Source organism: Pollicipes pollicipes, unplaced genomic scaffold (assembly GCF_011947565.3).
Source record: "Pollicipes pollicipes isolate AB1234 unplaced genomic scaffold, Ppol_2.1 Scaffold_7231;HRSCAF=8579_pilon_pilon_pilon, whole genome shotgun sequence".
NCBI classification, from domain to species: domain Eukaryota; kingdom Metazoa; phylum Arthropoda; class Thecostraca; order Pollicipedomorpha; family Pollicipedidae; genus Pollicipes; species Pollicipes pollicipes.
The window spans coordinates 46,122,263-46,263,350 of record NW_023597034.1 but is presented as its reverse complement, the minus strand read 5'-3'; the positions used below and the strand labels follow the sequence as shown (position 1 = coordinate 46,263,350).

General features: G+C 55.9%; 5 protein-coding genes and 1 long non-coding RNA gene across 10 annotated transcripts in view; 3 read left to right on the top strand and 3 right to left on the bottom strand.

Annotated features, from left to right (window-relative positions):
* The window catches only part of RpS7 (ribosomal protein S7), an 8,033-nt gene extending 1,895 nt beyond the window's left edge, over nucleotides 1-6,138 (top strand). For all 3 annotated transcript variants that reach the window (XM_037233465.1, XM_037233466.1, XM_037233467.1), the window contains exons 2-5: nucleotides 530-694; nucleotides 3,280-3,461; nucleotides 4,913-5,063; nucleotides 6,026-6,138. In XM_037233465.1, coding sequence (XP_037089360.1) covers nucleotides 530-694; nucleotides 3,280-3,461; nucleotides 4,913-5,063; nucleotides 6,026-6,103 — 576 coding nt within the window. In that variant the 3' untranslated portion in view covers nucleotides 6,104-6,138. The remainder of the gene's footprint in view (nucleotides 1-529; nucleotides 695-3,279; nucleotides 3,462-4,912; nucleotides 5,064-6,025) is intronic.
* Nucleotides 6,139-26,048: 19,910 nt separating this feature from the next.
* On the bottom strand, nucleotides 26,049-38,052 carry LOC119109535 (matrix metalloproteinase-16). Its single transcript, XM_037233187.1, has 9 exons — nucleotides 37,921-38,052; nucleotides 36,199-36,319; nucleotides 34,688-34,798; nucleotides 33,123-33,297; nucleotides 32,487-32,781; nucleotides 31,085-31,405; nucleotides 30,504-30,827; nucleotides 30,122-30,257; nucleotides 26,049-26,814 (listed from the first exon to the last, which is right to left on the bottom strand). The coding sequence occupies exons 1-9, from the start codon at nucleotides 38,023-38,025 to the stop codon at nucleotides 26,801-26,803; spliced, it is 1,602 nt and encodes a 533-aa protein (XP_037089082.1). The 5' UTR covers nucleotides 38,026-38,052; the 3' UTR covers nucleotides 26,049-26,800.
* An 8,423-nt stretch (nucleotides 38,053-46,475) lies between these two features.
* On the bottom strand, nucleotides 46,476-53,509 carry LOC119110540 (uncharacterized). Its single transcript, XM_037234405.1, has 6 exons — nucleotides 53,468-53,509; nucleotides 52,552-52,677; nucleotides 51,955-52,092; nucleotides 51,092-51,219; nucleotides 49,545-49,677; nucleotides 46,476-47,312 (listed from the first exon to the last, which is right to left on the bottom strand). The coding sequence occupies exons 2-6, from the start codon at nucleotides 52,668-52,670 to the stop codon at nucleotides 46,919-46,921; spliced, it is 912 nt and encodes a 303-aa protein (XP_037090300.1). The 5' UTR covers nucleotides 52,671-52,677; nucleotides 53,468-53,509; the 3' UTR covers nucleotides 46,476-46,918.
* A 4,186-nt stretch (nucleotides 53,510-57,695) lies between these two features.
* Nucleotides 57,696-71,164, top strand: LOC119109638 (uncharacterized). 2 transcript variants are annotated; one of them, XR_005095444.1, is made up of 4 exons: nucleotides 57,696-57,929; nucleotides 61,042-61,104; nucleotides 69,361-69,474; nucleotides 70,748-71,164. It is a non-coding gene; the product is annotated as an uncharacterized LOC119109638 (long non-coding RNA). The 2 variants fall into 2 exon arrangements; XR_005095443.1 differs by lacking the exons at nucleotides 57,696-57,929; nucleotides 61,042-61,104 and having other exon boundaries at nucleotides 69,091-69,474.
* Nucleotides 71,165-71,556: 392 nt separating this feature from the next.
* On the bottom strand, nucleotides 71,557-85,241 carry LOC119109637 (mannose-6-phosphate isomerase). Of its 2 annotated transcripts, none has more exons than XM_037233346.1 (7): nucleotides 85,183-85,241; nucleotides 81,269-81,600; nucleotides 80,810-80,951; nucleotides 76,384-76,563; nucleotides 75,645-75,812; nucleotides 74,886-75,091; nucleotides 71,557-72,881 (listed from the first exon to the last, which is right to left on the bottom strand). In XM_037233346.1, the coding sequence occupies exons 2-7, from the start codon at nucleotides 81,581-81,583 to the stop codon at nucleotides 72,675-72,677; spliced, it is 1,218 nt and encodes a 405-aa protein (XP_037089241.1). In that variant the 5' UTR covers nucleotides 81,584-81,600; nucleotides 85,183-85,241; the 3' UTR covers nucleotides 71,557-72,674. The 2 variants fall into 2 exon arrangements, with proteins under 2 accessions (XP_037089241.1, XP_037089240.1); XM_037233345.1 differs by having other exon boundaries at nucleotides 85,093-85,219.
* Nucleotides 85,242-93,856: 8,615 nt separating this feature from the next.
* Nucleotides 93,857-141,088, top strand: part of LOC119110187 (uncharacterized) — a gene marked incomplete at its 3' end in the record, with an annotated part of 53,953 nt that continues 6,721 nt past the window's right edge. Inside the window, exons 1-3 of the mRNA XM_037233923.1 lie at nucleotides 93,857-93,946; nucleotides 105,652-105,734; nucleotides 107,210-108,536. Of these exons, the coding sequence (XP_037089818.1) occupies nucleotides 105,694-105,734; nucleotides 107,210-108,536 (1,368 nt within the window). The remainder of the gene's footprint in view (nucleotides 93,947-105,651; nucleotides 105,735-107,209; nucleotides 108,537-141,088) is intronic.

Sequence of the window (141,088 nt, the reverse complement as noted above, 5' to 3'; positions counted from 1 at the left end):
GTGTGCTTGAATATTAATGGGGAATGCTGCTTCACAATTAGGACATGAAGGGGGGAAGATTCCTGTACCTGATCCCAGCAATGATAGTCATGTCATGATTGGACTGACCGGGACTTTAAGCTCCTTCAAAGAATATAACCAAGTCACTTAAGCCCTTGGTATGACATTACCTATTTTGTCAGTGGCTGTTATGTTACATGTCTTAGTAAATTTGAAATTTGATGGCTATTGCCGACATGTCAAAGTGGTCAGTCAGTGTATCATGTTTATCTGTTTTGAGGCATCACTGTGGAACAGGGGAGCGAGTTGTGAATGTGCTATGCATGTATCAGTTTTCTCAAGGATGTCCTGCCACTTGGGTAGAGTTGCAAGTGGAGCAAAGTCACATGCTGTTGGAAGTATGCAGTAGTGTGAATGTGTGAATTTTGGTATGAATTTTCAATCATGAGAGATTCTGGGGACATCTACAAACACTGATGATGGGCTAGTCCACTGTAATGCGGGTAATGTATTGTAAACCTTTTTTCAGATGGCTACAACGAAAATAGTCAAGAAGACTGGCGAGAAGCCGACCGACTTTGAGAGCTCTATTGGCCAGGCTCTGCTGGAGCTGGAGGCCAATACTGACTTGAAGCAGCAGCTGAAGGAGCTGCACATCACTGCAGCCAAGGAGGTCGAAGCTGGAGACAAGAAGGTATGCATCAATTGCAGGTTGGCTCTGTGCTGTCCTGCTAGCTGTAAGCTTCATGGTATTAGCAGTGTTGTTCATTCCAAGGAATAATCACAATGCATGGGGCCATGCTTGTATATTTTTATATTGGCCCAGTCTTCCTTGGTTCACATCAAGGCACTACACTTCGGGTAGATTTTGGAAAGTGTTATATTGGACTTCCTCTAATCAACAATGTATTTGTGGGTTGTGTATCTGTTAGTGAGTCATCTGGTACATACGCCTTTGCTGTGTAGTCAGTTTCACCTTTCCACCTTTGCTGGGTGCTGGGATACTGCATTGGCCCCTTAAAGCATCACAAAATGGGCAGATCTGTTGTTTGCAGATGAGAGCCATGGTTGCCCATGTCAATCAATCCACATGGTAACTTATGTGATTGTCTATCTGGACCCCATAGATGTCTTATTCTCATGTCATCGTGGCTCTGTATTGTCTGGATTTGTACCTGCATTTTGACCCATGTTCTTCACCTCACATTTGGCCACTTAAAACTTGACAATTTTCCTTGTGCATCAAAATCATCAGATGCCAAATAAGTTTGCATTAACTAGTGGTATTATTGCATTATCACAGGCAGTAATTGCTTTGTCAAACAGACTGAAAATGCCTAACAATTTATGTAGCAAATCACACCAAGCAGGCTCCATGACACTTCAGCTGCATGACACTGGTGAAAGTGGCTACAAGGCATCAGCTTGTGTAAAGTGTGATGGCCATTGCTGGAATGGGTCCCCCATGTCAACAGCTCTGTCATGGTCCAAGTACTTCTGACATGGCATGCAGCCCTGCTTGTAATGGTGTGGCTAGTGCTGATATGGCTGTGCAGGGTTCTGCCATGTTGTGTTTTGTCCATGCTCTCTCACGTCGTGTGTCGAGTCCGACGCGGCATGCGGCCCTGACTGCGATCATGAGGCGTAGTGCTGATGTGTCTGTGCAGGGTACTGCCACATTGTGTTTTATTCACACCTTCACGCATAGTGTGGGGAGTCTGTGTCGAGGGTCGCACCTAGAGTAACAGAAGAAGGAGGAGGAGAAAGCCAAAAGCCTGCATCTGCTGAAGACTTAGATATTAACATCATGGCATTACTGTGGGGATATAAATTGTGTCTGCCCTCCCTCCATTCCCTTGTATGATCTCAAACCAGGCAATGGTGTGGTGATGGAATGAGATTCCTTACAGTGGGCCAGATATTTGAAGCATTCGTCATGAGCTTGTTCACAAGGGATGCAGATGTAGGGAGTGCCCTGCAGGGCTGGCACCAGCTTTCTGAATCACTGTCCGCTAGTTTGTGGTGGTTACAAATTGGGTGCCAGAAACTTCTGGGGTAAAAAAGTGGTTAAGATTGATGGCCAGTTAAAGGCAAGAAGTGGTGGAAATGTTTGATTGTTAGCCAAGTTGCTGTCCTTGACAGCCAGTGCACACCATATTGAAAAATGTTTGATGACAGCTAGCAAGCTGCTAGCAGGGATTAAGTCCACTGAAGGAGAGTTTTTAGTCGAGCATGTGGAACATTGTGACATTTCCTGAAGTGCATTGCATCTTTCTGCCAGCCTGATTGGTCTGTACCTTGATATTTCCACTTTGGGTGCTGCAGTGGTGGACAAGTTCTAGTAATAAACAGGGTCTGAAGAAGGTGAGCAGGTCCTTCTGGTGCTCGCGTGGTTGCAGTAACTGAAACCAAGGTGCTGGTGCTAAAGTTACATTATTTCTATCATCTGCCATTTCCTCATGTTGATTTTTTTTCTTTTTGCTATTTCAGTCTTTGTTGCATGTTGCAAAATAAAAGTAAACCCTGCACATGTGGGACCAATCTGCCTCAGTAGTCATGCTGTGATGGATTGGCATCGGCCGACCGGCGGGGCGTGGTCCGGCTGACCCCAGCTCGGCCGGCGGAGCGTGGTCCGGCTGACCCCAGCTCAGCGGGCGGGGCGTGGTCCGGCTGACCCCAGTTCGGCCGGCGGGGCGTGGTCCTGCTGACCCCAGTTCGGCCGGCGGGGCGTGGTCCGGCTGACCCCAGTTCGGCGGGCGGGGCGTAGTCCTGCTGACCCCAGCTCAGCGGGCGGGGCGTGGTCCTGCTGACCCCAGCTCGGCCGGCGGGGCGTGGTCCGGCTGACCCCAGCTCGGCGGGCGGGGTGTGGTCCTGCTGACCCCAGTTCGGCCGGCGGGGCGTGGTCCGGCTGGCCCCAGCTCGGCGGGCGGGGCGTGGTCCTGCTGACCCCAGTTCGGCGGGCGGGGTGTGGTCCGGCTGGCCCCAGCTCGGCGGGCGGGGTGTGGTCCGGCTGACCCCAGCTCGGCGGGCGGGGTGTGGTCCGGCTGGCCCCAGCTCGGCGGGCGGGGTGTGGTCCTGCTGACCCCAGTTCGGCGGGCGGGGCGTGGTCCGGCTGACCCCAGCTCGGCCGGCGGAGCGTGGTCCGGCTGACCCCAGTTCGGCGGGCGGGGTGTGGTCCTGCTGACCCCAGTTCGGCCGGCGGGGCGTGGTCCTGCTGACCCCAGCTCTGCCGGCAAGGCCCGGTTCGCCTGACCCCAGCTCGGCTGTTCTGTCCGGCAGGCCATCGTCGTGTTCGTGCCGGTGCCCCAGATGAAGGCGTACCAGAAGATCCAGACGCGGCTGGTGCGCGAGCTGGAGAAGAAGTTCAGCGGCCGCCAGGTGGTGTTCATCGCGCAGCGACGGATCCTGCCCAAGCCCACGCGCAAGATGAACAACAAGAGCAAGCAGAAGCGCCCCATGAGGTGAGCACGCCGCGTGCGGTGCCTCAGGTCGCAGCACTGGGACCCGTGGGTAGTGGAGAAACATGGATTTGAGGGATGCTTTGAAGGTGTCAAAGAGATGAATGTTACCTCAGGCCACAGCTGTTTAAACGAGGGGTGTCCGCACAAGCGTCCACGAAAGCTGCTGCTCTGTGTCATGTGTGCTCTGCACTACAGGTCCTTGGCCAACGGACCTTTTCGCGAGGTGCTTTAGCACCACCAGTGGGTGTCCGTTTGCTGTTTGCATTCCAGAGGAGCTGCAGGGGTGGTTTGTGGCTCAGTGCATAGTGCTCGTTGCTAAGCGTGGTTGACTGGTCGGCTCCACCATTCGGGTTTCCACGTTGTCGATGACGCCGACTGATAACTTTTAAAGAAAGGGATGGTTTTTAATTGCGGGCCATCAGCGTGATGTTTTGCCAGCCCGCACCAACGCAGTCGGCTGCTCGTGCACTCCGTCCTCGCAGTGCTGATCGCGTATCAGGTGCCACGCCCTCTAGCAGCGGTGCGCGTGGGGCGGCCGATAGTTCGGGCCGGTAGATTGCGGCCCGGCTGGGCCGCCAGGGATCTGCTCGGTTGATGCAGATAAGCCCTGGTTGGTTCACCAGGGCTCGGTTGGTGCAGATAAGCCCTGGTTGGTGCACCAGGGCTCGGTTGGTGCAGATAAGCCGCGGCCAAAATGTGCGCTGGGCGGATATCGATCGCAAGACATCCTTGTGTCTTCTTCATGACGTCTTCGTGTCTTCTTCCGTGTCAATGCTCGGCTCCTCGAGCTGCGTGGTCGGTGTGCTGGCGATGGCGTTCAATCACTGATCACATGTCAAGTAGCCTGGGTAGGACGTTTGAACGCTGCGAACTGAGCCCATGTTTTAAGATCAGTTTTCACCGAGGTCTTGGGGGCGGGGGGGGCAAGCTCTAATGCATAAGCCACGTTGCCGCACCACCAACTGGCAACACAAGCTTCTCACGTGATAGTGGGGGTGTGTCACCGTAACCCCCAGCCGTGTGCCGCTGCGTGACCCTTAGACATATGCCGCTGTGAACCCAGCCGTGTGCTGCTGCGTAACCCTTAGACATATGCCGCTGTGTAACCCAGCCGTGTGCCGCTGCGTGACCCTTAGACATATGCCGCTGTGTAACCCAGCCGTGTGCTGCTGCGTAACCCTTAGACATATGCCGCTGTGTAACCCAGCTGTGTGCCTCTGCGTAACCCTTAGACATATGCTGCTTTGTAACCCAGCCGTGTGCCTCTGTGTAACCCTTAGACATATGCCTCTTTGTAACCCAGCCGTGTGTCGCTGTCTGGCCCCCAGCCGTGTACCGCTGTCTAACCCGCAGCCTTGCACCGCTGTCTTACCCCAGCCGTGTACCGCTGTCTTACCCCCAGCCGTGTACCGCTGTCGTAACCCCCCCCCCCCCTCCCCGTCGTTCCGCAGCCGGACGCTGACGCACGTGCACGAGATGATCCTGGAGGACCTCGTGTATCCGGCCGAGATCGTCGGCAAGCGCATCCGGATCAAGCTGGACGGCTCGCGGCTCATCAAGGTGCACCTGGACAAGACCCAGCAGACCAACATCGAGCATAAGGTCAGTGTGCGGGCGGTGGTCCGTGGGGCGGCCGCTGGCCGTGGCGGGCGGGGCAAGCGGCGCCGAGGCGCGCTGTGGTTATGATTCGGTCGCGGCTCATTCGGCAGTGATCGGTGGGTGTGTGCACTTCGTCAAAGCCGTGTTTTTAAGTGTCCCAAAACTGTGAGACGTCATGTCTGGTATTGTAGTTGCCTGAAACAGGCAGTGCATCCTAGGACTCCGCGACGTCACAGAAACAATGCACTGCCTGAGGTGGTCCATAGGCCTGGATGGTTGAATTGGATGACTTGGTAGTGTAATGGTCAAGCTGCGTGTCTGGGAAACTAGAGCTGTGGGGTTGGGTTCGTTTCTCCGCGGTGCCCGCCCTTCCTGCCAGGGTGATAGCCAGGCGACACCATATAGCGTCAGCGGCTGAGACCATTGAACGTGGATTGCTCTCTTCCCATGTTGGCGTCTGGATGGTTTCGGGTGACATTGTGGTGGCTCAACGGATTTCCGCGAAATCGTGTGATGTGCCGCATAGAAAGCAGCATTTTCAACAGATGTTAAGTTGTTTATTGTTGATGGGGCTGCGAAATGCTCCAGGGGTTCATGCATGGCAACAGCCGGCAGGTCACCCACCGTGTGTTTGTCTAAGTGGGTTCGTTTCCAGTCATATGTTATTATTCATGTCTCATGTGACGTTGGGGCGATCGTAAATGTGTGGGATTCTTAAGCTCCAAATGCCTAGCATTGCAGCTTTCGACCTTTTAAAATTACTGGCATAATCCCCCGCCCAAGATACAGTTTAGAACAACACTGTTCAACAACTGTTCGGAACGTGAAAATCAGACACTTCAAATCATGGCTTTATTCGTTTGCGCTGTTGTTAAAGAGCATTGTTGTCTCAGCTGACCGGCGTGCTCAGCCCCGCGGGCTGTGACTCGGTCCGCAGCGTCGCTGACCTCGCTCCCCCTTTACAGACTGATACCTTCGGAGCCGTGTACAAGAAACTGACGGGCAAGGACGTGACGTTCGAGTTCCCCGAGCCGTACATGTAAACTTAGGTATAATACACCCCGAGACGGGAAGCTGCTCCTGGTTTGTGACTGCGCCTGCAGAAAGGGGCGAAACGCGGCCACACTGCTGATGCGCATGCCGCCGGAAGCGAATACGCAGTGGGGAGAATGCTTCGAACTCATGCTCGCCTTCCCCGCACACGCCGAATCCGGTCTTACGAAGGTACAAAACTCAGAGATGTGCCGTTTCCAGCAGGATTAAGTCGGGGTAGACCAGGCTATCAAAGTGTGCGCGAGGGAAGAAACGGTGGGAAACTGAAGCGTTGCAGCTACCTACAGATCCTTGCGTGTTTTATACCAACTTCAGCGACAGTCGGCTTGTGGTCCGCTGGGGCCCGGCTCTGAAGGTTGCAACTGCCCGGATGGGAGAGAAGATACCGCTTCCCCCCAAGCTCTGCCCATATTTTTCCAAAGGAGACAATGTGTCGTCAAATCGAGGTGGTTAAGAAAACAAGTCGAGCCAGGCGAATGAACACAGTATGTAAGTGAAGGGTTATGTTGGAGCTTCGACTAGGCATCACGGCAAAGCCGTTTTTGGGCGAGAGCTATCGTTTGGCAACAAGGACTGGTGTGTGGGATCGGGTCCCAACGGCAGGCGCGACGTACGCCTGTCTGGGACGACGGGACCACGATTCCAACAGGCCATACTTCGGCTTCTGGTAACGCACACAAGCGACGGATCGGGTCACACGCACGCGGCCCTTTCAGAGGTCGGGGTTCCCACCGTATGCGGGCGGTGATAACAGAGCCGTAATAGCCAGGTCTGGTTGAGCTATAGCTTAGCTACCACGTGTGTTAAACATAATAGGCCGGAGGATAGTCACACGTGTGGCCTCGCTCAGGGACCCGGTCGCGCCCTTGGAAGTGACGGCCATCGCCAAATATGCCCGGTGTTATTACCCACCAGACACGTCGGATTACTTATATGTATTCCCGGGAGCCGAGTCCTGGTTCCGGCACCAATGAGAAACCAGGAGTTAGGCGAGGTCAGCCGAAGGTCCAGTATAGAATGTGCCGAATGAACCAACAATAATCCTTGTCCAGTTGGACACTAGCAGGAGAGCAGACATGTGCGCGGTTCCCAATGTTGGTTCATGCGTCCCACTTATGGAAACGATGCCCTGGATCCTGGTGCTGGCCGGCTGTGTCATATGTACGTCAACTCTCAGTTCGTTCGCAGATATGCCACGGATTCCTTGTTGCCTTTCGGTACTTCACCAAGTTTCATACTCTGGTGCACGGCTCCCATTCGCTGGCTTTTCACAAGCAGCGGGCCCTGGTTCCCATTGGTCAACTGGTCATTTTAGAAACGCCAGACCTTGGTTTTTTGTTCCAGCGATTCCCCTACAAAGAACAAGGGCTGGTCTCTATCGATTTGCTCACTAAAAGCCAAATTCAGCCTCTTAAGGCCTGTTTCGCATTGCTCCATTCCCACACTCTAGCCCTGATAACCATTTGTGTATTGTCTGCCAGTAACGTCGCGTGTGGAATAAAAGGCAGACCGCACGCGCTTTGAGATATTTTCTTGTGCAAATGGGACAATCAGCGCGTAGATACCCTTCAGGTTCCCCTGGCGTGCTTCTGGATCTTACTTTTTTCTGGATCTCCAACTTTGTTTCTAGCTGGTCCACGTGTTCCTCCTAGCTCCGAAGCGGGTTCCTGGGAAGGAACTTAGAAACGAGGTAAATGTCGGGCCGGAAAAAATTAACAAGAATCAACGTGGTCTAGTATCGTAGGCAAGTATCACCTATCCTTGTTTTTGTATGTATACATACATTATACATGTATTATGTGTATATATATATAACGACTGGATATAAAGATATCCAGACGTTTTTTACTTGGCAATTGGTGAAAACCGCCAGCCACTAGGAGGGAATCTTCTGCCCCTTAATTTTTCGTAGTTTCCGAGCAAAAAGTGCCAGCCAAGTTCTCGGCCGCTCCAATTTACATGATGCACAAGTCGCCACGGATGGTCGGCCAGGCCGTGCCAAGATTCATAAATCGAATAAGCGCCGGCCTTGTTTGCTGTCGAAAAAGCTCCTTGGGTCACTGGACAGTGTGGGAAGCCGAGAGTATGTGATCTCTGTGTGCATTGGCTGTTGATTTGTAGCGTGACACACGCGTCGTTATAAGCCTGCGCGCGAGACCGGCGTCTGTCATGTGTTGGTTCAGTTCGATCGTGGGGGTTACCTGAGAACTTGCAGCTTTCGGCTTGACCAGACCGATGGCGGCCGGTTTTAAGGGTCTGGACTTTTTACCGCAGCTACCATTAAAGGAATATGTTCTCGATTTTTTTGCGATGTGACAATTGCCCGCGCAATGTGTCGCGTGAGAAATCGTGACTTTTCCAACGTATTGGGTTTGTGTGGCCAAATGCTCAGGAAGAAAACAGCAGAACTATTTGTCCGCTAACTTCCATTCTTATTTCAGTGTCCCCCATCCATTCGAGGTCCATTTTCCCTGAGCAAATACCGAACTAAGATGACCCCGGGTCCAGATACGTGTTTCAACACAGCGAAGGCATTCGAGCAATGTCAGACAAATCACAGATGTGAACTCTCAGTATATTGCTTGTGCATGACCACTCCATGCCATGCCAGTGGAATCGCTACCGTTATTTTCGGGGCTCCCATGGCATGCATTTTGTGCTGGGAACATGTGGCGCATGGTAATGCATTTATCATCATCATCCATTCACCACCCTCCTGCTGCCGCTGCCTGGGCGGTTGTCTTCCTTGACGCAAGCGTGATTTGGTTACGTCTTAATCCCGCCTTGCTGAGAACCTCGAATTATCTCCTGGAACTTCGTTCGGGTTGTGAACATCCGTTTTAGAGCGTCGTGGCATACGTGAGGGGCATTTTATCCCAATGGCGCTGATCGCGCGATATTTTGTGTCCTTTCCGAGGATTTTTAACAGAGCAGGCTTTGAAGCATAATTTGGAAAGTTTCTTTGAAGCCTCGCGCGGAGGGTCGCGTACTAAACATCGACGGCGGAAACATTGCGGCGAGCAGAAAGCAGCGCCACCTTTGTTGTAGTTATTACTAGGCGCGATAGATGGCGCTGTGGGATGTGGTAGGTTGATGTAATACTAGAGGTTCGTCAAGACAAGAAGCTTCTAGGTATTGTATGAATTCCTTCCTGGAATGGAATGCAGACTTATGCAGTTATCTCAGCTACAATCATTTGAGGCATTGTGAGAGCCACGCCACTGCTCGTGAATTCCGCCACATCGGCAATTATTAACTAGTGTTGGAACGCGTGCAGTGCAACAACACCTTCATTCACTTGGCCTCATTATCAATATGATAGCAAGTCGTGCCTTTTGTGCATCTAACATCCCGACGTTATAACGGTACGTCTTAAAACGATGGAAGAGAAAAGCACGTTGGTTGAAATGGATAAGGCTTTCGTGTCGGCGTCTTGAAAACGGACAAATGCGACAATGCTTCTGTAGAGAATGCGCGATAGCATTACCTCACATTTGGAGACGGTATATTGTGACAATGGAGTGGTTCCCAGAAAATTGGCATTGATGTTGGCATTCAGTGGCACGACTTCCCATGCATGTACGTTGGCTAGTCCAAGTTGATTGCCAGAATCAGACATGCGTCTTGAGTTTCCCAAAAAAGACCTAATGATACCATTAGCATGGAAGCTTATGGGATTATGGGTCCAACATTAGGACCCAGGCGCGTGTTGGTCAGGTCAGGTCAAGTAAAATAGGTGGAGTGAGCTGGAGACAGTGCGAACGTATGACACCATGACATGACGTATGACAGTATGACATGACGTATGACAGTATGACGGTATGAGCGGACGAAGCAAGCAGCACGTGCACCATAACACATATCCGAAATTTACTCGGTCTAAGCCGCAGCATGCTGCCCACCTGTTAAGCCACGGGTCCACCAGTCTTGTCTTAAAACAGTGCAGTGAAAAGCGATAGAGCTCACGATACAAACGTGACTTACATATGTCAAGGACGGCACATCCGCAGCTCGAGAGCTATTACCGTCGGAACGTGGGCAGTTTTCAATGCATGTCTGAGGATTGAACCAGGGCAGTTTTCCAGAATTAATGTACAAACTAAAAACAGCTTGACTTGACCGTCAGTTTAAGAGAAAACTTCGTCTGCTATAAAGGTACCCAATGGTCTAATGTGCCAGTATATCTTAGCAGCACGTCAAACAACATATTGGTATACGTTGGGTACTATCAATCAGCTCTTACTGATGGACAGCATTGCGACAGCTAGTTCTACAAAGAGCACGCGGTGATATGACCGCGTATTTTGGAACGCTACTTCATGCGTATGAAGCAAAGCCACTTCCAGAAAAAGAATATTGCCACTGTTGACCTTTTGCCACCTTGATCAACATGCTCAGGATAAACGCAGTTTATAGAAGAAAAAAAACTGGACATCCTTTTGAGAACAAAAATAACGAGGCAGACTAACTGAAAATGCGGACGTGTTTGTGGACCAGCGTCCGACTCATCCACATGTCACGCCGCGCGACCATTACGACGCGCGCCATTAGCACGCTGCTGGCATTCCGGGCTGCACGCCGGCGGCACCGTCGACATCACGCCGCCTGACCGCGTGCGGCGCCGCCGGCGTCACCGGGCTCGGGTCAACACGATTAGTCACACGGCCGCGCAGCGCCGACGGCCGGCTCCGCGGGAGGTGTTGACCGACAGCTGGGGGGCGCAGAGCGCGGTCTGGGGTGCGCCGGCCACGCACCGGACGTGCCGGAAACTGAGTCACGTCGCGTGGGAGGCGTCCCGTCCGGACGTACCGGCGGCGGTGGCGAGTGTCGACTTACGTTGCCATGGGGCTGGTCGAATCTGACTCAGATGATAACGCTCCCTTTCCAGAGAGACAGTTTTATTTTACCCGGCGCACCGGAAGGCAGTTAGTCACGGATTCCACTCTGTGCACGTCGTCGACTCACGTGCACGCCCTCGCCACGTCTTCTGAGGCTGGTTACCGGCGCGTGCGAGGTCGGCATGCTGGACGTCTGTGATGAGCACGACTCCCGGGGGCCTTGCGGCGATGTGCGGCGCTGGCGGCTCCCCACACAGCTGGCAAACCTGGACGCTGCCGCTCCGACCTCACGCCGAACCCGATGCCAGGCAATTTCGGACGTGTGTTATGCTGCAGTGGAGCGCCGTTCAGCAGTTGTCCTGCCGAAGGTCACACTGCGACCGTGAATCTGCGCTGTGGCTACCGGTATCTTCATTTTGGATGATTCAGCAACATCGCGCCGGTGGATGCTGACCGAGAGAGAGAGAGAGAGAGAGAGAGAGAGAGAGAGAGAGAGAGAGAGAGAGAGAGAGAGAGAGGGAGAGGGAGAGAGAGAGAGAGAGAGAGAGAGAGAGAGAGAGAGAGAGAGAGAGAGGAGAGAGAGAGAGAGAGAGAGAGAGAGAGAGAGAGAGAGAGAGAGAGAGAGAGAGAGAGAGAGAGAGAGAGAGAGAGAGAGAGAGAGAGAGAGAGAGAGAGAGAGAGGTGCGACCGGCCGCGCGACAACGTCCCGGCAACGATAAATGCCAGCGGCGTGCTGCGCACCACCCCCAACCCCCACACCCCGCCTGTCATGCTAATTGACGCCATTTCTCAACGCGTGCGGGGACGAAACCGGAATTTCCAGCGTTTTTCACGTCAACTGGCGTTCCGATCGACCCTGACCAGCCATTGTGTGCTCGTGGGAAGACAAAGCGGCGCGGCAGCCATACACCGTTCCCTGTTGGCTGTTACCCGTCGAGCGACGCGCCGCCCCGGCCCGCCGCCCAGCTGGCAGGCGGCCGCAGGCGGAGCGGCTGGGCAGCGCCTCCTCACTATGGCAACCAATTATTTATCGCTGGCTTAAACAACTCGGCAAGGTAGAACCCACGAACAAAAACAGTACGGTAGACTTTGCTCGTCTTTGATTCAATGTTTCTTAGTTTGTTTCAGTGTTAGCACTTGCCATAAATTCATAAGTTTTGTTATGCCTTTATGAGATATGAAAACTTACTTGCCGCACAAGCAGGAGCTGACTGCGTGGCCGAGTACGTTTCAACGAGCACAATGCGTGTTTCTGCACATGTAGGAACCGAGATAAGAGTGAGACCGGAAGTCTCGCGCCAACTAGGAAGCACGTCTGCGGCCAAACTTCCCGTAATTCGTCTGGGATCCGTTCGCACAGATGTGGTCGTGCCCGGAAATCCGTTGGACACTGCAACAAGGATGGCGGCGACGCTGTCCAGCGATCCGACGCCTCGTCTTGAATCGCCTCGAGCCACGCTGCTCTGTTAGTGGTAAAGGGACAGGTGTTACATTCCCGCGTGACGTCACCGCCCGGTTGCACGTCGCCCGGGTCGGAAAATCCTCAGCCCGATCGCGAGCCCGGGACGAAAAACCCCCAGCCCGATCGCGAGCCGGGTCCGAAAAACCCCCAGCCCAATCGCGAACCTGGGTCGAAAAATCTTCAGCCCGATCGTGAGCCCGGGTCGAAAAATCCTCAGCCCGATCGCGCGACACCGCCATCACTGTAGCAATGTGCTCACGTGTCCGGTGACTCGATCAGAGTTTGGTCCAGTCGCGATCCCCGGCGTCACGATCGGCCCAGCCTCAACCAGCGACAGTCGTGCGATGATTAGTGCACTCGTATGAAAACGGGGGCGGTGCCGGGCTTGGGTCGGTGACCCTTTTGATATTTGCCGTGCGGCAAATTACTTTTCAGCAGTCAGCAGCAGTCATTCAGCAGGCGGACCAATTACTTTTGTATTCCCAACGTGCCGTATAATATGTTTTCTCGTCAGTAACGTACTCAGGATTTCGCCTTGCGTGTGGCGCCGAATTCCACCAGGAAAAACAAAACATTAAAAAACGGAAGGCAAATCGGCGACACGACGCAGCTGGTAAAAAGGTAAGGTGAATTGCAAAAATTACCCAAGGTTATGGTAACAAACTAGGCACACAATATGGTGCTAAGTGCATCAAACCGTATGGCCAGGTACGTCGTTTGACAATTTGCACTGCAACGTATCAAGCATTTAAGCAGTGATGATATCTTGGAACTTATCGATTGTAGTGCATACACGTTATCATGACAAAAAGTGAGCGCCCTAAACCAGTCTTGGTATCCGGGGAACCTTTTCAATCCACCTGCATCTTTTTCTTCAGCAACTATTGGATGGCTGATCGAAAGCGCCCTTAAGAGCCTTTTGCAGGCGACGAACTCTTTTCGCCGTGGCGATTACCTCTGATCAGTTGCGTGGCTGTTAAATCTAACTGACTTTCCTGGCAGGCCGAAGAGACAGTGGAATATTCTCAGAGCCTTTCGTGTAGTCTGTTTGGCCCTAGAGTGTATACGGGTGGCGTCCTGATCCGCTGAATCACATTTGTACCCTCCTTTCGCGATCAGCCGTGTGCTCTTCTCTGCCGTGGTACCTCGCAAACACAAGTGCCGGCATCACGTGCTTCACATGAGCTCATAGGAATGAGCGCCCCGTGAAGTGTGGCGAGTTTATTTGGTTGGCGCTTTTCCATTTTATCTGGTCTGTAGAACGTGTTTTTGTCCTTCGGAGCACTTTGTAGCACTCTTCATGCACCCTTAAATGCATTGCGCACCTGAATATATCCAGGAACTCTTGACAAAATCCATCTTTACCTTCTGCTGTTTTACCGGGCTGCAGATAGCGTAATTTGTGTTCAAGCGAGGGAGCGAAACAGCTCTCGAACTGCACATCTCTTGAAAGCTTCATGATTTTAAAAACGGGATTTCTTCTCCCAGCTTTTTTGACTGCAGCGACCACCTCATGGTCTCTGCCTGTTTCTTGTTTTCAGCCAGGTCAGACTTCGGACGCCCATCAGAGATCCGCTTTGGCATTGCGTCACTCTTTCAAACAACTCGCTCACATGTTTTGTGAACATCATCAGGCTCCTCTTTGTGGGCTGGTCGTGCTGCGTCACCACTGCGGCGAAAAACAAGAAATAAACCTTCGTAAAAACAAGGTAAATGGTGTTGCGCAAGAACCAACATTTTCAACGCAGCTCCATTCCCGTTTCCTTCAGACTTATGTAGGGTATATTTGCTCACATTCTGGGCACTGATTCACATCACGCGGTGTGGCCATGAAGCACGGTATATTGCTGGCCGAGGTAAGTTTGTCCGCCAAGTCAACACAGCTGGTATTTCCCTGCGTGAAGCCGCTGCGCAGTTTGCGTGCGGTTTATCCGCTGCAGATTCTCCCACCATCACCTGTTGCCTACTAGAGCCGCTGCATTAAAGCCCGCAAGCCCGTAGTGCGGGCAAAAGCGGGCCAAAAGCTGCATCTCTAATGGGGGTAGCAAATGAAGTCCACAAAATCCGCGGCAGACTCCGCGGTCGTCAGGTGTTGCGGACAAGAGAGGTGCCACTTGTGGGTTTTTGCCGGTGGCTTGCGGGCCTACGGCCCTACAAGGGGCGCGTATGGTCCGCAGCAGCTGAAGCCTACAGAACCTGCAGCGGATTGTTGCAGCCAGTCTGCGGCGTGAAATTGGCCGTGAATCTCCCGCTATCGTAATCTCTGAGAGAGATATACGGCATAACTGCTATGCCGTGAAGTTGTGTTACATGTAGGCCTAGTTATCTATCGCCCGAATGTATTTGCACGACTTACGATCATATGTGTTTAACCAGGAGTGGTGGAGGATGCTCGTCAAACTCGACTGGGTAACATTTTCCTGCTCAAAGCTGCAGGCTGAATGGTGAAAATTTCCTGCCGTCTGGACATTTTCAACAGCTTTCCGCCAAGAGGAGTCGGGTAATTTCCCATTAGTGCAGCTAATACTTAGTTTATCAACAAATTTGCACGTTCGTTAAGAGCGGGGATGTGTTTCAGCACGCAAACGTAAATTCGTGCGCAGCACACCTTTTTTGTCAGTCGCCGTGCGGGGACAGTCTGGTGGCGCCTTGGCGTCCAACACCGCTGCTGTGTCCACCGGGCGCGACCACAGGACCCTGGGGAGAATCCAGCTCGGGACAGGAGCCTCCCCCTTCCTCACGTCGGGCTGCTTTAAAAGTGTCAACAGCTCCCTTCGTGCCAGGGGTGTCAGAACCGGTCAGCCGTCATTCTCATGTTGCCGTGCCTCTTCGGGGCGAGACAGCTGGTCCAGGTTGCCGGCCTGCATCCTTGGACCTCGGGGCACTGAGGCGTGCGGAGAGGTCAACTCGCCCGCTCCCTCTCACCCCACCGCCCCCATCGATCCCTCCCCTATCGACCCTCCCCCCCCCCCCCCTACGTCGGAGACGATGGGTCCGCCCCCACGCCACCGCCGAGAGTCGTCCCGGACGTCCCCGCGATGTCCTCCACTCTGGCAGGAGGGGCGGGCACCGCGGCGAATCGGACCTCGTATCTCGAATTTTCCAGACCTGCTGTGGTTAAGGCAAACGCGTTAAACACTACACTATCGGCCCCCTTCAAACCTCATTCAAGCACCTTCACGTCAGTTGTCTGAGACGCACGCACATTTTGAGTGATATATCGCCTGTAGTAATGGGTTAATTGCTGTACATTGTAAACGTCTTATAGAGCACTGCTGCTTTCGGTACTGGACTATGCTAGGCACTGTTTACAGTAGCACCCTAGCGTCTTTCAAAGTGGACATTGTCCGCCGCCTCACGTGTGTTCGTACTGACCCGGGTCGCTTCGTGCCGCTCGCGCTAGCTCACTGATAAAAGCAAACGAGCCGCCACTATATCTTCACAGAAGAAAACTCTCATGTAATTACTCTTTGACGTCGTCGCTATTCCCCCACCGTCCAGCCTGCCGGTCGTCGGACCCAGACGCGCCGATCCATTCGTTTTTGAAAGGACGAATGACGTCATCAAGACCGAGGTGCCTGCGGGTGCAAGAGTGGCTCGACGAAGCGGACGTCGGGTTTGATGAAACCGCCATCGGGCGTTTGGTTACGTGGCCATCTGGTGACGCATAGCTCCTCAGCTTCGTCTGGAACTCAGTCAGTTGTAAAAAGGTGACATTATAGTGCGGGAGTTTTACAGCCTGGTGACGGAGTGCGTTTCGGCGTGCCAGAGCTCCGTGAATATGTTTTCGGACGGATCGCGAGGTCTTGCTGACGCTGGATGGGCTGTCATCTGTGGAGATGTGGAGCAGGACTCTGCTGGCTTGACATATTACAGTGTTCTTTACTCAGACCTTTGTAATACCATGAACCTTGCAGTGAATTCGATGCCAGTGCAGATGGGAATGACGAAAAAGGAAGAAATAACTTTGTTACATCACTCACTGATTAGGTCAAAGTTGAACTACGCGCGTGTGGCTATCATTCAGCACCCACGTCGAGCGAGAAAATGCTAGGTACAATTTGCCCTGCAGGTATCTATGTCACCATCGGACCACTTTGCGCGCACACGTCGTCCACAGCGAATGGAGGCGAATGAGCCTCCCCTGGACGTGAGACGTGCTACGAGACGTGTGCCCACACGGTCCGCAGTGAAGATAGGACATTTCCGCGTCCGCTTAATACGCAACTGGATCTTCAGCACCGATCGAATGCAATCGTTTGTCAGGGAAGGATTAGTTAAATCCAGCTGCTCTTTTCGTGTGGACGAATAGCTGCGCGACGCTGGAGCTGATTGCCGCCAAAAGCGGTCGCGCTGTCAGTCTTCATCGCAGCGAACCGTCAAACCTACCTGTGACGCCTCTTTCAAGGTACCGTGCGCTCTGCCGAGCTCAAATAAGGCGCGCGGAAACTCATTCCCTAAATATGCAATCATTCTGGGGCATTTTTGGATGGGTCGAAGACGACACTAAGCACAGAATGCAAGCGTACATCTGATCTCGAAGCTCTGAGAGGATAGCAATGCCGTCGTCGACTCCGTTTTTCTGCTGAACTTTTCGCAACTTCGCACTGCCTTGATTGCGCCTGACCCCTGAGAACGCCACTGTCCACAATGTTCACTGAAAGCTCAGTTTTATCAAGTGAGGATACTCATATTCCTGACATCTGTTTGGTACTGGTGATCGCGAGGAAGCTCGCCACACTGCGAGCAAGTGGGATGCGTAGTTGTTTTTTTTTGGGGGGAGGGGGGGGGGGGTGAACCAACAACGCCGGCCTCGCTGGAAGTGAGTCGGCAGACCAAGCTGCAAAGGCAGCTACGCTCCTCATGTATGACATTGCTACGCTAAATTTGGAAAGTGACGTGTATCACAAAGAACGTGGCCACCAAGTGGCAGGCCGAATCAAGCGAGGATTACCATCCAAACAAACTGAACACCATCAAGCCAGCCGTAAGCGCCTGGACATACACATTTCTGATGTCGCCTGGCAAGATCGCACTGACCCGCCTCCGCACTGGCCATGCGTGCAGAACGCTATTATTTTGTATGACCAGAAACTCCATTGGTCTCCGGGCTTTTCGGCGTTATGTGCTGAGAATTATCATGCGGACAGTTATCGACAATTAACTCACTTGGAGGTACTAGTTAAACAACGTTACCAAGCAAGCGTTGGTTAGATTGTCAATATTCGACGTTTCAAACTGTGTCTGTGGTCATGTGAAAAAGATTATGCAAATGGCAGTGATTTAAAAAAAGAAACATGAATCCCGAAAATGTTTTGAATCTGTGTGTACACTGCCACTAAAAGATGACTGTCAAAATAACCAATCATCCGAATTCTCACATCCAAACACCTAATACGCACTGCTACGTTAAGGGCCGCACGAAACAAAGATGGCGAGACTGGAAGGCTGCGATGACTATTACCGAATATCAAATTAGAATGTCACCTACCGCGAGCGTCAAGCACCACGAACACTGCACAAACCTCACAAATATCCCAATTTACAGCATCGCTGACAAGTGGGCAAGCGGGAAAATATCAATGACCTGTACCGAGTATCAGGATAGAAAGAAATTTGCCTCCAGCCATTTGTGTTTATCACAATAAAGAGCTATTTACAAAAGTACATTCCCCAAACAATGTTGCTGAGACCCGGCTCCATGATGACATTTGTGCGTCCAGTCTCGGACGGAGATTATGAGTGTGTAGCAATTTTAAGATATGTTGTGAAAACAATATCAGCAAAAGTATTAAGCCGGCAAGTTTTTGCATCTCGGGCAGCCGGAACGGTCCAGCTCAGACTCTGTCGGTGTTGAATAACGTCGTGTGACATGTTTTGTTGACGTCACGCATGGCGAGAACAAAATAACACGTCACAGAACTATAACTTTGGTCGAGTTCCTTTGTTTTCTCGAAGTAAAGAAGCTCGAGAGGCGTGAGAGGCGTCACTAAGCAGAGAATTCGTAAGTCGATATCACGCTAAGACCGGATGAAACTGCGGCTCTTCACCCCACAACGACTGATCTCGCTCGAGTATGAACGTCCCGCTCATACTGACGTCCGTCCGCTAAACGTTGCCAGATTCTGAACGTGTTATTTCTCGCAACCCGATGAGCTGTCTCCCTTGTATGCGCTCTCGCGCGTAACATTCCGTTCGCACTAACGCACAATGGTGCTGATTCTATTGCTGTTGCTTTTCTGAACTGGCTCTGACCGCGTCACGTGTCGTTGCAACCGGTTCGCCGAGGCTGGAACCCAGCTTTTACCTGTGCTTTTCCTTTTTGGAATTTCTCCGAGCTGATAATTTGCGAGCTTTGCGGCTGCCGTGTTAATCGGGTGAGAGAATTTAAACTGTATTTTGTTGGGATGTCGCACTCAATCACGACTGAGCAGGCACATTTAATGTACACTCCTTTGAAATATTGCAATAAAATTGGTCAGGAACGGCCCTGCATATTACATACAAAAGTTCGTAAGCCATAAACGTCAAAATAAGCTAACCTACGGGCCCACTTACAATTACATTCCGATGTTTTCTCTGCATGGAAGTAAGCTAACCTGCACCATGTCTGGTATCATTATGAGCCACGTTGATTGCCCAGGTCCGAGTCAACAGCGCGACAGTCGTGAGCACCCTCGACTGTTGTTCGCCGTCGTCAAGAGACCTTGGCACTGGATGCAATCGACCGCACGTCCTTGACGTCACTGGTATGTTAGCGGGCCCCCGACACTGCCCGGAGCGTGTCCGCACCCCCGGCGCCGTGCTCCAGGGCGCCAGGTGGCGGATGGACGGTGGCGGCGGGGTGTCGCGTGGGGCCGCCAAGGCTAGGTCACCCCGCGGGCTCAGACAGCGTGCTGTACCGGCATGGGGTGCCGCACTGCACGGGACGCTCTCGGTGGATGAGCGCTGGTCCGAACACAGCCACAGCTCAGCACCGCTAAACGATGCAGAGCTGTGTCAGCCACTCGGTTTGTTCGGACCGTCAGCGCTAGGCCATGCCATGGTTTCGTGTCGTTGGTCTAAGCGTTAGCCAGGGTTTCAAGTTATCTAGCTTTTCAATGTAATTCACGCCCAGTTTTGCCCGTTTCCGGGCGGAATCCACTTAAGTTTTTTTGGTCCACTATGTTATCAGGAGACCCTGAACGGATGATAAAAAAACAACTGGCGTTTGATTTCCATCGACGAGATCCACAAACCCCGAAATAGTAGGGTATTCTTTAGCCGAATTGGCTATCAAGTTTATTGATTTCGACACAGGTAACGCAGATCGATAAACAATTATTTTACTTTTTTGTGATTTGGCAGCATTTCAACATCGCAAATTCATGTCCGTATCCAGGAGATGCGAAACGGGGTTATGACAACAATTCTCCAAACGGAGTTTCAGTCGAGTATGTACGTAGCAAATGGGGTAGTGCCTTTCTTTGTCGTCAGAGAAGCAGATATAGGCCAAAATTTGGGTTAAGACGGAGTCAGAGTAGCTACTGGAATGGTGAAAAGGGAGGCGGGATGAGAAGGAGATGCTATTACTGAAGTTATATGAAAAAACACAATCGCTATAATATGGTTAATGATTACAGTGTGTTTCCTGGGGATTAGGGAGTCGTTTGCTGATTTCCAGGTCACGGAAAAGGGATTAGCTCACTTAGGATTGAGTTCGTCTCGTGATCGTCTGCGGAAAGTCGTGGGCTTCGAGCCAAGTTCCCGGCCCAGATCGTTAAGCCCCCCCCCCCCCCCCCCGGGTGACGATAAGTGACCTTAGGTGAGCACCGCCCTGCACCCCCTTCCATTCCCAAATAACTAGATTTTCAAGTCACAGAGCACCTCTCGTCGTCACTTCGTCTTCGTGCATGCTTCAGAGTTGATGATGCTTGACTGTGTTCTCTCTCTCTCTCTCTCTTCTCTCTTCTCTCTCTCTCTCTCTCTCTCTTCTCTCTCTCTCTCTCTCTCCTCCTCTTCTCTCTCTCTCTTCTTCTCTCTCTCCTTCTCTCTCTTCTCTCTCTCTCCCTCTCTCTCCTTCCTTTCCCTTTCCTTTCCTTTCTCCTCTCTCTTCTTCTCTCTTCTCTCTCTCTCTCTCTCTCTCTCTCTCTCTCTCTCTCTCTATCTCTCTCTCTCTCTCTCTCTCTCTCTCTCTCTCTCCTCTCTCTCCTCTCTCTCTCTCTCTCTCTCCTCTCTCTCTCCTCTTCTTCTCTCTCTCTCTCTCTCTCTCTCTCTCGCCTCCTCTCTCTCTCTCTTCTCTCTATCTCTCTCTCTCTCGGGGGCGTCTCGCTCTCAGAGCAGCGTCTCCCGGTCAGCGACTGTTGCCCACCTCTCTCACCTCTCATAGCTAGCTCTCTCCTCTCCATCCCGGCTCTCGGAGGCCGTGGCGTAGGCAGGTCTCCGGTCCGCGACTGTTGTCACCTCTCAAGCTAGACGCACCCGGCCTCGGCGTGGCCCGGTACCCTGTACACTGTGCCGTTTGTCCCGACCGTGTTGCGTCTGCAGCCGGCTACAGCCGTCACTGTTGCCGACCGAGCGCATTGTTGCCTCGTGAGCCACGACCTCAGGGACCCCATGGCGACTGGTCAGAGCACAGATTAAATGCGGCACAGGTAGCAGACGCCCAGGGCTGATAACTGATCAGGCCATGGATGGAGACCGCCCGACCGAGGGTGACGTGACAAAGGGGCCAGAAAGAAGGTCCTTTGCTTGTTAGGCGTTGAGTTATGCTAGTTGCAATAAACGAAGTGACGCAATGGAGTTATCCCAATTGTAATGAAGTAATGACCCGGTTGCGTCTTCCACACCGCATTCTCCGTCGTTAGACAGTGGAATATGACAGCTGACAAATTACGCAGAACGGTGGAAGCGACGCTCAAGAGTATAACAGGCTATTTCCTCGCACATTCGGATTCGTAAGCCGGTCGCTTACGCACAAAATGCGCGAACGAGGGGTGTATGTGCACAAATGTTGTAACGGTACGCGTCTAAGATGACATAACAAGCGTGTTTTATGTTTATTCATTGCATATCATTACCTCACACCATGCTCTTTACTTTCCGCTTCGGTCCTCCTCAGCTTTGGTAGGTTACAGTCTAAGACTTGTGATGAAGACAACTCGCCAGAGCACATATACATTTGTCTTATTGTATTTGGAAGATTAGGTGATCTCTTACCGGCTCCAAGTGACTCGTGTTGCCTGCAGAACGGCGCCTTACATTGATCAGCATTCCACTCGTGACATTTCGTGATATTCGCATTCCCCTTGAATATCAAGGCGTGACATTGGATTTTGCAGACTGCATGTCCCGGAGCTCTTGATGGGAGCAAATTCAGAAGCAACAACATGCCTGCCGCATGTTCCAGCTCACATTGAGGATATAAGTAACGTTAAAGCAATAATATACATGAAAAGTGTATGTATTTAGTAATAAGGTATTCCGTTTAAGTGTGCGGTATGCCGCGTGCAAGTTGTTGTCACACGCCCAGCTGATGATAGCTGTCTTAGTGCAACATAGTCCGTCGTGCGCTAACTTGCTCTTGTATGTGAATCGCTTCGAGATACTGATCTTCTTTCTCTTCCCGTCACTAACCATGACGGCATGCTACGACATGATGCCGGCAAAGATGACAATGTTGGGCATCAAGGAGGAAATACATCAACGTCTGTTCACGTAGTTTTGGTAGGAAAAATCCGTGCTACTTGCACTTATGATCGCCATTAGTCTCCTCAATCACAATGACCACTATTACTATCGTTATGTTCATTAACCCTCACCCGGCCAGGGAAGTTGGCTTCCTCCCTACGGTTTTTTCAGGCACAGATCAACAATGAACACATGCAGCAGCACCAAATTTGCTGAAGTAGTTCTATTAATCTTTCTTCCTTTGCACCATTTTGAAGGTTTCATTTTCCAAGCCCAGTGACCTAGGTCAGGTTAAAAGGTCAACTTCTGAAAATTTTTGACCACGCATAACTTTTGTTGTACGACACTTACCGTTTCTAAAATTTGCTATTATGATATAAAGCGATAATATCTACAGTTTGTGTGCTTCAGGTTTTCCGAAATAAGGGGCTCAGTGACATGACGTGAGGTCAGTTTTGCTATATTTGACAAATAATGCAAATGTATGCGCATTTCCGTGTAGTTTTGGTGTCTGCATGTTAGGAAAAGATTACTAACTCAGATGCGCAACCATCATATGATCACAGAGCACAATCATTGACCTAGGCCATGATCAACCTCTATGGGTGCCTTCTGCAAAACACACGCTACGCTCAAAACAGGCAGCTTTGTTAAATAAGTTTGGGCGCAAAATTCGAATCATCCACTGCAAGCATGTTGTGATATCATTTTAATGACTAAGGAGGTCACAATGGGTCACGTGCGGACATGCAAGGTCATATGTGGCCATCCAGGGCTAATGACCCCTGTTGTCAGTAACGGAGAGGTCGAATAAACGAGCGTAACGCGGGTAACCGGGCGCGGTTGTCTCAGACTTCCGTCCGGGCGCGGTTGTCTCAGGCTCCCGTCCGCGCGCGGCTGTCTCAGGCTCCCGTCCAGGCGCGGCTGTCTCAGGCTCCCGTCCAGGCGCGGTTGTCTCAGACTCCAGCCCAGGCGCGGTTGTCTCAGGCTCCCGTCCGGGCGCGGTTGTTTCAGACTCCCGTCCAGGCGCGGTTGTCTCAGACTCCCGTCCAGGCGCGGTTGTCTCAGACTCCCGTCCGGGCGCAGGTTAAACAAGGCATACAGTGGAGTGAGATCTCAAATCAGGAAGGCGCAAGAACAGAAGCTTGACGCACCTGGTCTGAAAAAAAGACAGAGAAGTGCTTCACTGAGATCGCCGCCATGGTACAGCTCGCTCAGCTTCTCCTACATGAGCTTCAACGGGGATGCCACGCTCAAATGCTGTAGAGAGGAAGATGATTGAGAGCATGCTAGAGTTCGCCGGACCTTGGGAGCGGAGCAGGAAATGCTGAGTGGTGGGCCACCACCGAGCCGTCATTTCTACTGAGTTCTGCGCCATGCAGTAGAGAACGTCGGTGATATAAAGGCTGCTTGTGTCTGAAAATGATGCGCTTGGTTTAAATGAAAGAATGGCTTTCATCTCCTGAGCGATGCTTGGTGTCGACACCCTTCTGCAGGCACGTCAACTGGCATCCCGGCGGCTTCAGCCGGTGTGCTTCGGCGGAGCGAGTGACTCGGGGACAATCCAGCAGTTTAAAGCCTTATAAATTTTGGCATAAATCCTGTTCCAACGCCGCATCCATGTCACAGATCTGGCGGTAAAATGAAAAACTGGTTTGGACCTATGCAATTTATTTTTTAACAGCGCTTTTCCATGCCGCAAGATCTTAACAAATGTGAGCGAATACGTGAGCTTCGATCAGAAGCTTTAACAAATCTTGGGTGAAGTGATGCTGTGGGTGAAAAGCGGAAGGCTGATCAACGTTAGCAATTTTGAATTCACTTCTGCTATTCGTTTCAATAAAGGCACGTTGCCAAAATATTAACGCAACTATACCTCCACTCTCCCTGTTTTTCCGAGGGATAAGGCTATTACTACTGTCTTATCTATGTGGATAAGGTCCATTGCACATGTACTTAAGTTACGTAGGACATTATTGTGTGATATTGGGAAGACTGGTGTGCACCCAAGCATGCGTGCTACTTTCAGCGGTCCCACCTGACTGCCTAAATCAGTAGAAATTGTGACGTTCTTGTTTACCCGCAGACTTGTCGGTCACTTCAAAGACCCCGTCAGGCTCCAGACGCGCGTAGATTAACCGCGCGAGAGATGATGGCTTCCAGGAAGCTGGATGACAACGGCCCCAACCGGCCGACAAGCGTCGCTCTTCTGAGGGCTGAAGCCGCAAGGCGTGTTCTGTGTCACGACGGCTGACATCTGTGTGTGTATATGTGTAATTGTATGCGTGCTTTTTTCTGACTGGCCTGGCGCGCTGCTGCCAGTGTGCGGTCGCCGGGCCGCCCCTGTGGTGGGTGTCGGGAGTAGGTCAGGGTCGAGCGGCCGTCCCGGCGGCGGCGCGCGCTCTGCGTCAGCCAGCGGCGTGGCTCGCTCTGCGTCAGCCAGCGGCGGCGCCCGCTCTGCATCAGCCAGCGGCGTGGCTCGCCCGTTGCCGGCAGCACACGCACGTCACATCCGGCTACGTGTATTTACAAATCACAGACATGTATGTACGTACGAACACGGGCAGGCATCGACACAACGCACAAAGCACCGCCGTCTAACTCTCACAACAATCAACATGACGGGAGATTATCTCGCAGACAGGGCGTACGCACGGCCCGTGAGGTTGACAAAAAGCGCGCTCGTCACACTTCCGAGGGCCGACCCGACGCACCATCGCGCCAGCAAGCGTCGCCCCTCTCGTTCACACCCGATAGGCCGGCGCGGGGCCGCGTGCGAGTCTCGCTTGGCGGCTGAACGCGGTCACGCGAAGCTCGCTCGCTGTCACGCCGTGGAGAGCTGTGCCCGCTGTCCTGAAGCCGCGTGCGAGAGGGACCAGCCCTCGCCACGGGCGGAGGCGGACCGCAGGCGCCCCTGGCTGGGGGCGTCCGCTGACCCACAGCCGAATTAGCAGGCACGTTGTGCCCTCGCCACCAGACGGCGTGGTTTTTTATCACGGCCTTGAGGCGCCAGCGCCCCAGCTGGTGACATATCTCCCTCTTCACACTCACCATCTGCCCACCTGTACTGGCCTTGGCGGACGTTCGACTGGTGCGACGCCCATAGCTAACTTCCGTCTAATTGCGACGCCTACTCAGCCCAAAAGCATTACTCAATGTTAAACTCCACAGCTCCCTTTTCGCAACTCGGTCCCATATGGCCTTCAGCCCGAGGCGAGGCTGGTAGGCACGGTGACACGTCACTGGCGGCTGCGTGATGACAAGAGTAATGCCCACTTGAAATATCTCCAGCGCGAACGAGGCGCCGACGTACTGGCTGGAACTCCCCACTTCCGGCCCGATACCGTGTCGGCCACGTAGCTCGCCGTGTTGTCGCGTGTTGTCGCGAAACTCGAGGCCACCACCGCACACACATCTGCGCAGTGACTAAGCGGCGACGGTGGCGACACGGATCCAGCCGGGCCACCGCCACCCGGCCGTGAGCCACGCTGAGGTCGCTGCGCTTGACGCTTTGACGTGTCCTCGCACCGTGGTCAGCCGGCGGGCTCCGGCCGGGAGGTTGGGTCGGGAGCGGTGCCGCTCGCCGCCGAGCTCGACCCGCACCCGGGCGGCGCCGCGCCGGTGTGCCTCCCAGCTCCGGTGCCGGGCCTCGGCCAGTCTACAGAGCCGCACCCACTTCACCCCGTCCATCGACGTGCAGTTGTTTGGCGAATCTAGCTTCGGGCCATCCCCTGAGCTCGGCGCCGGAGCGTTGACTAGTGTGGCCGACCGGCGGCGGCGCATCACGAGCGGCGGCCGGCCGCGACGACGGGCAGCAGCGGCAGCAGCAGGCTCGGCAGCAGCAGCAGCAGGCTCGGCAGCCGGCTGGCCGCGCCGCCCCCTGCCCGGCGCGGCTGGGCATCGCCGTCCCCGAAGCCGATCACTGCCGAGAGGACGGACCACGGTCAGCGCGCGCGGGCACGGCCGCCTCCCCAGGGGACCCCGCGGTCAGCGGGCACGGGCACGGTCGCCTCCCCAGCGCACCCCACGCGTTCTGGGGCCACATCCCCACAGTCGGCGGGCACGGACCGGGGCAAAAATATTGCCCGCCTCGCAAGGCCATGTCCGGCCCTCACTGGACGCTCCCAGTCGGTTCGACACGATTTTGAAGATGGTTTTCGACAACGCTCGTAAGGCGGCACCAAAATTGCAATACGATTAAACAGAAGCCGAAGAAAAGAGAAAAGCTAGTGCATTGCTGAGACAATCAACGCAAACGAGATTAACCACCTCCCGTCAAACAATGGTAAGTGCACAGGTACATGTAAAAACGTGCGCGAGTGTTAAGCGTGCAACGAATGCAAGGAATACTTTTCTACCTCGGAAGCACGGCTCAAAATGGGTTGGTTGCATCATTTTCGTTATTAATGGTAGGGTACTCGTTCACGTCCATGCAGTGCCCCAGGTGCAATGCTACATTCCTGAAAGTCTGGGCACGAGCCTTCCCAGCCCGCTGTGCAGAGGTCATGCTGTTAATAGTAAAGTTTGATGACAGCACAGAACCTTCGTAGCCCTCGAGGCCGGGGCCCGTGCCCGTGCGTGGAAATCGGCGCCGCATTCACTGGTTCTTCTATAATACGTGGGTTAAGCTCTCTCCCGTGCAAACGTATGTTCAGGTGCACGTGCGGCTTAAACATAAAATCGTACCTGTAAGTGTGCGGAAGCACACGAGTCAGCCTTTAGGCTTCTTTACCTAAAATAAAACAACACAAAGGTACTAACTAGGCGATGGTAAATCAAACAAACATAAACTGCCTCTTGCAAAAACATTAATCCAAAAATGAAAACGGTTCAATAAGACTCATGCACATGCAGTGCTGCTTGAAAATCAAAAACACGCATTGAGCTGCATCATTATTGGCAAATATAACTTATACGCATGTATGTTGTAAGCGAGCAATGCACCTATCTGAATTGACAAAGCATCGAGTACCTATTTTAGTGTCCGCGGATGACTGACTTCGGATAGCAAAGGACTAGCGCGCATATACGCTGGTATGCTTTAGATTCTCCGCCCAGGTCCTCCAGACCTTCGATGGTTGCTGTATCGTTTTTGATCTTGCTAGGTTGTTTCGCACGCGTCACACATTTTGACTCAGACAGGCCTCGGAATCCGACAATGATGTGATGATGCTAACGCGGCACAATTAACACGGCGTTGCCTGTCAGCGCGCTCTCTCTTCCTCCCTCCCTCCCTCCCTCTCTCTCTCTCTCTCTCTCTCTCTCTCTCTCTCTCTCTCTCTCTCTCTCTCTCTCTCTCTCTCTCTCTCTCTCTCTCTCTCTCTCTCTCTCGCTCTCTCTCTCACTCTCTCTCTCTCTCTCTCTCTCTTCCCCTCTCTCTGGCTCCGCCTCGGCCGGACCGTGGTGCAGCTGAGCTAGCTCTCGGGGCGTCCGCCACAACAGCGCCGGCGGCTGGTGCTGGTGACCCTCGCGACACAATCGGCGCAACGCTGACGCGGCCGGCGCCGGCGCCGGCCCGGACGCCGCCGCCACGGCAGCGGCGCAACAATGACCAGTGGCGTCTGGACCGCTCGGAGCGGGTCGGCAAGGTCAGCCAGGCTCAGTGCGGGTCGCCGCCGGTCACGAGCCGGGCCCCCCGGGACCTCCGCCGGTCAGGGTCAGGGCAGCCTCAGAGTGCGGCCTGCTGTTCATGCCGTGTTGACCCAGCCGGTAAACATTTGTGACCTGAATGGCAGCACCTTGCCGCCGCGCGGTAACCGTGTGTGTTTTTTTCTCGCAGCAGCCGACAGAGGGCTCGTTGTGCGGACTTAGCTGCAAATCAGGGCACCGCGTTTACTGCCCCACCCGCGGCAGAACCGGGGCGGTAACAAACGTCACGGCGGCCGACGGAGATCTAGTCGCTACCCAGAGTTTGGTGTGGCTACTCTACGCTTGCTTTGGGCTCAGCTAGGAGGTCTGTGCAGGCGCGCCGCGGCTTATCATCAGGTCGGGGCGGGCGGGGTCGCCGCCACAGGTGGCGGCCGGTTGCGATGTTGTGTGGTGTTTGGGACGTCTCCATGGCGAAGCTTCGATCGCCGTGCACCGAGCAGCGCGGTTCACTGCTCGCGGCGAGCGTGGCCGCGGGGCCGTCGCCAATGGCAAGGGCACCGACTGGTGACACCCCACGTCCGCTGACCGCCCGCTGACAAGTAAGGCCGCTATAAATCAACCGCTGAGCTGCACCGGCAAATCGAAATGGAATCCCCCAACCCTACCTCAACAAGATACGGTAGAAGCAAGTCATTCTGGCTCACGACTTGATTTTCGAGCAATTACATAACTCGACGCCCGATTTTGGAAACCTGGCCACCACCAAGAGCCGATGACAAGCCCAGCGTCGGCATTGGTACGTCTCGGGGATAAGGAACACCATCGCGGTTGGGTGTTACCGCTGGACCGGCGGCCGGCGCTGATTCAGCGCTCGATACAGTAACGCAAACACGCGCACACAGGCAACGGCACACTGCGGTTTGAAACCACGGCTCTCACTGGGACCCTGTCTCGCCACGGGCCCGCCCTGGAGGGTCGGCGCTGCCTGGTGACGGCAGCCGGAATTGTAGCGGAGGAATGGGCGCTCCCAGAGAACTAACGGAGAACATGCTCCTCAGATGATCTCTCAAATCTATCTGGAGCTGCTTTGGAATGTACTTGTTCACGCACTCGTCGTACGCTTCGTGGACCACCCTCATATAGTTGGCAGAAGACCATGCCAATGCCAGTTGCTGAATCAACGATCGCCCTTCACCGCACGCCATCAACAATGACTTGTTTTTGTCGTGAACTGATTCCGTGGAAAAATGGCGTCACCTGGAATTATTCAGCAGTGCCAGCGACAGCAGGTACTTAACCGGCGCGGCCTGGGTCATTTCCAGGAACACGTTGGGCAGTCCTGATATCTTTCGATGCGGCAAAAATGGCCTGTTTACGCCAGTGCCGCGCCTACCGCGAAAAGAAACGAAACATTGATCCTGACCCATTGCGTAACCAGTTTAGCCGCCGCGCTGTGGCGGCACGCAGTCGCCCGCGCACAGACAGGGACGCTGCAATCACGTCCGGCCAGAGTGCTCGAATTGAATGCGTCTGTTCGCCTTTCATTGACAGCGGGGTTGCCAGTGTTTCCTTGTCAGCCGCCCTAACATGGGCCGCGTATAAACGACCTTACGGCCGACCTTTTGGGCACCGTGCGGGGTCGCGCGCGAGGTCAACACCGGCGGCGGCTTATCGATTCGTGAGTGCCGTTCGTGGAAGGACTGCAGGAATGCCACCACGAACCGTGGACGAAGTGGGCGGCTCGCCGCCTGTAATGACCTCACGTGACCGTCTGTGCACGCGGTCAGCAGTGGACAGCCCAGGGGACGCGGGGCTGCTCACGCACTATCAGCATGCCTTCATCCGCGCTCTATCGGAGATTTTCACGTTCAGCTAACGAGAGGCCTCGCATCCCCCCCCCCCCCCCCCGCTGTAAAATATCAAAAACTAAGCAAGCTGGAGCCACGAAGAAAACGACACTGGAAAATCCTAGTCAAAGTATATCAGGAATTGTGACTGAATGCTGCTGAATGTGGCTTTTGACCAGTCATATTAGACAATTCATTTTTAACTTATTAAGGAGCTGCCCACCGCAGGACTACGAACGTAAGCCGAAGTTGCTCGTAATAAAAACATTTATAATGGCCAAACAGGGATCCCAGGCAGGACCAGCCTGGGCAAAATGCGTAGCTCACATCGCTACTCATAACAGCACTGGCTTGAAGATCGTCTAAAACTCATCCAAAAGCACGTTTTTGAGCAGAAATACACCACCTAGATCCTGCGACCCACACCCATCATTATGTTGATCGGCAGCAGCCTGCTCTGAAACAACGTCGCGTCGACGCTGCGTTGATGCCCGCCGCGGCGTGGGTGAGACTACAGCGCGGGTCACCGTCAGCTGAGGTGACCGTCACACGATCACACGTGTGACGCAGCCACCGCAGACCACGCAAGCAACGGCCACTCACCGGCGTCGCCGTCGGCCTCGCCGGAGGCCATGTCGCCGCGGACGCTGGACGGCGTGACCAGGTTGGAGGGCTGGTTGCTGCAGCCGAACCAGTAGGCGGCCACGGAGCGCGGGTACGGGATGGAGCTATCGTCCACCTGCCGGGCGGGACAGGCCGGTCAGTGCGGCGTCGCCCACGTGCCGGCCCCGGCAGGCAGCCGGGCGGGGCGCGAGGCAGTCGCCACCCGGAAAGGGCGGCGCGGCCGGTGGAGAGGGGCAATCACGGCGATTCTTAGCCGCTTTTGCGATGAGCGCCTGATGAGCGCTTTACGAGAAGTTGCACGGCATTGCAACGTTGACATCAAGTTGGCAAACAATGCTTGTCGCACCTGCTGACCACTTACCATGAAGTCGATGTCGTCGAATCGGTAGTATTCATTTCCTTTGAAGAAGTAGGTCCTCTTGTTTTTGTACGTCATGACACTGTCGATGTTGTTCGGTATGCCGTCCCACGTGTTGATGGGTCGTGGGTAGTCGGAGGCCACCTCGGGCTCACTCTTGGGATCGTACCTCCAGTATCGGTTGCCCTTGAAGAAGTATACTTTTCCGTTGGGTATCCATTGGAAGACGGCAGCCACGTTGTCCTCGATTCCTCTAAAGCCTGCCGAGATCTTCTTGGGATATCCAGCGTCCATTTTAAATCCTGTCATACGCCAGTACTCGGAGCCCTGCGCAGAAATATACCTCGGTTAGCCACATTGCACTGTTGCACCAATTGACAAATTCATGGAAATCAGATATGTATGAAATCATGGTTACTTTTGATAGAGGTCAACTCAACAATAGCCAAAGGACACCATGATTTTCTTTCCTGGCAGGCTAAAAACACGCACGATCTTGCGCCGCTGGATTACACTTCCATTCATCTATAGTTAAAAATCACATATTCAACAAGTAGAACAGTGTGGGCCGACTATGAGCTCACCTTGAAAAAGTAGATCCTTGCAGTGCCAGACAACGTCAGAACAGCGTCAACATTGTTCGGAGCACCGTCCCATGCCTCCGCAATCTTTCTTGGGTAGTCCTTCTCCACACCCTTATCGGTCAATCGCCAGTAATTTTCTCCTTTGAAGACGTAGGTGCGGTTGTTGGACGGGACGGTAAAAATGGCATCGACAGAGCTGTCTGTGCAGAGAATGCTGTCGTCTTCAGTCTTTGTCATGCTGTCTTCGTCCCTTGAGGTTCCCCCTCCACCTGTCGTAGCGGGCACCTTCGGCTTGATGCTGGCTGGTTTTCCGTACAGCTCCTGTCGGCAGTGCAAACTTTCCGTCAGCGTCTGCAAAGGTCCAGGGCAGCGAGCTCCCCATCATCGAGCCTAGAGATACAAAACCTGAGATCCCAATCCGAGAGACATAACACATGAGACCCCAGCCCGAGAGACATGGAACCTGAGACACCAATCCGAGAGACACGGAACCTGAGACACCGATCCGAGGGACAAGGAACCTGAGACACCAATCCGAGAGACACGGAATCTGACCAAGGAACCTGAGACACAGATCCGGGAGACACAGAACCACGACACGCCAAACCTCGAGACGTAACATCGCATGCCGATCTCCAGTGCATCAAATCCGGGACACCAATCCGAATGACCGAACATCGAGACGCCTAGCCCCAACACAACTAGCCGCAAGACTCCGAATCCTGACATGCCAATCCGAGGCACTAATCCCGATACTCCGGGGCTCGAGATGTCGATCTTCGAGACACCGGATTCGAGACCCCAAATTCGGGACACTGGATTCGAAACACCGCATTCGGGACACCGGATTCGATACACCGAATTCGAGACACTGGATTCGAGAAACTGAATTCGGACACCGGATTCGAGACACCGAATTCGAGACACCAAATTCGGGACACAGAATTCGAGACACCAAAGTCGGGACACCGAATTCGAGACACCAAATTCGGGACATCGGATTCGAGACACCGATTCCAGACACCTAATTCGGGACACCGAATTCGAGATACCAAATTCGAGACACTGGATTCGAGACAACGGATTGGAGACGTCAAATCTACGACGGGCGCCCGAGTCCCCGAGCTCCCAAACACATGGTCTCGCGCTGCCAAGCCCACAGTCACCAAAAACCGCAAGCCGGGCCCTGGCCAGCGTGGAACACCCATCCGCCGTCGCTTCCCCGCCGCATGTTTCATGCTATCATCCTACCGAACCCAACAGCAATACCTGCTGCTCTGGTCCGCGCCGGCGGTCACGGGCGCCGGTTGGGGCCGTCCAGCAGCAGCTGGTCCCGGCCCGCACGCGCCAGTGTCATCTCACCGCCGCCAGCCGTCGCGCGCACGGCGTCGCCGAGCCTCACCTGAATAGCCAATATGTCGTCCTCCTTGATCACGTCGCGGGAGAGGCTGGGTGGTTTGTAAAAGGGTGCCATCAGCGCCTGATTGTCGGACGAGTGCGAGAGGCCCAGGCTGTGGCCGAACTCGTGCGCGGCCGTCATGAAGAGGTCGATGCCCCGCCGGCTGCGTGGGTTGATTGTCCACTGCTCGTCGTCGTCGAAGTGCGCGTCGCCTCCGTAGATGGGGAAGAAGGCGTGTGCCAGCGTGCCGCCCGGCCCGTCGAACGGATCGCCGTCGCTGTGGTCAGCCGCAGCGAACCTGGCGGCCGGGGTGGGTCAGGTCAGGTCAGGTCGGGTCAGGATGGCAGGTCAGGAAGCCAGGTCAGGAGATTGCCACGCAGCAGATCGAGGGACGATATGGCCGGCTCCTAGATGTTTTTGGCATTCCCTTGGTTGCTTGTGGTTGGGAGTGATTCATTTACGAACGATCAGTTAATGGCTGCTGCGATCAATAAAACAAGGAAGGAAATGGCTGCTGCGATCAATAAAACAAGGAAGGAAAACAGTGAAGGAAGCGAAGTGAGGAAATGATAGGTATGAGCATAAAAACGATGCTGTGAAAACGTGTTAGTTTATTTGCTGGTTAAAAAGGTGACTTACCTGATTTCAATGTTTGCCTTCTCAGTGGCAGCGACCTCTTTGAACTTCAGAGCAGAGACATCTTCCCAGGCCTGAAAGGAATCCCTGATTGCTTTTCTAACTCCATCCTCGTCCTGCAGCTTGCTTGGCCAGCTCGTGATTTTGTAGCTGAGATTCTTAACACGCCAGCGACTTCCTGAAATGCAGGTGTTTTTTAGACACTGCTACGTATAGTCCGTGGAGAATACACCGGCGCCGGCGGGAAGCCCAGGTCGGGAGAGCGCAATGAGCGATTTCCACTCTGCGAGGCACATCCCGGCTCGGGCTCTGTTGCGACTACAGCTCCAGACTGCTGCGGCTTCGCCGGCGGCCGTTATTTCGTTGAAGTGCTAACGTTGATCTCCTCAGCCGGATGATGTGCGGGTCCGTGTCGCATCCGCTGCCCCCCCCCCCCCTTCGAGGCCGACTCAGCGCACCCCGGAAACCCACCGCTGCGAACGCCCCTGCATACCAGGGCATATCGAGCGGAATATTGAACGCGGCGACGGCAGAACATCACCGGACAGACCCAACAACAAAGCAAACCTCTCGGTAGCACTTGCGCACAATACCCCTGTGCACGCGCCGAGCGCTTGTCGATTCAATGACGTCACAATGGCGTTTGACAAGACGGTGACGCGGTCCACAGCGCATTGGGCTGTTCAAACTCGGTGCTGGACGGACCGGTTACTGGCCGCGCTGGTACGGGGTGGCGGTGTCGAGCCGCGCTTCGGTCTGCACTTTGCATCTACCCATGCCCGTGGTTACATGACGAATTGCCCGGTGATAATAATACCGGTGGGCACATATCGGATGACACCAAACGCATGGTAAAGGTGCGCTGAGCCAAGCTACGTTGCAAGTGAGAGGAAGCTTTAAACATGCCTTAAAACGTGCCATAAAACCACAATGACCTCAAGTCATTTAGCACGGCTATCGTGTTGACTAGTCATTGATCGTCACCGATCGGCCCGGGGTGACGTCACCCATCTGATGACAACACACGCGAACTAGAGACGGGGCAACGCAGCTCGTGTCCCAGGCAGCTTACAGCCGCCCGCAGCCCCGCAAGCAACGCACCATATCGACCTGGCGCTGGGGCCGACCCGCCTCACCTGCTTACGTCACAGCCCAGCCAAACGGCTGACTCTGGCACGACCGGCGGAAATGAGACCGGTTACGCCTCCCCCCCCCCCCCCCCCCCAGCGTTCCCTCTCTGCTGCCGCCCCAGCGGCGGGTCGCCTAGGGTGTGACGCCGCAGTCCAGAGCAGCACAGTGGCGAAGCTCGCCGCTCTTGAGCGCGGGACGGAATCCCAGCCGAGCCCGACGACAAGGAGGCCACTGAACCGTGGCGCTGAGGCCCCAGTGGCACACACGCATTTTTTTATCAGCCTCAGCACTGTGGCTACTGGCGCTTTTTCGGTACCCCTAACATGACACGCATTTTACTGTGTTTGCGGCGACCGGTAGCGCCCCCCCCCCCCCCCCCTCCCCCCAGTTAGCGGCGGCTTCCGCCCAGTAGCGTGCACGCCCGGTGGGCGACGTACCTTGCAGGGCGTAACGCTTCCGGCGACGCGCGCGGTAGCTCGGCCCCAGTTTGTCCTTGACTCCGCAGCGGGGCTGGCGCATCTTGGCCAGCGTGACGTCGTTCAGTTCACCTGCGGCAGGGACGGCGGGTTACACAGGCACGCCCGGTCCGGCCTGAATCGGCCCTGCTCGGCCGGAGGATCGTCCACAGCTCGACCAATCCGGGCTGTCCCTTGGTGTTACGCAAACGCGTCGGCCCCATCCGTGACGGTGCAGCTGCCGCCGTGCAGACGAGCGCAGTGAGCGCCGAACTCGCTGAGCTTCTCCGCTGGCGCCCCGGCACCGGGGCGGGTCGGCTCAGAGGGCGCCGCTCCGGCACCGGGGCGGGTGGGCTCAGAGGGCGCCGCTCCGGCATCGGGGCGGGCAGGCTCAGAGGGCGCCGCTCCGGCACCGGGGCGGGCCGGCTCAGCGGGCGCCGCTCCGGCACCGGGGTGGGCCGGCTCAGCGGGCACCGCTTCGGCACCGGGGCGGGTCGGCTCAGAGGGCGCCGCTCCGCGCCGTTCCGCTCCATGTCCGCCGCCGGGATGTGCACGCGTAACCGGCTCTTTCGGCACATCCGTCAGTCACCGCAGCGGTATTTGAATACGCGCGGCGGATGTGCCAGCGCGGCGGTGGAATTGCCGCAAATTTCAGGCATAGCCGGGCGGTGCAGGCGCAAGATCCTTATCGGAGTTCAGTGTTGCCACAACCTTGGGAGGCGGGTGACCCAGTTATGCATGCCGCGGTGTATCGTTGGACGGTGGGCGGCGTGGCGTTAGAGCTAGAACGGCATGGGAATACCCCGGGTAAAGTAATCCGGACTCCAATGGTGTTAATGTCAACAGGAATTGCCGGATCTAAGCTGGGAACAAGAAACAACGAATACAGCTACGAAAGTCACAGGCTTTTGTAGACCACCCACAAATCTCCGGCTCATGCTCACAGTTACAACTTACATCATTGTTAGCTAGCGCACAACTTGTATCTCATCCTATCTGTGAGAATGGCCATGAATGAACCAGCTGCTCTGTACAGCTATTGCAACCATTAGCCATCACTTAAACACCGCTGTGGAGCCGTTTGCTGCACAACCAAATTTGTGCCGTCTGTCGCTGAAAGGTGAAAGGAACATGCCTTAGACTACCCCCCTCTCCTCGAGTAACACGTCACTCTCCCGTTGTATTCTCCTCATGGCTTGAACGCATATATATATATATATATATATATATATATATATCGCCGCACACGTCACTTCTACATGGTGGTGACACTACGGGACGTCACTGTTTAGCATCCCATCTAACCATCCGCTTATTTAGGGAGCAGGGAATGCAATTGACGCAGCGTTGGCTGCATACAAGCAAACTTTTGTTTTGATGGCTATTCAAAATCAAATTTTAGCAGCCCACGTCAACACCGCCAAGGCTGGCATAAGCCCTACGCGACTGGAGTGGGTGGGAAGACGGAACACACCTCTGCCAAGCACACGAACCTGTCACTTCAAGTCCGGCGAACTGCTGGAACTCAGCGATGTTGCTGGCGAGCGTGACGAGCGCACCAGACCGGTCCTCGCTCGGGCTGGAAGACGAGTAGCCGTAGCGCGCCAGATACGTCTGCAGGCACAGCGGGGAGCGTCAGCCGCAGCCCGCGGCGAGCCCGCGTCAGTGTACCAGCACCCCGGCCGAGGGGACGGCAAGCCCGCGCCAGGGTACCAACACCCCGGCCGAGGGGAAGGCAGGCCCGCGCCAGGGTATCAACACCCCGGCCGGGGGGACGGCAAGCCCGCGCCAGGGTATCAACACCCCGGCCGGGGGGACGGCAAGCCCACGCCAGGGTATCAACACCCCGGCCGGGGGGACGGCAGGCCCGCGCCAGGGTACCAACACCCCGGCCGGGGGGACGGCAAGCCCACGCCAGGGTATCAACACCCCGGCCGGGGGGACGGCAGGCCCGCGCCAGGGTATCAACACCCCGGCCGGGGGGACGGCAGGCCCGCGCCAGGGTATCAACACCCCGGCCGGGGGGACGGCAGGCCCGCGCCAGGGTATCAACACCCCGGCCGGGGGGGACGGCAGGCCCGCGCCAGGGTATCAACACCCCGGCCGGGGGGGACGGCAGGCCCACGCCAGGGTATCAACACCCCGGCCGGGGGGACGGCAGGCCCGCGCCAGGGTACCAGCACCCCGGCCGAGGGGACGGCAGGCCCGCGCCAGTGTACCAACACCCCGGCCGGGGGGACGGCAGGCCCGGTTTTAACGTGTTTGTGTCGGTCGCGTTGGCTTGCATGGATACCGTGAAGGTTACAGATTCCGACGCTACGCGAGAATCGTGACCGCACGTTTTCCTCCCGCGGCAGGTTAATCCTGCGCCCTCCTGCGGCAGTTAACCCTGCGTCCTCGCACCGTGTCGTCCGGCTGGGAGCCTGCCGGAGCCGTCAGCCGCGAGTGTTTGTCACGGCTGAGACTCGGCTGCAACCACAGCCTACGGTAGCCGCAGTGCTGCCCCGCCTCCCACAGGCCGCTTGAATCCTGAAGGTCTGATTTGGTGTATCGTGGCCGAATGGGCCCCAACCCAGACAGACCAGACCAGACGGTGGTGTCAGGAGATCAGGAGCCAGACAAGTCGCCCTGACACCCTCACGGATGTTGCCCTGAATTTCGTAGATCCGCGTGATCCTAAACTACCACCGGCTGCTACGTATTTGCAAATAAGGCAATGGGCACCATGAATATCGGGGAGACGCCTACATGGCGACATGGTGTCTGCTCCACGCAAGGCTGACACACCCCAACGTTGGGTACCCAATGTCTGCTGCCTGTGTCATCATCGCAGCAGGACGACGTGATCGACCCGCGCGGGCCTGGACACACACCTGCCGATTCCGTGCGGCGATAAAGTCGATACAGACGCATCAAGGAGTTTGCTAATGCGAGCCCATTAGGCCCACTACGAGAAACAGACTTCAGCACCACCTCCAAAAAGCTGTTCAATTTTGAAGCACTAGTATTGCAGCAGCACGGGAACTATCATGTTTCGTGCACCGTTTACATGCAATTTATTTTGACAAAATTTCGGCCCCGCGTCACATGCTAGCACCTAGAAAGATACAGGAGGAAGGCGGAGAAGAAAACAATTCATATTTTCCGACGCATTCTCCAGCAGCCAAAAGCATTACACGGGCTCCGTCCGACACCTGAGACCAACGACTACTTACCGCCGCCTCAGCTATAGACGCGGAGGACGCGCCAACCAGTGGCGACGCGCCGCCAACCTGCACCCCCACCACCGCACCGATCACCAGGAGCGCAAGAGCCGCCATCGCTGCCGTGCGTTCCTCCCGGCCCGAGCGCACGTCCACGACTGGCCTGCGACCGGGCGCGCGCCACCTAGTACTGGAGGAGCGTGAGTCACGCGGCGGACGCGCGCCGCCGCCGCCGCCACCTCTTCTCGGAACGTGCGGGTGGCGGCGCGCCGCGTCGAGATCCCGCGCGGTGCCGGCCGGTGCTCGAGGTGGCACCAGACGCAAATGCCTGTGTTGGGACGTTCTGACTAGGGGCATCACCAGGGCGGCTGGCGACCTGCTGGGTCCAAACTAGCGGCCTCGGATGATCAAGCAGCGGATGTGAGATCAAAGCGGTTGAGATGATTGCTTCGGTGCGTGATCCGCCTGTCTTTTCTCGCCCTCGCTTCATCCTGCATCCCACAGTGCCCCGTGTCTCCGGGGCAAGCCTCACGCACCAGCCCTGGGTGGGCTTAAGTGGACCCTGGCGGGGCCCTGTGCTGGTTAAGTCTCGTCAGAGGCCTTCTAGGTCCAGTGCAATATTGTCCCACCTCCATCCACTCTCTTTCATCACATAGCCCTGCTAGTGGCCACCACTGGCCGATAGCGCTCTTATCCGGGTCAAACCCAAGTGCCGGCGCTGTCACGTGGGCGGCAGGGAGCCCGTGCTGCCGGAGAGTGGACGCCTCTCTCCATTGGACTTGCTCCCGGTCATCACTTCGAAATGAGTGGGGACCAGCTTAGAACCAGGCTCAGAGCCGCCCTTTGAACTTGCATGGCTATCCTCCGTGTGTGCTGCCTGGGACTGTGGCATTGGGCTCTCCCACGCTGAATACATTTTGTGCAGAGAAGCCTTCTCGGACTGGATAATCTATGAGCACCCAGATAGTGGCCTGGTATGCAGATCGTTCAAGACGTTGCAGGTAAGGGTACGACTGTCGTAGAAAGTTCAAACATATCGGTTGGGATGTTTCAGAAAAGTATCTTAGAAATATTGGCGGTGGCAGTGTATAAATGTAACTCTACGGTAAATAGCGCTCTTGACATTAAATAAATTTAGAACTATGAGCCACATAAGCATATTTTTGACACCATGAAAATAGTGAGTCTAAACGTAAAACGTTATGGAACTCCTGCAGTCAGAAGGAACAGAGGCACTTAAAAAATATGGAGATGGTAGTCATTTTGGCTATTTCTTTCCAGATAACGCCGGTCATAAAAAGCCTACGATGTCAAAAATGAGCCAGCTCAGTTCACGATCTGTTTGATCTACCACCTCATGTTCTATAGTCTCCGGATACCTTAGCCTTACAACTAAAAACTGTTTTCTGAATTGCGCGGTATGGACCACAGCAATTTCTAACTATGGTATGCAAATAGCCACAAGTTCTCGCATTATAACGAGGACGAACAATGGCATGACGACCAAATTACGATAGCCGGAAGGTACACATGCGCACGCCCCTAACACAGACACATACGGCCGCGGCATGGTCAGTTCAGTGTGATGTTTCCTCACACCAACATGACGATACTTTTGTGGGAAAAGAGGCAATGTTCTCTAGAGATTTGAGCCACTAAAAATAATGTTTTGATTGTTTTTCACCTAACACGAGTGCAGACTTCTGTTAGAACTGCATATAGCTCAGACAGCTGTGGGACGGAAGATATACTGTTTTTTTCTTAGGACGCCTTAATGTTGCGATCCAAAGTACTGGTATAATGCGGATAGCACTATTGGCTAATGACCTGCGGGCCCATATCATAAGAAAAAAAACTTTCAGCCCAAAGCGTAAACGGTTGGCAAAAGATGCCATTTGAGTTCGTGAGGGATATCGCAACTTTGCAAGCATGTCGCAAAAGCATAACTTCCGATTGACCTATGAGTCATGACATCCACTTCAGCAGAACAATGTGGTCTTTGACGTTGGCAAAAGTCAGTGCACGTAGCGCGAATGAAAAAATCGCATTAAGCCGCAGCATAATGCCGAACCTTGCACGCTACTGCGACGAAAGCACCCCGAGAATAGTGGCTTTTTCCGTGAATGGGCATCGCTGACGTCACAACCACGACCCGTCAAGCAGGCTCGAGCGACGGCAGCCGCGCGGTGCCTGTGCCACATTACCAGCAAACGAGCCGGGAACCGGTACTGTGGCCGCAGCCAGGCCCACTCTCGGGAACCGGAAGCACGACTCAGCGGCGACCGGATGCTGCGCGGCTTACTCCACCGGTGTGAGTCATGACTCCGCCGCGGCTCCCCGCAACACGTGAGGGTGGACTGGCGAGCGGCAGTCAGACGGTCTCCGCCCCGCCCCCTCCACGGCAGGGGGCCGCGCTGGTCACCGGGCGCCGCCGGCAGCGAACCGCTCGGCGCGGCTGAGAGGCGGCCCATTAACGCTGGCATGAGGGGCGGCCCATTAACGCCATTAAACTCGGGGTCGAGCGCCGCCGAGAAGCGAGTCTGCGCGTATGTTACATAACGGGTCAATATTGCGCGGTCAGTATCGACCCGCTGTGGAGCCTACCCGTGACTGTCTCCACGTGGCAAAGAGTTCTTCACGACGTTGCTATGATAAAAAGAAAGCCATTCGCCCTGCGACTCAGCGTAAAAAAATGCTTATAAGTTTAGTCGTTCAGGAAAAGGGATAGCTCTTATATTTTGTTGTACATTTAAATGCGGTTTTTGATGGAAGTGGCCGATGAGAAGCAGTCCAGATCAGACTGTCCATATGGCTTTTATAGTTCAAAGCTCTTGAAGTCAGGCTAAAATTGCAACCATAGTTAGTCAACATGTTATTTTTCGGGAGGAAAGACACAGGCAGTATAGCCGCATGATAACGCATTGTACGAATCGTTGAACGATGTAAGCCATGTAAGCTTACTGACCTGAAACCGAAGCGAATATAATTTCTATCCCGATTGCACAATGTTTGGGGATTCGGTCATCGACCTGACTCAAATCAGTCGCGAAGATGATCGACGTAATGAAATCATGCATGACGACTGCCAGCAATAACATACTGACCTGCTTAACCCGACCCAATCATTGCAGATAGATAGACCATGTGAGGCAGCTCTGGAGCCATGAACATAGTACCTAGGTTGAAACGCACTTTAGCCAGCAGCGTGATTCAGCCGCCATTTGCAATCTTGTATTCAAATAGCATCCTCTGCGACATCGACTGTCATGTGAGACATGCAACATACCACAACATTATTCTGCACATAAACCAGTCAGGCACGTCGGAGCAACCTTTCGTAACCACTCTTACTCGCGCGTGGTTACGAGTAAGACCCCGGCATGCGTTGTGGTACTTATTTCTGGTTTGTTTGGACTGAGCTTGTCAATAATCAAACCCGAGCCGCTTGGTCCGACTTGCCATGTAATTGAATTTCAAGATTGACTCCAATAAAATCTAACGGAGCTAAATTAACCACTGGGGTTACTGTGCGTCCCCGAATCTGGTTTTACTGATGTACTCCAGTCCCGTCCACCCAAGATGATGACATTGAACTCGGTCTTGATGAGTTAAGTTCAGTTGTCAGGCAGCCTTTCTACAAACTTTTAACCCTTTTCGTTTTTTGATTGCAGACATGTTTGCAGGGTCATGTTTCTAGATCCAAAAAATACTTACAAAAACAGACATCAAAGCCAAGTGTAACACGCCTGAAAATGTGGAATAAATTTCAAAGCTTTTTCCACTGCGGTATTTCCAACCAAGTTTTGCCCTCATGCATATCTCATAGCATCCTCTCAGTGTAGAACGAAACCGCAATTGCTGCGTCATCACATATAGTGTGGCTCCGGTGGTGCTAGCAAAGTGATCAGCCTGCCACAGCATCGAACGATTTTGCAATGGAAAATCACTCATTTCGGCTTTGCACTGGCCCGGGAGTCCCCCATTCATTCATCTCTTAATTGAGCGCAGGCTTGTTCAACCCGCTCTAATCCCCACGGACTGTTCATTTTGCAACGCAATCTTATTGTTCTGCTTCTTAAAACGCCTCGTGCTGTTTCTGCCCCGGCGTGGTGCGTCACCGCTAGGAGCGGTGGCGTCGGCGCCAACCGCAGCCCGTGGACACGTGTCGACGCGGCTTCTCTGCACACTGCCGCCGGCCGCTCGGTCACTGCCCGAGCCGCGCGCTGAGTCAGACGACCGTGCCGGGCCGTGCCGGGGAATCGAGCCCGCCTGCTACCGCGCACCTCCGCTCCCAGCCCAGCTGACTCACGGTCATGTGCCCCTCCCCCCCCTCCGCGTCTGCCTCCTATCTCCACGCCCCCGGCCACGGAGATAGCAGGACGCTGTGCTATGTTGGGGTCGCCACCGAAATGCAACAGCTGCTTTCAAGAAAACGGCCGCTGTATGGGAGAGGGATTGCGCGCTTCTACATCGCAGGAAGACCACTTACACCGCAAATAGGTGAAGTCTGGTTGCACGCCCCGTGGTGTTTAACCCCATACCTGCCGTGAGCGAAACCGGTTTTGCAATGCGGATCACCCGTGGCGTGTCAAATGTTTCAGAAGTTTTTCACTCAGTTCCCAGCTGAGTCGCTGAATCACAGCTTACGAGACGACGGCTTGATAAAAGGGTCGCAATGGAAACACCGCTGCAAAATCTGGCCACGGCTGGTCTGCATCAACTGACCCTTGCCCGGAGCGACTGGGTCCAAGCTGGCCAGAACTCACCCAGACTTCCTGCGCATCCGCGGCTCAGAGAACCGACCATTTCGCCGCGTCCAGTGGCGTCACCTATTTGGTCAGACGTACGAGCGCAAATAAGGATACTTGGTGCCTGGGATAGGTCAGCTGGCCGTCCGCGTGGCCGCACTTGAAGAACGCTGACTGGTTGAACCACTCCGCACGTCCATGCTAACTGCATTCGTGCACGTCCATTACATTTTGCTGTTCATGTGTGTCACCTTTAACGCAGCGCATACTTCGAGCTGAGAGTCTGTGTGCCTTGGCACCAAAGTGAATATTCCCAGTGTTCACGCTGCCTCTCCACGACAGAAATAACAGCGCAATTGTAGTGACGCATCACATGGTTCTATTTGGCATGCAAACATGAGCCAGCTCGCCGAGCCAATCAAACCAGAACAGAAGGTTTCAAATTTAGTTAAAGCAGTGGTAGTCAAACTGTGTGCAGCAATCCATCGATGCCCCGATCCAAACCGCCCCTGGACCCGTTTGTTCAGTGCATGCAGAGAAACAGGTTCGTTCTTTTGGCATTCTCTCTGAAGCTTTTAGAGCTGCACTTTAAATAGGGGCTGTGCTTTGAAAGATATTAAGATATTCTAGATATTTTTAGAGCATGGACTCGGATGTTCTATGAGGTTGACCGCAAAATATTTTCTATTTTACAAAGCATCTGTCCGATCTAAGAACGATCCTGCGTGCCGGATGTATAACTCGGACTCGCATTTGGTGAAGAAACGTTTAGAAAGAGTGCACCATGACGCAATAAGAATACCGACGGGAACTTTCCGTAGCCATGCGCATATCGCACTGGCGAAGGCTAGAGAATTCATTTGTACATACATGAACTGCCGTCTGTACGATATGTGGCAAAACATGCATCGAGCATTTGTTCTCCACGTGTTGTCAGGCTCTTCACTTATTCCAATCAGCAGACAGAATTTCCCTTTACCACATTCGTCAACCAATTACTTGAGCGATGGTAGATCTCGGTGAGCAGTATTGTCCTAGGGCCAAAGCCAGGTTTTCCACCAAGGTAGCTTCCTGCATCCGAGTGTGCCTCCCATCGGTATGGACTGGGCACCATCCAAGAAGCATGCAACGGCGGACGAGTGCTGCGCAGGTCTTATGCTGTCCTGATACGGTGCATTGGGAGTTCCGTAAGACACATACCGATGGCCCAAAAAGTAACGCGGGTGTAGGATGTGGTCTGGTGTCAGGCGATGGCGCATTTGCTTAGGATACGTACCGATGGCTCAAAAACTAACACGGGTGTAGGATGTGCACTGGTGTCAGGCGACGGCGCATGAGCTTAGGATGCATACCGATCGCTCAAAAACTAACGCGAGTGTAGAATGTGCACTGGTGACAGGCGATGGCTCATATGTTTAGGATGCATACCGATGGCTCAAAAACTAACGCGGGTGTAAGATGTGGACTGGTGTCAGGCGATAGCGCATATGTTTAGCCTTGTCTTGTTTTGTTGCATTTAACCGCGGAGTTGTGCGTCATCTGCGAGGCTCTACGCTTTCTGCATCTGTGTGACGAGTCCAAGTATGCCATTTTCTCTGACTCTTTGAGCTCTCTGGTGACTTTACAACAAGCCAGTCAGCAGCAGGAAACCGTTAAAGTAATACTGCATTCTTCATTTACCTTGGAGCAGGATAAGAAACGCATCGTTTTCGCCTGGGCACCTGCCCACGCCCAAAAACCCGAAAACGAGCAAGCCTACTCCTTAGCCAACCAAAGGTGCCGCCGGCCCCGTTTCGCCTGAGGTGTATTGGGTGCAGGACACCTTCCCGTGAAAGCCTCTAATTGGACCACTGCAATGCGGCCAACTGCCAATGGCAGCAATGCGGCCAGTGCTGGTCGCTCGGTGAAACGCGCCGGACGTGGTGTACGAAGACTGACTAATGGACCGGATGTTGCCCAAGAACGTCCACCTCGACAACTTTGCCGGCGCCAACATCGCCCGAGCGAGGGGCTACCAGATCTCGCACCGTCCGAGCGAGCGAGAGTGTGGTGATCGCGAGATAAGAGGCTCTTCTCTCTGCATGAGTCGGGGGCAGTGTAAACCAGATGGCCTGACCGTCTAGGTTTCCACTTGTAAACATCACACGCCGTCAACGGGACTGCTTACAGAACAAATGCAAATAGACGTGCTAATTGCAAAAAATGGCCGCGCACAGATATCACTGGCTTGGTCACTTGTACTTGAGCTTGGTCATCGCGATGTGTTCCCACTTTACCTCGTAACCCGAAAAGTGTTCTTGCTTTGCCTCCCAGAAATCACCCAACCTTGAGAATGGCTAATTTCATTTTCTTCCAGTTAGAGAGGTGTGGTAGCCATAGTTTTGCAAATAGGAGCAGGCTGATGCGAAGGGGGGGGGGGGCTGTTCCCACCACAAGCCATGGTAGGAGAGGTAAAGTTGTAGTCTCATCCAAAAGAGACCCATTTTGAAGAGGCCCCATTTTGACTAGAAGGGCCCCTGAAAAATTATGTACACAACTCCCCATCCGAGGCGCCGCCCGGATGAAGGTCCATTCATTCGGGCCTAGTGACCGTCCCAGGTCACAGCGCAGGTCGAGAAGACGTCCGTCAGAGGTCAAGGCAGGTGCAGTCACATGTCGGGGTAACAGAGTGGAACACTCCCCACACGGCCGAACTTTGGCTCTCTTTTGCTCAGCCTCAAAAGCCTCATAAGTGTGAAACCAGGCTGAGATAGACACATCGACCCAGGTGCGGTAAAATGCCCTGCGCCGACTTTAGATTGAACGCCAGTCCAATGACGCTCCCACCTCAGACAAATGGAGACCAGGACCCTGACTAGCTCGGCCAGTCAACCTCTTGCATTGTGAAAGGAAGCAGACTGTCATGCCCACGCCCCGGCAAACGTCACGAGTACAGCTGCTGTGCATGAGCACGCCTTCGGCACTCAATCTCCGCCATTCGCGCCAGCCGCTGCATGGCTCCCATTGTTCGAGAGTCGTCCCATCGTCGCGTCCGGGCTGGGGTGTATGACGCGCGCTCACAAGCACCACCGTCCGAGTGGACTTCAGACGAGAATGCGTTCGAACGATGCGTGAAAGGGCGGGCGAATCCAAAATGTGCACACGTCCCGCCTCCTTGCAGCTGCGGGACACATGGCTTGACATTTTTATATTGACGGTTCCGAGCTGGTTTTGCGGAGCGCCTAAACTTGCACTCTGAAGGGGACTGAACGCCACGAGGAAGTTCTCAAGACTGAATCATTCCTTAAACGAACAGGATATTCTTATCATCTTGCACATGCGTAAGAGCGGCCTGAACAGAGTATAGCGAACTGTGCTTAGACGCGGTGGAAACGAAACGATCAGCGGAGGAAGAGGCCCGTGATCCCGGCCTTGTTCACCGTACGGAGTGTGTTAAGACTGTCCAAACAGTCCATGGAATACGCATGATCCTTCCAGCCAACAAAAACTGTTCATGAAATCTCAAATTGTTGGCTCACCCGGAACTGTTGCAAGCTCCAGCTTCTAGAACGCCTTAGGATACATTTTGGTCGCATTATCGATATTCACATTGGACAAATAGGCTTGAAGGCTTCAAAGAGTATCCCTGATCAAAATATGATAAAGGACCATCCATTTGGGGAACAAGCACACTTCGGTGATCTGATGTGGTCTCAATAAGTCACCTTTGTCATGCTTCCGGGAGATGCAGCCAACCGTTCTGTTTGATGGCGTCTTTGTGGAGGCATGGGGTCAAAATTCTGAGGTAAATGTCGCCGAAATAAAACCATTCATTACTTCTCTTCTTCCCTTGATCTTTATTTTCAGTCAGAAACCAAACATTCACATACAGTAACAACGCGATTTTATAAAACGTGGGCTTCTGTCATCTATTCCTTTTCCTTTAAGGTCATGATAACCAACGGCTCACGATGATGGATCTCGATGCGTTGGTAAGAGCAAAACGTGAGCCCCAACACTTGTATTTGTCGCAGGGTGTTGTTTGATGTCCGCAATCATAATCAGGTCAGTGGAACTTTATCGGGTGTTCCTCAACCTGAACTTTGGAACATCCAGCGGACCAGCCAGTTCTTGATTGGATGGCATTTCTGATGCCAAGAATGTTATACATTACGCCCATCTACAATGTCCGTTGCATGTCGCAAGGAGCCGCACTCCTTCCCAACATTTGCCTCAGCCTCTTCCAAAACGCACGCAACATCTCGCCGAACACTTTCGCACACCTACGCTAGAGCACGGTAGATAGCGTCCACGTCAAACTCAAAACCGTATAGGTCCAAGTCTGCAGCATAGTGCTGCTTGAGGCGCACCATGAGCGGGACGGGCAAGGTCGGCACGAGTCGCACCGCTTCGCTCAGCGCCTGGTCGTAGCTGGCACGGGTCGGCGGGTCCCACTGCCCGCTGCTCCACCCGATCTCGTCCAGCAGGTGCGGCAGCTCGACGTCGAGCTCGCCAGCGTGCAGCACGAAGTCGTAGTGGGTGGCGCAGAAGTGGCAGACGTCGACAGCGGGGCGCAGAAGATGGGCGGTGGGACCAGCAGCGGCGTCCAGCGCCAGCTCCGCCACGGCCCGCAGGGAGACCGGGCCGGGCGGCAGCAGCCGAGCCAGCGGCGCCCACCTACAGACAGGGCCTCTGCATGTCAGCGACGCCCATCTACAGACAGGGCCTCCACAAATCAGCGGCGCCCACCTACAGACAGGGCCTCTGCATGTCAGCGGCGCCCACCTACAGACAGGGCCTCCGAACCAGGCCTCCACATGTTAGCGGCGCCTACCTACAGACAGGGCCTCCACAAATCAGCGGCGCCCACCTACAGACAGGGCCTCTGCATGTCAGCGGCGCCTACCTACAGACAGGGCCTCCACAAATCAGCGGCGCCCACCTGCAGACAGGGTCTCTGCATGTCAGCGGCACCTACCTACAGACAGGGCCCTCACAAATTAGCGGCGCACACCTACAGACAGGGCCTTCGAACAAGGCCTTCACATGTCAGCGGCGCCTACCTACAGACAGGGCTTCCATACGTCAGCGGCGCCCGCCGGCCGGCAGCGCTGTTGCTCGACGGCAGGGCCATCCCCGTGAGCGCAGGACCATCAACTCAACCATCCCTGAATATGTCGGCGGATATTTTTCGACAATTACGGCGCCTTCGATACCATGTGGCGTCACGCCATACTGCCTGCATGGCCACATGGGCTGGGTATTAGCAAACTACCCCTTTGACCGCTCTGTTTAAAGCTCGATTGGCAAGCATATGTTGCGTGGGAGTTCGCACAGTGAGTGTGAGCGGATGGGAAACACAATACAAGCGTTCCGTCCTAGGCGTGGCATTGTGTGCAATGAAGGGCAATGATATAGGGGATGCGTAGCTGGCGCGCGATGAGCGCACGTCATTTGGGGATGATTTTGCTACATGGGTTACAAGTTATGACATCCACTTTGATACCAGTATTGCATTAAATCTGTAGATTTTGTTTAACCGACATTAAAAATGATGCGCATACACGGCTGCAGTAAAGCAAAACCCCACAGGGACCCATTACTCGAAATGTATTGTAAGACTGTATGGATAAGTAATCAAGTCCAGTTCCCACGGATATTCCTAGACAATCTTCCATCTTATCCGGAGCTTTAAAATTACCTTCGAACCAGATGTTTTAAAGACCAAGACGAGCACATGGTGGTATCTCATGCAGTGTGTGGGGGAAGTTTGCTACCTCGTCCAATCTTCTATGAAAATGGGGAAAACATTGCTGAACAGCTCTTGAAAAAACTCATCATATGGGTGCTAGCTGACATTGACGGGTGTGTCCTGTGGCATGTCACATCAGGTGGAAGGTGTGGGAGTTATTGGTGCGCTGGTTCGTCTGGCTAAATAAGACTATGCAAGCAACGCCACTGGAGAGAACAGCGTTTGCCGGGCCTCCCAAAACTTCTAATAAGCGCCATTAAGGACTACATTTTAGGACCTTTTTAAGTTCAAGCCTGGTGGCGAGTGTGAAAGCTTGACCTTCGATGGTTTGACCTTGCAAAATTGGCCAGAACAATGGTAATGCGCTTCTGTGTGATGGAGCTCGGAAAAGAATAGCTCAGAGGACCTCTTTTGGGTAAATTTTCTGCGAGAAATAAGCATGATTTGGCACAATGGAGAAAGTATCACCGACATCAGCTCGAGAAGGAGAGTATAGGTCACGAACCGTCAATGCGCAAAATCAATTTGTAATATGCGTGGAAGCTATGCAAGCTCATCCAGCAAAAATGTCAGCACCGTGCTCAAAACCATGGGAACTTTTTCCAGAAAATCTAACGGGATGGGCTCTGAGGACAGGCTTGGATTAAATTTAATGCACAGGTCCCGCCACGACGCCCTTTCGAACGTGATTTTCCGTTTGTCATTGCGCGGTCTACATGTGACTGGTACGTCATGGGTCTTCCCCGTCAGTGACACCAGTGAGCTTTTGGCCTGCATGCGTCAATGTGCTATCAGCTGCAGCCGGAAACACGGAAATATCCGTCGGATGCAACGGCGTAATACGTGAATCGGTCCGGAAGACGCGGGACAGCAGACAGTAGTGAGCCTGTTGACGCCGGCATGAGTTTTAGCAAATGTTAACTAGGATTTCTGTAGCGCGGCAATTGAAACGGTACTCATTTTAACGCGAGTGCACTGCGATGGACTGCAGTAGGCTGTGAAAAGCTGAGGCTCTTTTTAGAGTTGTGTGGTGTGAAAGAGCCGTTAGCGTCCACGGCTCGACGGGATCGTGCGTAGTCCAGGCTGGCAGGCGTAAATGCGCTCGAGGCTGGCCCTTGTGAAGACGGAGTGCACATTAGCGAGGTGACGAAACCCACCCTACGCTCGTCTGGCGCAGATTGGTGTAGATTCTGATGAGCATGACCAGAGGGTGCTCCACAATGTTCCACGACAAGACCGACGAATTGCTGTTGGCCATGGAGAGAAAGACGCCCTCTTCGATCCGTATCTCTGAATAAAGAAAACAGAAATGACAATTAATATAAAGACGGATACGAACGAAAAAACTTGGCAGGTTTTATCCGGCCAAAGAGCCCAGACATACCCAAATGACAAACGTGGGTGAGGCTTAATAGATTCTGCTCCAGAAAGCTGCTCGAGCGAGTCCATGGCACTGGTCCAGGCTGGCGTCAGCTAAGGAGATGTCCCAGGACACTGAGCTGTCACGCCGTGCAACGAGCTGATGGTGGGGGAAGGTTTTACAGGGGAAATCTCCCAGCAACAGGCAGCGCTCAGACTTCTGCTCGCCGGTCAGCCGAATCGGGTCAGCAGGTTAGATCAGCAGGTCAGCAAGCCAGCGAACCAGATCAGCAAGTCAGATCAGCAGGTCAGCATGTCAGCGGACCAGATCAGCGAGTCAGATCAGCAGGTCAGCAGGTCAGCCGGATCGGGTCAGTAGGTTAGATCAGATGAAAAATGACGATTGTGTGTACTAAAGCCGCACCAAGGGGAGGTTAGAGCGCTTGCAAATATCAGTCACATTAAAACAAAAGGGCTGTGAGATATTTAGCACTACTATGAACCGTTGCGTTAAGCATCTGTTCGGCCTCACAGCATGCTCAACGGCCAAACAGTCAAATTTGAACCAAAAACATCGGAAGACAAAGGTAAAAGAGTGTAGAAAATTAGGTAGTAGGGAGCCTGTTTTTGAGCTCACGCCCCCCCCCCCCCCCCTCTCCCCCTTCCCCTCTTCTCATGTATAGGCATAGGGCTGAAACGCTATCTTGTCGCCATGTAAAGAGGCTTTAGAGGGTAATGATCTGACGATTCAATGAGTATTTTGGGTCTTACGCAATAAACGTGTTGCCATAAAAAACAGACTGCCAAACCTGACTTCTCTGTCAAGTAAAATCTCGGAAAAACTGTCACCGAAGCCATGAACCGAACGTCAAGCGCATGCCTCGAAAACCAGGGGTAGATGGCGCCACATGTCGGCCGCTATCTTTATGCAAGATCCCACGGCCCAGAGAGCCCGAGAGTGGCGTCAGGCGAACCTTTCCGGGTTCTGGAACAAGGCGATATGTCCACGCAGCTTTTCTGACCTAAACCCCATCGAAAACACGCGCGGCATTCCAAAGGTGCGTTCCAGCGAGATGGACCTCACAAGGGCATCTCGGAGCTGAAGGCAGTGCTGCAGAGGAAGTGGGCAACGAATTCGTCCTTCAAGCTGTGCAAGCTGGTAACTGCATGGAAATAGGATTTCCAAATGGTCAGAATTGCAGGAAAAGGACGTCGGCTTGGGAACAGAAAATGGCTTACAATGCAAGGGATGAAATAGGCCAAAAGCGTGTTGAAAAGGGCGTCAAAGCCTACGTTTCCACGACCAACGATAGAGAGACCGGGCTGCCATCCACCATCCGACTACCATTGCCGCTGTTTTCCTCAGCCAGGTGCTGCAGGCTGTCGGCAATCTCTGTGGTGACCGTGGCTGGGTGACCGCACCAATGCAACCGGGACTGCGACCTGCTCCATGTAGCCGTCTGGCCAGGCCACCTGGAATACATAGGGCGGCCACCTAAGAGGCAGGGTCATCTGTCATGTACGATAGTGGGTCGAGCCCTGATGCTGCGCATCACTGGTGATGATGGTGGCGATTGGCATGATAGACGGCCTATGTTGATAGTGGTACCAAGCACTGATAATGATAAAAAGTCCGCTCGCAGGCGTTCATCCCACGCATGGGTTATTTCCGCTCACATGCGGGCACCCATGCGACATATTCTGGCACGCAAGTCAGCCATGTGTGTAGCCGTTACAAACCAGAAAAAAACGCTAGTTTCGGGAAGGTTTCCATGCAGCAGATCTCGGTCACCTGGCCGCAGCCGTAACGTCTGACGTCGGTGACCTGGCCAAGCGACGCTGTCTGACGCTGGTGACCTGATCGTGGGGCGCTAACGCCTGACGCTGGTGACCTAGCCGCGCGGCGCTGTCTGACGCTGGTGACCTAGCCGCGCGGCGCTGTCTGACGCGGCGCTGTCTGACGCCGGTGACCTAGCCGCGCGGCGCCGTCTGACGCCGGTGACCTAGCCGCGCGCGCCGTCTGACGCCGGTGACCTAGCCGCGCGGCGCGTCTGACGGTGTGTCACGCGGGCCGTGACGCTGGTGACCTAGCCGCGCGGCGCTGTCTGACGCTGGTGACCTAGCCGCGCGGCGCTGTCTGACGCCGGTATCCGGCTGCTTGGCGCCGTCTGACGCCGGTGACCTGGCCACGCGGCACTAATGTCTTACCGGCGTGGGGCGGCATGCTCGTCTGGCTGCCGCTCGCTGCAGTACTGCCGCGCCGCCAGCACGCAGGCGTCGAGCGCCTCCCGCGGGGTGAGCTGCATCCGGCCAGAGGGCGCGAAAGCTGGTCTCAGCAGCGAACGCCTGCAAAACGTAGATGGCGCTAACGGTCACTGCGATGGCGTTCTCACACGCACGCGCACACGTACACGCACACGCACACGGACACGGACACGGACACGCACACGCACGCACACATGCGTGTGTGTGTGTGTGTGTGTGTGTGTGTGTGTGTGTGTGTGTGTGTGTGTGTGTGTGTGTGTGTGTGTGTGTGTGTGTGTGTGTGTGTGTGTGTGTGTGTGTGTGTGTGTGTGTGTGTGTGTGTGTGTGTGTGTGTGTGCGTGTGTGTGTGTGTGTGCGTGTGTGTGTGTACATCACCACTGCGCCTAGTAACATCGATGCAAATTCCATCATCTTACATAAGCATCTTGCATAATACTTCAGATTCACTGTAGGGGCACGAGCACATGTCTAACAAGAGGAGCCACCTGTGATGCTGTTAGCGCCCTTGCGATTTTACTAACTCTATCGCAGCGCACTCACATGCGTTCGAGAGAGGCATGGGTTCGCGCATTACGTCGCGATGCGACCAAGAAGACCAGGAGAGCAGTCAAGCACAGCAGCACAGCAGTACGCTTGCGGTTGCATCGCCACGTGGTCATTGGAGCCCTGAAACGGGCGCGTCCTGCATCACCTGGTCTGGTGATGGACTCGGCGCTCGTAAAGACCTGCAACGGTGCCGCGCATGCACGCCCGCAAAGTTACTGCGAGTGTTAAACGTGGGCAGTACCGGTTGTCGAATGGGTGACTTGCCATCTACAGTAAACATTTGAACAGCACATGGGTTTTTTATTCATGAAATTTGTTTTAGAGTTGCAAGATTGTAGCACTGAGTCACTTTACCCAACAAGGCCAAACGGCACGAGTTCGTTTGTCACAAAAGTTCGTCTCACGTGATACACTCTATTTTCTACGTGACGTGTAGGCCAGCCTTCCCCGTCACTGACGTCACCGGCCGTCCTCCCCGTCCTAGACGCACCGGCCGTTCCTCCCCCCCCCCCCCCCGGCGCTGACGTCCGGCCGTACCTCCCCGTCACTAGACGTCCCGGGGGCTGTTCTCCCCCCCCCCCCCCGGCCATGACGCCCGGCCCCGTCCCTCCCCGTCACTGACGTCCCCGGTGTTGCTCCCCGTCACCGACCGACCCGTCCTCTCTCACCGGCTCCTGAAGTCCCGGCCGTCCTTCCCCGGTCACTGATGTCTCAGCGATCCCCACCGGCACCTGACGTCCCAGCCATCCCTCACCGGCTCCTGACGTCCTGGTCATCCCTCCTCAGCGCCTGACGTCCCGGCCATCCCTCACCGGCTCCTGATATACAGGCCATCCCTCACCGGCACCCGAGCCCCGGCCATCCCTCCCTGACACCTGACGTCGGGCTGTCGCCAGCTCAGCGCACTCACCTGAAGCCCCGCTGTGAGCAGCGCCGCCGCCCTCAGTGTGGCGGCCGCCGCTGCCGCTGCTGCTGGCCCGACTGGCAAGCACGCCGCGCAGACGCCAGCCATTACGGGGCCAGCGACCTCTTGCAACGCCTGCTGGCTGAACGGTGGGTCTCCGTGACGCACCGCTCCACCGCTCACTGCGCTGCAGTTAATGCCGCGTCATTGGTGCAGTGTACAGAGTGGGAAGACTATGGGAGTGGACCCTTTCACCTAACCGGCGCCTGGCTGCGGGTGCTGCGTACCGACATTTGTTTGCTCTGTACCGGCGGAGAGCTTTGTCCTGACCCACGCTGCGCTGACGTCGTCCCTGCCGCGCAGTAATGGCTCAAGGCCAGTCGCAAAGAAAGCGCCGAAAAATATCGGGCAAATTCGCAACTGGTAGCACCTTTACTGCACCTGTAAATGGGACGGCGGTCGTCCTGGCTTTACAAATATGTTATGTAATGAACCGTGTCAGCGACGCACAGCAGACGAGGGATCTCCGCACGCTTTTCTGGGCGCAGGCAGCCGGGTAGGGGCGAACCATTCGCAAGCTGTATAACAATTGGTGGGGACGTGCAGACCCGGCGGCGGCATGTCGAATACATACTGGGTGAGCGACCCAGCCAGTCACGACCACGGCCATGAGCCGTCCATAAGCTGGCTCGTTGCAAGTAACTGCTTCACAAGTGCAGAAACTGGGCGGCTTATCAGTTGCTGCACGATATCCACGTCCAATTTGCCTGGGCTGGTGATAGTCGCCGATTGAAAGTCGATGAAATGGAGTGTTCCCCTCCATATCTATATCGGGTTTTGAACTGAAATAGCCATCTAACCATCTTGAAGATCATTCGGTTCAGTACACAGCCCCGTCTTAAAGATCCAAGCCCCTCTAGTTTTTTAGCTAGATGACCGCAAAGACGTGCGGGCTATGTCGAGGGACTACTTCAAGATCACTCAGGCATCCATGACGCCATAATAACGTCATTCAAATTCTGTGTTTCCATTAGCCATGCTTTGAACGAGGCCAAGACAAAATATTTGTCCGGTCTTTCACATCTGACGTTCATGAGCGCCATTTCCAGGCAAAACGGAAGTCAATTGGCTAGCAATCAATGTTGTGCACGATACGATGGCGTAATAGAACAATGACGTGTTGAGGAGCATATATACTTGACATATAAATTGTCTGTCTGGAGCAGTTTTTTCCGCCTAAAAGTCTACAAATACTGATAAGTGGGCCTGGCTAATCATGTCTGATGTTGGCTACAATATCTACAAACGTGAGGCATTTCCTTTAAGGCGGCTAAAAAATTAGTCGAGATGGACACCAAAAAAAGTCAATAATCGTGTTCGGCGCGGAGGTACCTAGCATGCACATGGACTTAAGTTCTGTTTCAGATATTGCATGCCCTAGGCTCAATCGTACTTACGAAAGCCGAGTTAATGGAACTTCCGCATCGAACTTCCGAAAGCGCGTAACACCGAACGATCTCGCAGTTAAGACAGTAGTATTAGCCTTATTCTTCGGAAAAACCAGGAGAGTGGCGATGTAGTTTGGTTGATACTTCGGCAACATGCTTTATCGGAACAAGAGCAGAAGGGACGAAAACTTTTGCTGGGACTTCTGAAGACCTCTGCTTTTGTTTCGATAAAGGCATGTTGCCGAAATACCAACCAAACTATATCTCTGTTCTGGTTTTTCCGAGGAACAGGGCTAATACCATTGTCCTATCTATGTGAATAATGTTCCCCGCTAATGCACTGAACAACTTACGAACGATCTCGACTGAAAGCCTATCTGTTCCCATCACTGGTGTGCATACGCCGCATAGATCTTAGGACCCGGCCTCGCCACCAGCAGACACCTCTGCATCTTGCGTCTGAGCTGCGTAAGGCTGTTATTTATGAAGAGCTCATACTCGCTTTTAAGCTCTCGGGGCCTCCATATGAGGTGTTCGTGCCCACCTCCGCGGTCGGAGCCCAGAAACCGTTCGCTCTCACGCTCAGTTGCTTCCGGCACACGGCGCATGCGGTCGATGTGCTCGGGAGCTATGTTTGACGTCATAATGACGCCACGGACGCGGCTGGGGAGCGCATTTGTGGTGAGGCCAGTGGTGTTGCTCTGCACTGTAGCTCTGGCTGGCTGGGCGCCGTCAAGCAGCTTGCAGCCTAACCAACACACTCTTCATCTTACGATTGAAGTCTGGGCTGTACAGCTCAGGTTATGTGGCGTGAAATCCATGGCACGTTGCGGTCGTTACGCCTTTAACACATTCCCTCGCTCTGTCTGTGTGTAAAATATTGTCAGTGGGCATCATTTTTGTGCGTTGATCGTCCCCATAGGTCCAATGCTGAATTTTTATAAAGCCGGAGGTTTGTGTTCCTCCTCGCCCAGTCCCCCCAGTTTCAGCATTTTAGGAAGACCTAAAAAATTATCATCACCAGTGTGGGATCGCGACCATCATCCCAAAGCTATACGGTAAATAAGTCTTCAGCATAAACAAAGCAATTTACACACACACACACACACACACACACACACACACACACACACACACACACACACACACCACACACACACACACACACACACACACACACACACACACACACACACACACACACACACACCCACACACAACACACACACACACACACACACACACACACACACACACACACACACACACACACACACACACAACACACACACACACACCACACACACACACACACACACACACAACACACACAGACACACACACACACACACACCACACACACACACACACACACACACACACACACACACATCACACACACACACACATCACACACACACACACACATCACACACACACATCAACACACACACACACACACACACACACACACACACACCTACAACCCACACCACACATCACACACAAACACACACCACACTACTACACACACACACACACACACACACACACACACACACACCACACACACACACACACCACACACACACACACACACACACACAACACACAACACACACACACACACACACACACACACACACACACACCACAGCACACACACACACACACACACACACACACACACACACACACACACACACACACGTGGCCCATTCGTAACATAAAATTGAAATATTTGGAACAAATTTTGTGTTGATTCTACATAAATGTTTAACGTATGGTTACGACCTGAAAATTACAAAAATAGTATGCTGTGTTAGGTGACCCATATTGATCGCATGAATGAGGTGAATTATTCTTATCAGTGCAGTGTCTTTCTGTACGCATATGACCTGCAATTATGTATGCATGTGGAACGCACTCTGACTGTCAAAACTAATGTATGCATTCGCACAGTAGATACTTTTACATAGCACATATATATGTATATATATATATATATATATATATATATATAAACATGCCTATATATGAGCTGTCGGAAGTGGAGCGGTCCAGAAATTGGAAGATGCCAGACCGATTTTGAAGTCGATTTTTCCCAAGCGTCGTGACAGCGTTCATACTCAGTATTCCTGGGCAGTGGAAGTGGTGTAGCGCTCCCTAACCCCTGATGGTACACTTATACCATGAATCAATAACCTGAGCTCAGGTCGCTGAAAAAAAGCACATATAGATATCCAGCAGGGGTGTCATTTTGTGTAGCTATTGGACGTGGAATATGCATTCGACAACGCTCCATGTATACATTGTCGGATGAGCCTTACCATCCTATCGTTATTGTCTGTTGCAGGGAAGAATCGGAATTCAGAATTATTCTCAATCGGAAGCAACCGTAAAAAGACGTCACGTGGACATGCAGCTTCGCTTCATACCCCTTGTGACACTATTGTCTAAATTCCCCAGTATGGTGGCATGCCATGATCATTAGGCTTACTTCTTTTGCTTGATGCCGGCTTCAAAGCATCAAGTCTAGATTAACAGTTGCAATTTTTGCTGTCAAGATGTCGATGCCCGATTATATACACGAAATATTTAACGAAGACACTTATGCTTACTGGATAATATTGACTATTGTTCTGATATGTGGATGCTTTCCCACGTTTGGAGCCGACTCTGTGATGTTTGTGGTCTCCTCTGTCACAGAAATTGGCAAATCCATTTTCAACACTTTCATAAGGGGCTGTCTCAATATCTTGAAGCTTTTAGTCCTGACTCTTTCATTAGTTCTGTTTATGTTTGATTTCTCCCAAGTGCAGAGCAAGATCGATCTCTGGAAGGAAGCATATACATTTCATGACGTGTCGGAAGAGCCTGTTACTCTATCTGGTAGTGTCGGGCGACGATTTTCACGAGCGATGTCAATCGTTCCTCACACCGTTTCCAAGACGCGGTAATTGGGCCAGGAACATTTCCGTACCATTTGGGAGGAACCATTGGTGCACCATCTGATGAAGGTGAGAGCATGTGTTGCGACAAAACTGATCGCTGGGCAAAAGCAGTTATAAGTTATCGTTTCTCAAAATACGTAAATGTGTAAAAAGGTTGCTGAAGTGCGTAAAATTGCGTGAAACTTGCAGAATACATACTGATTTAGTGCGCACTGAGGCTAAGTGATAGCTGGTGGCTTTTTGCGTAATATGCTTTGCAAAGGTACCTACGTTCTGCCCAAAAACCGAAACCAGAATTGAAGGGCCAATATTCGTGCAGCAGAGCTCTTTATCTAAATATGCTCAAAGCTCTAAATTAAAGCTTTCGCAGCTTTAAGGCTTAGTCGGTCTTATCACGCAAACCAAAGGATGGTTCAGCTACGTCAAATGTCGGCACCTCTATGCCGTAGGCAATCGGAACGGGATAAGTTCACCTTTATTGACGCTAACTTTGACCTCAAATGGCATCGTCATCACCGTGTGCCTGTTGACAAAGGTCGCCTTTGGAATTCCTTTAACACACTTTATTTGTACGCCGTGCTCTTCTGCATCCGTGTTGTAAATCAAACATCTTATTCCACGCAATTCACCTAGCATCTCATTTGCGCAGTTTTCGATACGCTGCACGTACAGAATGCAATTTGTCAATATATTGTTATGAATGCAATCGTGCAGCCTTTGGGAAGGATGAACAATCAAAACTACGCCCAAGCGCGGCGTTTCGGGGAAAAGTGGTGAACTACATCCTTTTGCGAGTTTGGACTCTAGTGACCAGAAGATTAGACATGGAAAGCGTGTCGTTTTTTGGACCGATGTGAGGCGTTTCATCAACACACCGAGTTGTCTCAAATCGGAGAACTCCAACTTGGGCAACAGACCCGGATGCAGCCGGCAGGATGGTACGCGGTGCGGATCGGTAATAAGGGGCGCACCTGCCAGATACCTCGCAGGCCTGATGCCCAGCAGCGAGTGTCGGTTCGCTCACGTGCAGGCTCTCAATTAAGTCCGGCGCTGGTCTGGGTTGCATCAGGTGAGGTGTGTGGACAGGCTGAGTTATAACGGGTCAGGAAGGGTCAAGTCGGGTTGGGTGGACAGGGCTGAGCTGTAACGCTGAGAACCTGTGCCAGTCGAAATAAATGTGGCTAGGTAATAGCTTGCTTGCCCTTCGCGGGCATTTCCGTTCACTCCACGAGAGGGCTCAGAGGTCCCATATACTTATGAAGCTAGGAAATCTAGAGCTACGCAGAAAACTACGCTGCAGATTTAGTGTCCAGCTGTATGAGGTAGGGATGCCCGAACAACGGTGAGTGTGACCTTTCAGTTCAAATCAGGAAAAAGGGCCAAGAGAAACACTTTATTGTACCCCTCCTGTTATCTCAAGAGCTAAGCAGCAGTGCGGACTGCAACAATGAACGACTCCTGGAAAGCTATCAGATAGCCTCCAGTGGACATGGACAAATGTGATGTATGTTTCATGTAAGACCAAAGGAGATAGGGCTCTGCTGCATTTGCCCGTCCACCCAAATCAATAACTAAACAAGCCATATGAATGGAGGAACACTGTTAGGAAGCCTTTCCAAATCCGTGAGAAAAATGATCACTAAGGCTTCACTCGCACCTTCAACCGGCCAAATCTGGTCACAAAGATCGACCACCTTGATCGACAGTCTTTAACCTAGGCTTACGTGGGATGACCTGACCTTTCAGAAGCAGCCAAAACGATAGCAACACACTTGAGAGTGGCATTGGTGCGAGAGGAGTCTAGAAAATCTTTGGAGTGTATCTCCTGCGGGCATAGGCGTTATTTGTCACTTTAGAGCAAACCACCACCATTACGACCACGAGAAAGAGATCACAGATCACGAACCTTCGGGGCCAGTAAGTTAAAATGTGTAAGATATAAGAAACTGATGTAAACTATGGTACCCAACATTTCGGCGCGGTGCTCAAAATTGTTGAGAAGTTGCGGGGAAAAGCCTCACTGAGGGTTCTGAGGACCTCTTATTGGGACATCCGGATGAAATGCTAAACGCAAACATTGGAATGCAAGTGCGGAGTAGACACATGTGTAATAAGACCGATGATGCCTAGAATACGCATTGCGAATGATGCAACTGACATTGACCATCAGCACAAAACCAAACATCCATCGTTTCGCGCTAGAAAAACTGGCTCTGAACAAAAGCTGATGATCTAAAGAAAAGATCTCTAAATGTCTAATGCATAAAATGTCTAAATGTCTAAAATGTCTGAATGTCTAAAATGTCTGAATGTCTAAAATGTCTGAATGCATAAATGAATAAAATGTCCAAATGTCTAAAACGTCTAAAAAGACAATCGCGCGTGTATATATTTACTCAATTATATTTTTTAAATAGCACATAACTACATGAAAGCGCTCAGCAATTGCCAGGGTTTGCCATTGCTTATATCGTCTGAAACATAGGGTCTATTTCATAAGGCATTGACCTCACTTTGTGGACACCCGAAGAACCAGAAAACCACATCAGTGCGTTTTTGCTCTGCTCATATATATATATATATATATATATATATATATATATATATATATATATATATATATATATACATATATATATACATATATATATATGTATATATATATATATACATATATATATATATATATGTATATATATATATGTGTATATATATACATGCGTACAAATATATGTTGTTCACATTTATACACTTAAATCCACTTATGTATATTCAAATGGCGTCTCCCAACCGCCATGAGTGGAGATCAGCCCAGCCCGTTATGGCTGCATCAGGCGCAACACAGTCTGTGTACAGTAAATGTTTTCGTGTCAGCAATGATGTTAACATGTCGGTTGCTTTTCAACACATGTGATGCATGATCGGTGTCGTCCCAGTTTGCCGCCATGCACTGATAATAAAGCACGGCCGAAAGGCAGCATTGCAGCAGAACCGGGGATTTGGGGCTTACGGTTTTTGGTCCTAGAAGTAGTGGGATATTTTGTTCCCTAGGGGTGCCTCGGTGACGTGGTCTGTCTGCGCCCTCTCGATGAGGGTCATTTTGTCTTATCCGTGTACACATTGTAAAGCCCATAGTGCCCACCTCATGTGCACAACAATAATAAGATTTCCACTTCAGGGCTCTACACTGCCATGGTCAACCGTTGAGGACTATAGAGGCGATGCCAGCTCAAAAACGGAGGTATGTACATCCTGAGTGGGTTACTGAACAAAAATCTGAGATATTGCTTGGTGGTCTAAGCTAGCCCCGCATCTCGGTGTCAGTGTCAGCACGACACGAGCGCATGCTTCGCGTCATCAGCTGCTGATCATATCTGGCACGTTGAAAAAAATGCTCTTGTCAGGCAACTCAGAAGGTGTGGCATATGTGTCCCAATCAAAGACAGCAGCATACAGCCTCTTTGAACTGGCTTCTATGTTGCGGAGGTTTCCATTCACCGTCATGTGGCTTGCTTTTTGGAGGAGTCGCTCGTACACTCTTGGAGGCCCCAGACTTCCGAACGTTAAATTGAGCTCTCAGTGCTACTCCACGCTTTTCCCGACGTTTCTAATGGAAATGCTGCTGTTCTCTCACGAGCTTATTAACAAAAAAACTGGTCCTGCGGGGGCATCGGCCTCGGTCGGTGTGAAGGGCAGCGGTTCTTTGGGTCCCAGCTATCGTGACCGATGGGCGGCTTGCGCAGCCCATTTCAAGGAATAGCAACCCTGTCGGCACGTCAGCTCCAACTCCTTGTCTCGCCCGCTCGTTCCCAGTCACCTGCATGCCCACATGCAGCCCTCTCACCGCGCCTCATGCCCGTTTTATCGGGTTTGCTGTGTCCCGTCTCCCGTGCCCCGGTCGATTGGATTCTGGTGGATGAGCCGTGTGAAGCGAGAGGCGTCACCAGTCCCCGGTGTGGCGCCGGGGGAGCTATGGCGCTAACCGCCTCCCGAAGGAATGTTGGATCATCCCAAGTTCGCCCCTAGGCGTGTAGGGAGCCTCGTTTCTGAAATAAAACCGCGCTGCGTGGCATCTTCCGACTAGAAAATGCTCCCGTCCCCCGAAAATGGGTCCGACCTCGTTGACTCCAGGGCCCTTGCCCCGAGGGGAGCAGAGATAGTGCCCACCAACAACATCATGCTCACGTTTGTTTGCCCGGACTCTGGAATGCGTGTGGGCTGCGCTTACGTCAAGGTTCGCCTTTTGTGCCCATCCGGTGCGGAGCTGCCAACATTCACGATTTGAACACACTAATGCCCAATACCACAACCGCCCAGTCTGCCGTCCAAAGGTAAAACCCCATATGTTCACTTCTGCCCATTTTGCGTATTTATGTCATCTGATTCGTCTATTCATGCTGCATTCTGACATTTAAACTATCAGTTGAGATTTGCACAACTGCTTAGCGAAAAGAAAGGGCTAAAAGTTGGTGAAATTGTCAACTGATCGCTTAAATAACCGAATTCAGCATGAGTGGACGAATCAGATGACATAAACAACGCAAACTAGCCAAACAATAGCATATGGGTTTTACCTTTGGACGGCAGCAGTGTGCAGTAAGTGTGCGTCTCATGAGCACACCATTGATGACTGCAGCGCTGATCTACGTCAACTGTGGTGAGGGCAGGATATCACACGTGACGTGTTATCACACATATCCAGCCTACGCCAAGGAAAAGGAAATTATATCGATTAAAACCTCGGAAACATTTTTCGGTGAGGTTCGAGAGTTTAACGACCAAGCCCCCTCCCCTCCACCCCCTTTCGTAAGCTTCAAAAGTAAAGACAGTGTTACGAAGCGGGAGCACGGCCATACAGATGACCGCCGTTCAGTGTGTCGCATTCCTTGAGGCATTCTTTTTTGTTTGATTGTGACGCGGAGCCAAACGCTAGGTTCCCAACGTGCACCGCGGCTTCCTGTCGTCGGTTGGCCGACTGGAGACCGCTGTGCCACTCACCCCCGCGGCGCCGTCGTCTGGCAGCGGCGGTTAACGGTTGGTGATCGTTGGACGGTGGTTCGGCGCGGCCACGGCCCCAGGTGCCGTCGTCTGTCGTCGTCGTCCTTCTTGGTTCCGATGATAAGCCGCAGTGCCTGCCATGTGCGGCTGGAGCCGGCTCCTTTGAGGTTGCGTTGAAGGTGTTCACGGCGGTCCCGACGTATCGCAACGCGGCTATCTCGGTCCAGCTGACGGTACAGGGCCTGCTCAGTCGGCCCGGACGCCAGAACGGCGCGCCGGCCGGCCAGCAGCTGGCGGATTTCCCTGCACAGCGGTAGGGCACCGAGCGCACACAGCATCACGCGCCTCACAGGGGCCACCTCGTCCAGAATAGAGATGAAAGCTTGTGCTAATGCGTCCCACTTCTCTGTCGGGTCGCCAACAGCGAAAACAGAGTTCAGTCCGCGTTAGCAAGCGTCTTGTTAAAGCTGTTGACGTTTTCTCGGTTGAGACAGCGCGTCTGGGCGGCTCCGCAGCGCTGGGACGACGGACCACTTTGTCGCGGCAGCCCACGCGAAAACTCATACGGCCCGCCGTAGCGGCACCGCGTCCCGCCGCTCCTCGCCACGAGCTGCATTCTGTTGGTGATGATCGCGTCAAGCAGAGTAGCGGCCGGCTAGTAGTCGAGATGAGAGTAATGCAGATGCGCTATCCGCACGTCGACGCCAGCTGACGAAGCCGGTCATTGGGACAGCTTGCCGTGGGCACGGGTGGTCTCTTCAGCTGACAGGCGTTCAAGTCTCCTGCTGTTGTCAGTGTGGTATCTGGGTACGTTGCTGACATGAGCTGCAGCTGTCCCTCGAGGCCATCGAAGTCAGCTACCAGTCGTCGACTGGTGTCAGTAGGATGACGGTAGGTAGACGCGACCAGTAGACGTTTTCGTTTGTCTGTTCGGACGGGGCACCGCACTACATCCAGGTTCGATGCAGCACGAGTCACTGTTGAGGACGTCGGCAGCGTTTCCAGTTCATATTGGACCCATGCCAGAATCGCTACGCCACCGTGTCCCCCGGCAGCTTGCTGGTTTTAGAGCGATCCGCTCTGTACATGTTGTATCCGTCTATTTCCAGTGGACGAACTGGGACGCTTCTGGTGGGCCATGTCTCACTGGGAGCTAACAAGTCACACTGGTACACATCAGATAGGTCTTGACGTAGATCAGCTAATTTTGGCTTGATTGACTGCATGCTCAGTTGCCCAATCAGTGGATCCTTGGAGTTGACATCACCGTGCCGGCTCCAACCCCAGGGCCAGTGGGGAGGGCCAAGGCAGTCAGCCGGCTGTCAGGAGTGGGTCAGGAGCCCGCTCCAGTGAGGGAACCCGTCCCACCGTCCAAGGGGCGAGGGGAGGCCCCACGGGCGCCTTCAAGGTGCGGAGGCCCCGTCCGAGGCTCACTCTGATTGCAGTGTGGGACTGGCAAACGCCGGTGCAGCATTTGCTAGACACGCACTAGAATCCAGTGTCCCCGGTAGTGGACACATTACTGTCTGAATTCGGAACGTGATGTCTGCCCGGATGCACTTTGGCCGAGAGCTTCAGGGCACATGACATCTTACGATGATATGTATGCGTCTACGTATACGGATGACTTCGAATCGACCGACGCTGTGACATGTGCGATCGTGAGTGGCCCTTTCACCCGGCCCTTCGCGCTGCTCGTACGTTGCCTGCTCTTACGGCCGAGTTAATTGTAATCTCTAAAACGCTATGTTTTATCGAGGTGGTAGCCGAGGATTTGCATTTCATTTCAACAGACTGCTTGCGCAGTCTCTTGGCTTTGAAGCGTTTTAATCCCGCTTGTCATGTGGCGCAGGATATCTTGATTCGCCTCACTGCGCTTGATCAGGCGGGAAACTGATTGCTCTTTGTTTGCATCCCAAGTCACGTCGTCTTTCCCTTAGAACGAGCTAGAAGGTGATGCTGCTAAGCGTGCGGCAAAGGCATCATATCCTTGGTCTCTTCCTGTCAGCGGTCTTTTTGCACGCCTCGGAACCTTTGTACATAAAGAGTGGTGGCAGCCAAGCTGAAACACATTAGTGAGCAGCAAGCTCCGACCGATAAAACCGCCTTTAGGGTCATGGCTCTCCTGCTGCCGTGAACAAAGTCGAATAGAAGTTATACTCTGCAGGTGCCGCAGTGGTCGCGCACCGAGCCGCACTCCGTGTGGTGAACACAGGCAAAGTTGCTCGCGTTATGGTGATCATCCTGCGGTTCACCATGCCATTCAGCAATGCCAGCACTTCAATGACGAGAGTCCGCAGTATTTCGAAACGCCCCCCCCCCCATACTAAGTTGCAGTGAGGTGTTGAGTGATGATTCGAGCGTAATTGAGGCGGGTGAGCTTTTCGTATTCATCAAGACTATTGAATGCGCCGCAAAGTACACTCCACGCTGAGTAGTTCAGGGCGCAAGACAACCGTGGTAGTCGACGCGACCTTAGGTCCTAATTAACGCAATGTTGAGCAATTGGGAGGGGGGGGGGCGATTATTGACCTAGCCAGAAACCATACGTCGTATCCTCTTCATCGTTTTAGATGCATTTCATGAGGATTATAGTACTTGCGTAAAGTCCCATTTGCACCTTGCTCCTGCGTTGCCATCGCTGATCCTTTCCCTCATCTACGTCTTACACCACACGCGCTCTCACGAGGAGCGTCTTTAAACAAAATGGGGAAATGGGAACGCATCTATCTGTCTATCTTCCAGTCCTAAAGTGAGTTAAGGTGGCCTTACAACAATTCTATACGTGATATTCGTTAAATTAGTTTTATTTTCTAGCCAAGTTTTGGTCACGGACCTTCTTCACAGAATTTAAAGATTCAAATATAAAACGGATGTCAGGTGCTGGCCAGTGTTGACAGTGTTTTTTTTTTCTCACCCAGCCCACACGTGGTCAAATGGCACACAATACTCATATTTTGACCGAATAGATGACAATAAATGAGTCCCAGGCGATAAAATACGCTTCCTTTGTACATATAAGGACTACATTACCCACCAGAATGATGTATTTCTATTTCGTAGGGGCTTCAGCTTGCGTATGCGGATTACTTCACAACTTATGCAATGGAGGTAGTCTCCCCTTTTCCGCAAAATGTTAACAGTAAAAGATTTCTGATCACGCCGGACCTCATAGTTTTGGTGTGCAGAAAAAATGATTACCAAAGGGAGTGCCAGGAGTTTTGTTTTTTTTTGCGTCTAGGAACTGCTCTTTAAACGATGATCGAATGGGCGTTTTTATTCGTTAACATACGGCACACTTTCACGCCTACACTCACGTATTTAACACGTTATGTGACACAACAACAGACGTCAGATATTTGTCTTTTAAACGTAACAAAGACGCGTCACAAACCTGCTTGCGGGATGGACATACAGTTCGTGATAATGTCGAATAAACTTGATTGGATTTCAAAGTATTCTGGCTTTTCCACGCTAGATGAACACTCAGACCAGACTTTTGGGCGTCTGACGTTACCTTCACACACTAAGCGGTACATACGTAAGGTGATTTAACATAGCCGCCCAGGTGTTGATCTCGTTGTTGTTGATTGTGCTTGTGCTGATGTTGACGTTGATGTTCTTGGCGATGTTGATGGTGATGTTCTCGCTGCTGTTAAAAGGTAAACTTGATGTTGTTATGGATAGAATTAAAGTACTTAATGAAGTTCAGCAGCTCATCGTTCGAGTGAATTCAGAGCACTTTGGAATCATCGATGCCTCTGGCGTAAAAAGCAGGTCTTAGGCGCGTGCCGTTAATGACAGCTTGTTCAGATTTGTGCATCAATGTTATTGCAGCGGGAGGTGCCACGTTGTTGCCCATGGCAATGCCGAGTTGCTGTTTGAAGTGGTCATTGTCAGATCTGAAGGTGTTCCCTTGGAGACAGTTCCCGTGATATCCGCAGGTGTATGACCACGAAGATCAATTTCGCTCCAGTGTTAACAAATAAGATTAATGACCACCGATACAGTATCCACCAGCGGAATGCTGACACATGGGTTGAAAACATTGATGCTGAAAACTGTGGCTTTCCGTGGAAGCTGGTGGTCAAGGAACTGATCTCTGAGTCTTGTTGGGTATTCTTCTGTATTCCTGAGATGAGTTGGGATATAGGCAAGACATTAGTGTAAGATCCTACCTAGGAGCCAAGAGTTTTTTTCAGTCGGACCACCACACACAGAAACAAAAAAAAAAAACACAACAAATGTTTGAAGGTCGGCGGATACGCCTAAGGTAGGAGGAGCACCCCTGAGGTCGGAGGGGCACTGGCAGAGGGGTAAAGGCCAGAGGGGTTCCGCTGCCTGATGGTCCTCTGGTAGCCCATGGAAAACTGATGTTCTGGGGTTTGTGGGTAGAAGGCCCCACGCAAATGGAGCGGGAAGCTTTTTGCAGTATGTTTATGAATCTGTTTGGTTCTTACTTCAGCCTTTCCTGTTGTGTTCCTGGGTTTTTCTTGTCGCTGTTCTCGTCCCGCAGTATTTCGCCAGCTTCATCAAGGCACGTTGTTTTACCCAAAATGACCAGCCTCCTTCATATATCACTTGGTCTCAGAATCATGCCCCCATCCGTCTTTAACAACGCCAAACCTTCTCGTCCCTCTTTCGTAGTGTTTGACTTGTTTTCAATGTATTTTTGGACACGTTAAGAATTCGGTTTTTCAGTGACCTAAGCCGTTTCTCAGTTTCGCCCAAAGTCGTTGGAGGGTTTTTTTTTTACTGAGTCTGGAGAGTTCGACTGAAATCTGCCCCCATTAATCTTCGGTTTTCAGTGTTGTGAGGAATACCGTCTGTAGTGTGTATAGGGGGGGGGGGGGGGAGGGTGCATTTTAATGAAGTTCCACAATATTGTTTGTTATCAGAGTCCCCGCGGCCCGCCACGTGGTGACCATTATTACCGGCTGTGAGCAGGGCGTGCCCGCGATGGTTTCCTTGGCCTGACCGCTAAAATATCGTCCATCCAACTCTATCCTGCTCATCTGGACGGTTTTTGGGACATCGAGATCGTGTCCTCAGCTCGTACCCTTCTGTTGTGTAGTGTCTAATCATTTCGGCATTCAGAGGCAGACCTTATACCATCACACTTGATAATGCATTTTCCAAAAGCTTCAATTTGCTTTATACATCCATGAAGCCTGTGTGCGGACATCCTGTTCCACCAAAATTTATGGAGTGCTGGCGCGAAGTGTCCATATAGCGCTTGCGCACGTTTGGCACCCCTGTTAACATAACGGCTCACTACGCGTGCCAGGACAGCGTACTGTTAGCGTGTTCGTCGCACCATGATACGCTGGCAGCAAGTTGTGGACTCTGATAGCAGTGACATTGCCGACTTATGTAGCGATTCAATGGAGAAGTCCAATTTTGATGACCACGTTCCACGCCGCTGGCCATATACAGCGCAAGATAACGAATGTGACATATGCTCTCTAGTATCATGTAATCTTTTAGTTCAAATTCAAGGTCAAGTAAAGGAGAACTCTTCTGTTACCGTCTGGGATATTTCGGATGGGAGGAAATAAGTTATAGTAGCTGTGCACGACAAAGCTGAAGCCGGCCGAAAGTTAATCATTCCTGGAAAGGTTCGTCATGCACATGAAAACTATTGTTTTTTCGAAGTGTTAAATGCCGTACATGTGATCAAAAATGGTTAGCCTGGTAAAAATGCCATAATAATTCTGGAAACACTTATTTAAAACAAACATAGAACGTGCACCTTGCCTGTGTTCTCCTCGCGCTGGCACCAGGGAATGATCATTCCAGTGGTCAACGTCGGTATCAGTCAGTGGCGACTTCAACATGCGAGAAGCTTGCGAGAATGGATACGGCATAGCTAGTTCATTCATATTCGGAGCCATGGCTGCTGGCTTAGCTATGTCTCACAGAGGACAGGGGATCCATGGCCAATGACCCACATTACAAAAAGTGACACTGTTTTTGTGAGTTTTTGTGAGTACAAAAGTGACTTGTTTTTATAGCATTGGCCGCAGGAAAGGAAGCTGGACGTCTGTAGCGCTGTATCATTACCCCAACGTGACAGAGAACTAAGTAGGTCTGGTACCAAGGGATAGTTCAATCCTGCTTATGCGGCAAGCATGACTTCGACTTTCGGGTGGAATTCCCTTCGCCGATAAGCACGAGTGCGGCACGAGGTCTGAAAAAAATAGTTCGTCGATTTAAAATGAGTGATTTATGTACCAGGCTGACGGAACTAATTTTGAGTAAAATTGAAGTGCATTACAGACTTGCTAAATCATCGCCATGGAAGACACATCCGTCTGTGCCTATGTTACTGTTCTAATATTCATTTTAGTACTTTTCCCCGATTGGCTGTTCGAGACCTTGTTTTGCCTTCATCGCTTTCTCCATGACAAAATACTCAAGATCATGTGTTGTACTATACACTTCGTCTTTAACTGCTTCGGAGTGCTCCTAACAATACTAAGCATGTTCTTCCGTCCAGCTCCATGTCCACGTCCACCGAAGTGCTGTTAACAACGGTTCGGCGCGATACAGTAGACACCAAATTGAACGTTCTACGCATGGAGTTTATTAGCGCAAAACGGCCTAAAAACTGGTGAGTTCCCACCCCAATACATGTGTGGGTTGATCAAGCGAGGTTGTTTTATTCAGCAAGGACCTGAGAAGTGTCATCACCTCAGGGGTCATCTCACATTGCATATGCCGATGTTTCGTGTAATACGCGATTTGAATATCCTTCCAGCAGGCGTGATGATAGCCTCTTTCGAACAATGTCATGTGAAATCGGCGTTTGCCGGTTTCATCACATGCTGTCTCCCTCTTGTTTTTCTTATTCGCCGCTTCATCCTGTATCGTTGCAATGTATTTTCTCACCGGGAGCATATTGCATCCGTCAACCATGGTCGACCTCACAACTGTTCTACGGCAGGCCTTCCCCCCCCCCCCCCCCCGCTCTCATCAGCTGCACACACCGAAGAGGCCTGAGTAGCTGGGTTTCGGGAGCTGTGTCATCCCACGATGGCCGCAAAAATGTTCAACCTCTTACCTCGCGTCATAATTGCATGACTCTGGCATGGCCATTCACAGCCTAAAAATAGCTTTGACCTGACCAAAGTAACAAGAGAATGCACGATGATACGATCTTGACGAGGCCGGGGCCTACAGGCAATTGTGTCCCATTGCCGTTCGGTAATGGACCGTTACACCGCAATATTTTCTCGACGAACATAGCCGATACGCCGTTATCGTCGCACATTCTCGCGCCGGTTCAAGTACGCCCCGTCGCTGGCCGGTCTAAGATTTGTGATGTCTACGTTCGTGCGCGCCTGCCAAAGTCATATCTATACACCCATTGCAAAAGACATTGTTGCCAATAACTGCCATTTCCATAGACAACTCCACAGTCATAATCCAGCGATTCATTGCATACATGGACTCGCAGGGCTTGCGGTTACAGCTAAGCTGATCACAAGTCTGACCGCGAGACACTGCTATCAAAAATCGCTCTTCATATAGAGCCAAGCTCCTTTGTAATGTCTTCCGCGCACCGCATTGTTGTCTTCGGGGCTTCACGACGCACTCAGCTCCTGGGGCTATAGGGCGCCCCTGCCTGTCGCCCCAGCAGGAGGGTGGGCACTGCGGGAACCGAACTCCGTGCCTGAACAGATTCCTCTCCAAAGACCGGTAGCGTCGAAATTCATGAGCTCAACAAATCGCACTTCCGCTTGACTTGTCGCAGCCAGGTAAGTGTACATACCAAATCCCAAGTAGCGCCGTGGCTTCAAAGCTTTGATGAAAACTGTGAGTAACGTCTCTCCTGCAGGTCATTTCAGACGGCCAGCGCTCACACCTTCCCTGTTTGTCTTCAGCGGTCAACGAATATCAACGCAGTGAAATGACAACGTCTCTGCATGTGACTTCACCAGATGCTTCCCGGTACACCAGCAAAACTCCGGTCCACCTAAGCATTTTGGTGGCGTCGCATCTGCCAGCCACCAAACAATGGAGTGGCACCGAATGACCCGTTTCCGAGTGGGCAGAGCTCCGTCAACAGACTATAGCGGTGAAGTTAACAGGTTTGAATGCCAACATGACCGATGCATACACAAGAGATGGGTTTGCAACGCCCACAATCAGCTCAAGGAAGAAAACGACACGCATTGCGCGCTGTTAAAGCGTGAAAATCAAATAAAAGTATAAATTGGTATGTCTGAATACAACGTGCTATGACTTTCACTACCGTCTGTGAATTGATGGTACTCAATAGACAAATATTTTGTGCGAAAGGTCTCTGCCTGAAGTACATTGCGCATGCCTTACCCGCAGTTATCCGCACTGCTGCAAAGCTGTTACCAAGATCACGGTCGATAACATCAACTTTTCAGACTCCTCACAGAAGAAGTTCACACATTAACCCGTCGCAGACGCTGTACATGGAGACGTGAGGCCAATGACGATCCGTGTCGGCTTCACCCTATAACTAACGCTGACTAGCGTAACGACGGACCCAGCCACGTGCACGACCGCGACGGAGGCTGACGACCGGCCAATGCGGACGTTTGCAGCCAGCCTCTGTTCACCGCGGGGCGTCCCCAATCCTCATCCCTTTGTCCGTCTGTGCGGGTTACTCGTCGAGGTGTGGTGCCGCGTTGCAGGCAATACAGGCCATAGGCGAACAAATGGTTCGGTGTAATATATTAAAAACTATCAACAGGCAACAAGCAACAGCTTTTAACTGACATTACAATCTTGCCAATCTGCGTGGCCTGATAATTGGCGATGCATTATCAACAGATCATGTAACAAAACATGTAAGAGGCCCTAGGTCTCACTGTTAGCTTTCAACCGGTGCAATGGGTGAAATGGTACCCACGTGCCCACGCATGGGAGAGGTGCCGACATATATCTAGCGCGCGGAGCGTGCTATAAACCCAGTCCGTCTGGTCACCACGTGCAAAAGGTCAAGTCACTCAGCCCTCGACGTATTACCACACACCATTACTCGGGGCACGACAGCACCATCCCATCGTACCGCACGACGGAGAAAAACAGAGTCTCAGCCGCGCTTACAAGCGCTGACTTGTGGTAACACTTCACTGACAGCCACAAAGTTGAATCATACTTTGTTTGGAAACACTAGTGGAAATGACATTGTTCTTAATTTCGCAAGCGAATGACTGGTCAAGAAGTGAAATTACTGCAGAGTAATAGCCGCGCAAAGCAAACCAACTAAAGCAAAGTGAATACAATAAGCTTCTAGCGCTGCGTGGAACTCCTCTCCTGCTATGGATAGACAATCGGTATCCGCTAAAAATGTCCTTGCCCTCAAGCACCAAGTATATCCCGTACGAAACTGCATGCACTTGGCCAATCAGAACCGAACAACAATCTGAAAGTCGGAGCTTCCAACCAAGTGAATGCCATCAGCTCGCACGAAGCGAATTGGTAGGAGCAGAGACGTAAACGCAAGAAACGCAAACAAAACTGCGAAGCTGAGGAATTTAAGCGAATATAAACCTGGGGCGTAGGGGTAGTCTGTCGTAGACGCACCGTAAAACACAATATCGCCCACGGGGTACTACATTAAGTAAAAATACGGATCAATTGTCATCGAAACAGCGCAAGGAGCAGCAAGTGCACTTTTCCAAAACATTTTTTGAACACCTGCTTTCCGGTAACAGCAGTTTCCTGTGTAACGGCGGTTCACTAAGTCCGCCCGAACCGAACACGCCCATCTCCACAGCGCCGACCCGAGCGGCCCGAGTCGGCTCGCGCGCGGTCGGTGCCGCAGGGCGCTCACAGATGGCAGAACGCCTGGAACATGAGCACCTCGTGCTGGCTGTCGAGCCGCAGAGTGACCGCCTCCCCGGCCGGCACGAACAGCACGGTGCCGCGGCGCACGGCGGCGTCGCCGCAGCGACCCGAGCCGGACACCACCAGCAGCAGGCTGGCCGAGTCCCGGGTGGGCAGCGTGTAGCCCGTATCCGGCACCACCGGCCGGAACTGCAACCCAGACACACGGCAGGGGTCAAGTGGCGCCAGATGGGCGGCCGCAGGGTGCCGGCGCACACTCCGTCTCTCTCCGCTACCACCGGCGGGAGCTGCAACCCAGATATACGGCAGGGGTCAAGTGGCGCCAGATGGGCAGCCGCAGGGCACCGGTGCACACTCCGTCTCTGTCCGCTACCATCGGCGGGAGCTGCAATCCAGGCACAAGGCAGGGGTAATTAACGCCAGATGGGCAGCAGAAGGGTGCCGGTGCACACTCCGTCTCTGTCCGCTACCACCGGCGGGAGCTGCAACCCAGACACACAGCAGGGGTCAAGTGGCGCCAGATGGGCAGCCGCAGGGTGCCGGTGCACACTCCGTCTCTGTCCGCTACCATCGGCGGGAGCTGCAATCCAGGCACACGGCAGGGGTCAAGAAGCGCCAGATGGGCAGCCGCAGGGTGCCGGCGCACACTCCGTCTCTGCCCGCTACCACCGGCGGGAGCTGCAACCCAGACACACGGCAGGGGTCAAGTGGCGCCAGATGGGCAGCCGCAGGGTGCCGGCGCACATTTCGTCTCTGTCCGCTCGCTGTCTCTGTCCGCTACCACTGGCGGGAGCTGCAACCCAGACACATGGGGCGAAAGTATGTCCACGCATAGAAAACGAGAGCTTGAGAAACATTTAATATAGTAAGGTCGTTATGGACTATTAAGCAACTACGAAACGTGTTAGGAGCCTCATGCAAACAAGATGTGCCAAAAAACTGTACGAACTATTAAGTCGGCGTTACTTTATCAACATGCGTCTTCTTTTACGCACAAAAGCAACGTCCATGTCAGCAATTGGAAAACATAAGCTAAACTGACAAAGTGATGTTTACGAAAAGTATCTGTATAGCCTCATGCGCTTTTGCGCTATCATGAGCACAAGGCCACCAACACGTTTCTTTTCTTTGGAAATACGACAGAGACACCCAGCCTGGCTTATGCCCAGCTAAAACCTCCCCTCGCACTGCCCTCGTTACAGGCGACGGGCGGGAGATGCGATCCCCCTCAGGTTCGTGGCTGAGCTTTCCGTGTTACTTGGCGCCATTGCACCCAAATTTTCAATAACTTGAGGGCATTCGGTGGGGGTCTTCTGACATCAAAACCTGTCCGGCACCTCTGGTTCCTGGCTAGACGCTTACAGGAACGTCGCACAGCACAGCTACTGCCGGCGCGGGAGGCGGCCGGTGACCGACAGATCCAGCGATCGCAGAAGGAAGATCGCAGACACTGGGACATTTGTGCACCTCCATCCCGAATCATCAGGATATGCTCAAAACACGCAAAACCGCACGAGGATGCACCGAAACTTGAACACACGATACGCCTGTATATATTTCATGTTGCTACATTACATTCTTTCGTTAACATTAACATGAAAAGCAGAAATGGTTGCATTTCCGAAACAGCAATGGCCTCTGATCCGGCAAAGTGGGCGAATTATTGATCAAGCAACACAAAATGTGTGATCAGCGGCCCGATCTCGCTGAGGACAATCCGCTGTTTTCGTTCTTAGCCAGACTATATCGTTCTCAGTTTGGAAATGGCAGGGCGGGTCGCGTTGACGCCTATCAACCATCCGTTTTTTATGGCAAACGACCAATCCGGGCGAGGGATAACTCACCGACATAAATACGCGTCAAACGAACGTCGAAAGAAGTCAAACGTTCGTGAGTGTGGCCGGTTGAGTCACATATTTCAAATGTACACATGGCTAGCTGCCCACCAAGGCATCAAGCTTGCACACTTATACACAACCTTGCATGCGATGCATAATAATTCGCAACGTTTCTGCCCGCGCACTGCTGGCCACGGGCACCGCAAAACACCATGACCACGTGGCCATGCTCATAGCAGATCTGCCTGGGCACTGCACTGCTCGTGGTCGCGTGCACGGACACGACCACATACCACACACAAATCACGCTACAGTACGCATGACACGAGCCAGGCCGAGCGCCAGCTGACCTCACCTGTATCTTGGCCAGCGTGAAGTCGGGCACGGGCGGGTCGAACAGCACCACGCCGGGGCCCTCGGTGCCGGTCGGCGCGAACAGCTGCTGCTCCGGCGGCGCGCACTTGTACGTCAGCATGTCCACCAGGGTCGGCACGTCCTTGAACTTGGGCGTCAGGCCGGCGCGCACCACGTTGTCCGAGCAGGCCATCAGCTCCACGCAGTCTGCCCGGAAGGAGCACGGAAGCGTTAACAGGGCCTTCGTCTCGCGCTGCTCGCAGCACGTGATTCACGCGCGTGTGGTGCGGGGGATCGCTTTAATCGAGCGCGGTAGAACATCAGGCAGAAATGTGGTGCACTGGTGTGTTGGCTAGGTCGGGATATTCACTCATATAAAACAGGTACGTTCATTCGCATATTCGGATGTCACGCAGCGCGTCAATCTTGACGTAAGGATGTCACGCAGCGCGTCAATCTCGACGTAAGGATGTCACGCAGCGCGTCAATCTTGACGTAAGACAGAGGTGAACGACAACGATCAGCAGCACACAGGACGGGAACAATGAGGACCAGAAACACGCCCGTAAAGGACACAGCATACCTTAGGACACGTTGTTTTCCAAAACCGATCGGTGCATTTTCCTATTCAACCTATTTGCGGAGAACACGTTTCCACAAAGCACTGAGAAAACTGCTGAATAATCCGTGAGCTAAAAAGGCAAGCAGGAGGGCTGAGCCATCGCATACGGCACAAGCCGCCTGACCTCCGACCACTGACCTCCCAGTAAGTAGGCGTGCGGCTCGTTGGGGCCCAGAAACAGCGCCTCGCCAGGCTGCAGGGTCAGGTGATTCAGAAACAGGGCGCAGAAGCAGCCCACGTCGCCGGGGAACTGGCCATTGAGGCGCAGCAGCAGCTCGGACGGCACGTCCTGGCTCGGGGAGTCCCCTGCCGACAGTGTCCATAGCTGACGGCCGACGACGCGCCGACCGGCACACCAGCGACAACAGCCAAAGGCGATCACAAGGGAAGGGTAGGGCCATGACTCTCTCTCCGAGACAGCTCAAGGTGGGCAAACAACGACATGTTTGCAGACTTTAAGGAAATCTACGGAGCTTTCACCAATAAACATTTGTTCAAGAACACTGCTTATCATTAATAGAAACAAATCCTGTTCAGGTTTGGACAAAAAGAACCAGTTTTGGGATTGTGCCCCCCCTCCCCCCCCCACACAAAGCCAGGTATTGCATCTGCCCAAGGCGTCACTTTGCACCCAACATTGACGCCAGACAGACTCCTATTATGTTCGAACGCATCCGGTGACAAACTTAAACCATGCCCCCAAAGGGCATTAGCATTACGCAGACGGCCCGCGGTCTCCGGTCTACAAACACATATCTCCAAAGGACCCCACGACCGTTCCGACGACACACTGCACCCATGGCCGCCGCACGCGTGCGCGCCACAGTAAGCCGTCGACGCCGGACGGCAGCCGGCAGGCTCCCGCTGAGCGGGCTACCTTGAGCTCGCAGGCGCGCCGCCAGCGCCTCCACGTGGCGTGCGACCTCGGCCGGCTCGCGGGTCATCAGCGCGCGGAAGCAGTCCCTGAGGTGGCACCGGGCTTGGGGGTCGGCCGGGCTCGCTGCCAGCAGACGGCCGGCAGCGTCGGCTCCGACGACGGTGGCCAGCTCCGGCACCACTGTCGGTCAGCGTCGGTGTCAGGCCAGGTCAGGGTCAGGTCAGGTCAGGTCAGGTCAGCGGCAGCGGCGTACCGCGCGAACTGCGCGGCAGCATGCGACGACAGGCCTACAGAGGAAGGTGTTCAGCAGTGAATACAGACGACAGTTGGAGATATTATAGGTGCGCAATGATTAATACTTGCCAGCTAATAAACACCCGTGCACGTAAAAATAAACACCATTTGGGGCCCACGCCGTACATGGTGAGCAAGTCTGCCGTGGAAAAATGGGACAAAGTGTCGCTGCATTACGCATCAATTAATACACATACAAGACTTCGACTACACGCTCTGTTTTCCTCTAGGGCCTAAACACAAAAATTTTGCGTTGCAAGAAACAGTACCCGCGTGGCACCGTGCAACGAACCTCAGAGCCACACGTTGCACTCCTGCCAGCTTATACGTGGATTCATTCAGACATACTCATGAGGACTACCACACAAAGTCAAGGTCAACAACACAGGTGTCATGCTAGGTGGGGTGTTTGGACATTTGGATAAGGCGTTTGGCGACGCGAATGGCGTCATTTGACCATATGACGTCACCGCGCGACCAGAGTAAGCACCGGTGCAAATAGTCACAGCCCAATCACGTGAAGTCACGGGACGACGCAGTAGGCCCTAGACGGCGTACTGGTACAGGGTTGAGTCAGATGGCGCCACCAGACGGTCACAGACGAACACTAGCGTGCTGTTACGGGGTCAGGTCACGTCACCAGGCCGTGACAATAAACACCAGTGTGTTGACACGGGCTCGGGTCAGGTCACGTCACCTGGCCGTCAAATAAGCACCGGTGTGTTGACACGGGCTCGGGTCAGGTCACGTCACCAGGCCGTGACAATAAACACCAGTGCGTTGGCACGGGCTCGGGTCAGGTCACGTCACCAGGCCGTGACAATAAACACCAGTGTGTTAACGCAAGCTCGGGTCAGGTCACGTCACCAGGCCGTGCCAATAAACACCTGTGTGTTAACACAAGCTCGGGTCAGGTCACGTCACCAGGCCGTGACAATAAACACCTGTGTGTTGACACGGGCTCGGGTCAGGTCACGTCACCAAGCCGTCACAATAAACACCAGTGTGTTAACACGGCTCGGGTCAGGTCACGTCACCTGGCCCTCACAATAAACACCGGTGTGTTGACACGGGCTCGGGTCAGGTCACGTCACCAGGCCGTCACAGTAAACACCAGTGTGTTGACACGGGTTCGGCTCGTGCCACGGCACCAGGCACCCACAATGAGCTCATTTTGACGGTAGTATGCAGATACGCGATTAGGCCAGGTGGCGCCACCGGAAGGCCGCGATGAGTGCCAGCATTTTGATACATAATCGCGCTGAATGGCGTTAAAAGGCAGTCAGGGAGCATTCGTGTGTTGAATCAAGATCGCGTGGCATCCCCCATCGAACGGCCAAAATCAGCGTGAGTTCAGTCCTGAGCTTTAAAGTTCAGACATTTTACTGATACTTAAACTGCACACGGACATTGTTTCGAGCATACTTGTTAACACAAACGCCTGAACTCTTTTCTAGGGTATGACGTATTGACTCGTAGCAGAGAGACCATAGACATACCCAAGAGCCAAATCATTCCGATAGCAAAACAAAGAAAAAATTGACCCAAAACATATTTCATTGATGATCTACGTACTCCAATTCCTTCTATAAGCTTTTCTCATTGACCAGCAAGATTACACATGCCCCTTTTCAAATAATCTTTAGGCGCGTTTGTCACACGTATTCCCAGCGCACAATAAATCGCCACGCCGGGTAGACCCCCCGCCGTTTCGAACGCTGTAAAGAATAGGTGAAGATACCAAGTTACCAGACCACGACCGCAAGGTGCGCGTTCCAGCGCCTCATGTCTCCATTGCAAGTTGCATCCACTTCACGTGCCATGTCGTGGCGAAGATTTTCACGCAGCAGCATGACCCTCTTTCTGAAGGTCATGCTGGCGATTGGGCACCTAGCTTGCAATTCTCACAGAAAAGGTTTTCAGGAAATGGGAGCGGCACGAGCCCAGGTTCCTGTCCTCTGGGATGTAATGCGACCATGACTCATCGCTGGCAACGTTACGATCTATGAAATTATCGGTATTTCTTCTGTATCTGCCATCGGACTTCTTGGAAATATCGACGCGGGCCCTCGTCTGCTCGTCCGCCAGTCTGTACGGCATCTTCCACTGTGCGCAAACTTTTGACACAAACAGCCTATCACACAGGGTGGCCCCAACAGATCGGGTCGATATTTCAGCCTCTGCTACCAATGTGCGTGTACATAAACGTCTATCCTCGGCAGCATCCCGTGCAGAGTGCCACACCATCATTGTCAGCGGAAGTCATCGGATCCGGATCATGTCTTTGTGGCTGCGCGTCCGTTCGCCCATTTTTGAATCTATCGGTTCATTTAATGACGTTCGCCTTGTTCATGGATGTTTCACCCGCTGGCTTTATGGATGCATGGCACAAAGTCAGATGACTTCGCTCCATCTTAAAACGAAACCCTTCAACCAAGCCATCCTGCCATTAGCCTCCAAACCAATTCGTTTTGTATTTCCAAGTAAACAGCAAGCACTTGGGCGTTAAAAGGTGCTGAATGTCAAATGCTGTCAAATATCAAAAGAGGTCTTTGAAGTGCTCGCAAGTACTTGCCTCCCACCCCCCACCCCCCGGCAATGGAGCTCCAAAGTGCAGCTGAGTCCGCCGTACTGAATCTCTGGGCTTCACTGCATCTCGCTCTCAGGAGAATGGAGCCTTCACAGTTCAGTGCCGAGTACTTGACAAGTACTATGGATCAGCAACCAAGCGATAAGGCCAAAGGCACCACACTCACCGGTACCAACCTTTCAGCAGGCGCTCTCCAAAATTGTCAACGCGTGCTGAGAGAACAAAGGAGCGTAATGAGGTCGTCCTATTCAAACCCTGCCAACTATTTGTTCTTTGGTTGTGTATTGTGCTCACGGTTGTAGGGCTTCACTACACGAGATCAGGATAAGTTTATTCCTATGTACTACTGTTAAAAGATCAGCCAAAATCAGCTTCACCATAAATTATCAAACAAGTCTGTCTGGGTGATTTTGGCTCCACCGTGTGACTGCTTAGATCGGTCCCCCTTATCGAGCCTTTCCCCTTCGTATAGATCAAAGAATAATTTATCTTCTCCCCGAACCGAACAGGGCTCATTAAACACAAGCCATGAACCTGTTTATCTTGAATTGTTTACAGGATCATTACACGGCTCGCAGATCTAAAGAAACGCTCTACACAGCCAATGTGCTCGAGGGAATTGTTTACAGGATCATTACACGGCTCGCAGATCTAAAGAAACGCTCTACACGGCCAGTGTGCTCGAGGAACAGAAAACAAGCCACATTACTAAACTCGGCATGTCGCTCTTGACTGAAAAATGGTCACTCAATTTCAGTGGAAACACTACCCTTGTTTTCAGCCGCATACTACAGCAGCTATCTTCCGCTCACGGTATGTGGAGCATGCTCGAGCATGAGCCAGCATCATATCCCAGTTCTCACCTACCGGTGCCTGTGTGTGCGCCACTTGAGCTTTACGACGCACTCAGCTGCTGCGCCTATACGGCGTCGCCTGCCTCTAACCCTGACATGAAAGGCGGGCACGGGGGGGGGGGGGCGGGGGGGGAGAGAGAGAATCGAGCCGTGCACCTCTGGTTTCCTACACGCGCAGTGGTTAACGCAGACAAGTTGGCCACTACCCTATCGGCACTGTTCATCACCTACCTGCTGACGCTGCCTGGGCTGTTATCTTTCTTGACCCATGACACGATTTGGCTACATCACACAATCCACCTAAATTCACCCGTGTTCCACTTAGAGAATCCCCCTCATCTCACGGTTGGCAGTGGCTAGTTCAAGTCTACGGATCGAGGCACACAATTTTTGTTTAACTAAATGTTACAGGGTATCAAAATTTCCTATTTTCGACCCACCTTTCCACCAAACATAGTACCACCTAATAGCCACACTACACTAGACGAGAGAGCATTCAATGTCATATCAGACACATTGAAGCATATCCCACCATCACACCTGACAAACGCCACCCCTGCACCACACCCAGTAACCTTGACCAACCCACAGCACATAGCCCCTCCCCCGGCCATCACCGCACCATTCCGTCCGCGTCTCACCACAGCATTCCAGCACGTGGCTGCGCCACATCAGTCGGAGCCCTCACCAGTGAGGAAACGCTGGATCTGCTCCAGCGGACGGAAGCCGCAGAGGGCCTCGAACGGCGTCAACGCCAGCGCCATCTCCGGCTTGTGGTTGTCGTCCTTGTACAGGTCCGGCCGGGCGCGGTGCAGCTCCTCGGCGTGCTCCTGGTGAGCGCACAGGGTCGCTTGTCGGAGCGTCACGCAGCCCGAGAGAATAATGTACCTCTTCGTCAATACGTGTACACTTTTGCAAGTTGCCATGTTTTTCGATGTTACCTCCAGTTTGTCTCCTAGCCATCCGTTTGTACCTTAAATGACACTCAAGCAAGCTTCGATATATTCTGATTTTTTCTGATTTTTTCTCTCAGAAAAAATCAACCAGCATAAGAACGCAATAACAACTTGCCGATAAATACGTACACAAAGTACGTAAAAAATTAATCAAGGAGGCGAGCCTGTTCGCCGGTACAACCAAAACCGACCTTAGATGGATGCGCCTGGATGGAGAGCGCCATGTTGACTGACAGCACCTTGAACAGGTACGGCAGCCGCTGGCCGAACTTCTGCAGCACCTTCTCGCCCAGCGCGCTCGGGTTCTGCCGGATCCAGTCGGCCAGCTGCTGGCCCGACTTGGCCAGCACGGACGGCCCGCTGGGGTGCGTGCCCATCCACAGCTCGGCGTATGGCGAGGCCTCGTCAACGGCGAGGCCCTGCGCGGCGGCTGCCAGCTGGGCAACCGTGCTCTCGGAGCCGCGCCGGCCCCAGTGGTAGGTCTGGTGGGCGCACTTCAGCTCCATGGCGGCCGCCGAACCAGCTGACCATGCAACAACAGCCAGCGGTCAGGTCAACAGAGGCGGTCGGACGCGGCAACGGCGGTCAGGTCAACAGAGGTGGCCAGACGCGGCGCCGGCGGCCAGGTCAACAGAGGTGGTCAGACGCGGCGACGGCGGTCAGGCTAACAGAGGCGGTCAGACGCGGCGCCGGCCGTCAGGCTAACAGAGGCGGTCAGACGCGGCGCCGGCCGTCAGGCTAACAGAGGCGGTCAGACGCGGCGCCGGCCGTCAGGTCCACAGAAGCGGTCAGACGCGGCACCGGCGGTCAGGTCCACAGAAGCGGTCAGACGCGGCGCCGGCGGTCAGGTCACAGAGGCGGTCAGACGCGGCGCCGGCGGTCAGGTCAACAGAGGTGGTCAGACGCGGCGCCGGCCGTCAGGTCAACAGAGGTGGTCAAACAGGGCGCCGGCGGTCAGGTCAACAGAGGCGGTCAGACGCGGCGCCGGCGGTCAGGTCAACAGAGGTGGCCAAACGCGGCGCCGGCGGTCAGGTCAACAGAGACGGTCAGACGCGGCGCCGGCGGTCAGGTCAACAGAGGCGGTCAGACGCGGCGCCGGCGGTCAGGTCAACAGAGGTGGTCAGACGCGGCGCCGGCGGTCAGGTCAATAGAGGCGGTCAGACGCGGCGCCGGCAGTCAGGTCAACAGAGGCGATCAGACGCGGCGCCGGCGGTCAGGTCAACAGAGGTGGTCAGACGCAGCGCCGGCGGCCAGGTCAACAGAGGCGGTCAGACGCGGCGCCGGCGGCCAGGTCAACAGAGGCGGTCAGACGCGGCGCCGGCGGTCACGTCAACAGAGGCGGTCAGACGCGGCACCGGCGGTCACGTCAACAGAGGCGGTCAGACGCGGCACCGGCGGTCACGTCAACAGAGGCGGTCAGACGCGGCGCCGGCGGTCACGTCAACAGAGGCGGTCAGACGCGGCACCGGCGGCCAGGTCAATGGAGGTAGTCAAATGCAGGGCCAGTAGTCAGGTCAACAGAGGCAGTCAGTCACACAGTTCACTGTGCAGTCACCACATGAAACAAACCTCACAGAGGTAGTGCGTACACTGCTGCAATATCGAGCGAGCTAAGCAAGCTAGAGTCACAAAGAAGATAATATTGTGAAGATCTCGTCATACTGCGCCAGACAGATGTGACAGAACAATGACCTTCGACAGGCCGAATCGGATAACAGGTCAATTTAACACTTAACAGACAGTTCTTCCCCTCTCAAGAGCTAGCTTGCTACAAATATGTTACATGTGTCACTGAAGAGCTCTTGGGAAACTATCAGTTAGGCACTGATGGATACTGATGCATGTGACATGTCCTGTATTATGCCACGCCAAAAGGGTGAAGGCCACTGTTGCCTTTATCTGTCTGGCTTGTCCAAAACTGAACAAACCATTACATCAATGGGAAAAACATTAGACATCCCTTCTGAAATTTCTGTGATAAAGGTTGATGTTGACACTTCAAATGGTCATGAATGCCCACATTTGACCTAACTTTACCTATAAAGACATGCCTCTGCAAAAGTCATCAGAATGATAGTACAGGAAATGGAAGTGATCATCTATAAGGAGGACAAGTCCTTTGCATGAATCATTTACTGCACCAAATAAGTGTAAGCTGTCATTTTTGAGCAGCGTGTTGCTGATGTGATCTTGAGACATATGTCATAGGTCACAACTTGCTCAGGCCAGAAACCTGAAACTTAAGAACATTTTCAGAAATGTTCACACAGCTTATCCTGTCACCAGCAGTATGTTCACTAGGAACTAAAAATAGCGCCTACATGTGGTAACGTAAGGTCGGGTAAGTGACACTGCCAATGGCTTGGTCTAAAAAGCTGCTCAAATCATATGATGCAATCTCATATATGTGCAAGGTAATGACACAAGTACCCATATATTCAAATTAGTTCTACTAACTGAGCAAAAGCAAGGAAGCAAAAACTTTAATTACTTGCTTGAATTAGAGGACTTCTGTGAATGCTGGATACCTTAAAATATATTAACTTTAATGTTGTCATGCTTAACATGCCCTCAGGTGGGAGGTCAAATTAACACTACCCAAAGGTTTTTCTGGAATGGTTTCTGAACAGTGCAGTATAGCTGCACCAAATTTTGCATAGCTATAGACAACTGAATAGCGGATCAGCTCACATCAGAAATTTAGATGTACCTTGCAAGGTTGCTGACCTATGGCAGGTCAAAGTCAGGCCATGGTCCCAGCAAAGGCAATTTAAAAGGAATCATTCAATCTGATCCAACAGTGGAGTGTTGGATGGAGCCAGACATCTCTGAGATACTTTCTTAGGCAACACAATAATTGAGTGAACACATTACATTGAGCTAGGGTCAGGTATGAAGGTCAGACAATGGTCCAAATTAACCTGCTTTTTACTGTAGGGCTTGCTGTATGGGGTAGTTTCTGGTGCTCATTTTAATATATTGATAACAGGAACCACATCATACACCTTTTATTGACTTCTCTAAGGTCAGAACATTTCAATGATTTAAAATGACCCAGGTCAACATTTTGTTTTTAGAAACACACTGCCTAGTGTAACCTTAGTTGCTTATTCAAAGGCAAAACTCAAGGCAGTCTTGTATGATGCTGATCATTTGAATCTTCAAAAGGTCAAGTAAGGTCACTGACCTTAACTTATCATATGTCCTTTTGCTAAGAACAGCTATCTATGTTCCAGAGGCACTTTGGAGACCAACTCAAAATTTGATCTTGTTTGACCTTATTTGCCCCAAAGGTCATGATATAGGAACATCAAGCTTTGACCTAAGTGAGTTCATGTACAAGTCAACACACCTTGTGAATTTGGTGTATGTAGTTCTCTTAGTTCCTGAGATCTCAGAGGGGGCGAATTGACCCCCCAACCCACACCCAGCAAAGGGTATCCAGCTGGCCACCCCAGTGAGTGTTAAGGTAACACATAGTAGAAATGTTCCAGGTGTGCCTACAGCTTTCCAAATATTAGAACAAGTGCTTAATCTAGCCAACATAATATGCAATACTAATGCCAGAAATAAACAGTGTGCCAATCTGTAACACAGCTAGGCCAGTATACACACCATGACAGATTTTGAATGCATCTTGTTCAGGCAGAGAACAAGCATAATGCTTAACTGCAAATTCAGAGCAAAATCCTACCTAACCATCATGTTTGACCGCCAATTTAGAATAGCTTATTTCAATTTGATGGACGATGATACAGTTAGAGTATTGAGGCATTTTGATGTTACATGACATAGTAAACTGGTAACACCCCAGAAAATGACCGGACTTCATGATAAATCTTGTTTTTGGGGGGAGAGTGAGGTTAATGGCAGGATGTTGCCTGCTCCAAGCATCTTGTGGCAATTTAGCATGTACGCCACGGTTTGCAGACTGGCAGCTAGGTCCCACATTAGGGGCCACAACACGACCGACGAAGCCCGTATAGCACCGAATACTGCATAACGACGGACGTACCTGGCAAACCAACTCGACAAAAAGACACCACGTGAGAAATGGTTAAGCACGAGGCTCGCTAAGCACGCTATCAACCAGATGGTTACGCACCGCCAATGCTTTCTAGCTGGTGAACCCCCAAAAGAGAACGGCCCGTTCCAGTTGGCCGCCGTAGGGCAAGGTCGTGAGGTAAAACCGTCCGGTGGTTCGTGCTTGATCCTTGCTTTACCTCAGCATGACGTCACTGATACCAAAACATAAATGCGCGGTGGGCCGCAAGACGTTGGGTGCAACGGTGAATGGCAACTGCAGCATCGAAAAATTCGTATAGCTAACAAAAACTGTTTGTGGAAGGTGTGTATGATCAGCGAGCCGATTACGTGTAATTTTATGGTGAATACAATAATGTCTGTGGCAAACCTTTTGGCAAACCCTTAAAATACAATGGTATGAAAAACGAAGACTTATTCACGAGACTTCTTCGCGATACGGCGGAATGAGCATGGCGCTGTTTTCGACCCCAAAACGAGCAAACTGTTTGAAGCAGGTGCATGTGACCAGCTAGCCGATTGCGTAGAATTTAACGACGAGCATGATGTTGTGCGTGGCAAGCGGCCGACCTCTACGACAATGCACTTTAGCACACGCCCAGATGGCCGGCTAGATACCCTTGGCTCGGGTGGAGGTCGGTCAATTTGACCCCCCTCCCCCCACTGAGTTCTCTGGAACTAAGAAGGCTAGAGACACCAAATTTACAGGGTGTCTTGACCTGTACGTGAACTCACTTAGGTCAAAGTTTAAGGCTCCTAGGTTATTACCTTCAGGTAAAATAAGGTCAAACAAGGTCTAGTTCAAAATTGGTCTCTAAAGTGCCCCCAGCTCCTAGGCAACTGTTTCTAAGCGAAAGATCACAAGCCTATTTGAGGTCAGTGACTTCGTTTGACCTTTTGAAGGTTATGGTGACCAAATGATACAAGACTGCTCTGAGTTTTGCATTTGAATAGGCGACAAAATTACGCTGAGCAGTATGCTCCTAAAACAAAATGTCGACCCGGGTCATCTTAGGTCAATGACCTATTCTGACCTATAAGAAATCAATGGAAGATGCATAATGCGGTTCCTGTTGTCAATAAATTTGAAATAAGCATCACAAACTATCCCATACACGAAGCCCTAGAGTAATAACTCAGGTTGGTTTTGACCTTGGTCTGACCTTCATGCCTGACGTTAGGTCAACATAACTTGCTGATTTAATATTTGTGTGCCTAAGAAAGCATCTCAGAGATGTATGGTTTCGTCAAACTCTCCGTTATGGTATCAGATTGGACGATTCCCTAGAAATTGCCTTCGCTGAAACCATGGTCCAACTTTGACCTGCCATAGGTCAGTGATCTTAAAAGGTAGATCTTAATTTGTCATGTCAAACAATTCGCTATTAAATTGTCTACAGCTATGCAAAATTTGGCGCGGCTACGCCGTACCGTTCGGAAACCATTCTGGAAAAACCTTCTCAATTTGACCCCACCCCCACCCGAGCGTGTGTTAAACTTATACGGCCTCGCACCCAGTGGTTGTGCCGCCGCGAGTGGTGTAAGTAAATCGTGAGCGTGGCGAGCCTGCTATTTGCTGTTGCTGAGAAGCGTGGATGCGGCGTGGCGAATCTGTTGTCTGCTGCAATACAGACTGCCGTACTCGGTCTGTACCTGTGCCCGGGGCCGACAGCGCTCGCTCCATACCTTTGTGCATAGTTATCATGAGTGTCGAGCCACGTTTGTTCCTTCTTAAGACGTTTATCATGCGCGTCGCTATGTTTATTGCTTAAGTAGCATACGGGCAGAATCACAGATGTTCGAAGCGGAGTGGGTAGCACGATATGTATCTGTGATACCGTCACTTTCGGAACAACGTTAACTGAGCAACTTATGAATCCCTATGTGTTTCATACGAAGGGCAGTGCGCTCCAATAATTACTTTTACCCTACCTCTGAGCATAGTTTGTTTGACCACGATCACTCAAAAACCGCGATGATGTGGACATACAGACTGTCATGTGTATAGAATCTCTTGTGCAGCATGCGCGCCCGTCTGAACCCAGTTCATGGCTGATTATGTTTTGGCATCGGCCACCATTTGCTCAGTCCTCCGCGGCCAAAGCTGCACATAGCAATAAAAGATGAGCTTTCCTTGGTTAATACGGCCCCCCCCCCCCATAACACTGTACTACATAGCCTCGCAAAAAATACGATCAGCGCTCATCCTACGATGTTAGCCGGTTCCTGCATAGACACAGCGGCAACACAAGTTCTCAAAAAATGCGGCGGGGAAGTCATAGCCTGTCTGTCTGCATCTTTCTAACCGATGCTCATCGGATGCATGCTAGGTTTTAATAAAGTTCTGGGCGGGGCAAAATGGCAACTGTAGTCGATGCGCCTAAAAATCCAAATATCACAAAGAAAGTGGGGGCTCATCTCCCTCTTTGGTGCCTGCATCCTTCTGTAAGCGCATTTTCTTCCCACGCCAATAAATTTTAACGGCTTTGCTGACAATAAGCTCGCAAAGTACATGATTAGGCCTGCCACTTAGCTCTACCTCATAGGTTTTTGCACATATGAATATACCTGAATCATCTGCTTCTTACGGGCTGCTCATCCCTGTGCGTTTTCGCTTTTCATGCCGATTGCATCTTAATCGTTTGACATATAAACTGGCAATTGCTCTGTAATCGCTAGGCATATAAACTAATGATTATCATACTCCCATTGAAGTTATACGCATTCGGCTCTCCGGTTTTATGCAGTTACTATCAACAGCTTGTTCATTATCGGTGCGAAGGCAGCTCGATGTAATGGCCCCCACCTTTGCAGCAGTTCTCGCTTGAGCGTTTTCCATTTCCACACCGATTTCACTGAATAGTTGGCCGCGTAAGCTTGCAAAGCAGATAATAATATTTCAAGTGTCATGTCCACGGTCATATAAGTCTCGCGTGTACGCTTTCAATTTTCATGGCTCGTGCCGTTGCATTTTAGTGGCTAGTGACATAGGCTTGCAAAACACACTCTCGTGCTCACCATGAAATCGTACGCAATCGGCTTGCTGGTTATGTGCGCCTTCCCCAACAGTTTGCCCACTATCTGCACGAACATTTTCGATGTTCCGGCTGCGCCGGGGCGTCACGCCCTGCGGCCAGCGGCCGCGCTGCGTTGAAGTCTCGGCACCAGTGACATCATTGCCCTGCACAAAGCGGGAGAAAACCCGACTTATGGCAATCGACTCGCGAGTTGATACACACCCTCACGTTGTTTGTATGAATATGTCTTAGCTGAACACCATTAATCTCAATTTTCACCATGGATATATATATATATATATATATATATAATGATGCTACGGGAAAATTATTAGTAAATAAATATTTTTGATTCATTAATCCAATTCTAATTCAAGTGTATGTCTGTTGTTGATATCGGACTGTTCTCACTTTGTGTACCAAAATGTCTTGAGGTAAGTCAGATGCGACAAACATTCACGTTTTGTCACAGCGACGAAAGGGCGTTTTGCATAGCGTTTTCGGATAGTAGTGGCCCCAGATAAATATACATGAAGGTAGCCTCGTAGTGATAAATAAGTAGCATTTTTGAGCTGTAGTCTATTCGAAAAGCTGGTTGTTAGCTGGGAACAATCTGCATGGAGCGCCGTCCTTCCGTGCTCCGTCTGCTAACCAACCCACAAAGTAGAGTTCCGTGGTTGAAACCCAGGACGAGTCCACTCACCCGCCACTTACGTGGACTCGTGTAACTATAAATCCTCGTAATGACTAGAATTTGGTCATTTCGCGGGAATTCCAAATTCGCAGGAGTTAGGAAAGATCTGGCATCTGTCTCCTCTCCCTGCTGAAAATTTTGTCACGGCTTATGGGCGTTACCATCATTGCGGTCGGTGCAGTCCAGATTACTGTAACGTTTGAGCAGACGGGCTTTTATGTGCTTTCTCCATTAAAAATGGCGCCAAAACTGGAGTGGATCCTAGTAACATTTCAGGCGCGGTTTCTTCCATGCGGGGGTTTGCCAGGGTCACTCGCGCCGCTTTTTTAAACTTTATTGTCGTAGACATCTCCTTCGGTTCGCGATATGCTAAGCGATCTCTGAAATCCGCATTCCACTCCCACCAGGAAAACTTTGACAGAGACGTCGCCAGATTATCAGTAAGCCGAGAATGAACCCAGTCTTCCTGCCCGTTGTTCGAGTTCATCCTTGTCTGCCCGAGCTGCACATGTTAGACACGTAGCACGTCACATACCCCCCCCCCCCCCCACCCCCCGGCCTGGTATTGTCATGACGTCTTCCAAAAGTTTCGGGGCCAACACATTCGTTTTTTGCCATGGCTGTCTACCAAGCGGCTCGGCTTACAACTGGCGTGCCCTTAAAACCCAGTAACTAACTAAACGGCCCGGTTGCCAGATTGAAGAACTTCGTGAAATAGATCCGACACGTTGGTTGGAGGGTGCTGTAAGATGCTTCTGAAGCCTGACATACGAGACAAGGTGGATGAGTTTGTGCCGCAGTGGTACAATTCGCCTGGCGTATTGGAGCAGCTGCAGTTGGACCTGCAGGCCATTAGTCGAGGTACCTGCGTACCTGATCGCCTCAGGTCTCTGACAAGTGCTCTTCCTGCCTGGCATTTGCTGACTGGCTCAGCAGAGCTCAGTCCGGTGATGACGGCTCCAGAATGTGCCTTTCCTGGTCATGTGCGCAGGGCCTCATTTTGGACCAACACTAGCGATAATCAGTTCATCGTTATCACCAGTGCTTGTACCGCATACAGGCAGTCTGCTGACACTTATATTTTTTCCTTCCCATGTTTTTCATTCGTTTAAATTTTTCGTCACTTTCCTGATGACGCAGATATTTTCACCTGGCCACTTGTGAGCCATTCGCATCTGTACGTGGTTTGCAAGCGCGTAGACCAGTTGTTCTTCGGGCCCCGACTCGTCTGTGAGGCTCACGGGCGTCGGCTTGACGCTTTCTCTCATTGTCCGCAAGGTGAAGATCCAGAGGAGGTGGTGTCGCCGCCAGCCGCGACCCGCCCAAGCTCGCCCAACACGCCGCCCTGCTCACCCCGACACAGCGCCACCAGTCTCGCCGCGCCCATCCACCCTAACGCGCCAAACAAGTCCAAGTCTGCCACCTTCGTCAAGGTAAGGCCGCTCCGACCTGACGTGGCTGTCGGCATGGGGCGTACGGCCCAGCCCGACCGTTGGCTTGCCCGACAGGCAGCCACCATTACACTGTGTGCGTACGTGTGTGCGTGCATGCGGGGTTACGTCCAGCGTCTGTCCCTACATAATCAGCCGTGGAATGAAGTCAATGACGCGCCGGAAAATATCTGTTGAAATGCACGGATCTGATGATTATATTGGTATAATGGTTTCGTCAGACGTTCACATGTAAAGATCGGATGCAAAAGGACCTACAGCCTCACATGCTGTGTAAGAGGCCTATTTCTGTGAAGAAAGTGAGGAGCGTCGGGTAGGATATGGGGGTTTCGCCGACCAAGAGATGTGAGCCGGGGATTGCGCGCTGCCGGGCGCCGCTAGCGTGGAAGGGGCACACTGAAGTTAAAAACAGGGGATCGGGGTTAGGCTATGCTTCATGACGCAAAGGCGGCCCACTTGGAGGCGGGCCAAAACTACCCCTTTGGACCGGCAATTGCGTCTACTGCTCGGCCACTTCTTCAAGGAGGGCTTGATGCGATGAGCATGTCGGCCCTTGAAATAAACGTGTCATGTTATGAGTCACTAATGGGAAACTTCGGATGAAAGAAATGGAAGGTTTGGATTCCGGGTAGATGACTGCAGTTTTTTGTGGGCTTTGATGTGGTGGAGGACCTGCAGAGTGGCGAACGAAGTTCAGGGGAAACGAAAAAACACAAAGCAGAGGGAAGGGGGCGGAACGACTTCTGGGACTCTTCCTAGAAAACCGCTCCCACCGCCGTCTGCGCTTTGGATCCATCGCTGAAGTAGAAAGACGATGAAGAGTGCGCCGCACGGACCTCAGAATCGCGAGTGGATCTCGCTGGGGATCAGAGTCGCTTTTTAGTCGAACGAGGGAATCCAGCAATGACAGTGATAATGCCAAGAATGTAATGAGAAAAGGATGAACTGCCATGCAAAGAAAGAACAGTTCATGGCTGTTATTTTGGCGTTATCAGTGGGCATGAACCCTGACGGGAAGCGTGGGACAGCGGGCGCCTGGGGGCGGGGCGGTTGCTTGAGAGAGCAGGTTCTGCAGGGCGGCTGTCGGTGGCTGCGGCTTAGTCCGTCCCTAACCATCCCTCCGGTGCACCGGGTCCGGAGAAGTGGCTGGGGACTGGCTGTGCTCGAGACCTATAATTCATGAGAGCAAGCGAGGTGAGTGCGGAGAGCCAGGCTCGGAAGGTTAGCGTCTGCGTGGCGACCGATCGCTGGAGAAGTCGCACCGGTGATGGTTGAGGATCTGTGTTTGGAATCGTGCCGGGCTGCCGCCGGTTAGAGGGAGCTAGGGAGCTAGATAAGTACAGATGAGTGCATTATACTCGACAAACTAGTTTAAATGTGAAGAAGCGTTGGTCGACCCTCCCCCCACCCCCTACGGCGTGTAACGGCATCAAAAATTAGAGTCGTTTTGTGGTCTTTTTGTCGCGATGCGCTGGGCGCGGATGTGTGGCTGAAGACGATAACTGAGAACGATGCACGAGGAAAACAGACAACTGCGCTCCGGGATTTCACCGCCGTTGCTCGTGACTGGCGGCGACTATCAGGCTGATTGTCGGACGGGGCCTCTGTCGGCCGTGACGGCTAGCGTCCCCGGTCCACGAGCCTGAGGTCAGGTTGCCAGGTCAGGTCATCAGGTTAGACGTCAGGTCAGGTCATCAGGTCAGGTCGTCAGATCAGACGCCATTTCAGGTCGTCAGATCAGACGTCAGGCCAGGCGCCGACTGGCCGTCGGGTCGCTGCTGGGCCGCCTCAGGACTGCTCTCTGCCACCGTCGTGGCACGGGTGGACGGCACGAGCTGATCAACAGAGGCCGCCCGCGGTCAACACGTCGCGAGTGGGAATTTGTGCTCCCCTCTTCGCGCAAGATCTTGTGGATGCTTTAAGGCGCACGCTATCGTGCGTGTTTCTGCTTGTTGTGAACCAGACGCGTTGAAACGAATCCGACTCGGGAGTTTACCGAGTAACAAAAAGTCTAGTTGTTGCAAGACCAGACGTGCCTCTGCCACTCCCTGACAAAGGCTAGAAAGTTGGCGATCTCTGTCGGGTAGTTCTACCCGCGCCACTAGTGATAGCAATGTCTTAGTCGTTTTGTTGTGGGTCGTAAGCGGAAGACCACTATGCTCCGCCACATGTGCTTCGGCTACCACGCAGGTGAATGCTGTATGTGACCGGCTCATTCTGCATCTTTGAACACCAACGCATCGCCGTGCAGGCAGTGGAGAGATCAGGCGAATATCAAATAGCTTATGGTTCACATACAAAAATTATCATAGCAGTTATAACGGCGGCGGCGTTGGCTCATGGAGCTACAGGCTAAATGTCAGCGGTGGGGTTTGGCTAGTTGTGCGTTTTTTTGTAGGCTGTTGGTGTTGACTGAGGATGGGCGCTGGGCAGTGCCGTGGCCAGGATTCCTGCCAGGAAGGCACCAAATCGGGTCATACGGGGTCTTTCCAGCCGGAAGGGTCCCTCTTCGTTGCTTAGGGGCCCTGTTTGTAGACCCGTTGGCATTTTTAGACTGGGGGTCAAATGGCGAATTCGTGCTCACCGAACGTGCCTTGGTGCACCTTTTTCGATGGTTTAGAAGTACAGGCGTGTAAAACTGCCAAAACGTGTTGCGGCACTGGACTTCAACGGAACCCGCCACTACAGCGAGGTGGGGAGGGGGGGAGAGGACACCCCCCCCCCCATCCCCCGTCCTTCGCCACGCCACAACACTGGATGCATGCGGTCTAGTGTAATTGAGCATGAGGACCCAGTTTAGCGCACTGTGTATGCGCAAACGTTCTTGAATGGCGTAAAACAACATGACATGTTCTTTATCTGATATGTTTGACTTGTCTCCTGCGAATTTCAATTGTCATTTATTGAAACGCATATTAATGCGTATAATACATTTTACAAGGGAGCGAGTGGGGAGGGGGCACTTGCCCACATGGGCCTCTACGTGAGAATACGCCCATGAGCACTGGTACACCCCTAAGAGCGTAAGCGTTGCGGTCGGTGGGCAAGGACACGTCCGAGCAGTGAAAGAGTTCTAAGAATGCATCTATTTAACGAAGGTGGTTTAATCGGCGATCTGATCGATGTCAGTGGTGTGCTTCATCCCCCACACGCGCCCAACGCGGACCGTTGTATTCACTCATCTGCATGTTGCACGCGCTGTAGGTTAGCTTCACGCTGGCCGCGTAAGCACGGGTCGCTTCAGCTTCGCGGCCCGCTGGTAATCGACACCAGCTTCGCCGACCCCGGTCTGGAGCCCCCGTGTGCGCCGCCCCATGCCCCGCATGACGAGCGCCGCACAGTGGCTGGTCTCGCCACGACACGCCGCCAGCTCAGCTCTGGCGTGCTGGTGAGCGGCAGCCGGCGGGCGCGTTCGTCCGGAGCTCACGTGCGGCCCGTGGGCTGGCGCGCGGCGCCGCTCCGACTGCGGCGCCGCCGGCGGCCCGATCTCGCCGGGCGGCTCCTACCCGCCGTGCGGGCCGCGGCCTGCCGCCGCCGGTCCGGCCACAGTGAGCTGAGACGGCCGGCGGTGGGGGAGCGTCACGTGCGCTGTGCTGTGATCGGCGCAGTTGGCTGTCAGCCGGGCACCGGCGGGCGCGGCGTCGCGCGAGCCTACCGTTCCAGGTGGGTATGGTCGGAGGAGTCGGGTTCCGGCGGGCGGGGCGCGTCGGCGTGGCCGCAGCGCGTGGGGCTCACACCGCGTGTGCCTCGCGCCTCCCGCCCGCGGGCCAGCTGAGCCGCCCTCCGCCGGTGTGCGTGAGGCGGGGAGGTGGGGAGAGCGGCGACGAGCCCGGGGCGGGGCTGGAGGCTCCAGCTCAGTTGGTAAGACAGCATTAGGTCGAGTGTCTCCCACCAGTCGCGAAGGACGTGCCGTGTGCCCCGACGGGAGACCAGCACGTCACAGACGAGGGTATGATGATGTACTTCGTGCCAGTTGGTACGCCGTCCAGGCCACTGCCGACACCGGCGACTGGGAGCCATTGTTAGGGCCAGAATGTAGCCAGAATTTCGGCCAGGAGCGCGCCAAATCGGTCAAGGGATTCTTCCAGCCGAATGATTGGTTGTCCCTTATGATGTTGGTTTTTAATTCGCGTGGCTAAATGACCTGGGCTGTATTTTGATACTTGAGAGATACCTGTAACGTTTTAGGCGCCTCACGGATGCCTTGTGAGGCTCTCGCGATTCCCAATGGGGGGGGGAGGGAGGGGGGGGGGAACTCCTCCCTTAGCTACTCCAACGGTTAGGTTCCCTGATCGCAGAAGGTCCGGTGAAGTGTTCTGCGCAGCAGTTCGACCAACAGAAATCAAATTTTAAGTCGCAATATCACGCTCGTGCCTAACTCCGTACCAGTGGAAATACTGGTCCCGTTTTGGGTTAATACAGCAGGTATTTTGCGGCAGTGCATTTGATGCGGAACAGTGAGTATGACGCCATCGCCCTCCACTCGATGCCTTCGCGTTGGCCCTGCCTGGCCGGTTATCTTTCTTGACTCATGATCGTTTGGCTGTATCGCAAGCCCCCTGAGACCCTCGTATTACCCCTTGGGGGAACCCCCGCCCCTCCGGCTGGGAACGCCCACACTAGACACTACGGCTCGGAGGCTGTTTTGCAAATGTATGCGAAAAACTTGTAGGCCTTGAGTCGGCGCAGGCCAGAGGTGGCTCGTACCCTGATGCACGCTCTGAAATACTGCCGAATACGGTTCTGTCGATGGCGCACAGCCAAGCGGCGCCTGGGCAGACAGGTCTGCCGGGCGGGGCGACTGCGGGTACCGTGTGGGACGCTTCCTGTTGCCGGCCGGTTGGTCGTATCCCACTAAAGTTGAACCCAGAGCTCCTGCCACACGCTGGATATGAGCCAAAGTCGTTACCGCGATGCATCGAACCCCATAAAATGTTAGCGCATGCGCATGGCTCGCGTAGGTTGCGGCGATCTTATATTGGCCCTCTGACGCTCGGCTGATTAGCCGAGAGTCTCGCGTGGTCGATGTGGATCTGGTGCGCCGGCCGGCCGCGGCAGCGCTCGCCTGCCGCCACGTTGGACGGGCGGGATTTTTCTGTGCCGGTAGCCTGGCGCCGCACCGGCGGCCGACACAGGCGGCGTGCCGGCCGTCCGCCGCCGGCGGTGACTCAGCCGGGCCGTGATCAGGTGCAACCGGCCGGGGCGTCCGGCGCTCCCGCCGGTCCGGCGGCGGCCCGGCGGCTCCCCGTCCCCTGTGGCGCGACGCAGGCGGCCGCGAGGCGCGCCGGCTGCCCCGCCGCGGTGGCAGGGGACGGCCATCGATCGGCCGGCGCCGCGCCGCGCGAGCGGTCCGGGTGCGCCTCGCCCGGGGCCGGCCACTGCCACAGCGCCGGTGTGTTGACCCGCGGTCGGCTCCGCTCGGCGCTGACCGGGCGGGTGCCGCCGGTCGGAGGTGCTCGCCGCCGAGGCCTGACGTCCGGCGCGGCGGGCGCGGCGGGCGCGGCCTTGCAGCCTATCAGCCGGCGCCGTATCGGACGCGCGATTGGGCGCCCTCTTCTGGCAATGCGTCATGGACGACGGAGGACGGCGGGCGCGGTCGTGCGGCGCTGGGCGCCCCGCTGCCCCGGGCGGCCCGGGCAGGACCGCTGGGCGCGAGACAAGACAGCGGCGCCTGGCTGGTCACGGGCTCGATCGCGCGCGCCCGGCGGCCGTGGCCGGTCAGGGAGCCACGGTCGCGCCGGCCGCCCCCGCGGCTCGGCCGCTGACGCCACGGCCGGGCGTCAGACCAGACAGACAGCGCCAGACCATTCCGTGGTCTGGCGCTGCCTGTGTGGAGGGCGGCGGCGCGGCACGTGACTGCGCCGGCCAGACGGCCCCGGCCGGGACGGCGCGAGCGGTCAGCGGCGACACGTCACGGGCCGGCCGACACCGCCGCGCTGATAGGGCGGCAGCTCTCTCGGCCGCCGATCGGCAACGGACCCGTCGGAAAACCGGCTGCCGCCCACGCCAGTCACCGGGGATTACTTGTAGGACCGCAGCTGAGAATTGTATGGACCGCGGCGGGTGATCGACGCAGGATCAGGACGCTGTCATGCAGTGAAACCGGTCGTGCTGATGCGGCAGTTGTGACAGCTGACAGCTCCCCGTCCCTGCTGGGCTGTCCCAGGGAGGCATGCTGTAGCTCATAAACCTGTGGCTGACTGGACGCGGAATGGAATTGCGACACACCTCGAGTCCGTGCCAGTTCACACGTACTGAATGCCATGAGAGGTCATATAAGCTGGGAAGTTTGCGTGCCGGTGAAATGGCGCTGGCGTGCAGCTGGACTGCCGGCCGATTGTCCACTTTCGCCGATAGGTTACGCCAGGTGGTTCATGGCGACGTGACTGATCTCGCTGGCACTTCCAACCTGTTGTCAGGGCCGAGCGGACTTGAATGGCATAGCTGGAGTGTGTAGCTTCGTGTTCTCCGCCGTCTCCGCCCCAGCCAAGACCAAGCCAAGACCCGGGCGTCGCCGGAGGCCGCTGACCCGCCACGCCGCGCCGAGGGGGCCGCGTGCCGGGCGCGCGCCGCCGACAGGTCACGGCGGGGCGCTGACAGTGCTGCGCCCGGCCGTCATTCATACGGCGCCGCGCCTTACCGGGCCGCGTGCATCCTGGCCCGAAGCCGCAGGGTCACGCGTCCTGCGGCCGGGAACAGGTTTGGCTGGACGCGGCCTTTTACGGCGCGCGGCCACCACCCACCGCCGCTGGCGACCGCCGGCCGGCGACGGCGGCGACCGGCCGACCCGGCCGGACGCCCTCCCTTAACCAGCTACATGCATGCATCGCGGAGCAGCTTACCGCGCTGGCTCACACAGGTCTCGGCTGTAATCTCCCGTGGGGCGTGCGACGCTCACACACATTGTGCGTGGGCTCCTGACGGCGGCCGACAGGCGGCGCCGGAAGCGGGGTGGGGGCGGGTGCCGTCGGCATGTGACTCCATGGCAGTAGCTCCATGGCAGTAGCTCCATGGCAGCAGCTCCATGGTAGTGCGTTGCAAGCTGTGCCGAATACCTGCTCTTCTAAATATAGCCATGTTTGAAGAACGGCGCGGCGGTGTGATGACTTGCCAGCAGCCAACATTGCGACGGTTTCAAAAGGATGTTGTAACCCCGCGCCTGCTCTGCTGGTCGCATGCCGGCGGCTGACTGACTGGCCGTGCTACCAGGCTGTCTGTCTGGTGGCGACTGACCGAAAGGTCGTATAGCGGTTGCGGGGCAACAGTTAGTTGCCGTAAACCAGCCAGCCATGGCCAGAATTCAGAACTGTAAATAGAGCGACTGACAAATGGACTTAGGTGAATGAATACACATTTGTCACGTGTGTGGACGACAGCCAAATGTAGATGAAGCCCGAAACGCGCTGATTTTCGCTTCTTTGATCTAAACATGAAACTTTGAGTCGTGCTTGTACAGCATACGTCAGTGCCATTGACAAGATTTTAGCGCAAAGTAGGTAGCCGCCCAACTTTTGACAGGATAGCGCCCCAAGCCACGGGGCGCGCCGCGTCGCGGCACGCGTCTGCGCGGCCGTCAGCGCGGCCGTCGCCGTCGCGCGTGACTCCGTGGTGCTGATTCTCCAACGACGCCCAGTAATTATCCTGTTACTGGAAAGTGGACACGCGCTAAGGAAGGCATGGCAATGTGATACATTAATAGCGCTCACAAATGCGATGCTGGTCACCATCGTCGCCTTCCCCTGTTTTATCGAGACTCCAATACGTGTGCGCAGCTGGGTGAGGTATTGCATGGGCTTCTGCAGCATGGTGAACACACCAGTAATTTGTTTCGGAGAGAGAAGCAGTTTTCTCAAGCCTTTGGCGAGCGGAGCGCTGAGACACAGGCCTCGTCGCCGAGGGGCGCATGTTCGCGGTGGAAGCGGAGCTCTACTCTGCTGTGAGACGGCGTGTGGTGCGCGGTCGAGGCCGGGGGAGCTGAGCCTTCGCAGCTTTGTATGTTCCGTGCTCAGAGTTTGTTTGGCCAAGCGCCGCTGTTTTCGTTTGGGTCGTTATCCCAGTTGGACGCTGTTTCGGACTTCTCGGCACGGGCGACCGGCGGGCGGATCCAGGATCCAGGATCGCCAACGGTGGATCCAGGATCCTTTAGGCTCCATGTTTATGGGATCCTGTGGTCTTTTGGGGGCTCCAGACTCATGTCTGGTGACCGGTGGTGTCGGTCGGTGGCTTCTGCCCCTGCTCCACCATGTTCACCTGAGAACCGAGAGTTTCTGTGGTAAGTTGGCAGACCGGCGTCAGCCCCGGCGTCAGTGTGGCTCTGCGTGACGGTCCGGCCCGGTCCAATGAGAGCGACACGGCTCTGCCAGCCGGCCGGCAGCGCCGGCGTGCGGCCGTACCCGCCTCGCGCGGCGCCGCCCCGGCTCCTTTGTCTGCTCCGTGGCGGCGGCGGCGAGATCAGAGGCGGCGCCGGCGCCTGGTCGGATGTCGCCGGCCGGGCCGCCGACGGCACCGGCAGCGGCGCCCTTCCTCGAACGACCGCCACGGCCGGCTCTGTCTGTAGCCTGCCGGTGACCACAGGCCGGGCAGCCCCCCTTCCCCGCCCTGCCCCCCCCCCCCTTCGCCGGATTTCGCTGTACCCTCCGCGCCCAGCTTGTATCCTCCCCTGGTCACCGGATGAAGTTTTGTCTAGTCAGATTGAAGGTAGACGGAACCTCACGTTTCACTCCGTATCATAAGTTCGTACCGTGGTTTGGATCGGGCGTCTGGCTTTCGTTGCGTGCCGTATTCAAGAGGGGAGGGGCTGGAGACACCGTGTGCCGTACTCCCCTGCTCCCCCCCCCCCCCTTACCACTTTTTGCATATTTGGCACGCATGTGAGAAAATATCGACGGTTCAAAATTGAGGTAAATACCTAAAAATAAGTAGATTAAGAGAATGCAATGCCGCAATACACCACCCAAGATATATTGCGCGCCTGCGACTCGCTAGAATAGGCTTTTTAAGATAAAATTTTACCGTATACCCCTCCCCCCCCCCATTGTGAACTCTTGCATACGCCTCTGCCTCTTTGTTCTTCGCACCTGCACACCTCTTGCGTGTTGCCGTGTGGACGTACTAATGTCCCTGTTCCTCCGTTAGTGAACAGGTATATTCTCTTTTTTACTATTATCGTTCGCTCCACCTCGTGTTGGAGGCAGCGTCGGACGGGATCAGTGCTGCCGCTGCTCTCCATTGTAGCACGCTCCACCTCGTGTTGGAGGCAGCATCGGACGGGATCAGTGCTGCCGCTGCTCTCCATTGCAGCACGCTCCACCTCGTGTTGGAGGCAGCATCGGACGGGACCAGTGCCGCCGCTGCTCTCCATTGTAGCACGCTCCACCTCGTGTTGGAGGCAGCATCGGACGGGATCAGTGCTGCCGCTGCTCTGCATTGTAGTACGCTCCACCTCGTGTTGGAGGCAGCATCGGACGGGACCAGTGCCGCCGCTGTTCTCCATTGTAGTACACCCCACCGGCGATCCACCGTGGCATAATCCGCTCTGGTCGGCCCGTAAAGCGCCGGTACCATTCCGCACGACTGCTCACCCGGCGGCGACTCGTGCTCGTGTGGCTGGCCGGCCGACACCGTGACGCGTGACGTCACGACGCTGTAAACAGTGCCGGCGACATCGGGGGCTCGGGACATGCCGGCGGCCCGCTGCCGAGCCGGGCCGGAGGCCGGGCGTGCTGGCGATCAGCCGGCACCGGCGCGGCAGCGGCCACGGCGGGCACGTCCGGCGCGGCGGCTAGCCCGGTGCGTCCTCAGCAGCGCCCCGCCGGCCCGGCCTGGCACGGGGGCGGCGCGGCTCGGCGGTTGGGCAACATGGCCGTTGACGCCGCCGTCGCCGCTGGCGGCGGGCCGGCCCTGACCGGCTGCGTCGGTGTCCTCAGCTGGTGCGCGCTCGCCGCCGCCCACGCCGCCCCTGCACGCACGACTGGAGGCGATCTCAGACAAACAGCTGCGTGCTGTTACGCAACACAGCTCCGGTTAGCTACGCAGGCTGCCACCCGCAGCTCGTCCGAGGCAGCGGCGCGGCGGCGACCACCCAGCCAGGACAGACACAGACACGTGAGGCTGCAGGCTCGCGCTGTCCGGCTGCACGTGTACGTCACGCCTGTCTCCGGAAAGCGTCGCTGGTCGAAGTGCCGGTGCGAGACGGGACGTTATTTTTGAGATCGCTCGCGCGGTGGAGTTATGGGCGGCCTGGGCGCGCGGTCCGGCGGCCCGGCCCCGCGGATCGGGGCTACACAAATAAGCCGGTCGGCGCATAGGTGGGGAGGGAGGGCGGGCGAGCGGGCGGGCGCCGTGCGCCGGACGCGGCCCGGTTCCGGCGCCGCGACCGGTGCCCGTCCGGCCGCCCGGTCAGCTCGGCCGGGCCGTCGCCTCGACCGCGGCGACCCAGGAGCGGGTCGCGCGGGTCCGCCGCCGGGCCGGCGCCGCTGAGGAGGCGGCGCCGGCGCTCGGACGCTGATCGGGCGGCTGGCAGGCGCGCCGGCCCGATCCAGGCGCTGACGTCAGCTGCCGCGCCGACCGGCGATTTGTCCGCGGCGGCGGCGTCACTTTTGGCAGCCGTCGGACGCGGCCGGCGGTGGCGGCCGCTCCTGTCGGCGGTGACTGGCTGCCGGCCGCCGGCGTCGGCTTCGGCCTCGGCTTCGGCGTCGGTGCGGTGCTGTCGCCGCCGGTCGGACGCCTGGCTGGAAGACGTAGGCGTCAGTCCGCTGCTGTAGTCGCCTGCCCGGCGGCCACCATTGGCCGTCACGCGCCGTTGCCTCGGTTCCACGGGCCACGGCCATGAAAGGGACAGCGCAAGTCCAGGCACTAGCCAACAGCTGAGTTGGAAAGTGGACATAGTGCGCCGTTAAGGCCAGCGCTACGCTGCTAGCGACGTGCCAGTTCGTTGGCAATGAAATAGGCTGACCCATTGTTGGTTGTTAACTTGGTCGTTGGCCAGTTAGAGCCCGTTCGAAATCAGCTCAAATTGCGACTTGGTCACCCAGAATGTTTTCTCTGTGTTTGCGATAGCTGCGTGGTCGCTTACAGGAAACAAGAAGACAGTTGCGAAACTCGTGTCTTTAAAATGAGTGGGTTGGCCCGTGCACTTGCGTTAAAAAATCCCAGTGAATACGTGCGTCGTGCACGAGTCCTGATGTGCAAAACGTGTTGCGATACCGAAGCAAGCGGGCATAGACATGCCACAAAAATGCTGGCAAACATGAAACTGTGGCAAATCAATTGGCTCTTCATTGGAGTCCTACGGACTTTTTCTGGCCACCAGGAGACAACGCTGAGAGTACGGGTCGATGCCCGGGCCAGCCGGCAACGGTCTGGCTCACTGTGGCCGGCGGCGGCGGCCCGTGCGGTGGTCAGGTGCCGACCGGCGGCGGTCTGCCCCGCTTTGGCCCCCGGCCCGGCCCGTGCGGTGGTCAGGTGCCGACCAGCGGCGGTCTGCCCCGCTGTGGCTCCTGGCCCAGCCCGTGCGGTGGTCAGGTGCCGACCGGCAGCGGTCTGCCCCGCTGTGGTCCCCGGCCCGGCCCGTGCGGTGGTCAGGTCCCGACGCGGCGGCTGTCTGTCCCGCTGTGGTCCCCGGCCCGGCCCGTGCGGTGGTCAGGTGCCGACGCGGCGGCTGTCTGTCCCGCTGTGGCCCCCGGCCCGGCCCGTGCGGTGGTCAGGTGCCGACGCGGCGGCTGTCTGCCCCGCTGTGGCCCCCGGCCCGGCCCGTGCGGTGGTCAGGTGCCGACCGGCGGCGGTCTGCCCCGCTGTGGCTCCCGGCCCGGCCCGTGCGGTGGTGAGGCGCCGACGCGGCGTCAGGGCCCCGCTGGACGCGCCGGCCGCCAGCGCCGCCGTCGACCGCAGCCGCGCTGCCGGCGGCAGTGGCGCAACAGAGCGGCGGCCACACCGCCGGTCAGCGGCCCTGGCGCCGCGCCGACCCTGAGAGGCGACGCCCGAAAGGCGTGCGGCCCCGAATTCTGGAGCAGGGCTAGGCGCGCCGGCCGCTGGCTGGAGTGGCGACCCAAGGACGCTCTGTTCTTGCGCTGCCGCCGGCACATTGGGCGCATTGTCTGGATTTTGCCCTCCATTGTGGGATGTAGCTGGGGCGGTTGCCGCCTTCTGTCGTCTTGTCGGCCGCATCCTTGATTGACGTTTCTGGTCGCCGACCTTTCCATGTGTCTTCTTTCGTGGCTGCTTCGCTCTTGTTCCCCTTTACACCACGCCGTAGCGGCTGAAGTGCCCTGTTGTCATGCTTTATGACCACTGTCGTTGAATCCCACCTGCGTTTGCGTGCTCGCCGGCGTCCATTACGCTGCATCATTTAATTCATTACGTCGCGGCGGCTCTTGTGCGGAGGCGGCTGCTCGCTGCCGCACCGGTGGCGTCATTTTTTATCAGCTGCACGCTAAGCATGCAGGCGTGCGCTTTATATCCACGACCGGACGCCTGGCGCGGGCAAGGCTCTCTCTGTGTCAGACGCGTCGCCAGCTGACGCCGGGGGAGGAGGGGCTGGTCCGACCGGCGCTGAATGCGGCCCGCAGGAGAGGAGACGGCAGCGGAGCCGTCCAGCGAATGGGCGAGGAAGTGGCCTGTTTTGAGCGGGTGAATCGTCTGTTTTGTGCGGCGGTTTTTGTGCCGATGTTGCGAGCGCCGTCGCCTGCGTGCGGCTGTCATCAGCGGCAGTTCGTTCGTGGCCTGAAGTGGTATAGACAGGCAGGGGCGCAATAAGGCGTGTCGCCTGTACTGGCTTTCCAATCTGTCCAACTTTCCCCATTTCCTATTTCGTCCGGATCTCCACGTTGCGCGATGTCGTAGAGAAGAGAGCAGCTATGTACGGACGTGGCTGCATCGCCCTCCGCTCCCGCTTCGCGCCGCGGCTCCGCGGAGTCATCGCGGTCGTGACAGGAGATCTCTGAAGAGGGAGTGAGGTCCGGCGGCCGGCCGCGCCTCCGCCGGCGTCCCGACTCCACCGCAGCCGGGTCGGCGGCGGCTGGGACGCACGGCACTCCGAGGCGCTGCCGCCGCAGCCGCGCCCGCCGCCTCCCGGCACCGGCGTGGGTGCTGCTGGCCCGCTGACCGCACCGGCCGCCTGACTGTCCTAATGTGGTCACGGCGCGGGCGGCGGTCGCTCGCGCTGCGCCCAGATGGCGGCGATGGGGCGGCGCCGCCCAAGGTCGGGCCGTTGCGTGCGAGAGACGCGCTCACCTCGCCTCGCGACGGTTCGGCGCGGCGATCGGGCCCCGTGTGTCGCTGTCGGGCGTGGGCGCGAGCCAGTCGGTCGGCCTGGTGAGGTGGCCGCTCCGAGGCCCGCCGCCCGTCCCGCGCATGCGTGCCACGCAGGCGGCGCGTCGCCGACGCACGCACAGCGCCGCCGCGTACGCGCACGCTGCGCCGGCCGGCGCCGCGCGCGCGCTGCCGCCGGCGTGCGCCGCGCCCGGCGTCGACACGCGTCACCGGGCGGCCGGCGGAGAAAGCGACGTCGCCCCGCAGCTGCCGCCGCCGCGCCGTCGCAGCGACAGCGGTGGCGGAAGCGGTCTCTCAGCTGATGGCGGCCTGCTTTGTACCGGGACGACCGAGGCGTGGCGCCGACTGGTCTGCCGGGTCTCCGCTCCGCCGCCGGAGCGCCGCCCGGCAGCTGACGCTCGCTCTGCCGTTGGAGGGCGGCCGTGCGCTCGGCAGTCAGCGCGGCTGGAGCCGTCTCGGCCCGATGTCGCTGCTACGGGTCAGCGGACGCGAGTCCCGACTTCTGGTGGGGTCCGGGTGACACGAGGTCGTTGTCCGCTTGCAGCGGGACCTGCCGTGTGGGTCCCTCTTATTGCATGTCAGCGTTCTTGGTGGCGGAGACATAAGACGGTGACGGGGCGGTTGTGCGGTGGCGCGATTTTATCATCGAGGCTTCTGGCCATCCGTCCCACCGCCACGTCTCTACATGCTTGCGATGTGGCCACGTTTCTTGAAAGCGATTGGCGTTTCTTGAAAACAAGTTGGTGCTCCGCGCTGCAGGCTCCGGATACAGTGAGACGAACGAGCTTTCGCGTTGGGTCATGCTTCCTCCTGCCGCTGGAGAGTAGCAATCCAAACGGCTGAGCTCCGGGTGACGGTTCGCGGTCTCGCGTGGCATCCAGTGATCGAAAGCCGTTCAGCCCGGTCATTCCCATTCATCGACGCGCTGTGTTATGCAGATGTTTTATCGCGCTGGCGCCAGCCAGGTCACCTGTGCCGGGACGCGCGCGCGCGCAGTAGCCCTCTCCGACGGCGACAGCGTCGGCCGGGGCCTGCACGTGCAAAAGGTCGCCTGCTGGGCCGAGTCGACCTGCGGTCCGGTGCCGTGCCGGGCGGCCGGCGATTCAGCCGCGGCCAGGCGGCGAAAGCGCCGCCGACACCGGCTCGTCTCGCCTGGCCCGATCAGATTACCGCGCTGGCCGCCGGTCGGCCGCCGTCTCTCGGTCCGGAATCTGGCCTGGCGGTGCGCCGGTCTCGCGCACGCGCTCCTACCCGGCGCATGACGAAACGCCGCTTATTTGGTTACGCGTAACTTTCAATTTCCTGGGGTGCGCTCCGGAGCGACGGCGCGGGATGGATGGATGGTGGCGGTCGAGGAGGGCTGGCGCAGCGGCCGACCGGCAGGCGGTGGCTGCTGGAGAGCCCAGCTGACGGCGCGTCCGTGTCGCGCCGGCCGCTCCAGCCGCGGCCGCCGCGCACGCCCGGCCAGGTACGCCCATGAGGCGTTCCCGGGTACACTAGGGCTGCCGACACACGATCTCACCGCCGTCTGTTTGTCCGCGCGACGAGGTGGCCGGCGCCCGCACCGTTTTTGCCGCCGCACGCCCGGGACGACGCGGCCGACGATTGACGAACGGGCGGGGGCGGCGGGCGCCGACGGCCGGCGGCGGCGGCGGCGGTGACGCACGGGCCCGACCGCGGCGTCAGGGCGCCGCCCGGCCCCTGGCTGCCCTCCGGCACGCCGGCGGCGGCACCCCCGTCTGCCGGCGCTGTTGGCGTGGGCCGGACTCTGCCTCAGCATTGCGGCCGCGCTCGCTAAGGCGCGCCGTTCCCTGGGCTGCGGCCGGCGCTGGCAGACGGAGCGGCAGCGGCAGTAGCAGCGGCTGACGTCACCGACAACGCTCGCCGGCAGTGTGACCACGTCAGAGTGGTCACGCCCACCTCACCAGGACGGGGGGTGGGGCTGCGTGGATGGAGCTGTTATCGCTGTCTTCGAAGAAGCGTCGGTCAGGACGAGCCGCCTTTGAGCCCGTCTGCGGGCTGTCTGGAAGCGGGGGGATCCTGTGAGGCGCGCCGTCGGAGCGGAGTTGCGCCCCCCTGACCCCAGGTCGTGTCAGCAGAGGTCGCGTCACGGGCCATCTCCGGCGGCCGGTCTTTGCGCCATGAAAAGCTGCGAGTTTCGCCTACCGTGGCTCCGGCGGAGGTGGGTGGCCGCGCGGTGCGCCGCACACTAATCCGAGCCGCGTGGCGCGCGCGCGCCCGGCGGCGGCGCGCTGGCTGTTTGCGTTGGCCGCGCCGAGGACGCCGTGGGACGCGCCGGGACCGGCCGCCTGCGCCGGCGCCCCGCGTGCGCGCCTGCCCGTCCCACTCACCGTGTGCGTCTGACTGCTTCTGTTCTGTCGCGTTTGTTTGTGCGTTTGTTTGTGCATTGTCGGCGGCATGGCGACGCCCCTAATCACTCGCATCCTTCGACCTCAACCGCTCCGATCTAACCCAGTGGCTGATGCTCGCGGTCTAAATTCTACGATATTTTATTTTTGTTTAGTAACTCTGGCAGAACTAATTTGCAAGCATGATGAATGGGCCTTGTCGTTTCAAAGTTCCAACAGCTGGGTACGTGATGCAAAAGCTTATTTTGTAAATCATTCCATGTTTTCCGAAGACTTAATACTGACGCCTGGAATGGGCTATGCTCTTGCGAACTAGGTCGCTTTTATTTAGTCTGCGAGACTGACAGTTGAACTTTCGCGAACGCAGTATATTCCTGGATCGATATCATCATCGTGCATGGCTTCGCCAAGCTGCGTCGTATCTGAACGGATGCGGGCTGTAGCCTGTGCACACTGAAGGTTTGGTGTCACGAGCGGGGCCGACTCCTCTCCGCCATCCTGCGTCCTCCGAGCTGGTTCCGCCGGCGCCACTGCTCCACCGCCGCACCCTCGCCCGAACCGGGACGGCCGTCGTCGTCGCCGCCGCCGCCGACAGCGCCGCCGCCGCCGCCGCCGCCGGCGCCACCTCACCGTGTGTCCGTGCTATTTTAGATCGGCCGTGCGGGCCGTGCCGGTGCCAAGAGTCCGGGCGGCGCGCGGGCCCCGCCGCACCAGGTGCGTCCGCGCCGCCCGCGCCGCCGGCGCCGCCGTCGGCAGACCGCTCGCGGACGGCGCGCCGCCGCCGCCGGCAGTGTGTCGTGCAACAGTGTCGCCGCGCCGCCGCCATGTCCGTGAACAACGTGATCGACCCGAGCGAGCTGTTCCGGGAGCTGAGCGGCGGCGACGCGGGCGTGTCGCCGGCCGAGGTCAGCCGGCTGGCCGACCAGCTCACCTCCACCACCGAGAACATCCGCACGCTCATCAACCGCACGCACGCGCAGAAGGCGCAGGCGGCACACAGCCGCGACCTGGCGGCGACCTCCGGCGGCGGCGAGCTGGAGGACATCGCCAAGCAGATCGCTGACCATGCCGAGACGCTCTACCAGACGTGGAAGGCACGCGGCCTGGCACCGGGCGAAGTGCTCAAGTCGCACAACACCACGTCGCTCAACACGGAGGCGGCGCAGGCGCTGTCGCGTCAGCTGCGCGACGGCGGCGGCTCCCGGTCGGCCACCCCGTCCCGCCATAGTCCCACCCCGGCCCCGAGCGCGAGCGCGCGCGCGCCCGCTCAGCCCGTGTCTCCCCCCAGTCCGCAGCCGCTGGAGCACACGATCCCCATCCGGTTGGAGCGCGGCGCGGCGCCGCAGCCAGTCAACGGCACCGGCCCGCCGCCGGCCGAACGGCGCCAGCCGGGCCACGAGCGACGCGAGCCGCCGTCCGACCGCTGGAAGGCGACGCCGGAGCGGCGCGAGCCGCCGCCGGACCGGTGGCAGCCGGCGCCCGCCGATCGGCGCCAGCCGCCGCCCATCTCGCCCGTCGATCTGCTTGCCTCGCCCGATGGCGACAAGTCGCTCGAGGAGCTGGTCAAGAACTTCGTGCAGGAAGACAAGGCGCGCCGCGGCGGCCCCGGCTCGCCGAACTCGCCGCCGGCCGGCTACCAGACGCTGCCGGCCGGCCGGGCAACGGCGGCGGCGGCGGCGGCAGCGGACGCGCAGCAGCGGCCGTACCGCGGCGCCAAGACGGCGCCCGGCCGGCTCGCCTCGGGCGTCAATTCGCGCCTGCAGGTCAGCGCCAACGGGCAGACGCGCGTGCTGGAGGTGTCGGCCGACGAGCCGGATGACGGTACGGCCACCTGGCCGCTGAAGGCACGCGGCCGGCCGCAGATCCATACGCCGGTGCCGCCGCCGGAGCCGTCGGTGGCCGCCGCCGAGCGCGCCGCCGACGCGGCGCTGGCCCAGGTGCGCCAGGAGGAGGCGCGGCTGCGCTCGGCGCTGCAGAGCGGCGCCGTGATCGCGGCGCCGCGCGCCGGCAGCCCGGGCGCGCGGCCCGCCGCCGGCGACGGCGTCGCTATGTCCACCGTCGACTACGCCAAGCAGCGCTTCCAGGACCCGCAGACGCGCTCGCGCGCCGCCCAGCGCCTGGAGGACTCGCGCTCGCTGGCGGTGCGCGGTGGCGCCACCGGCGCGCAGGTGACGGAGGCGCGCTCGCGCTACGACAACGGCCAGATCAACATCACCGACTCGCAGTGGCGCTCCGAGTGGCTGCCGGCCCGCTACGCCGTCGACCCGGACTCGGGCGTGCTGCTGCCGGCCGAGCCGTGGCGCCGCAAGCGCGCGCTGCTCAAGGCGGCGGCCGGCGACCAGCCGCGCACCGTTTCGCCGCTGCCGCACCCGCAGCTCACGGAGGAGCAGAAGCAGCACATCCGCGACCGCACGCTCTCGCCGACGCCGTACAACGCGGCCGGCGTGGCCATCCGGCCGTTTCTGACGCAGGGCTCGGTGGCCGAGCGGGTCTCGATCTTCGAGAAGTGCCCGACCGAGTTGCGCCAGCGCGCCGGCACCGAGATGCAGGACAAGCTCAAGCAGCCGGCCATCGCGGCCTGGCGCGCTCAGAACGAGGTCAAGGACAAGGCGCAGGTAGGTCACGGCCCCGACGTCCTCGCATGACCTAGTGTGACGCGCTGCACCACCCCGGGCGCGACGCGCGCGCGGCGGGCCGATCTGACGTGGAGTTTGTTTTGTTGGGGTTTGCCGTTTTTAGTGCTTGGGGGTTTGACGACACGGATTACGCACGCACGCACGCACGCACGCACGCACGCACGCACGCACGCACGCACGCACGCACGCACGCACGCACGCACCACCACCACCACCACCACCACCACCACCACTACCACTACCACTACCACTACCACTACCACCACCACCACCACATTGCTTCCGGACACTGCCGCGGCGAGTCGCACAAGGCAATAACTGAGATGGAGAGGTTCAAATGCTTTCGCGGCGTCCAGGACGTGCTCAACAGAGGCGTGTTGGTGCGCCGACACCATGCGCTGCCCGAAAACTGCGTTCCATCGCGGAGTCTATCGTAACAAAAACAGCTGACCGTGTTGTAAAGTCGAGGCTGAGGTACCGGCATGACGCAGTTGTTAAGGTGGTTTTTGTGGATCGGAGATGCTGAACGGCTGGAATATGTGTATTCTGCTAAGTCCAGCGTCATGTGCCCAACGCCTTGGTGCTTGTACGCAGAGGCTGTGAGAGACAGGGTCACCAACGCGAAGGTAGCAGTCTGCGTTCATGTTCTCATCCGCCTGAACACAGCTGATTACCTACTTAGCACGTTTAGAATCTGACCATAGCTCCGTCGTGGTCGGTCGCCGAGGATGAAATCATGCAGCAAAAGCGCGTGCACACCCGCCTGACAACGGCGTGCTGCGTTGTGCTGGCTGTCAGCGGCGTTTTATGGCCGATGCTTCATGGTCGCTTGTCCGGACGGGCAGGCGGGATGCGTGACTCAGTGCAGCAAACGGGATGTTCTCTGCGCTTTGTTGCGACGGCCAGCCGAACACTTCCTGTAACGGCGTTATGTGTTGGCTTTGCGGATTGCCATGGCGTCCTGCGAGCGGCGGTAGGGGCTGACCAGTGAGCGTAGTGGCCAAGAGCCCGGCCGTCACCGCTGACGGCCTGTTGGTCATCGGCGTCAGTCGGAATGCTGCTCGGAGAAACTCGAATGGCCACGTTCCACCAAAGAGTGGAGCGCGGGCGAGATGAGAGGCTGCGGACGGTGCGCACGTGGTGCCGGCTTGGTCGGAGCTGAGTCGGGCTCCGCCCGCCGCGTTTGTTTGTTTGTGTGTGTGTGTGTGTGTGTGTGTGTGTGTGTGTGTGTGTGTGTGTGTGTGTGTGTGTGTGTTGTGTGTTGTGTGTTGTGTGTTGTGTGTGTGTGTGTGTGTGTGTGTGTGTGTGTGTGTGTGTGTGTGTGTGTGTGTGTGTGTGTGTGTGTGTGTGTGTGTGTGCGTGCGGGGTGAACGTGCGGTTCCACGGATTCGGCACGTGCTTGAAACACGACACGGTGCCGCTCGGTTCAGCCTTGGCCATCGGCGAAGGGGGCGTGTGGGGGTTGGGTGGGAGGTCCGGACGTAGGGGTTGATGACCCCAGAGTTGCTCTGCCTCCAGCTGCCGCCAGGCAGGAAATTGGATGACTGCAGCAATGGGGATTGTCCGCCTGTAGTCTTTTTAGTACTTTTTGTCCGCTCTATTGAATGCCCGAATCAGCGTGGGAGCCTGTTTGTTTTGGAGCTCAGTGCAGCGGGTTTTTGCCCTGTGTGGGCGGAAGCCGGCCGTGTCCTCAGCCGTCGTCTGCCAGGAGGAGAAGGGGGTAAGGGGGGAGGCGGCCGGTAGTGGTCATTCGCCGGCTCAGGCCCGGTACATGGCAGTGCCGGACTGGGGCGGGACGCCCGGTCCGATCTGACTGGACCGTCCGGCGGCGTCCGGGCCGCTGCCGTACGGTGCCGTATAGTGAGCTGCATCGGCTTCACAGCTGACAGCAATGCAATAGGATGGACAAAGAGTGACTTGTTTGCTGTTGTTTTAACGCAATAAGACCGATTTTCTTATCCATTTTAAAAGGAATTATATTGTAAAATAACAGGGAAGGGTCTACGTTATTCAAATTTACCAAGAATGATGTCACTTGTCAGCATCAGCCTCATAAGTTCTTTGGAGTGGCACTCTTTGGAGTCCCGCAGTTTTTTCAATTATTGTCCGTATGTCAGTATGTTGGATTGATAATGCTGGCTCAGGTCCAGCGCCTATGCTTCAACCAAAGGCTTCAGAACCTCTGAGTTCACAGCGTGATGTGCCGTGACCGCGACGTGAGATGATCGTGATTTAGGATGGCGTTGAACTTAACCTCGTCGTGTGCGACGATGGTATCGGTTCAAGTTCAAATGTCTTCTAGCACTGCTTTTGTCGATTCACGGCGTGACGTTTTAGGAAGGTGGCATTGGACAGCTTTGACGTCACCTTTGTAATCGGCCGGACTCATCATGTGGTGGTCTGGTGGATCCATCTGACGTCCTCCGCGAGGCTTGACCCTTACCCAGCTAGATTGAAATAGGCTTCGCAGGGGGCACGACCTTTAGTGACCTTTATGATGTAACCGCACGAAGGCAAAGAAACGTCCCAAAAAGTGGAAGACGGGATCGCGTGTGAAGTCGATCTTTTTCATCCTTGAACCTAGAGGTCATGCTGAACCCTTATGCAAAGTGGTAGAGGTACGGCTCCCCCCCCCCCCCCCCTGCTCCCACGGCTGTGACGTCCCGCCTTCAAGACCTCAAGATAGGACAATGCCGTGCGCACAGTGGCAAGGTTTTGCGGTATGACGATTTGCCACGTGTGGGCCATGCGAACTCTCCAGAATGAACACGTGTCTCTTTGACATGACACGGAGGAAGTGGAAATCCTCATCTCTGTTGATTGGACATTCGAAGAAAACGAAGGGACGGAATTGTGGTCGGAATCCCACAACGGGGGTGCGGCCACCATTCACGCGGGAAAGGATCACCAAGCTCGTCACGCAGTAGACTTTTGTGGCGTCGAGTTGAGCTGAGCGTGGCAGGTACCATCGATTTAAGTTGCATCGGCGCCATTTTTATCAGTGAATTTCTCCAGTGTCGCGCAGCATCCAAAAATATGTCCTGGAGATTTGGAACGGTCTCTCTAGCAGCTGACTGCGCCGACCCGCGGACAACGAATGGTAGGGCCCGCTCGGCCAAGACTCGGGGATTTTCAGGTTAAATTTCATGCAGACTTGTGCAGTTGTTGGATCGGCGGTCTGGTGGCACCAGTCTGTCTGTCTGCAAGTTTCGACTAATGTTGATGGTTGGTGTGGCCCGATGCCCATGACAGGACCGTGTCGTGCTAATTTTGATAACACGGGCATACACTGTGCGCGTAAGGCTGTATGAACTCATGAAACTTGCACAGCGCTTATTAAATGCTCCGTCCACTTTGTATGAAAATGCCCGTCTTCGAAGCCTGCTAAACCGCGAGTTGACGGCTAGAAATAGTGCTGTTTTTAAGACGATTTGACCGTTAGCTGGCCAGCTTGGTGCAGGTGGCGACTGCCCGTTGGCCGGCGGGCGGTTGGACGCAGTTGACGCGGGCGGCGGCCAGCGGGAGCAGCGGCGACGGCCGCCGGTGGCCGGTCACCTGCCGGTCATGCCCGTCAATGGCCACCGGCGCCGCCAGCTGTCGCCGTTGCCCCACCTCGGTCAGGTGTGGGGCACCTCGAGGCTGCCTGTCGCAGGCAAACGTCCACCTGCCGGCCGACCGCTGCTCGCTCGCGTGCCGTCCGCCGCGCCGGGATCGCCGCTCTCGCACAGAAGGCCGGGACTGCGGCAGAGGGGCGGCGTTTGGAACCCGGCACTTATCCCGGCATGTCGGAGCGTTGAAGCATCTTGAAGTTATTGGGCGGATGACTTTTTGGCCGACCAGATCAGCTTCGGAACCAGTGAACCGACTGGGCTGATTCAGAATACGGCACGTAACCCTGTTTGTATTGCGTTCTCCCAAAATGGCCTATCGATGACCGTAAGGACACGATGACATCACCGACTAGGTCAGCAATATTTTCATTAATTTGCAGTCACTTGTTATTCACGGGTGAAGATTGGCTTATCTCAAGTCATGCATGCGCTCGTTCGTTGGATCGCTGCGCTACGCAAGCAACCTTATTTGAGAAAACTAATCTTAGGATGCTGGTGGCGTCGCAGCGGTTCGCCGTTTTGACTTTTTACAATGATGCCATGTACAAGTAGTGTTTTGTTGGATTGCTTTCCCATGTAGCTATTTGGGCCGGCGATCAACGCTAGCCTGGACGCCAAGCAAGGTCAGTGAGCTTATCACGAAAACAGGTGCCAAATTACGAGTGCACTTACGTGGGGTGGAATGATGCCAGGAGCTGACAACGCGCTCATTTTGTTGTTGTGGTAGGCTATGATGTCGTAAAGTGCGGCCGGCGTGCCGCGACTAAGGGCGCATTCATTCTGTACCGCGGCTTTCCGACTGGTGTGAAATACGTTTATAGATCGTGCATTTCCACTAGCGCCATAAACAAGTAGCAGCACCAGCTGACCTGAGGTGGCTTGGCTTATTACGCCTATGATGTGGCGTGTGTAACCCGCCACTAGTATGTAAATAGTCGGGTGACCCATAAAAGAAGACCAACTTTTTCAGTCGCGTAGTTGTTTTCCAGCTGGCTCAAGCGCCACGGCATCCAAGGTGAGCAGCCTCACACCCGATTGCCATTTTCAGCGTAAGACACTGAGCGGTTCGCGGGCGTGGTGGTCTAGTGCCTAGCGCTCTCCGCTCCCACGTGAAGCTCCCAGCCGTGCTGGACACCCGGCCGCGCTAGGGCCTCCGGACGATGACGTGCCCGCCTCGGCTGGCCTTCGTGGGTGGTGTTGCTGCGTCATCCGACTCGTTTCCGTAGACAGATGGAGTCGTTCGTACCGGACAGACAATTTATGTCAACCCTGGAATGGACCCGTTCAATGTGCTGTGGAACTACGCACTGACATCTGCATGCAGGCAAACGAAGCACATTCGGAGGTTGTCATCGGCGGGTGGCATTAGCGATGCTATAAGGCTGTGGTGTTATTGTGCGGGGTGTGCGCCCTCGCCCTCGCTGTCTTCTTAGCTCTGCATCTGACTGGGTGCCGGGGGGCGTCACGTGACCGTGGGTCTCCCGATTCGTCGGGGTTCAAGGGTCGGCCGCTGAGGCGGCGGCAGGGACCCGACGCTCGCACGTGCCAGTCGGTTTTGGGACCAGTCCAGGCGGGTACACGCTACATTCTCTTACAAAGGCCGTGAACATCTCGCTGTTGAGGCTGGGGAGATAAGTATGAAGTTGAGGAGTGGAGATGCCATGAAATTTCAAGTAGATTCGGAACATCGACGAGTTTTTCCTGAAAATGGAAGGTTCCGTCTTGGGGACCAGCTCGTGGCCAGAGGGGGGATTATTCAGCAGAGCACGTCATACGTCACTGCGCCGTGATCTGAGGCGTCAGGAAGGAGTCCAGATGTGTAGTAACTGCACTGTTTCGCAATCACGGACTAGTTGCTTGGCGTCGCACACAACTGGCTCATATTGATCGGGCACACCAGATTGTGTGTGCACGTACCTGTAGTACTTAATGCGTGTTGTACATGGTTTTCAAATGGCCTCGGAACTCCCGCCTTATGAACCCAACGAAGCACATTGATCTATGGTAACGTCGCGGAAGGTTAGGATGACATGGCTGGATCTTCAATGACCTGACTCACGTATTTGAACCCATCAGCACAACGGTGCTATTGTCTATCAAACCATAACAAGAAAGCGAAAATCAGTACACTTGTTGGCACCCACAATAACGTTCATGGCGTGGTCCCGGTCTTTAAAAAAAAAAATGCATGATAGTTGCGGCATTCAGTGAGTGGTGCCAAAAGCGGGTGGCATTGCACGGAAGTAAGGTCAGCAAATCAAGATGGTGACAGAGCGGCCCCTGTCCCAGCTATCGGGATCACGAGGGATTGTCCTGTGCTACTGTCGGATGCGGCGAGCCTGATGCCAGACTGCGGTCGATCTCGTCGTCTCTGCGCAGTGGCTGCGCGCCGTCATTGGCCAGAGACGAGGGGACGTTTCGCACCGGTACATAGGCGGCCCGGTCAGCGACTGCGCTCCCTCGGCCAGCTCCGCGGGGTTCCCATGACCTCAGCGCGCGTCGGCGGGCGCTGGCCGATCCGCAGATCATAGGTCGGCTGCGATAAACCTCGGGAAGTGCTCGTGATCTCGCTTTAGCACATTCCAGCTGCTCGCTGTCAGATTACGCTCAGCTCCGGACCCCAGATGTCTGGCATGTTGTTGTTCTGCTGGCTGCGCATACTGAGCGGCGCTGGTGGGAAATTAGGCTCCACGGGCGCAGACGTTTGAAAGAGATTCTGTTGACGTGCCTATTGTGATAAATGCAGCGGTGTGCCGAGCACCCGATCTTGTCACAGACATCGGCGATGAGCGGGCCTTGAGAACGCTGTCGTCCGGTGAACTCGGTCGCGCAACGTGGCGCTGCACAGCTTGGTGCCAGTGCGCACTGATGCACATTTGCACAACGGACCTACGCACGGGCCGTAGTGCGACACCTGTCTGTACGTCGCGCCTGTCGCCAACCGAGTTCCGCGTCTGGCTGCATCGGGCAGCGCTGTGACGCCTGGAACCGTCCTTAGCGCTGTGGCTCGCGGGCGAGAGGCGTGTGATCACAGCGCTGTGACGCCTCGGACCGTCCTTAGCGCTGTGGCTCGCGGGCGAGGGGCGTGTGGTCACAGCGCTGTGATCACACGCGCCGTGATCACACGGCGTGACGGTTCGAAGCGAACCGTCCTTAGCTTCGAACCGTCCTTAGCGCTATGGCTCGCGGGCGAGGGGCGTGTGATCACAGCGCTGTGACGGCTCGGGCCGCCCTTAGCGCTGTGGCTCGCGGGCGAGAAACGTGTGACCACAGCGCTGTGACGGCTCGGGCCCCCCTTAGCGCTGTGGCTCGTAGGCGAGAGGCGTGTCATCACAGCGCTGTGACGGCTCGGGCCGCCCTTAGCGCTGTGGCTCGCGGGCGAGAGGCGTGTGACCACAGCGCTGTGACGGCTTGGGCCGCCCTTAGCGCTGTGGCTCGCGGGCGAGGGGCGTGTGATCACAGCGCTGTGACGGCTCGGGTCGTCCTTAGCGCTGTGGCTCGCGGGCGAGAGGCGTGTGATCACAGCGGTGTGACGGCTCGGGTCGTCCTTAGCGCTGTGGCTCGCGGGCGAGAAGCGTGTGATCCAAGACGTGTTCGGGGCCGGCCTCCATTTGCATACCGGAAGGCCGTACATCAGTTGGTACTTAGAGAGCAGACGGTATACACTTCGGCGCGTTTGACACGGCCGGAGGCAAAGTTAGTGTCACGGTCCTGCAGCCACGCCTTACAGCAAACGCCGCTTGAATGCTTCTTTTAACCTTGGTTTGCTGACTGGCTGTTAGGTTCCAGTCCTTTTGCAGTGCCCGTATAGGTCTGGCAATGTCTCTGGACTTGCATCAGCATTCTTGCAGTTGAGATATACACCCGTAGTCTAGGACGCCCTTCATTAAAACTTTGGCGGAGCTGTGGGACAAGACGGGAGCTGGGAATCTCGAAAGCCCGGTTGTGCGGGTACCGCCCGGTGACTCAGTTGTGCGGCGTCGGCGATGCGCTGCGCCTGTTCGTCTCGCGGACCTGTGCCTGGAGTTGCCTAGCCATGCCGTGTTTCGTTCTTTGGCAGCACTGTGCGGCCGCGACGTGAGCTGAATGGCCGCGTCGCTGCTCGCCTCGGTCGACTCGCAGTGCTTGGCACGGCGGATCCGACGCTGAGACGTGCCCGCAGAGGGGTCGTATTCGGGCCGGCTTGCCTGTTCCAGCCGAGGGCGTGTGCGGAATGGCAAGGCCGTGTGGTCCTGTGGTCACCCGGTGTTTGTCATTAAACATGCCTTACAGATGATGGTGCCTGTCCTGCGCTATTTCCTCCACCGCTATGGCCCGTCTGAATGTGTCATCAATCAACGGTGCGTCATCCACCGCCGTATGCAGACGCCTATGTGCGCGTCGCGCCGCGTATGCCGCGATGGTGAGGGGGAGCTGGGTGCAGCAGTTCCGTAAAACGAGCCAGACTGCTGCGGCGGGCTGTGTGACTCACGGTGCAGCCTGTGACGTCACCTGTCAGGAGTGTTTGGCCTGTCCGTCATATTCGCGTCACTGGTCACGTTCTCTGGGAGGACTCAGTGAACGCTGTTCAGGTTATCCCGGCCGGAAGATCGCCGGTTGGCCGAACCGGAGAGACGGAGCGCGCCGCGACCGGAGGGCCGCGCGTGCTCCGCCGGCCGGTCGCGGCGTGAGGGCACCAGCCGGCTGCTGCTCTCACGCCGACACATGGTTGCGGCTGTGTGTTGACAGGGCCGGCCGGCCGCAGGGGCGCTATCGCCGCCGGCCGGCTGCCTTCCGGCGATGCGCGCACCCCGATGGGTGACGATGTGCCGTCTGATGCGTCACATGACGGCAGGTCCTGTCATGCGACGGGAGGTTCCGACATGTGACGATAGGTGTTGGGTCCGATTACTGCGAGGACATCCCCTTTCTTCCGCTTAGTCACGGATGCGGGCGTCACTGGGTGTGTCGTACACAGGCGATCTCGGTAAGGCCTCCGAGGGGCCCTGCCGCCGGCCCTCTGCGGCCCGATCCGGGGCTCGAGGCCGGCCTGCAGCAGCTCCGGTATGTGCTCGGAGCCGCTGCGGTGTGCGCTCCCCGCGCCGCGTGGCCCGCCCGCCGTCACCGCCGCCGCCGATCGGCCTCGGTGACCGCAGGCGGTGCCGTTTTTGCCGGGGCTCGTTGGCGGGGCCCCGGGGGCGTCGACTGCCGGCCGGCCGGCGCGCGCGCTCCAGCTGAGCCAGCGGCCGTGCCAAATGCCGGCGCGGCTTAGATGGCTCGTCTTTGGCCGGGTGCCAGCGCACCCCGCTCGCTCGCGCGCCGTGCTCCCGCCGGCCCGCTGCAGTCGCCGTCTTTGCCGTGTTTGTTTTTGTCGCTCGGAGGTTTTCCCCTCACCTATCGTCATATCTGCTTACTTTCCGTCTATGCGGCTTTGTCTGCCGAGACCCCAACGACTGTTTTAGAGGCTTGATTGTGACGAGTCAGGCTTCTCGCAATATTTGCGTTGGCCAGCGTTGCTGCGCCTGGGTGTCGCGCGTCGGCTGACGGGAGCAGTCAGCCTGGGGTACTGGCTGAGTGGCTCCCTATCCACAGTCCATTTCGACCTGTCCAAACGAGCTGAGGTCAACACCCCCGTGATCTTAGCGGGGATCGCCCAGACTGACTGCTCACGCCAGGCCGGCGCACTTGCCCCCGAATGGTCGACCCACACCGTGCGCTCGCCGCCCGACAGCCGGCCATTTGTCATTCATTGGAAGCCGCAAGCCGTCACGTTCCGATTGTCATTCATTAGAAACCATTAAAACCGGATCGCTATGCAGGGCGCGCGGGTGCGGGGTCAGCGAGTGAAAGCGAGCGCGCGCGGGCCATGCGCCGACCGGGCCAGCCGCCGTCGGCCACCGCCGGGCGCTGATGACTCCGCCGCCGCTGGGGCTGGCCCCGGACGGCGACCTGCGCACCGCCCGCGCTGGGACGGCGGGTCCGCTCCGGCCCCGACCAACCCCGTGGACTGTGGCACCGGCCGTGAGCCGCTACACTGAGCCAGACCGGCCTCTGGCGGCCACGGCCGGCTGTGCGCGTGCAGGCTGGTTAGCCCTCCGCGCATTCTCTGTCTCGGCGGACGTGACGCTGTGTGCCCGGGTGGACAGGGGTCTGCCGAAAATAGCATCAGCTGGTTGCTTGACGAGGAACGGGTTGTTGAGAGCAGCTGTGCTGGGCAATGTGCACCCTACGACAGTATGATGGTGTGATGGGAATGCATGGGGGACCCCAAGATGGGTTTTTCTTCCCAGTTTTGTCCGCAGAATTCACGTTGAAAAACGTGAAACGAAAAAACGTTCTACCATCGAGCCCATGAATTTCAGGTCAGGCTGTTCCGCTGTCCAGTTCGGAGTTTAACCTCTCCAATCCCGATTGCCCCAGGTGGTCACACCCATGGGAGGAGGTCCGTCATGGAGCCTCATGGGCGGGTCTGTGCGGCTCGCGTCGCCGGGATTGGTGCCACGCTTCATTTGCGCTAAGCACGCAGCTGGCGTCACGCGATGTTGCGGCGACATAGCTAAATGGAATTACCTCACCAGTTTCGCTCGTAGGACATCAGCGGAGAACATGCCATGTATGGGCGGAAGCGTTCCCGCCCACATTTCAACCGTACATGCGTTTGGCGGCTCGCTTGGGTCATTCGGATTTTGGTTGAGGCCGGCACCGCCACGCACCGCATTCTCGAACATACGCACAGCAGACCCACACCAGAGGGAAGCGGAGGGGAGGGGCGGGTGGCCGTCGGGCGCGTGTGCGTGTGTGCGTGTGTGTGGCGACGCGCGCCGGCCGCTCCCACCTAACGCTTGTCTTCTCTCTCTCCTGCCGTAGTTTTGGAGTTTGGTATCGCGCCTGCGGTCGGAGAGCGGCGGGTCCGGGGTAAATAACGCCCTGCTGTCCGTGCGTGTGTGTGTGTGTGTGTGTGTGCCTGTCCGTCCGTGGCGTGCGATGCATGGCGTGCACAGCGGCCCGGCGCCGGCGACCGAGGTGACCTGACCTCTGACCTGCACTCGGTCAGGGCCACGACCTGGCCGCTGTCCGGCTGGTGGCCCGGGTCGCCAGCTGACCTCCGCTGCTCGACACGGGGTCGAATGCAGCTGTGTCGGGGCGGCGGCCGCGCCGGAATGTCACTGCCTGCGTCACAGAGTCCTAGCGGTTGCCTGTAGGTGTAGCGCCTGTTGCTAGTCTTAGCGATCTGTAAAGAGCTGACCGAAGGTACTAAAGGTTGCCGTTCGCATCGGGTAAATAAGTAGCATCTAATGCAGTATAATAAAGCCCATACACGTTGGACCTAGCTGGCACTTCAATGTTTGCTGAATTGTTTTCCAAACTCAATCTCCACGGCGAACAACTGTCCCGTTAAGCGATGGCTCAGCCTGTTCTCAAAATCCAATGCATCTACTTTCAAACCAGTAACCTGGCATCTGGTGACGTCTGGCCCGGTAAGGCGTAATCTGCACGTTCAGTGTGCACGGGCGGCCACCCAGCGCTCAGTGTGCACCGGCGGCCACCCAGCGCTCAGTGTGCACCGGCGGCCACCCAGCGCTCCGTGTGCACGGGCGGCCGCCCAGCGCTCAGTGTGCACCGATGGGCGCTCGGCGTTTGGTGTGCACCGGTGGCCGCTCGGCGTTTAGTGTACACCGGTGGCCGTTCAGCGTTCAGTATGCACCGGTGGCCGCTCAGCGTTCAGTGTGCACCGGTGGCCGTTGAGCGTTCAGTGTGCACCGATGGCCGCTCAGCGTTCAGTATGCACCGGTGGCCGCTCAGCGTTCAGTGTGCACCGGTGGCCGCTCAGCGTTCAGTGTGCACCGGTGGCCGCTCAGCGTTCAGTGTGCACCGATGGCCGCTCAGCGTTCAGTGTGCACCGGTGGCCGCTCAGCGTTCAGTGTGCACCGGTGGCCGCTCAGCGTTCAGTGTGCACCGGTGGCCGCTCAGCGCTCAGTGTGCACCGGTGGCCGCTCAGCGTTCAGTGTGCACCGATGGCTGCTCAGCGTTCAGTGTGCACCGGTGGCCGCTCAGCGTTCAGTGTGCACCGGTGGCCGCTCAGCGCTCAGTGTGCACCAGCGGCCGTTCGACGTAGTGTTGTCACCCATCCGTCATGTGTGACGGCGCTATCTCTAGTCAGCACCGCGCCACGATCCGGCGCGGGGTAGGCGGCTGTATCGGTCAGTGCAGCTGTGGAGGACAGAGCCAAGTCCTGCTGCGATCGCCTGCAGCATTTCGGCCGATGTGTGCCACAGCGGTGAAGAAAGCTGCTGCTGCTGTCCGGCTGAAGTCCGTGGCAGATCCTGCGCTCCGGGTCTGTCCGGGTGTAGCCCGGGACAAACACTACGCTCCGGGTCTGCCCGGCTGTAGTCCGGGGTAGACCCTGCTCTCTGGGTCTGTCCGGCTGTGGTCCGGGGCAGGCCCTGCACTGTGGGTCTGTCCGGCTGTGGTCGTGTACAGCCGTTGGCGCCGTGCGGCGGTCGTACCCGCCGCCCAGTCGCCGTCCGACGAGCATGAGCTGGTGACAAGGCGTGGGCGCCGTCATCGGCCTGTCGGCACTGACGAGGCAGGTCCGCCCGGCCCGGTCCGGCTGACAGCTCGCTGGATATTGACGGCTGCCCGCCGGCTGGCGGACCGCGCGAGCGCACGGTAACCCAGGCACGTGCCAGGACGTGACAGCGGCGTCCAGCGGCCACCAGTCCGTCGCGTCGGCGGGACCTCGGTCTTGATGTCTGGCTGCCGGGCCGCGGGCGGCTGCTGGGCGGCTGTCAGCTTATCTGCCCTAAGGCTTCGGCTGGCACAGAGCAGGCAAGAAGGGGTGCTGGGCAGACGGTGGGCTCCACTTTCTCCTGGGTGAGGTGTCCACATGTGGAGGCGCCGGCTGGAAGGGCTCAGCTGTGCCGATCGGGGGATGTTCGGGTGAGAGGATTGAGACCTTGTGTGGTCCCGGTGGACAGAGGCGTATCACTCCCTGTTCATGTATACCTCGTCCTTATGTACCCTGTTTACATGGGGTGCTGGGTTTAGAGCTAAGTTGGAACCTGGCCTCGATGCTAATTATGGGCCTACGTAAACATCCGCGCGCCGTTTGGCAGATTCGAATCACGCGCTGGCTGAAGTCTTTTCCCATGAGAGGATCATCCGTTTGGGAAGGGATTTGTAGGCCGGGTCGCAAGGACGTTTCCGAACTCCGCCCAGTCGTCCCTGTCTCAAGGGTTTTGTGCTTCTGTGTCGCCATCGCGGCGTCCGCGTCATCGTGCTGCGTCCACCGCTCCTGGTCCGTCCCCTGTTCCCCAGCTTGGATGCCCTGGCTCCGCCCCTGCCAACGCGCCTCTCCTCGCTGCCGTGCCCCGTCCTTGGCCTCCCAGTGATCCACAGTCAGGTTATCCCTTCTGGTCTCAATGCGAACTACCCGAGTCCGCCTATGTAAACAGGGTAGTGATGGTGGACCGCACTGTGTACTCTAGGCACCTCGTGGCTATGCATGCCACCTCGATATGGCCTAATGAGTTGTAGCATATGTTGCACTATTTTGTCATATATCCAGATCTGAGAGGGTGGTCTTCAACCCTCCGACATGCCAGAAAATTTGCCACGTGCCAAAAAGCAAATAGAATTTTTGTCACGTGACATCTGTGACATCTCAGAATCTTTGCCATGGATCGGTTAGTAGCCTGGAGCCCTAGTAGCCCTAGTAACATGGATCGAAGGACCTATCGTCTAACTGACCAATCGATCACCCGAAAAGGAGGCACTTTTCGCTAGGACGGTGTCTCAAAATTGGGCGGCTACCCGTTAGTTGTCATGCTTTCTGTCCCTATAATTCACGTGGTGTTCCTCCAGCAGGAGAACCGGTTATCATAGCGTTACTCATAATCCTTGCAGCGGGCCGCTCAATGCCTTATGAAGTATTCCCCTCTCCAGAAGTCGGACCGATGGCATGTATTCTTGAAATGGCGACCAGCTGTGTAAAATCCCGCGAACCTGTCTCATTGCTCATGTGTCGCTTGAATGGCGCGAAGACACCGAACCAAATGACCTTTTTGCGTAATCCTGGGCCCAGTTCTTATTACAGGCTTACGGACCCAAGCTCCGCCCATTGAGGTGGCAACCTGTGACGTCACAGATACGCACTAATGAAGAACGCCCTGAATTCCAAATATGGGCGACAAGTACAATCAGTTGAGCCGAGTCCATGGGGACATAAAGCACGCGGACGCGGGAATGGTGCACTTGAATATTATTCGATTGAACAGCTATTGCTTAATTAGGTCGTTAAAAACATTATTGTCGATCACGCCTTACTCATGCGACCGAGACCCAGCCCATTTTCCCGACGTGTGGGACCGTCAACAGCACGTCGACCGTTACTGGGCGCTGCGATGCTTACAGCGACGGCTTATTTGTTAACAGACACACTTAACGCGCCTCTCTGCCAAGTTAGGAATGGACTTTGACTGTGACGTCATAGGTTGTGTTTGGCAGCTACGTCATACGTCGAGTGGGCCTACTCCAAGTAGGGAATGGGCTTCCATTTGCCAATGAACAGGCTCCTGCAGTTTTGAGGCGCAGGCCCGCGGACCAACCGTCGGCGCAGCGGAGCGAGGGGGTGGGGGCGCTGCCCGGGGCGCTGGTTAGGTCAGGTCTAGGGCGGCCCGGCGGCCCTGCTGGGTGGCCGCCTGCTGCCTGCCAGGTGCCGTGGCCGGGGACAAGCCGTGCCCGGCCGGTCTTCTTGCGGGCCTCAGGCTGGCTCATCTCTGAGGTGACATACCGTGGGACGGCACTGACGGTGGGGTGTGCATATGTAAACAAACATGCGATGAAGTGAAATTGAGCTCAAATTTGGGCGCAACTAAACCAAGCGAAATTTCGGCCCGAAAACTACGGAGCAAAGAGCCACGCGGAAGGCTTTTCTTCCCATTGATGTCATTGGTACAAAGCTTTTGTTCATGACGTGATAAGTATCCGTGAATACCAATCAGACCTAGGCAGACCGTGGGAGCTGTGCACGCCAGATGGTCATGATCGGCCGGAAGGCTGCACAAAACCTGCAGAGGATGCGCCGATAACTTCCTCGGGGCTCCGTTCACCGGCAATTCAGGCCAATTTAACGCTGCCGTGCGACGACGGCCGCTCGGCGGGCGGCCGGTCGCGGGCTGCGCGGCGCGGGGCCCTGTTCGCCGCGCAGGTGTGCTGGCCGTTCGTGTTTGCGCCCACATGCGAAACCAGCCGGCCGGAACGTGACGAGAAACTGAAGCGGCCAGCCGGCGGCGCCCGGCCCGGACCGGACCGGACCGCACGGCCCTCGCCCGCCCGGCTGCGCGGGCTGCCGATCCGGCACCGGCTGCCCTGATCACGCGTATGCGTGGACATGCAAGCACACGCGGGCCACGGCGCGGTGGGCGAGGCTGCTCGGCGGCCCGGTGCCGAGCGGGGCGGCTGGCAGCTGCCGTCCCCGCGGCGGCGGCGCGCTCCAAGAGCGACTTCGCTGCGCATGGCGGTCGAGGGCGTCTCCATCCCGCGGCTGAGCCGCGCTGGCTGATGTGCAGCTCGGCCGGGCGGCGACAGCAGGCGTCGAGGCTGACTCCGCTGGCCGCTGCTGCGGTATGCGCCGCCGCTCGCCGCCGCGGTGAACTCGCCGCACACCCGCCTACACGCGCCGACAGCGCGCCGTCCGGGGCGGCCGGTTTTTGGACGCCCACGTGCCGCCGGGCCGGCTGAATGGGCCGGCGGCCGCCGGCCCGGCGGCGCACACCTGTGCAGGTCCGAGGGCCTCTGCAGCCGGAGCGGGGCTGGTGTGGCGGTGCACCCCTGACGGACCGCTGAGCGACGGGAGAACTCGCCGCAAACATGCGCTGGATTTTCTGACTGTCGTGAAAAAGTCCGCCGAGCGTTTGGAAACCGGTGTGATGTGGACGGCGACAAAGGATTCTTTTGTTACCTTATTTGGGTATGTCGTCATTCCACCGTTGCTCAATACCGACGACCAGGTGCTTGATAGGAACTGGAAGCCATAACATTATATGCGCATTTCCTGATGGAAATGATTCCCCAGTCTCCAGACCGTCGCGCCGTTGACTGAACGTAGGTATTTCGTTATGGATTGCAATTGTTCGGCGTACTTTTGTTCCTCCCTGATGCCGACGAACAAAGCGTCTTGCGTGACGTCGCGACTTTACATTGTTTTGACGGATCCTCTTCGGGCCGGCGGTGAGCGACGACGCCAGCTGTGCGACTGCATCGGTGTTGTTCCGCCTCCCGCGGCAGCCGGGCCACTCCATCACCGGCGCCCAGACACGCCCAGCACTGGCCTCCCACGACCACTGCGGCTGCCCCCACCTTACCAGAGACGGCAAGCGGGTGCCCCCTCCCTTCACTTCCGCCGTCTCCGCATTTACTCTTGGGCTGCGCTGTTGAGCGGTTTAGGACGGCTTCCGTTTGCCGCTCTGCTTCAGCTGGCGGCCTCTGTACCGGCGTCTGGAACGGTGGCGCCATCTGACGCGGTGTCTGTTGCGCTGGTCGCGTAGGCGGCGGAACGACGCCTTGCCATCACAGCCCGCCCTATCTCGAGCGGCACCGACTCACCCCGCGTGGTCGCCATGTCGCGCCGGTCCCGGACAGAGGCGGGATGCCGCGCCCGCCCCTCCAGCCATGGGGCGAAGGTGCGGCCCGGACGTCCGTTGGCGGGAGGGCGCTGTCGGCCTGCCCGCGGCGCCGCCAGGACCGGCGGCGACGATTACCGGCGCCGCCGATTGCGGCTCGCTCCGCGGGCGCCGTGTGGGCGGCGACCTGTGACCCTATTCATGAGGCGGTGTCTTCAAACGACAGACAGCGCCGCTGGGGCCGGTTGGCTGGCGCGCCCGGCCGGCCGCCGGCGGTGCGTGGCGGCCGGCGTTGATGCCGGCAGCGTCGCGAGTGACGTCACAGCGGCCCGCGGCCAGGCAGCTGGCACCGCCACGCTCTGACATTGGCCGCCGGTCAGCGGTCAGGGCGCGTGACGTCCCGCGGACCAAGCAAGGTCACGAGCGTCGCCGCTATTTCGGGCCGGCTGATCCATCAGCCGCGATCGACGGCCGTCGGGCGGGCTGCTGGCGACAGTGGCGACACCCGCGGCGGTCGCGCGGCAGGGTGTGGGAGCTGTGGTTGACGAAACAACCGCTAGGTGGCGGGCAGATACTGTTCCAGAATCGTCAGCTGCCGCAACGCCGTGCAACTGCAGAGTACTCGTAATGCAAGCCTCTGTTACCGTGTGCATGTTCTAGAGATCATAGTGAAGCCATGGACTTATTAATGCGAAATCGGTGATGGTGCGATTTTCCGCGTACGGTTGCATGACCTTGTTGATAGCTCGCCGTGCCGCCTACGCCCATTGTGCATGATCAACATCATGCATCATGCATCACGGCTCATGGAACCAAACACGCGCCTCCCTTATTGAGCCCTCTTGGGTTCACGCCCAGCTTGAGGCTTTGCCAGCATCGTGCCCGAGAGATCCTGGATTAAGCCCGGCCGGACGGGTGTTGTTCTCACTTTCGCTGGACGCGTCTCGCTCTCGCCGCCGGACGGGGCTATTCTTATGCAGGCCTTCATTACTATCTCGAAAACGAAACGTGGTAGTGCAAGTGGGTATGCAGCGCCTGAAAGCTCGCGTAAATTTTCATCGGATTGGTGTAATTGAGTAGTATTGCAATTGACACATGGTGACTCAGACGATGCTAACGAAGGAAAAGTAGTAAGACTACCGGGCGCTTTCGCAAAATGGTCGGCGACACTAAAATGCATTAGTTTCATTTAAGTAGCATCAATTTTTCTCCATTTTCGATACCCAAATTTGAGCAAATGTCATAGTGAAGGACAAGATGTGTGCAATGTGTTGTTATGGCGCGTCGCCTGAATAATGGCTGTACAAAAAAAGCTGTTATCATAATGGACCTTTTAGCGGCTACGGAAAAACCGTGGCGTGAAGATGAATACGAGCAAATGAAACGACTACGTTAATGAGGAATTCTGGACATTCTCCGCTCTACCTCTGCATTCCACCTCAATTATGCCATTTTGTTTAGCAAAGAGGTAGTGTTGGGCCGCAGGTGCTACAATGACGCGAAGTTTTGCCAGTGGCTATACCATCAGCGTGACGAATTGGGAGATCAGGTGATGTGGATTGATACAAATAGTTGGCGTCATGAAACGAGGCACCGTAAAGTCTAAGTGAACGATGCTGTGTTGCCGTGATCCAGGGATGACTGTGGCGTGCAGGGTCCAAGGAGGCCGAGATGTGGGGTTATCCAGGGGGATGGCCATCCACTGGTCATACCTGGCCATCTCACTGAACATCGCCGCCTCCCGTAACATGCTGCAGCAGGTGATAGCTCGCAGGCGAGCATGGTGACGTGGTTATAGCCCGCGGGCATGTTCACGTGATGCTGCTGCCGCACAGCCGTTATTAACGCGCGGCGCTTGCCGGCCATATTGCCGGATGGTTGTTCGAATTCTAGCGCTGAAACCGCCGCCAAAAACTGGTTGTTGTTGGGATGCAAGTTATGTCTGACATATGCCGTTAGACTGTGTACTTTAGGCGCAAGACGAGCATCGCAGACGGCGCGCCCCAAAGTTATGATAATTGTCATTATCACTGAAACAGGTCGACGCAGGTATGGAAAGCATATCTAACGACAATAATCCATCCATCCTTTAGAAAGCATATCCAACGACAAACGCACCGTATCTGGTGCTGGATCGCGAAATGCGACCGACATGGCATCGGTGGGTAGGTTCCACCTGTAACATTTGGAAGGGAATGTAAATTCCTACCGAAAATGTAAACGCGTCGAAAGTCAGGCACTAGAAATGTCTAACTCGTGCATGCGGTGACGCAATAGTTTGTACAAAAAGCACACGGCTGTCCTAGCCGGGAACTCAGAGTGCTCCGTCCGGCGACGGACAAAGCAGCGTGTGCGTGACAGCACCGCGGCATCTGAGAAACTCCTGCTGCGGCCGTTCCGATGTTTGCGTAATGAGCGAGCGCATCTTCTGAGCACCTTCCTCATTCATGCAGCCGTTTGCGCCGTCACTGGGATCCTGGTGAGGGCCTCGAACGTTCAGCGGGTGCCGCATGCTGCTGACCTCTCTGCTATGATCCGCCTTGTTGCAGGAGGCCTCGCAGCTGTCCACGCGGCTGGTCTGCTATGGTCCGCCCTGTCGAAGGAAGCCTCGCACTTGTCCACGTGGCTGATCTGCTATGATCCGCCCTGTCGCAGGGAGCCTCGCAGCTGTCCACGTGGCTGGTTTGCAGCTCAAGGCGGTGACGGCAGGGAGTAATAAAAACACTATTGGACATTTTTCGTATAGGGGAACGTGTCGAGACGTCTGCTGCGAGCGCACTCTGTCACGCTCCTTAGCGTTAAGCGATTGGCGACGTTGTGACACCCGGCGGCCGGATTTGGGTGCGCTCGGCGCGTTTAGAGTAGGCGTTCAATCACGTGACGGTTTCACCACCCGTCACCCGCAAGCGGGCTGATGAGGCCCGTCACCGCTCTGGAACCGCTCACCTCTTACCGCCGCCGCCAATGCGTCATGGCGCGTCGCTGCCGCGGCGCCGGGCGTCAGCGGGCGGCCGCCGGCGGCGTCACCGGGCGTCGGCGGCCGGCGCGGCTGCAGACCGGCCGGCGGCCGGAGGTCGCCACCCGCGGCGCTGCGCAGCGCAGGGCGTGGCCGGCCGGACGGACGGAAGACGGCCGACTGTGCGGACCCAGGAACGGGTCCGGTGTCGTGTACGTGACCGGGCCCCGACTCGGAAGCGGCCGACTCCGACTCCGGATCCGGGACACGGCGCCAGGACAATGGTCGTGGCCTTCCTGGCGTCGCGCGCTCTTCCGCCACGCGCGTCCGCGGCCCGTCCATTATGCCGCTTTCCGTCTTTTGTGACTGTGTTAGCACCTTGACTTGGCTGATGGCGCTCGGGCCGAAGGTCAACCGCCAGGTTCGACGGGCATGGGCGACTCCAGGCGTTGAACCGCAGGTGCAGTCTGTCGTGATGTCATGGCCACGAGGCACGATGTCACCATGCCAGGGGTCGCGACCAGCCGCCAGCGCCGGATATCTGGGCGGAAGATGAGGGGTGAAAGCCTCGCGTGGCACCTCCCCCCAGGTGTGCGTCCTGGCGCCGCCCCTGCCGCCGACATCCTGGCGGCGGCGGCGACGGCGGCGGCGCGGGGCTCGGCCGCCAGAAGCCGCCGCGCCGTGCGCCGAGCGAACACCGTGCGCCATCCGTGGTGTGGGCGAGCGACGCGCCGGCCGCCGCTCCACCGGCCGTCTTCCGTCCCCGCTGGCCGCCGGCCGCGCCCGTGCCGGGCTGCGAGCCCCCGCCGACGGCGAGTTCCGCGAGCGGTGCGCAGGTGGCCGGGTCCGGACGTGCGGAGGTGACTCGTGTCGCGCGGCGCGCCCCGTTCGACGACCAGGTGGCCCGCGGCCGGCCGCCGCCGCCCCGCAGTCGGACCGCGGTTTCCGCTTTGGCCGCACGCACCGCGCGCCACCGACCGGAATGCGGTTGCGCCGGTGCGGCCGTGGAAGCCGCGTTTGAGCCGATTAGCCGCCTGCCGGACGCGGCCTGTCATTTCGGCCGTCGCGCGCGGGCTCCGCGGACTTACGAGGCAGCGCGATCCGGGCTCAAATTGAATCAAACCAGTCTGTGACGACTCGCCGCGCGACCTTGCGGCGCATTGCGCGGTCGCCAGCGACGCCATTGGCCGGCCGCGTAGCGGCGCTGCAGCGGCGCGAGGGTCGCGCCCGGCGCCAGTGACCGCCGCTTGTCGGGCCCGACCGCACCGGGAGCGCCGCACCCTGGCTCCCAACGCGCCATGTGAGCCGGCCGCCATGTGCATCGTGCCCACCACGAAGCAGGCGGGCCTGCGGCTCCCCGTGCCGCCGGCTCGCAAGGGCTACCGGCCCTATGTGGTGGTGAACGTGCGCTGCCTGGCGTGCCAGGACAAGTACCGACTGCTGCTGGACAACGCCACCAATCTGGTGCGGTGCCGGGTCAACTTCTCGGAGGGCGGCGGCCGCAGCCGGCTGTTGCTGCCGCCGGCCGCTGAGGAGCCGCGCTTCCCGTACCGCGCGCCGCTGCGCCGGCTGCCGCGCAGCTACAACAAGGTAGGCACTGCCCCGCGCGCGGTCCCGGCAGAGGACTCGGTCGTGGCAGACGTCAAAACTCAGCGCGACGGACCGTGCCGCGAATTTAGAAAGACGTCTGGGTGAAAACGGCACGTCGAAAAGCGGTGGTCTCCGCAGACCGTGACCTGGGATTTCGTTTGACCTGATGTGAATGGAGGCTTTCGCTGGATGGGGGCCGATGCCTCAACTTTGGTGCCGCCCGCCGCCGGGACCGCCGCGGCCTCGGCGGCGGGTCACTGGGCTAAACCGCAGGCACACGGCTGCCGGCTGAAATCTGGCGGTGACGTCATGCAGTGCATCGCCGCAACTTCTATTCAGGCGTTGCGTTACACTGTCGCCTTCTGTTGGTCTTGCCTCTGCCGTCCGTCTTTGAACGAGCTTGCTCGCGTCTCGGCAGGGCAGCAGGGTAAGACCCTGACCCTGGTAAGATCCTGTCTGGGCCCTGCCGGCAGCTGAGCATAACCCCGGCGATTTGGCTTTGCGAATCAGTGGAATTGCGCATCACGTTCACCTTGAGTTTCACTTCACTGATCGTCCCCTCCCCCCGTCCTAAAAAACACGCGGTATGGGTCTTGACGCTGACGGGTCAGACAGTCCGCTGCTCTTTGTTCACGTATCTCATTGTAGGTCGGGGTCGAACAGAGTGCCATCAGGCATGTCACCGCAAAGTGCAGTGCCGAGGCTATGTGGGTCTACAAGGGGAAGGGTAGTGTGGCTGCCCTCTCTCGTTTTGTCTGGTTTCGCTCCCAGTCGGTGCATTGTGTCGTACCGGCACCTATTTGAGCCATCGCTCGGGCGGTGGCGTCTTTTGCCATGCGCTCCCCGAGCCGCCGGGATGTCGCGCGTGGTCTCCTGCGGCGCAGGCCATCTAGCATAGCGTCTTCCTCTGGTGTTGGCGGCGCCGTCTGCTGACTCGCACGGGAATAAGCATTAACGTGCGCCGTCGTTGTCTACACGGAAGCGTTTTTGTACCTGTCGTCGCCTTTGAGTAACGAGCTTATCCCAGCGGGAAGCCGCCGACGCCGTGCGACTAGCATCGCTAAGGCATCGCACGCTCGTCAGAAGCCTGCCTGTGACTGCGATTAAGGCCGGGCTTTTTGCGTGTTAATTCGGCGCAAACAAAGATTGCGCTTCATTGCCGACTTTTGTTCAGTCTTGGCAGTATTGTGCTCATGTCTTGAGACAGCTCGGAGTAATACATCACAGTACCGTGCTCATGTCTTGAGACAGCTCGGAGTAATACATCAGCCAGAATCAGACACACGCGTCCCGGCTGTTGTTGGTGCTATGCACGATCTCGGAGCTCGAGTCTTCGGTGCCCTTGTCCAGTTCCTGCCGCGTTGAAGTTTCCGGCTGGACGCGAGCGTCGCGCAACCAGTGTCCTTGTGACGGCATTTCGACTGCTCGGAAGCGTTCATATCATTCACTGCGCAGGACCTGTAAGCACGGCTTTGCCCTAATCAAATCAGAGCATTGTATGGCTTTCTGTGGTGCATGTGTTGCGGGCGTCGCCGGAGCGCCGGAGCGCCGCAGCGCCGCAGCGACCCGGCGCCGGGCTTATCGCCGAGCTTCCGCCCCCCGCTGGCACACAATCGCGCCCGTCCTTGCCTTGATCACCGCATCTGTTCCCGGTGTCGGCGTGATCGGGTCCGACCTGTCTGGAGGGCGGACCCGTCAGTACCGCGGGACGTGACCAGTGCATCAACAGAGGCCGTGCCGGGCCGGACCGGACGGCGGTCTGTCGGTGCTCGGACGCCGCTGGTTGGGACGGGGCCCGCAGCCAGCCATGACCGGTGATGCGTGATGCAGATAACGTGACGGTAGCACACGGCCGTGTCACAGATATCAGATAGATTGACTGATAGCAGATATCGGCGCGACCATACCGGCCGGCAGTGCGGCGGTGCTGCGCATCCATCACCAGCTGGTGTCCGGGAGGCAGGCGGCAGGGTTTTCCGGTCGCCGTGCGTTGCCCCGGCGGGTGGTGGAAGTACGGCTCAGAGGTCGCGCCTGCTGTGGGGCAGGGGCGCAGATGAGTAATGGTCGCGGGACGGTGGAGTCGGGCTCCTCCGCGCCCCCACCACGCCGTTGATTGGCGCGGCCGCTCGCCCACAGTTTACATTGGGCGGCCGAACGGGGTCAGAGGGAGCGATCCCGATTGCTGCTGGGATGGCGGAGCGGGCCTCTCGGCGACAGCGGTCAGGTGCGCAGAAGGCAGGCGGCGCGCAAAGTCCGGCTTAAGTCGTCCGGTGTTCTCAGTGCGCGCGCGCGTCACGTGGCACGGCAACGCTTATCACTCCACACTTAAAAAAGCCCACACCACTTCGCCCCCTCCCCCCTTTCAAACACAGGCCATTCGGCCGTCGAACTTGGCCAGATAGAAAAGTATGCTACCGCCTTGTGACCGGCCACGATGCCTAGCGGCGACGCCGGCTCTCGGTGGCCCGTGTTGCTGGCGCGTCGGCTGTGGCCGCAGTCGCCGCGCGGCGCCCGGCTGGCAGCGCGCCGTTTCGGTCGGCCGACTTGCGCGTGCCGTGCGACCTGATTGGTGCCGGGCCCGGGCCGAGTGACCTGATTGGTGTCGGGCCCGGGCCGAGCGACACCTCGCGGACCCGGCGTCACCACACCCGGCGCCGCTGGAGATGCTGGCCTGCAGAGCTCGCCCCGACGGGAGGGGGTGATCCCCAGGCCGCGCCGGTCCGGCGGTGCTGCTGCAGCTGGTCCCGCTCTGTTGAAGGCCTCTGCCGTGTTTTGGCCGTGACGTTGTGCGAATTCACGTCTGCCGAAAGTGGCGGGGAAAAGGGAGATGAGGCTATAAAAAGTCCTGGGATTTAGATATGATCGGATCGAGGCCTTCGCCGTCTCTGCTTGTGGTAGAGAGAGAGAGCGAAGGGGCGTCCTCGTAGCTCTGATCTTTCCTGGATCGTAGCTGTATTTTTACATAGTTTCTTTGTATTTAACTAGCGTCATCTTCAGGCAATTGCCGACTTATAGGGCAGACATGTTCTGATAGCTACAATATGTGCCTTTGGTACGCTGTGCGTGATTTTAAAATGGACCCCGAGCCGGAAGTGTCGGTGATCTGCGATAATGTGTACAGCAATGCACTGTATTCAACGAGCTCGGGCCCCCTGCAGTGGTCTTTCATTGGAATGTTGCATCTGTGGCTTCCACTTGAACAGGGTGTTTGTGCTCCGATATTGTGTTGATACCGAATGGTCTTTTAGTACATCGGTCTGTGAGCAATCCTGTTTTGCTCCGCTGCTGTGGAGCCTGATGAGGTCATCTCACCCTCGTGTATATTTGTCTTTCGTCCAACGGCGCTACAACGATCGCTATTTTATCAACTCTCTCTGTCCTTTGTCTGCCCTTCTGCTAGTACGGTTGTCACAAGCGCTTTTTGCTGCTAACGAGCGCAGTCGTCATTGCGCCCGGGCGTTGCCGTAGTTAATCATGAGCGGCGGCCTGCACGGAGCAGCTGCACGGCTGCTGTCCGGCGGACTAGGTGGGTGTCGGCCGAGGCGGGGCGACCTCAGGCACCGCAGCGGGCCAGGCCGGCGCGCTGTTTACGGAGAGGTGCATGGCTTCACTCCGGGTGACGGGCCGACTGGCCGAGACGGCGCGTCGCCACAGGACGCTGCCCCGCCCCGGCGTGCCCGCTCATCCCTGCCCCCGCTCCGCCCGCACCGCTCCACTTTGGCTGTACTGCCGACCCTAGGTCAGCCGGGCCCAGGCCAGCTGGGCAGCTGGGCTCTCGCGGCGGGCGTGCCAGCTGGCGTGGCTCCCAGCCCGTCCTCTTTCTCGCTCCCACCTTCCCTCGTTCTCATCCTTGCTCCCACCCTCACTTGTTCTCTTCCCCGCTCCCACCCTCCCTCGTTCCCGTTGTCCAGCCTCGTCTCCTTCCATTCCCCCTCGCTCCCTCCTTTTCCCTTCTTGCTCCCTCCCTCGTTCCCTCCCTCCCTCCCTCCCTCGCAGACTTCGATGAAATCACACAAACCCCGATGAAATCAATTCCGTTTTCCACCGTCCCACCTAAAACATTGCCTGCTGGCCAACATCGGCCGAGGGCAGCCCCACCAAAGTACGTAGGTAGCACATCCGTTCACATGCGTTCTTTTCCTACTAGCCCATAGGATCCATGTGTTAAAGGTCTGTTCTTTCGCAAACTGTGAACCATATTCTATCTGGCCCACTTCGATAAATTTGGCACCAGAAGAGAAGTTGTTCAAGTATCTTGCGCCGATCCGTTGACCATTTTCTGGTATATATGAGCCGAACTCTCACAGCGTACCGGGTCAAAATTATCATGTACGGTACGCCGTGAATTTTCCAACCTTCGAGGCATGCTTAATGGTCTATGTAGCTCAATATCGTAACGTGCCGAATCCATAACCAAAAGATGGTGCGTTCGTGGTCGGGACGTTCGCCAATACGTGCCGTCACTGTAATGTAGCGTATAATTCCTTGAGAATTTCGCAAACTTTCTGGACAAAGTTTCAAACTGTGATATGAATTTTAAATACAGTCATTATTGTATCATCCGCGCCACGCAACTCTCAGTTACCGACTGCGAAACGTTTGGCTTAAACTACGACTTAAGCTCACATTGGACCTAGTTGTATACTGCAAGTAATAAAGCACCAAACTTGGCTGAACCCCGTGTCTATTACTCTGGCCCAACGGTACAACATAGGGGTCAACATATTACAACATTCTGGGTAAGGATAAGATATCGAAATGGCTCTAATCGGTGTGTGTGGGGGTGCGTGCGTGCGTGCGTGCGTGCGTGTGTGTGTTTGTGTGGTCTATTTCATCTAAATTTGGGAGAAAGCAGTGAATATTGGCCACGAGTAGAGTGCATGATCTGTCCATAATTTCTATGGTGATGAGCATAACAGATTTGTGTTTTTGTCCTCAAATTGATGAAGTTTGGCAGTGAATACATCTTGTATTTTTTGTCGCTCCGTGAATCCGAAGCGTTAGGCTGCTTTGGAACCAATTTGAAAACTCGCGACTTTTCGTCAGCTGTGTGCAAAATAGTCCTCATCAGATGATTCGGCTTTTTACAGAACCGTGACTTGTGTTAAGTCTGTACGAATGCCTCAGTGTCAAAGCTGCGTATGGCTACACTAATGAATTTAGGGAGATCGTGGCACGCGAAGTTTTGGATCAAGACTCAAGTTAGATTCGGTGCGCCCTGAAATCCAATCTATCATCAGTCTACATCCTGAGTCAACTTCTAGGATTCGCGCACAAGTTTGCTGTCTGTTAGACTGTGCATGTGGCTATGACGTCATGACGACCATGACCGACTATCCTACGCACATAGATATTTTAGTGCATGATTAAGCTTTGCACATCCACCCTAAGTTTACAGCTCAATCTATCATACAGCTGAAAAGTAGCAACCCATGCGCCATTTCTTCGTAATCCGGGCATATCATGGCCACCCGGTATGGCCTGTTTCATGATCCCGGTATCTTGGTACTGAGTATTACTGCCGGGATTAATACCCCTACTTCAGGGCATGGTCCTAGTCATCCTTGGCTTCGTTGTTAGAAAACCAGTGTTTAGTCATAACTTGATGGAAGCCGCCACCATTTGACCCCGGCTGCTGAAAATGTTGTCTTCGGTTTTCAACAACGCAGGGAAGCGAGTTGACGAGGCATAGCTTACTGCTGCTTATCGTCTTATGCTCTTGCGCGAAACATCATTTCTGTGGCAACATTTGTTGCATGACTTGCCACGTCACTAGTTCCCAATTACGTCGTCTGGCATAGTTGCAACTGTCACGGTGATGTGCTCCCGTAGTTGCGGGTACGCGTACTGTGCGTGCGTCTGCATGTGTGTGGGTGTGGGTGTGTGGGTGTGGGTGTGGGTGTGGGTGGGTGTGCGTGTGTGTGTTTGCGTGTGGGTGTGTGGGTGGGTGCGTGCATGTGCGTGTGTGTGTGTGTGTGTGTGTTTGCGTCTGCCGGTTTAAACACGACGCTGTCGTGTGATTAATGAGACGCCGCGCGGCCTGCGCCCGCCGCCGGGGACATTGTACCGCTAATGTTTCTGATGACGTACGCGACGGGACGCGCCGGACGCGGTGCTGATAGCTCCGCCGCGACAGGGCTGACGAAATAGCACGCGACGCGCCTGTGGGCGTTCTTTGCGCGCTGAGTAGGCGTTTCGGGCGGCCGAGTGAGCGGCGGCCTGAAGTGTGGGACAGACTGCTGAGTGGAGTTGTTTGTCCACGCTCTCGTGCCTGCGGAAGGTTGCCGCAGTTCACGGTTGTTGCCGAGGGCGACGTAATGACCTCGGGAGCAAACAGAACGGCTTATGAGAAGGCCATGAGCGCTTCGAGCGTGCTTGTGGTCGCCTGGATTTTTTTCCTACCTCGCAGGTTGGGCGAACCGGTATGAATTACATAGGTGCTCATTGGTGTCCTCGCTTAGTCACCTGATTCGCACTGTTCATTAAGGCATTTTATTTGCACGTTGCGTGTCTGCAGATTTTCCACTCCAACGTATAAATAATCGCACATGGATCTATCAAAATTCAGACACCGTGGATGTCAGTGTCCACCACGCGTCCACCTACGAGGCCTCCGCGTGTCGCCGTCCCAGGATGGGTGACATGCTCACCCCGTCTCACAAACGTGCAACATTTTTGTGTGGTGTCGCGTACATCCGCGGACCTCCGCCGGTTTAGGTGCTATCTATGTGATGAACTGAAACTCGGCTGTATTCCGTTTGAGGCCGTGCTTCTGCCTGGGCTTCTTGTTCCAACCGTCCGATCGCGGGTCATGGGTGCTCGACCATAAAACCATGGTAAAACAATTTGGAATACCATGGCCTACACAGATACGTATGAAAGACAATGTGTGCATTCCGAACGGGTTGTTATACATTACACGCGACCGAGCAGTGTCTGTACCCGACGTTCAATTTGCAATGATGTGTGGTCGAATAGCAAGTCTGCCACCGAAACAGGTCCCGCTAGTGTCGCGAAGAACGACACCACCTCCGTGGAGGAACGTATCTAACAACGACGAGCTGTCGCTGAGTGCGCTGAGCGTGATTCGTCTGGTGGTGCGCCCTCGGCAGCGCCGTGGCGTCTCGTGCTCAGCGCCCTGGAGCGCCGACTTGGGTGGAAATGCCGGGGCCGGCACCACTGTCCGCTTGGCACCAGCGGGCCGCGTTCGGCGTACACGGAGGTGGCGCACGGGGGTGGGCGGGCCGCGCTGGGCCCGGTTGCCGGGCGGCCGGTGGCCCTGTTCCCAGGCGGCCGGCCGTGTCAGCCGCCGACCGGGCCTGGTCGGCTCGGCCCGGGCCGACAGCTGGCCTGTGAGTCACGCCCCGGCTCCGGGGGGGGGGGGGAGGGGGGGGGGGGCGGCCACATGCCCGGTCACCGCCGCCGCCGCCGTCGAACGCCGAGCGCCGCCGAGAGCGGCCCGGCGTGAGCCGGCCGTGACCCGTGCTCCGACCGGGGACGGTGCAGGCGGCGCCGCCGCCGACCGCCTGGGGGCGCAGGCGTAGGTGGCGTAGGCGGAGACGCGCGCAGCTGGGACACGCTGATCCGGGTCTGTTAGTGGTGACTCGGTCGGCAGCTGGAACCGGTATTGAAATAGCGAGGCTGTTGTCGATGTTTATCGATAAGCTGTCTATGTTTATTCGAGCGTTTATCCAGTTTGAGACATGCGGCATTCGTATCTGAAATTTGTCATTCAGTTGTTGCGTGCACATGTTTATTTGACGGCAGATTAGTGGATGTTTATGCCATTTGGGCGTGGGTGACGTCACCACCGGGCCAGGCTGACTGCTTCATCTTCTGCCCTCGGACATTAAAAACACACGGCCAGATCTGTATATGTTATGCTATGCATCTTAATCCAGTTATGAGACCCAGTGTCTGCTGTCCATATATGGCCAGTTTCGAAGTGAATCATGCACTGGAGACGTGCCGATGTTAGGACATGAGGGAGCTGCTTCGCGGCAGCCCCTATCCTTATATATTGGTGATTGCGTGCGTGGAGGTGTGGTGTTATATTCTTGACTGAAGTCCGCCCCCCCCCCCCCCCCAACAGAAAACTGTCAGGTGAAGAAATGACGTAATAGTAACGTTTAATTCTAAAACAAGTGTGCTAGATGTTGGGCTCAGCCGTGCCGCCTCTCGAACGGGCAGTCGTTTGGCCTTGTGCGCAGGGCAGGTGGTACCGCAGGACCATAATTTTGGAATACCCGAAACGGCGCCTGGTGAAGAGGCGCGTTATTATGAGGAAAACACGAACACCTGTGGTGTAACTGGAGCCCCGTAATGTGGTCTCTCGCACGAGCGGCGTCTGACATCCTTTTCCGGGGTCCGCATTTCCTCTAACGGCGGAATGGGATGTCATTTCCCGCTTTCACTCGATTCGGGCACGTCTTAGGGCGGCTCTGGACCGGCGACAAGGGGCCACGGCGTGGCCGAGCGGGTCTCTCCCGCCCACGTCACCCCTGCGACGAATCGCCGTGACCCCAATACGAACCAGGTGGTGGCGCGCTCTCCGGGCCCGTCCGTGGGCGGCCCGGCGGCGGCTGGCGCTCGTCACCGGCCGTGCCGAGGCGGCCGGTCGGGTCGGGCCGGGCCGGGCCGCTCGCCGTCGTCGGCACGCTGTGGCGGTCAGCTCCGGGTCGCGGCTGGGACGCGGGACCGGCGACTGGCCACAGCCGCCGGTCCATAGGAGTACTGCCTCTCCTGCCGCCGTCGTGCCGCGACCCGCTCACGTCGCGTCCCCGGCAGAGTCCCCTCCCCGTCTCCCCCTTCTCCGAACGGCGGACGACGTGGGCGTGCTATTCTCAATAAACGGCAGGGGGCTTCCCGGCTGCTAAACTCGGTGTGGCGCCTGGAGGTCAGCTTGGGCCGGTGCCCGGGGTTTGCCCTGCCCTGGGCGTCCTGTTGGTGGCTCGGCCATCAGCCTCGTCTGTGACGCCGCCGTCTCCACCGTTGGACGGGATAACGGGCGACCTCGCGCGGGCCAGCCGGCCCGAACTCTGATGTAAGTTTACAGAGCGGCCGACTGCCTGACGTTAGGCCCCGCCTCCGGTGGCGCCGCGTAAACAGTGCTGACGCGCCGCGGCCGGTTCAAATCCGGCCGGCGCCGGCGCCACGCAGTCAGTACCGTGCCGCCCGCCGCCGCGCGCACCGCGAGCCCCCGCGGTCGACAGCAGACCGGTGCAGTCGAGGTGACCGAGCGCTGGGCGTGCTGTGTCGGACCTCGGGCCGAGGCGCTGCTCGGCGGCAGAGCTGGACTCACTCGCGCGGCCCACGTGTTTCCGGAGTTCGGAGGCCGCGCCGGGGAAATGTTGCTGCTCAAGGCTATCTTCGGGCCGGTGAGACACGCGGCCGACGTGGCACCTGAATGCTCGGCGCCCAGCCGATACGCATAATGTGACCGTTGTCGGGCGGTGTCCGATCGCATCAGCCCGTCTTTTGCGCTGGCTGGGACCGCGCTGCTCACTACGCCCCGGCGAGTTCTAATGGGCGGCGAGAGGCTGATGTTGCGCAACCGGAAAAGGCTTGCACCGAGCACAAAGGACGAGATCAGAGATATTCAGAATGCGCTGGGGCTTCAGATGGTATCAGGTATTGTTTGGCATCAGGGTTAAGAGATTGGTTTTGAAAGAGCGTGTGCAGTGGCTGACGTTGGTACTAGTCTGGTTGAGTCGTGTCGACATAAGGGCATTAAGCCTGCGAAAGAAGCCTTCTGAGCACATCTTTCTGAAGCGGGGCTAATGTCGTGATTCAGAAAAACTCCTTTCAATCTCAACAATTGCAGAATTAAGGAGCAACGGTCACGTTTTCGCGTTTTGAAAACTTCGAGAAAAAAATGAAAAGAACAAGCGCAAACCTACGGAAATACTATCAGTTCTGGATGTTTCACTCCGCGCCCTGTGCTGCAACGTCGTGATATTAAGTACTGGCATAGCGCTGGCAGACACGGCTGTTGCGCACCAGCCATTTACGGGGCCCTCGGTGAAGCCAACACCTTGCCATGTGGCAGCAGAAAGACCGAATACCTGGCTGGTAAAAAGAAAGGTACCAAAGGGTCTTTCGTATGAGACACAAGTTTTGACAGGTTTGGCAGGATACTTTTTTGGCGGCTCTCTGTAACCCTATTACCGGTGGAAGATTTCACCCCCACCACCACTCCCCCCCCTCCCTATCCCATACTCGTGTTTCTCGCCGGTTTATCTCCAAAGCGATTTGCGGGAGGTCTTGCTTAACATCTTGTCTACGCACTGAGTCCAAATTTCGGATGCAAGGCAAACGCGGAGGTGGTTCCAGGGTCCGGCATTGGGGGGGACCTCCAGCAAAATTTAGTGATCATGCCAAGATGGCGTGATCATGTGCACTGCTGTGTTCTTGAAGGAGTCATTGATGCTATCGGTGGATAGGACAATTACAATACGAGTATGATTACTGCAATGCAGCAAAACTCGCACTGTTGGCGTCATTTGACGAAAGCAAATGACGGAACTGTCACGACCACGCCTTATTAAGTCTAATTTGACAGTTGCCAAGTATCCACCCATGTGAGTCACTGCTGGGGGAATGGTCGGACTCTGCGCAGTGGTTTTCCGTTGGCCGGCGGCTGGCTGCGCGACGTGACGCTGCGCCAGCTGGCGGCGCGCGCCTGGCGCTACCAGAGAGCCGTAGCGCGGCAGCGCGCCGGCGCCCGGTCAGAGGGTGGCGGCCCCCGCCGCGGGCAGCGCCGGGTCACGCCAGGGCGACGGCCGGGGTCACATCAGCGACCGGCGCAGCCCGTCTGGCCAGCCGAACCGCCCCGGCTGTTTGTTTAGCTTATAGGCGTTAGGCTGGTCGGCCGTTTTTACGGCGCTGTTAAGTAACTCCGTGTATAAACATTTGGTGAGGATATTATTCGTTGTGCGTGAAAGCAGGGCGAACTCGGTAAAGGAAAACAAATCGGGGGAAAGAAAATTCGGGCTGAGCTGTGGTCGTGCCAGTTGTATTACAAACAATGGGTGTTTTAATTGCGCAACAAGTGCGTCCTAAAGTGCTAACAATATTCAAGGTATCAACGGAAAGCATCTCGTATTCTTGTTTTTCCCAGGTAGTCGGCGTGACAGATAAAATTACCTAGATATACATTTAACTGGCCTATGTCAGCTGGTACAAAGCAACCAATGCGGTGATATTCACGTTACGTTAATCCAGGATAGTTTTACCCGCGAAACACAAGTTCAACTGAACAAAGGACAGCGACAGCTGTATAAGCCTTTTTGCCATACCTTCGCAGTCTGACTGGGGGGATCCATGTGTCCGCATGTCTGGCATTGTATGAGACAGCGCCTACAGCAAAGGGCTGTCACATCGTGAATGGGGTATATCTTTCGTGCCGTTTAGCATGTGCGCACCTCGCATTGTGAGAACTTATCGTGGCCTGCACTCTGCCATGCGTACCACCTAGCTTACGAGTACTGGGAGTGATACAACCCTACTGCATAAACTATTGTGCAGTCCCATTCTCACTGGGTGACAACTCGGAGCTTGTTTGTCCTGCCGGTGGTTCCGGAAAGAGCACCAGCCGTCCTACGCCAGCTCAGTGTGATGATATCATTATTTGCTTCCGAACAGTGCTCAAAGCGTGCAGTACGGCGAAGGTTTATATTCTGATGCGCTGGTTTACCGCTGAAAACCACGACCCTCGCCGCCGCGATATCTGGGATTTCAGCGGGTCAGCGCGGAGGCGCCTCCGGCCGCGTG

Coding starts and splice junctions, on each gene's coding strand:
- LOC119110540 (XM_037234405.1), bottom strand. CDS start 52,670: ATGACCACGTGGCGATGCAACCGCAAGCGTACTGCTGTGCTGCTGTGC. Junction 52,093..52,551: donor CATGCCTCTCTCGAACGCAT/GTGAGTGCGCTG, acceptor TACGTTTTGCAG/GCGTTCGCTGCTGAGACCAG. Junction 47,313..49,544: donor CTGCGCCAGACGAGCGTAGG/GTGGGTTTCGTC, acceptor CCCTGTCTGTAG/GTGGGCGCCGCTGGCTCGGC.
- LOC119109535 (XM_037233187.1), bottom strand. CDS start 38,025: ATGGCGGCTCTTGCGCTCCTGGTGATCGGTGCGGTGGTGGGGGTGCAG. Junction 36,320..37,920: donor CGTCTATAGCTGAGGCGGCG/GTAAGTAGTCGT, acceptor CTGTGCCTGCAG/ACGTATCTGGCGCGCTACGG. Junction 30,258..30,503: donor TCGACGACATCGACTTCATG/GTAAGTGGTCAG, acceptor CCCGCCCGGCAG/GTGGACGATAGCTCCATCCC.
- LOC119109637 (XM_037233346.1), bottom strand. CDS start 81,583: ATGGAGCTGAAGTGCGCCCACCAGACCTACCACTGGGGCCGGCGCGGC. Junction 80,952..81,268: donor TCCAGGCGCATCCATCTAAG/GTCGGTTTTGGT, acceptor TGCGCTCACCAG/GAGCACGCCGAGGAGCTGCA. Junction 72,882..74,885: donor TCACGCTGGCCAAGATACAG/GTGAGGTCAGCT, acceptor TCTGGGTTGCAG/TTCCGGCCGGTGGTGCCGGA.